The 136054-nt window shown below is 34.2% G+C and overlaps 1 protein-coding gene across 4 annotated transcripts; it reads right to left on the bottom strand.

The window, feature by feature from the left end:
- Nucleotides 1-21083: 21083 nt before the first annotated feature.
- ADGRL4 (adhesion G protein-coupled receptor L4) lies at nt 21084-120488 on the bottom strand. 4 transcript variants are annotated; one of them, XM_077120508.1, is made up of 16 exons: nt 120376-120488; nt 118824-118973; nt 64996-65148; nt 58410-58559; nt 58038-58108; nt 56954-57136; nt 56660-56843; nt 55447-55563; nt 52735-52937; nt 49125-49298; nt 47662-47865; nt 45431-45651; nt 45239-45305; nt 24271-24362; nt 22795-22963; nt 21084-22484 (listed from the first exon to the last, which is right to left on the bottom strand). In XM_077120508.1, the coding sequence occupies exons 1-16, from the start codon at nt 120395-120397 to the stop codon at nt 22422-22424; spliced, it is 2223 nt and encodes a 740-aa protein (XP_076976623.1). In that variant the 5' UTR covers nt 120398-120488; the 3' UTR covers nt 21084-22421. The 4 variants fall into 4 exon arrangements, with proteins under 4 accessions (XP_076976623.1, XP_076976624.1, XP_076976625.1 ...); XM_077120509.1 differs by having other exon boundaries at nt 55450-55563; XM_077120510.1 differs by having other exon boundaries at nt 118824-118996; nt 120376-120439.
- Nucleotides 120489-136054: the final 15566 nt, after the last annotated feature.

The following is a 136054-nucleotide window of genomic DNA, read 5'->3' as shown; positions in this document are numbered from 1 at the left end:
TGGTTCTTATGTGTGGTTCCTTTTTATTTTTAAACATACAGACTTCACTCATTTTCAAAGCTACTTTCAGTCAGTGCCTCCTTCATCTACCTAGCTGTTTCATGCATCTGTAATTCAGTTAGATAGTTTTGTAAGATTCCTCATTACACTCTGGGATCTATCAGTCTTTAAAATGTTTTTTTTTCTTTTAATTTACCAGTACTAAGGTTTAATCCTTGTGCTATAAATTTTATGGATTTTGAAAAGTGTATAGTGTCATGTATGCGCTATTTTAATATCATATAGTAGTTTCACCACCCTAAAAATTTTTCTTACGTTTTACCTATTCCAAACATTTCTCCCCCTCACACCCCTGGCAAACCCTGATCTGGGGTTATAGTTTTGCCTTTTCTCGAATGCCATATGCATGGATTCATACATGTGTGTAGCTTTTTCAGACCGCATCTTTCACTTAGCAATATACATTTAAGGTACATCCAAATTGCTTGATGGTTTTTTCCTTTTTATTGAAGGATAACATTCCACTGTATGTACCACAGTTGTTTATCCCATTTACCTAAAGAAGGAAAGCTTAGTTGTTTGCAGTTTATGGTGATGAATAAAGCTTCTGTAAACAATCGTAAGCAGGTTTTTGTATGGACATTACTTTTCAAGTCAATTGGGTGTATATCCAGGATATATCAGGAGTGTAATTGCTGGTAAAGCTAAGATTAGCTTTTTAAGAAACTGTCATACTGATATATATCTATTATATTATAACTTTATACCTACTTACATCCACTTATACACACTTACATCTATTTGTTCATCTTGTTAAAACATCTAAATTTTTTCTGAATTTTTTTGTTTGATTATTGTGTCCCTTACTGAAAATGGTATGCATTATCATTTTGGATTTTTGTATATCTTTTTAATTCTTCAACATTTGAAGGAAGAGTTATTTGCTATTTGAATTGATCCATTATTATAGGAAGTAAAGTCATATTTACACCTTAAAAGTCTATCTTGAATGTTATTATTATGGCTTATCTTTTGTTTGGTGTTTACATGTTATACCTTTTCTATACTTTCAATTTCAAACTTTTTGTATCTATACATTTAAGATATATCACTTATATTTTTGTCTAGTCTGAAAATCTTTGTCCTTTAAGGGAAGTATTTACTATGGTCAATTTTAATGTAACTTCTGATTTAGCTGACTTTAAATTTATAAACTACTAATTTCTTTGAGTCTAGTGTTGCCCCTTTCCTACCTACTCATGAAGCTGTCGCTGTCATCTTCAAAAAATTGTAAATCTTATCTGATTACCTCACTTTCAACATTTCTCTATCACTCTAAATGTCATCCAAATATTTAGATATTTAGAATATAATTCTAAATTGTTTCTTTACCAGTCTTTGTTTGATTTCGAACTTTTTGTAGGCAAAATCTGTGTCTTATTCATCTCTGTATCACTGGGTTCTTTCAGAGGGTCCTGTTCTGATGGTGTTGAATAAATATTTTTAGATTAAATGAATGGCTGCAAGCTTGGCTGACTGAGATAGATTGCATTAGTTTTGCTGATATAAGCTACACGATATAATAAATGCTCATTTCTTCAAGAAAAAGACTATCTGTTTTAAATATCATGAAATTGAATTTAAGTCATATGTGGTATTGACGATATTTACTAATATTGAAAAAAACATATTTTGTGACTTTAAAGGAAATTATATTTCCTCTTTTTCTATCAGAAAATAAATAATAAATTATAGTATAAGTTTTTTTTCGCATGGGCAGACACTGAGAATCAAACTTGGGTCTCAGGCATGGCAAATGAGAACTTTGCCTGCTGAGCCACCATGGCCCACTTAGTATAAGTATTTTTTAACACAAACTTTTCTAAATTTTTGACAGGAAAAGTATTAAAATTGGTAAAGTTTTGTGCCTTGGCATATTTGTCTTTGAAGATTTTTTATATTATTACGTGTGATTCTTTATAGGATGTTATTTATCTCTTACTTTGTAGAAAAGAGAAAAACTTCATACATGGTCTTTCCTTCACAGACATATCTTTCCAATAATAGTGGCAATTCCTTCAAGTTAGCTGTGATTTCTTCTTATAAATTAGCAATGTTTTAAGTTGTCTATTGTGGTGGTTTGATACTGTGTGTACCCCAGAAAATCATGTTCTTAAAGTTAATCTATTCCTGTGGGTGTGGACTTGTTAGTTGGATGTTTTGATGAGGCTGCTTCAGTTAAGATGTAAACCACCTCATTCAGGATGGGTCTTAGTCTCCTCTGAGTGCAGTCCTTCATAAATGGTATGAATACAGAGAGATTGAGAGAGAGAGAGAGAGAGGAGCCACGATAGCAATAAGCTTAAAGCAATAAAACCTGGAAGAGAAGGTAAGCAACCAGCAGATGCTGCCTGGTGCTTTGCTGGCTGGCAGAGGAGCCAAGGATTGCTAGCAGCTGGCCTTCCAGACAAAAGTATTGCACTGATAGTGCCTTGATTTGGACATTTTTTGAGCCTCAAAATTGCAAGCTAATAAATTTCCATTGTTTAAAGCCAACCCATTTCAAGGTATCTGCTTTCAGCAGCCTAGGAAATTCAACATTTGCTTTTCTGGGATTAGGTTACTACATAAAGATCTCATTAGTCTCCTTTAGTTTATGCCACTTTCAGAATGTCACCTCTTGAAAACAAACCTAACTAAATGAAAAATGGCTGTCTGTCTTCATATCAAACCTATTAGTGGCTGTAGTGACACCAAAAGGGAATCACCACCTCTGAGAGACAGGGTGTTATAGGAAGCAGGTTAAGTTTTTGGTGGTGGTTATTTTTCCTTATAAAAAGAACAGAGTAAGCTACGGCTAAGGTCACATGATGATGTTTGCAATGCAATAGGCTGTGGTGCTTCAATGGCTTCAGAAAACACCACTTTCTGTACATAGGATTTTCTACTCTTCCCCTATTATCACAAAGCTTCCCCTGCTGGGTCTGTAAGATGGTTAAGTCTGTTTCAGTAGGCTGTAATACTCTCATCTCACTTGGAAGTGTTGCACACAAATCATCCATTAAAAAGGTAGACTAAAAGATATCATTGAATGCTGTTTTAAGGTTCGGTAGATGCTTTTTCAATTTTGTGTAGCTTCAGGGGAGGCATCTCTGCAAACTGCTTTCATTTAAAGCTTCTCTCATTTCCTCCCTAATCCATAAATTCATTTTCCTTTGAACACAACTTCATCATTTTCCTTTCCCCTTTGTACATTTCCACTACGAAGCAGTGACCTAATAGTTCTTTAATCTCTGGGCAGCACCAATTTTATTTCAGAATCAGTCATTTTATCTTAAAAAGTTCCATATATAGATTTGGTCTAGATGAATCTAGGCTGAGTGCACAGCCCATTAAGCCATAGCTTTTTTTTTTTCAATTTATAAATAGCATTTTTTTTCCTTTATATAGAAGTGGGTTTACAGAACAAATGTATGGGATTCCCATGTACCACCTACCACCAACACCTTGCACTGGTATGGAACACTTGTTACAAGTGATGATAGCATGTTTTATAGTTGTACTTTTAATTAAAGTCCATGGTTTAACTTAGGTTCCCTGTTTGTGTAGTGTAATTCCGTGGATATAAAAAAATCACGATGTATATAATCTAACATTTCCCCTTTTAATCATATTCAGATATGCATTTCAGTACTATTAATTGTGTTCACAATGTTGTGTTACCACCACCATCATCCATCACCAAAACCATTTGGAAAGGTCATAGTTGTTTGACACAGGCTGTCATGGAAAGAGACAGAATGACATGTTAAAAATGACAGGTTTACGTTTAGTCTCGCTAAAAACATAGAACTTTTGAAGTAGATTCCTAAGTTTTCTAATGTTAAATATTTGTCTCTTCTTATTCTATTCACAGTACTATGTAGAAATAATATTCTATAAATGGTATCAACTGCCTAGAGCAGTTCCAGAGCCTGACATAATTATATAATCTTAAAAATGCTTGAGTAGGCATAAACTTATTTTACTAAATATTAACTAATTTGTGTCAGTTTAGAAACATTCTACAAAATTATCAGTTATAGTGAAATTAACAAAAACATATTTATATGCCCTTTTATAAAGAGAAAATTTGTTCATCTAAGTTTTAGAATTATACTCTTTTAGAGCAATAAATATTTTCAAGTATGTTTTAAACTTGAAGCTATTTTTAAAATGATGAAATGAGTGAAAAAAATCATGGATTTTTTATAATAACTTTAGATTATATTCTTATAACTTTGAATATAGAATTAAGATCAATTTATTTATACAGGTTCACCTAGTTTGAAATTTGTCCATATATTATCTAGGGCAGGATTTTGGCTAAATACGCATACCAGTCTATACGGAATTGAATTCTGTGGCCATAATCATTCAATCATCTTATGTTCTGTGGGTAATCCATTCCCTTGATTTACCTCTTAGTAAAGTTAGCGTGTCCTCTTTCATTATTGTTGTTGTTTATACAAAATAATACCATATATTCCTAGATTAATTGAATATGAAGAGATATTTCACATCTAATAGATGCTAGGCTTAGAGTTTCTTCTCAAACACATTACTTATCAATATTTCTGAGCAATTCAATTGATAAAGTTAATATTTATGGATTAGTGATGATAAAAGTTGTGCAAATTCTGTGCTGTATTATAGTACTACTAACCAAACTTTGTTGTGGGAGGTCTCGCAATTCTTAATTGGTGTACTCAAGGGAACAAAAAATATTCTGAGTTAAGAAAAAAAAGTGTGACAAACTATGTTAAATTAACATCAGCATTTTGGTTTGTGTATGTTTTAAGGCAGCTATGGTTCTCAAAACTATCATTTACTAAAAGTAAAAACAAGCTATTCAAGTCTTAACAAATTTAAAAAGATTGAAATCATACACAACACTTTCTCGGATCAGAAAGGAATGAAGTTGGAAATCAATAATAGACGGAGTGCCAGAAAATTCACAAATACGTGGAGGCTCAACAACACACTCTTAAACAATGAGTGGGTCAAGGAAGAAATTGCAAGAGAAATTAGTAAATATCTCGAGGCGAATGAAAACAAAAACACAACATATCAAAACCTATGGGACGCAGCAAAGGCAGTGCTAAGAGGGAAATTTATTGCCCTAAATGCCTATATCAGAAAAGAACAAAAGGCACAAATTCAGGAATTAACTATCCACTTGGAAGAACTGGAGAAAGAACAGCAAACTAACCCCAAAGCAAGCAAAAGGAAAGAAATAACAAAGATTTGAGCAGAAATAAATGAAATTGAAAACATGAAAACAATAGAGAAAATCAATAAGACCAGAAGTTGGTTCTATGAGAAAATCAATAAGATTGATGGGCCCTTAGCAAGATTGACAAAAAGAAGAAGAGAGAGGATGCAAATAAATAAGATCAGAAATGGAAGAGGAGACATAACCACTGACCTCACAGAAATAAAGGAGGTAATAACAGGATACTATGAACAACTTTACGCTAATAAATACAACAATTTAGATGAAATGGACAGGTTCCTGGAAAGACATGAACAACCAACTTTGACTCAAGAAGAAATAGATGACCTCAACAAACCAATCACAAGTAAAGAAATTGATCAGTCATTCAAAAGCTTCCTAAAAAGAAAAGTCCAGGACCAGACAGCTTCACATGTGAATTCTACCAAACATTCCAGAAAGAATTAGTACCAACTCTGCTCAAACTCTTCAAAAAAATCGAAGTGGAGGGAAAGCTACCTAATTCATTCTATGAAGCCAACATCACCATCATACCAAAACCAGGCAAAGATATTACAAAAAAAAGAAAACTACAGACCAATCTCTCTAATGAATATAGATGCAAAAATCCACAACAAAATTCTAGCAAATCGAATCCAACAACACATTAAAAGAATTATACATCATGACCAAGTAGGATTCATCCCAGGTATGCAAGGATGGTTCAACATAAGAAAATCAATTAATGTAATACACCATATCAACAAATCAAAGCAGAAAAATCACATGATCATCTCAATTGATGCAGAGAAGGCATTTGACAAGATTCAACATCCTTTCCTGTTGAAAACACTTCAAAAGATAGGAATACAAGGGAACTTCCTTAAAATGATAGAGGGAATATATGAAAAACCCACAGCTAATATTATCCTCAATGGGGAAAAATTGAAAACTTTCCCCCTAAGATCAGGAACAAGACAAGGATGTCCACTATCACCACTATTATTCAACATCATGTTGGAGGTTCTAGCCAGAGCAATTAGACAAGAAAAAGAAATACAAGGCATCAAAATTGGAAAGGAAGAAGTAAAACTATCACTGTTTGCAGACGATATGATATTATATGTCGAAAACCCGGAAAAATCCACAACAAAACTACTAGAGCTAATAAATGAGTACAGCAAAGTAGCAGGTTACAAGATCAACATTCAAAAATCTGTAGCATTTCTATACACTAGCAATGAACAAGCTGAGGGGGAAATCAAGAAACGAATTCCATTTACAATTGCAACTAAAAGAATAAAATACCTAGGAATAAATTTAACTAAAGAGACAAAAAACCTATACAAAGAAAACTACAAAAAACTGTTAAAAGATATCACAGAAGACCTAAGTAGATGGAAGGGCATACCGTGGTCATGGATTGGAAGACTAAATATAGTTAAGATGTCAGTCCTACCTAAATTGATTTACAGATTCAATGCAATACCAATCAAAATCCCAACAACTTACGTTTCAGAAATAGAAAAACCAATAAGCAAATTTATCTGGAAGGGCAGGGTGCCCCGAATTGCTTAAAGTATCTTGAGGAAAAAAAAACGAAGCTGGAGGTCTCACGCTGCCGGACTTTAAGGCATATTATGAAGCCACAGTGGTCAAAACAGCATGGTATTGGCATAAAGATAGATATATCGACCAATGGAATCAAATAGACTGCTCAGATATAGACACTCTCATCTATGGACATTTGATCTTTGATAAGGCAGTCAAGCCAACTCACCTGGGACAGAACAGTCTCTTCAATAAATGGTGCCTAGAGAACTGGATATCCATATGCAAAAGAATGAAAGAGGACCCGTATCTCACACCCTATACAAAAGTTAACTCAAAATGGATCAAAGATCTAAACATTAGGTCTAAGACCATAAAACAGTTAGAGGAAAATGTAGGGAGATATCTTATGAAACTTACAATTGGAGACAGTTTTATGGACCTTAAACCTAAAGCAAGAGCACTGAAGAAAGAAAGAAATAAATGGGAGCTCCTCAAAATTAAACACTTTTGTGCATCAAAGAACTTCATCAAGAAAGTAGAAAGACAGCCTACACAATGGGAGACAATATTTGGAAACGACATATTAGATAAAGGTCTAGTATCCAGAATCTATAAAGAGATTGTTCAACTCAACAACAAAAAGACAGCCAACCCAATTACAAAATGGGAAAAAGACTTGAACAGACACCTATTAGAAGAGGAAATACAAATGGCCAAAAGGCACATGAAGAGATGCTCAATGTCCCTGGCCATTAGAGAAATGCAAATCAAAACCACAATGAGATATCATCTCACACCCACCAGAATGGCCATTATCAACAAAACAGAAAATGACAAGTGCTGGAGAGGATGCGGAGAAAGAGGCACACTTATCCACTGTTGGTGGGAATGTCAAATGGTGCAACCACTGTGGAAGGCAGTTTGGGGGTTCCTCAAAAAACTGAATATAGAATTGCCATATGACCCAATTCAGCATCCACTGGGTCCTCTGGGAATGTTTGCTTTTGGGATGTCCCTGCAAGGATTGCAACACCCATTGCTAGGTATCTACTCAATGGACTTAAGGGCAAAGACACAAACGGACATTTGCACACCAATGTTTATAGCAGCATTATTTACAATTGCAAAGAGATGGAAACAGCCAAAATATCCATCAACAGACGAGTGGCTAAACAAACTGTGGTATATACATATGATGGAATATTATGCAGCTTTAAGACAGAATAAACTTATGAAGCATGTAATAACATGGATGGACCTAGAGAACATTATGCTGAGTGAGTCTAGCCAAAAACTAAAGGACAAATACTGTATGGTCCCACTGATGTGAACCGACATTCGAGAATAAACTTGGAATATGTTATTGGTAACAGAGACCAGCAGGAGTTAGAAACAGGGTAAGATAATGGGTAATTGGAGCTGAAGGGATACAGACTGTGCAACAGGGCTAGATACAAAAACTCAAAAATGGACAGCACAATAATACCTAATTGTAATGTAATTATGTTAAAACACTGAATGCAGCTGCATCTGAGCTATAGTTTTTTGTTTGTTTGTTTGTTTGTGTCTTATGTTTTTTTTTCTTTTTCTTTTTCTTTTTTTATTATTATTATTTTTATTTTTTTCTCTATATTAACATTCTATATCTTTTTCTGTTGTTTTGCTAGTTCTTTTCCTAAACCGATGCAAATGTACTAAGAAATGATGATCATGCATCTATATGATGATGTTAAGAATTACTGATTGCATATGTAGAATGGAATGATTTCTAAATGTTGTGTTAATTTCTTTTTTTCTTTAATTAATAAAGAAAAAAAAGGGAAAAAAACCAAACAAACAAGCTATTCCAAAATTGGAGGTAGAGTTGGGCAGTGGGTATGCTATGGAGGATTTCTCTAATTTCTTACTTATGGAATGCTTTTATTATTCAGTTGTTTTGAAGAGAGTCATTATTACCCTTAGAACAGCAGTGTCCAAGATACTAGAACGCAGTATGGGGAATGATGATATAAATATAGACATGTAAAAGCACCTTTGGTTTAAACTATAGTAGCAGGAAGTAGTTACCTGGGTCATATAATTTGGGTTCCTTTTGGCTTTTATTGCTTTTAATGAATTGTTCCTTGTCATGATTTCATTGGCTTAAACGCAAGGACGCTATAAGAAATAGTGTTATGAAATTCATTACTTCATCTAAGGTGCGGATGTTATTGTGATACATGGGCATTAACAATAGCATAAAATTTGTGGTAGATTGTATTTTCCAAAGCTAACCTCAGAAATACCCCATTCTCACATACTCTTATGCAATGTGACCCTGTCACGTCTTCATCAAGAGGCAGGGGCTATTTCTTCAACCCTTAAATCTGGTGGGCTTTGTGAGTAACTGCTTTGGCAGAAAGTTATATGGATTCAGAAGCTAGCACCTATGAATCCTTTCAGCATCCACTGGATCCTCTGGGAATGTTTGCTTTTGGGATGTCCCTGCAAGGATTGCAACACCCATGCAGCCTGAAACCCAAGCTTGGTCAGCAGTCAAGCACCTATTGATAAAGTTCCTAGTGTCCAGCCAGCATCGATTGGCTCCCATGTCAGATGATTGTAGCCCCAGTCAACACCTGACTCAGTTACATCAGAAACCGTAATGTGAGAACCACTCTACTGAGCTCAGTCAACCCACAAAATGTGAGAAGCCATCATCATTGCTTTAAGGCACCAGATTTTGAGTGATTTTGTTATATGGAAAAACACAGCAGGCCAGAATTTTAAATGAATAAAGCATTCATATTTTACTAAATTTTTGCTTCCATTTCATGACAGTATTCTTGTTTTTCCTTTGAAAACTTTCTCAAATGCTTCAAATTTATGTTTTCTATATTATATCTTATCTCTCTTTATAAGCTGCCTTAAATTCATTTCTTAAAAGAGGTACATAATTCATTTCTTACAGAGGTACATAATTTATGTATAAAATTCACATTATGTCCAAATCAAAAAGTACATATCAATCCGATGATCTTTGTGATTCATAATAAAGAAAATGGAGGGTTATATAGATGTATTTCTACTCTCAAGAAGATAAAGACTTCATGAGCAAGTGAGAGCTATTTACTGAGGATTGTTGGGACAAGTAGAGAAAAAGTTTGGCTATGCAAAGCTATTCTAATTTTCGACCTACACATGCAAATCTACTTAGAAAAAAAATCACCCAATGTTAAATGTGTTTTACTTTAGCACATAGTAGAATAAAGAACAACGTTTCTAACCTGAGATGTTCCATATCAGAATGATGAGGGTAACAGGTATTAGTAATCTAATGGAATTACTAGTTCATTTATCTAAAAATTTGTAATATCTGGTTTGCTAAATATGGAAACTAGAAATTACCTTTATATAATGGGAAAGAAATCCTGAATGCTGAACATTTAAATAACAATAATAATCAGTAAAATTCGATGCATTTTGCATGAGTAGCAGGCATTATTTTAAAAAATTCTTTTGCTTTCTACTGAAGATCCCTGTATTATGTTTCTTAAGTGTTAAAATAATTTATTTTCTTTTTGCCTTTAGATAAATCAGAATTGTGTTTTAAAGGAGCATGGCTTCTACAGTTTCACGTTAGGCAAGAGAAAATGAAATTCTATGTTCGAAGTGTTCTGAACGTAAAATGTGGAGTCCTCAAACAATGCCAGTGTAAATCTCTCCCTCGTTTGTGGGAATACCTGGAAATCTGAGAACATAGAATGCCTTTGCTTATTTGCACTGTGTTCAAAGGATTCAATATTTTTCAAGTTCACATATATGCTAATAGTTTTATAGTTAAATAAAATACGTTGGTGTACCTTTTATCTAGTAAAAGCATGTTAATTTTAATCAAATTTTGGGACATAAGCCCCTGGAAGGGCAGAGTTTTTGTGGGGCCTGGGCCACCATCCATCTCTGACATCCTACATGCTCCACAATTGACAGCAATGAAATTGGAGGTTAGGGGAATTAGATGAGATGAGGAGGGGGCGGAAAAGTAGATTAAAAAGTGGTGGGAAATAGAGAAACTAAATCTACAATTTAACTTTGCCACAACTCATTTCTATTTTTACTGTTTTCTTTGCCTGTTTCAGAAAATAACTTGCTGATAAATCAATAAAGCGGAAATCCTCATTCTACATAGGAAATTTATGTCTATTATTTCCTTGTGTGTCTGGCTTTCAATGGTAAATTCCTACCTACAGCATTCACTGGCACGTAACAGGTGCATAATCAATAGTTATTAACCCATTATAGTAATGCCAGCTAATACTTAGATGCTACTTTCTATGTGCTAAGGATTGTACTGATGATCTTTTTTATATTAAGTGATTTAATTCTCATATTAGGAAATACATAGCTGCTGTTATCTCCATTTCATAGATGAGAAACTGAGACAAGGGTTCTTTGAGTAACTTCACCAAGATCACATGTTGTATTTGTAATAGAAATGGGATTCTAACCCTGGCACTTTGACTGCATATCCACAGCACTGTACACCCCTTTGAAAGTAAAATTCTAAGCCCTGAGAGGTTATTGTTTATTTACACATTCCTTTAGGAGTATATGAGAAATTGATTTAAGTGGAAAGATCGAATTGGGGAGCATTTATGTGGCTCTGCAGAGGAGTCCGCTGCACTTGTGGAACAAGAAGCCATGTTGTTCTGAATAATGACTTTCCTTACTCAGGTCACACAAGGTCTTGCAGAAAAGCCTCGTGCAATAGATTGAGTGAAAGATGTAGTTGTCGTGATTGCCAAGTGGGCTGATGTGACAGAATAAATGACCTCACTGGAACACTGCCACTCTCCTGGAGCCAGGATGCACAGAAAACCAGGGGAATTTTAGGGTGATTTGAACAATATTTGCAGTGGTGGCAGCACATGGCTGTTCTTCACAGCAGGCAGCTGTAGCAGGGAGTCCTTTTTAGGGCTCTGTTCTTATCACCTAAAACTTTCAAAGCTTTCCTGACTGCCAGGATAATTAACCCCCTGCATCCCAGAAGTTCTTTTAGATGCGCTTCAAATATACTAAGGAAAAGAAAGAAAATAATCATTTTCAGGTTGAGCAGCCTGGCTTTTAGATGCTGATACACGGCAAATTGCAGCTGAACACAAAATAAAACCACTTTTCATAGGACAATTTGGAAGAATCTATTATTTTCCCCCTTATTTTTGAGTGTATAAAATTGTAACATACTTTCTAGGTTTTATTATTTACACTGCTTCAAAGTGGGAGTTAGGGATTAAAATTATAATACATTGTCACCAGAAAAGGTCAGTTGCAACTTAACCGAAGCTCTCATTTTATGTTATAATCACCATATGAACCTATGGTGTATTACAGGAAGTGCCAAGTATGATGTTTTGGACTTTAAGATTGCCTACCAACCATACAGATTGCTTCAGCCATTAATCTAAGGTAAATAATTCAAATCCTTTTCACTTGAATGGCGATGCCCAAGTTGTTTTACGGATATCAAATTCATGGTATGGTTTTCCTAGAATATTTAAAAGAAATAATAAGCAACATTTAAGTCAATGAAAGGGTTGAAGAGATTGGGCTTATCAAGGTAGGTCTGCAGGTATCATAGCTAAAACAAAAATGAAAACAAACTCTTGCTTTTTGGTAAATTCAACAACAAGGCTGAGACCCCGTACTTTCTGAAAAGTAGATATAATATATCAGAAGATATATTATTACAGTAATCTCAAATGGACATCAGCTGTGCAATTTCTGGTCCATGTTTACCATGGACTACGATTCAGTCATTAAAAAGAGTGAATGAAACTTTTAACCCACCAAGTTAAAAGAGCAGGTAACTGAAATTTTTATAATGAAATTCATATTCATGATTTGAATATGATTATGTAACCAGGAAGAAAAATGTAGAAGCATATATACCAGGTAATTAAAATGAATTGCCTGGTTGAGGGCATATATGGGGATAGGGGATCGAAGTTAATGTGGGGCGGAAGGGTAGCCAAGCAAAGAGAAAAGAAGAAAACGTTCACCTTAAAAAAGATGATAATCATTTTTAAAAGATTGCCTGTATATGTAAAAGAGACATGTTGAAAATACCATGTTTAAAAAGCATGCAATGCTTCTTTCTGCCTCAAGAGAAGATGATTGGAAAAAGAAACATTATCCTTATACAATGCAAAATTATCAAAGCAATGAAATGAGACATGTCCTGGACTCAGAGGCAGACAGCTCTGTATGAATCGAGCCACTTCTACTTCCGATTGGTGTGATGTTGAGCAAATTCCTTGGAGCACTGGACATAAGACTCGAATTTCAACATCAACTCTGAAATTTCCTATCTGTTGACATTGGTATCTGCTTGATACTGGGCACTTAGCACATTGAAAAATAAGGATGATGTTACGTATGTTACTTAGAATTAAATGGAATTTGTCCTTACTTTCTGGAAGCGATCTAATTTTTTCTTTAAATGTTTGCTATATGTTATTTCTTGCATATCTGTAATCTAAAACCTAGAAGTTTTAAGTTTCAATCTGAATGATGACTCAACAGAGACTACACAAGGTGCTATATTATCTTCTGCACTCTCCAGGTGCTCTGGTTGCAATGATTGGGGAAATTTAATGAGGACCACGTTGATCATAAAAGTTTCAAAAAAGTGGGATCTTGAAGGATGGGGAGAGTTTCCAGGAGAGAAAATAACCAAGATAGAAGGAAACAAACAAACAAAAAGAACAAAGGGCTACTCTTTTAAGATTCTTACTAAATCCATAATTCATGATTTTCTAAAGGTTTCATGTTGGGGAAAAGAAGCCAGAACACATAAAAAGGGGCATATATTTTAGTTTACCAATAGATGGGTACATCGAGTTAGTTTGAACACATAGGAAATTACAAAATGCAGGTTTATTATTTAATTTTAAGGGGTTGGCCTTGAATAGTAAAAGACTGGACAAATGATGTCATCATGCAATTATTATGTACGTTTGTTGATTATGCCTGGCATGCAGATTTTCATGTATTTAATTACAGACTTTCATATTTTTTAATTGTTATATTGTATGTAATTATATTTTCCCTAACTACACTCTAATCAATCAACTGACAGATTTTTTTTTAGAGAGTTACAATGTCTCTTGTTAATAGCAAGTTTTCACACAATCAGGGAATTATCTTTGATTTCCTTGGTGTCCGTTTGTATAATCATTTGAGGCATTAAAGCATCAAGTTCTTTTAACCACTAGAGATCCCATACCACCTCATTTGTACACAAAGAAAAGAGAAGGCTATAAGTTAGTATTTTTGAATGAATTCGTGACACATTTTTAGGATTCAGAAGGTTGTCTCAAATTCTAATATTTACCCCACTATCTCCTGTACAAGGAAGTTGTACCTGAAGAATAATCAAATGGAAAATGAATCACACTTTTGTGGCAATTTGGCAAGCTCATTGCAAGTGCCCAAAGATGGTCTTCATAGCAAAACTGAGCAGGAGCTGTAGTGTAAATTTAGAGCTTCCTTAATGGACTAATTCCTCCGCCTGCTCCACTGTGCTCGTAGGTGCTGGGTAAACACTCCTTACCTCCCAGCCTGATGTGTGAGCGGCAAGCATGGGGGGCTTTACCTGAGTAAGGTGTCTTGCACAAGGTTCCCAGCATGGAATACATGGAACACAACAGCAGAAGTCAAGCTGTTCCAGAGGCTTAAGACCCTCTTATCCCATTAACCACATGGTCAGGAAGAAGCAGAGAAGGAAAAGAAAGAAAGGGTAGATTTGGGTCCTTGTCTTTAAGAAAAAACAAAACGTGGTATAACAACTGTCCTGAGTACTGGCTAAATAATTACAATACGTGATGTATGTAAAACTTGATAAGGGCCCTGAGCCATGGAAAAGTTAGAGAAGGGACAAGAGGGCGACAGAGATGGCAATTTGGGAGTGTGGCTGACCTGGGTCAGCCTTCTACACGACATGCGACAGCCCTGGTTGCAGAGGCCAAGGGACTGAGACACGGAAAGCTGGAGCCTGGTGCTGAGGTGCGGAGTGGCAGAGCCTGTGGAAGTGCGAGGACAGGAACCCAGGACTATGAAGTAAGCCAGGCTGCGTTCCTAGGATGCACTACCCTCACCAGCGCAGCCCTGTGACCAGTGACTCACCCCAAACCCCATGCAACTGAACCCCATCACCTGCTCCCATTCTTTGTGCTCCAGGCACCCCCACCCCACCAGCCCCCAGTGCATGTACCTGCCCCACACCCCCACCCCAAGTGCAGCCCAACCCACCTCTTCTATACCCCTCCCGAGTACTACCTCCCCCTCCCTGTTCCCTGCAGGTTGTTGCCAGCACATAAAGGCAGTGGACACTATCCTCCAAACCTAAGCTACCCCTGCCCCGCATGTCCCACCCCCCAGCCCACAGTGTCGCACAGCCTCACTCCACCCCACCTGAGCCCTGTGCATCCATTTCCAGGACTCCCAGGCCCCCAGCATCAGCATAATATCCTCATCCTGTACCAAGACCTGCCCTGAAACAAATCACTGCACTGAGTGCCCACCCCATGCCCTGCTCCCTGCTATACAACCATCCTGCAAACACAAGGCTTAGACTACTGAAAAAAATCAACTCCCTAAGTAAATCAATCAAGATATTTACATGACTCAAGGATAGCAGAAGATCACTAAGCATATCACAATACAGTCACGTTTAGCCCTGCCTCATGACCAAATTAAAACACAGAGGAGACACAGATGCTGGAACAACTAATCAAAGATGTTCATACAACTCGACTTAATAAAATAAATGGGATAGTAAATGACATAAAGGAGATCAAGAAGACTGTAGAATAGCATAAAGAGGAATTTGAAAGAATAAATAGAAAAGTAGCAGATATCACAGAGATTAAAGACTCTGTTGTCCAAAACACACTAGAGATACGCAACACCAGATTTGAAGAGACAGAAGAAAGAATAAGAGATATAGAGGGCACAGTAATTGACTTCAAAGACTCAAAGCAGCAAATGGCAAAAAAGACATAAAAAATTGAATAGGAACGCAGGGAATTGATAGACAAAGCAAAGTGCACAAATATAAGAATCATTGGTGTCCTGAAAGGAGAAGAGGGGAGTAAAGGGCTAGGAAGAGTAGTTGAGGATATAATGGGGGAAAACTTCCCAACCTTCATAAAGGACATAAATATACTAGTCAAAGAAGCCCAAAGAACTCCAAACAGAATAACTCCAAATAGTCCGTCCCCAAGGCACATACTAATCAGTCTGTCAAATGTTGAAGAGAAGCAGAAAATCCTGAAAGCGGCAGAAGAAAAACAATCTACTACATACAAGGGAGCCCAAAAAAAACTGAGTTCAGACTACTCAATTAGCAAGAAGGCAATGGTATGATATATTCAAGATCCTGTAAAAGAAAGACTTCCAGCCAAGAATTCTGGACCCAACCAAATTGTCCTTCAAAATTGAGGAAGAGATTGAAGTTTTCATAGACAAAGAAGTCCTGAAAGAATCTGCCAACATTCCCTGACTTTAAAATCTATTATGGAGCCACAGTGGTCAAAACAGCATGGTAGTGGCACAAAGACAGACCAATGGAGTTGAATCAAGAGTGCAGAAATAGACCACCAAATCTATGGTCAACTGACTTTTGACAAGGTCCCCAAATCCTCTGAACTGGGACAACATAATCTTTTCAATAATTGGGCATGGAAGAACTGGATATTAATAGCCAAGAGAATGAAAGATGACCCCTATCTTACACCCTACACAAAATTTTACTCAAAGTGGATCAAACACTTAAATATAAGAACTAGCACCATAAAGTTTCTAGAAAAAATGTAGGGAAACATCTTCAAGACCTAGTAACAGGAGGCAGCTTTCTAAACTTTACAGTCAAAGCATAAACAACAAAAGAAAAAATAGATAAATGGGCACTTCTCAAAATGAAATTACTCTGCACCTCAAAAGTCTTTGTCAAAAAAAGTGAAGAGGCAGCCAACTCAATGGGAGAAAATATTTGGAAATCATGTATTGGACAAAGGTTTGATTTCCTGTATATACAAAGAAATCATGCAACTCAACAACAAAAGAACAAACAACCTAATTATAAAATGGGCTAAAGATATGAACAGGCATTTTTATGAAGAGCGAATGCAGATGGCTCAAAAGCACATGAAGAGATGCTTATTTTCATTGGCTATAAGGGAAATGCAGATCAATACTACAGCGTGATACCACCTCACACCTAGAGAATGGCTGCTATTAAACAAACAGGATACTACAAATGTTGAAGAGAATGTGGAGAAACTGGGACATGTATGCACTGCTGGAGAGAATGTATAATGGTGCAACCACTATGGAAGACTGTTTGGTGGTTACTTAGGAAACTAAATATGGAATTGCCCTATGACCCAGGAATAGCACTACTTGGTATACACCCAGAAGAGCTGAAAGTAATGACGCAAACAGACATTTGCACACCAATGTTCACAGCAGCATCATTCACAATTGCCAAAAGATGGAAACAAACCAAATGCTCATCAACAGAAGACTGGATCAACAATATGTGGTATATACATATGAAGGAATATTATGCAGCTGTAAGACAAAATGACATCCTGAAGCACATGACAAGATGGATGAGCCTTGAGGACATAATGCTGAGCAAAATTAGCCAGACACAAAAAGATAGATACTGTATGATTCCACTGTTATGACCAGCACAAAGGTATAATCAGAGATTTATAATACATACTATAGGGGACTTAGAGATACATAGAATCTAGAGATGGGTGAACCATTAGCTAATGATGTTGAACTCCAATGTAAGGTAATCGATAGAAATGAAGGTGATTCTTTAGTGGGTCTTGAAATAATATTACTATACTGAAGATGAACAAGATTGAAAGAGGTTGTATAGACCTATGTGTACCACTGATTCACACTAGAAATACGAATCAGTTCTTGTAAGAATTACTTCAAAGATATGATTCTTGTAGAAAGATGTTTAAGTCCAGGGTTTAGGGGGAAAACTGCTATTGCATACTATGAGCTATGTTCTGAAGGAAACCATCAGCACTACCACAGCCACAGCAGAGGTAAATATGGAGTGAGGGACAAGAGTTAAGAGGAGGTTTAGATTTTCTATTTGGTGAGGGTGTGTTCATTGGTTTTCTTTCTCTTGGGAACAATGCAATTTTTTAAAATTGAAAATGTTGATGAACTGTAGATTTGGGGCTCTCTACATGATGCCCAATGAATGCAGGTGGCTGAAGGATGCACACTAATAGTGAAGCAGATTGGCGAACGATGGTGTATACTTATGAATGAAGGTTGTGCTGCTACAAAAAAGAACAAAGTCGTGAGGCAGGCAATGATGTAAATGAACATGTGGGACATTTGGTGAGACAAAATAAGCCAGAAACAAAAGAACAACAATGGTATGGTCACCTTTGAAAATGCTTATGAGAAAACAGGGGCCTAGATTGTAAGTTTTTAGAGCAGTCACATTAACATTGCAGTGGTGATTATTATTTCTGGATTTTGAGAGGCTATTTTATATATATATATAATCTGATATTTAGAGATAAGAATGAAGCTGAACAGGTTGGAGTTAAAGTAATTCAGAACATAGGGGTAAGGAAGACAGTATCTATATTTTAGAACCACACATACTATTTGAGACCAATGTAAGAAAGATTTATTTGATCTGGAACTAAAATTTTCGGTACGGCATAATTTAATTCAACCTATCTGTACAGCTCATTTGACCAATTAAAAAACAATGAACACAGAATAAGAGGTCCTTTAATCCTGTATACATTACTGTAATGCCTGGAAACATCCTAGAGTGTATTAAGCAGATAATCAAAAAGTATTGGCAAAGTCCCCCAAGGGTGGGGAGAAAGAATATGGAACTATTAAACCTTACCATCAGGGAATCCCCTGATACTGTATCAAACTTTAGGAACACCCAAATCAATAGGCCATGCCCTCGATTATGAGGCTTACTTTTGTGAAGCTGATGTAGGTAGCAGAAAAGCTTAGAATACCTACAGGCTTGCCTACGAGTTACTTCTAGACGACCTTTGTTGTTGCTCAGATGTGGCCTCAGTCTCTTTAAGCCCAACTCTGCAAGTGAAATCATTGCCCTCCCCCCTACATGTGACATGACATCCAGGGGTGGAAGTGTCCCTGGTGACATAGGAGATGACTCCCAGGGATGAATCCAGAACCGGCACTGTGAGATCAACAATTCCATCCTGACCAAAAGGGGGAAAAGAAGTGTAACTAATCAAGTATCAGTGGTAGAGAGAGTTCAAATAGAGTCTAGAGACCACTCTGGAGATTGCTCTTACCACAAGCTTCAGTTAGACCTTGCTACTTATCATAACCTGCCAACTCCCAATCAGCACAATTCCAGCCAATCCTAAAGAACATTTAGGGCAATATATAAGATTCCACAAGGGCTCCACGCACTAGAGTAACTTTCCAGAAACCTGCAACCTCCAGATGGGTCCCTGGTTAAGATAAGTCCTAAAACTTAGCCCAGCTTCTCCAGAACCTCAGATAGTTCCATCTCCATATCCCATATTAGTGACAGACCCTTCAAATATAAAAAATTTAGAATGACCATAGCCCAAACAACCTTAAAGAGTAGTACGGAAAGATTAAAGGTGATGGTGGAGTTATACATAGAAGATAGGATTTAACAAATGAATATGAATGCTGAATCATTAAATTGATACCTCTTTTAGTCTCCAGTATTTTAGAGTTGCTAGAAGTAAAAACCTAAAATTGTGAAATTGTAACCCACATCAAAGTCTGAAATATGTTCTACAACTAATTGTGGTGCTGTGCTTTAAAATTTATAGCTTTTTTGTATATATGTTATTTTTCACACACACACAAAAGAAGGAAAAATAGTCGATTGTGATGATAAAAAAACGTTAAGCCCTTTAACCTCCTATATTCTGGAGTAGCTAGAAGGAAAAATATGAGAGAATCATATAGTAGCCCATGGCAAACTCTGGGATCTGTCTTGTAACCACTTATTGAAGAGTGCTTTGAAAACTATTGCTTTTTTTACTTCTTTGCTTTTGTTATACTATACAATAGAAAAAGTTTAAAAAAATTGACAAGTACTAGATGTGGAGGTAGCACAAGGGTGGAAGTGATTACTTGGGTGAAGGAGGAAAGGTAAGGTAAGGCATCACAGAGAAAAATACAGTAGGGATGAGTAATGAGGTACAATGATGGTAGCAAGGAGGGCATTCCAGAAACAGGGAATTTTGAGAACCAGGGTGAGTTTTGGAAAATGTAAACAGTTGATCTGATTAAAGAAATTAGAGAAAAAGTGAAAACTGTTGAGGTAGGCAGATATAAGAAGGTCTTAAATATCTGCTAAAGATTATAGGTTTTATCCAGTAATATTAGTGGGAGGATTGATGAAAACAGGACACTGGAATTAAGATTGCCCTAATGATATGAAGAGTAGCTTGTCCCTAAAGTTCTCTTTTACATACATGTTTTTGTAGTGTATCTGTTTGCTATGGCTGACAAATGACCATAATCTTGGTAGTTTAAAACAACACAAATTATATTTGTCTCTGGAGGTCAGAGCCTGAAATGGGTCCTGGACTAAAATCAAGAAGTCAGCAGGGATAATTTTCCTTTCTGGGAGACTCTAGGGTACAATCTGCTTCTTTGCCTTTTCCAGCTTCTAGAGTTTGCTGGCATTCCTTCGTGTATGGACCCCTTCTCTCTTCAAAGCCAATGATGACTGGTTGGGTCTGTCTGATGCTCATAACTCTGACACTATTTCTTCTGCTTCCCCTTTCACTTATAGGGACCTTTTTTTTTATTACATTGGACCCACCTGGATGACCCAGGCTACTCTCCTCGTCTCAGTATCAGTTGACTAGCAACATTAATTCCATTTGCAATCCTTATTCTCTTTGTCATGTAATATAACATATTTACAGGTTCCTGGAATTAGAACAGGGACAACTTTGGTGGCGATGGTGGGCATTATTTTGCTTACCATGCATTGTTTCTTATCCATTGAACAGATTAAATTTTCAGTATCACATTCCCATGACATTGTCCCATAATGACAATGATTAAAATAGATCACAGGCTTAACTGTGATATAGAAAATATAATGAAAATTTACTTATGCTCTAAAAATGTGTAAGATATCTTAACAAATAGCTCATCTTCCTTGAGAAAGCAAATCAGGAAAGCAGATGCAGGATTGCTTCATTTGGGGATAACATTTTATTTATTAGAGCAAGATTTGCACAGACTATATTTTAAGACCTAGAGAAATTGATATAAAATCACAACATTTAGTGTATTGGCACACTTTTACAGGTAGGTGTGGAGCAATTACATATTTCTTGAAATAAAATCACTGTTTCTATATTTTAATGAGATTTTAAGATAGAAGCTTATACATTTCAGTAGCTATGCCTTAATAGACAGTAGAAAATTGATTCATTGTGAAAAATTTTACAGCTTTGAGTGATTTTTTTGTCATAAATAATATTTCTAAATGTGTACTTTTCTGAACAGAAAAAAACAGCAATTCACTATATGAATACTTTCATATTTACAATGCCCTTTTAAAAGTAGTAAATTAAAAGGGAGTATTGCCATTTGAACTACAATACTTGTAAAATTAAAAAGTAAACAATTCAAATATACTAATACAATGAGACAGATAATTTTCACTGAAATTCAAGGTTGTAGAATAGAATATTTCACTTTTATATACATTATTTTTACATTTAGAAGCATGATTAATTTTATATTTTGACACGTGTATGTTTCACCGATTAACTATTTGAAGACACATTCTATAAAATAAGCATAGAAACAGCACAAACTTCGTTCTAATGTTAACTTACAACAGAAGCATTTTTTTTCATTTGTGGAGGTTTTCTATTTTTTTTAGAATATTAGAAAAGAAAATGGATATAGCAAATAGAGGCCTAAGTTGCTTTCGTGGTAATTTAACTTCAGAACAATTCACAAAGATGTGTGTATTCAATTCTTTATTTCCACGATTTCTTATATACGTTACAAAAAACCCTACAATTTTATTAAAAATACACTCATTGTAATAGCATACCGTTTTTTTATATTCTGCCCCCTCATTCTCTTATATTCTTCTTTCTGCAACAGAGATCATTACCAAGGTGGTAGAAGACAAGTTTCAAAGGCAACATGAGTCACAAAAATATCAAACTAGTGATTTCCTTCAGGACAGCGATATATTTCTTGTGTGGGAAAGAAAATCTTTCCTTGGGCATAGCGATCTCATTCCTGGGAAACCAATTACTTCCAAATAGCTCAAAACTATTTTGACATAGCTAACTATGTTATATAGGAAAGCACACTATAGCTCTACAGTATATAATTTTTTTCTCATTATCTACAACTCCTACACTATAAACAGAAAAAAAGATTTAAAATATTGGATTATCTAACAATTCATAATTTTATATTTTTTATGGAGACATTTTTATGTATTGGTCATCCACAGCTTGATTTTTATCTTTTTTGTGTAGCCATAATTATGCACCATTCTCCATGTTTATCTTAAACATCCAAAACAACAAGGGACGTTTTTGAACAATCTATAATATTCTTCTTGGATCTAAAAAAAAAAGAGAGGGAAGAAGACATGTTAAACACAATCACATCAAACCATATCAATTGTAAGATTTGGTCTTCTAGAGTATTATTCCTACTCTGATTATCTGTGGAGGTATGTGGAGGTTTAGAACTATATTTACATTCGTAACACCAAGTTTTCTAAAAACACATTTCTTGATGAACCCCTAGGTGTTCTGATTATTTTGGCATGGCAAAGCACTGTGTTTAGGTAATAAATGCAGAAGTCATAAATCTACAAAAATAGGAATTTTCTATCACTTTAGTAGCTGGGTTTACAGCAGTAAACTTACCTTTCTAGATAAAACACAGAGGAATAAGAAAATGAACATGCCCTGGAAGGCGTTGCTGACTGTGAAAAGGTAGGCTGTCACCACGGATGCATGCACTACATGGAGAACTCCAAAAATCCAGGTGGTACCAAGAAGGAACAGAAGTGCAAGCGCGCCTCTTGCACAAGACCTGTAACATGTTTGAAATGCTTCACTTGCAAAAGCCATGTAGACACCACTCATCCCCCAAATTCCTAAAACGATGTGTGAAATGAACTTTTGGTACGACCAAGACATAACTGAGAAAGATCAATAACGATATTGAAACTTACAACAGATTGTGTTGCAGTTACACGGAACAGCCCTTAGGCTGGACACACAAAGTAATTTACTGTATTTTAGCAAAAATACTAAAATGCAGTCTTTGTAAAGGAACTGCCTTAATCTGAAAATATTTTTATCTGCTGTACTTCAGTTACATATTTTGACTTCAAATCTAATGTTGCAGCCAGTCACAAAAGTAAAATATGTGGTAGGAAGTATTTTCCCTAAGAAATCTTGACAAATGTACCATGTGCTTGGGTCAGTCCATATGACTGAAATCAAAGGAAGTTTCTTTCCTTTTAGGTTTAGTAGAGAAGAATATGTAGGCTATCAAACTATTTTTTTTTTTTTACAATACAGTTACCTCAAAATAATTTATGATAGAACCTAAGTCCTTAAAATAAAACACACCCTCACTCTTAACATATTTTCGACTAATTGCCTGTGACTTTTGGTGAAACGATAGTTAATCCTGCTCACTGAGCCTTGACTGTGAAGCAACTAATGATTATTTCTCTTTGATTTTAATCTAATCATGCTTTACAGCAGATTTTTTTTTACCTGTGCGATTCAGACAATGAAGTATTTCCAACATTATCACAGTCAGTACACTACACGAACTATGAGCAGTGAGGAGTAAAATAAAGTAATTGATCAAACATTTGCTAAATCCTCCTATAAACCTTGTGCACGGTTTTGAAACTGCAACAGTGTTCACAGGCAACAAAACTGTCAATTGTCTCCAGTGTTCCTTATAGTACACTTGAGCTTTCCCTGAACAAACCATTTTCCAGTTGTCAATTAATCAGTTTTAAAGAAAGGACTCAAAGATAGGATCACGGCAGCACACCAATTAGGAATCACAAGAAAAAGTAACTAAGCTCTGAGATACTTTTTGCAAAAAAAAAAAAAAAAAAAAAAAACCACTAAGGCCTAGCTTTGGCATCCATTTTTCCTTTTCTAGGAGGAAGTGTGTTTGAAAAGACTATTTTACTCATCATTTCATTTATGGCGATTATAGTTATTAAACAGATTAAATACTATTTTACAATGCACTCTGGTTTTTATTAAGATATTTAGCATATGGTAGAAAGTCCCTTAAAAACAGTACTTCCCAAAACAGTTACTAAAGCTTCTAATTACGTTAAAAAATTGGCTTAAAGTAAAGTTTACCTTATGTTTTCATAGCAACTAACTTCTGGTTTCAACCCTGCAGTGTGACGAAAAACTTTGTATATGATTACTCCAAAAGCCAAAAGATTAACCTGGGGAAATATATTAATTCCAAAGAAGAGATCATTTTCACAGTAAATTAGATACATATATAGGATATAAATACATGGTAAATATTCCAAATAATATAAGAAGCAGAAAATTATGTCATTTTAATGTATATTACAGAGTACAAATCCTCTGGTAAACTTAGGTAAAGAAATCTGTGGTCAATTTTCACAATGTCATTGAAAATGAGTGTCAGTAAAGTTTTCCTTATTATATTAAGCAACCTGTTTAAGAAATCTGTTCAGATGTTATAATCACATGTACAGATTAATGAGTATCATCTGCTGCCAGTAATATTATTGTAAAGACAGTAACAAACTACATTTATTAAAATTTCCAGCTAATTCTCATACATTAACTCAAAGCTTATAATTATGGAAAATAATTTTCTTCCATATTCTAGGGAACTTTATACAAGTTTCTCAACATGAAATTTACTAATTAGTATTATAAAAGCAATATAAACTAATGGATCAGATAATTTCACATTGTCACTTCTTCATCTAGAGTTCCTTGGAGCAAATCTTAGAGGAATAAGGGGTCTAGTCCATCCTGTTTCTAAATAGCCACTATTTCTAATTATATGATTAATTACTTCTAATTATGGTAGAGCTTCCATACAAAGAAAAGTCTTTAGTAATTGCAGAGGAGGGTAAAACATATTTAAATTGATTTAGTCGACAGTTTTACCTTATTTGTATGCTCAAAAATGACAAATTAATAATACTAATTTTTTTTTTTTCAGTGCATGGTCTGGGAATGAACCCAGGTCTCCCGCGTGGAAGGCGAGCATTCTACCACTGAACCACCCATGCACCCAATAATATTTAATTTTATGCATATTCTTTAATACTTATAAAAATAGGGACACCGTATTTTCTAGATTATAAACTATAACTTATTTGTATAAATTTGGAACCAGCACTGTATTTAATATCATAAATATTTTTAAATAATAGCAATATTAACATTTGGTTAGTATAAATAATATTTGCCAAACCATTCCTGGTTTGAAAACCTTGAAGGAATTTGTATGACATATTTTTACTTCCTTTCTCAGGAAAGGAAAGTGATAAAATAAAAAGATAAAAAATGGTTCTTTACAGTCATAATTTTTCCATGCAAATGAGTAATTTATAATGTCTTAAAATTTCTTTAACTTTTGTTTTCAATAAAACTGAAGCTTGAAAAAGACTTGCTTGTGCTGCAAGGGCATATACATTTCAGATATGCTTCTCCATATCATATGCTAAATTAGAGAAAAGAAATGGAACGTTCCCTAGAGGCGACCCAGATCTGAAATTGACATTTTTCTGTACAAACCGGAAAACGTTTGCATACTTATAAGAAATCAGGGGGTTATGGACAAGTGGGAGACATTCTTATTCCATAAACTCATATTTTCCCAAATATAACAGAACACAAGTGAAAACATTTTATCAAAATGTGCTACTGTTTTATATAATGAAAACATAAAAAATGATCTATACTCATTGGCTATAAAACATATGATCTTTTACATTTTCATATATTGTAAACATTGAACAAAGAGTTTACTAAGTGTCTGGTACTATGGTGAGGGCTGGGTATTTTTTAATGAAGAAAACAGACACAATTCTTTGTTCTCATAGTCTATTAAGGAAATAGATATTTAAAAAATAATCATACAAGTGTATATAAATCCCTAAACTGTGATCCATGCCATTTTGACAAATTTGGGCAATTTGTCAAATGCCAACTTGACAAAATAAAGGTAGAACAGAATCAGTTTCAAGAAATACTTGTCTTAGTAGTGAGCCATAAAATCAAAAGGCCTGCTGCCTTAACAGATCAAAGAATGAGAGAAGTAACACATCCCATGAAAAGAAACAGCATAGATAAAAGTTCTGAGTCCTGAGAGATCTGAAAATATTGTCATTCCTTAAGGAATTTATAAAAAGTAGCTGGGCTGCAGTGAAAAAAGGTAGAATAGCATGAGACAAAGTGGGTGAGGTAGACAGAGACAAATATTACTTAGATTTCATCTTAAGTGCAAAGGGTTTTATTTAATGTGTCATTTAAGGCTCACTTATGGATGACAGGCCTTGTCCTCAAGATATAGTATCATGGAGATAACCAGTCAACTGGCAAGAACAACACAATTCAATAAGTCCATGGCAGTTGTTAGCATCATAGGGTAAAAGAACACAGAGGATGAAGCCTCAAAATAGGATCCTAAGCTACTCCCGAATAACCAGTAGAGTCAAAGGAGGGCAATACAAAAAAGGTGATAATGCCAGATTTCAGTGCTTGAGGCATCTATGCACACTCACTTCCTAGATGGTCAGACCCTATATCTTAAAATACCACTGATAGGCTCCCACTCACTAGGAAGTCCAATAGGTATCTTGAGGTATAAACATCAAAACCAAACTGCTACTCTTCCCCAAATTACTGTGTTTGCTGCAGTCTTCCCCATTGCAAAAAAAAAAAAAAAGTAACGGCTTTATATCCTTCACTCTGTTCAGTATTATCCATTTATGCATCTGCAAATCTTTTAACCTCTCTCCACCTTCAAAATATATCCAGAATCTGACCACCACTTACCATCTTCACAGCTCCTATCTGGAGACAGGCTGCTATCATGTATCCCCTAGGTTACTGCAGTAGCCTCCTAAACGGTCTCCTGGCTTCCATCCTTGCTCTTTGACAATTTATTCTCATCACAGAAGCCAGACTGATCCTTTTAAAATGTTATCAGACCATTTCCCTGCTCAGAACTCTCCAGTGGTTTCTCATCTCACAAGTTAAAGCCAAAGACCTTACAATGGTCTCTGAGGCCAAAATAACACGGTCCACACTCTGCTTCTTCCCTGAACCCCTACTTCTCTGTCTTTTTAACACTTCATGCCGCTGCATTTGGGTTCCAGCTCAAGAGATTCTCATGGCACATTCTCTCTCACCACCTCTGTTTAAATGCCATCTAAATCATCATCTTGTCTCTCAGTGAGCTTTTACTGAAAAACTGAGAACCAAATGATAAAATCAAAACTGAGTTCCATTCTATGGAAAATGTAAACAATGATGAGTATTCGTTACTGTTTTGGACAGTGCAAAGTCTGTACCCCCACATTTACATTCCCATACCTTAGTCATTAGCAAACTCAAAGCCAAATCCAATATCACTTTACAATATTCTGCAAATACAAGTTAACTGGCAAAACCTATATTTGCTCTTTTGCCTTCGTTCTCTCTTTATCCATAAATGAACAAACTACGCTAAAGTTTTTTCTAATGAGCAGAGTAAAAATCATTAAGAACCAATATCATTTTAGGCTTTAAAAGTACATGGCTTAAATACTGGAGGTGGAAATTAATTTGAAACACTATGCATTTTCTATGGTCTGGAAAAGTATCTTTTGGGTAGAACTGTTTTATGAAAAAAGAATGATGAGTCATAGATAAGAGAAAAACAAGATTGCTCAAATAAGATAATAAAGAATAACAAAGCACTTATAATAATAAGCATTTTGTAATCAATATGTGTTTATATTATCTATCAGCTGTGGTTCCACAGAATTCAGAGCAGTTAATTACTGACTTGTAAAAGAACGTCATTCACTTTCATCTTTCTCATTAATTTTTTTATAACAGTTTTAGATTGCCAACCAGAGGAGTCCATTATTCTTTTCTCATACTGCACAGGACAAGCATAAGAACTCTTAAACTCACTGCTGCATTTTGGAACACAGAAGAGAATATCAATAGTTGTGAAGAAAAAAACTCATTCAAAGTCATAAAACTTAACTCTTGAGAGAAAGTAATACTTCAAAAATTTAAAATCACTGTCCTTGCTTTACTTTCAATGATATTTATCTCTATAGGGAGCAGTTTCTTAACTTCTTTAATACATGCAGTTATTCAAAGTTTAGCAGACATATTCTTTTGTTTGTCACAGTGTATTAAAATTTTTCAAGTGCCTAGTTTAAAAAACAATAATAAAGAAATGAGGTGGTGAGAGAGCAGGAGATTATTCTGAAAGATTTAGACCTCCACGTACATTCAAATCAAGAACTTCAAAATGAAGCACCCAAATCAGTCATTTTTTCCTATCTTAGTCTTTTTCTCAATAATTGATGAGGCCATCTATATTCTGATGTCAGCTCTCACCAAAAAAGAATGAGAAAAAAATTCTTACATCACTCTTAAACCTATGGTTTAATTTTTTATATATATTAAATGGAATCTGGTTCATTTAAGAATGTGCCAAGATCACAACTGCTATGTCCTTTCAGATGGTTTTATTACCTTTAAATTGACTGGTCTAGGACAAACCTGCTTTGCCATGGATACAGGGCAGTTTTTCACTGGTCTACTGGGTGGCCCTATAAAAAGGGTGATTCATTCTCAATCCATGAACCACTGCAGATACGCAGTTATCAATACATCAGTTTAAGCTTCAAACTGAAAATATATGACCTATTAATTGTACAAAATTGTCCACAAACTAGATAGGAGCCAAGTAATCAGATTCTTTTTCTTTCATCTTACTTTCTTTTCATTATTTCCGTGTTAAAATCATCACTTTGTCACAATGTTAAATATATGTAGTATTAGAAAAGTTGGGGTGAGATGTAGGCAGAATAATGTCTCTTGCCCCCCACAAGACTCATTCCCTAATACCCAGAAGCTGTGAAAAGGACTTTGCATAGAATTGAGATTATGGACTTTAAAATAGGGAGATTGTCCTGGTGGGCCCAATGTAATCACATGACCCCTTCAAAGCAAAAGATGAACACAGAAGAGATACAGGAGAGACAATGGCAGGAGAGATGGGGAAGATGTGGTGGTCAGAGAGACTTGACCCCTGCTGCTGATCTCTTTGAAGATACCAGGGATCATGAACAAAGGAATGTGGGTGGCCTCTACAAGCTGAGAATGGACCCCTGGTCAATAGACAGCAAGGAAATGGGGACTGCAATCTTATAATCCATGGAACGGAATTCTGCCACGACATGAATGAGCCTAGAAGCAAATTTCCCTCCAGAGCCCTTATAATGAAAAGGGCTGATTTTAACCTAGTGAGACTCTAAGCAGAATAATCAACTGCATCACGCAGTACCTAGATTTTTGACCTACAGAACCATGAGATTATAAATTTGTGTTTCAAGCTTTCAAATTTGAGGCGATTTGTTTCAGGAGCAATGGAAAACTAATACAGGGTGGAAAACGTGTGTTTATATATGTGTGTGTGTATATATATGTATGTGTAGGTATGAAATAAAATACCCTGCAATTACTAAGTTTTCTATTTTAATTTCAACTAAAAAATAAAATTTAAATCCAGTTTAAAATAAATACTAATTTATCATTGAATTGTGTCTATTATTGATGTTCTAGATATTGGGTGATTAAGCAACGGAATAGGCTGGGACCTATCAAATTCCTTTTGTTAATAAATTAATAGAAATAAAATTTATGAAGCTTAGGTACAAAATTGCCTTAAAATACACATTTCTGACGGTCCACAGAAATTAGAGATGACTGTATTTATTGACCTATTTTCAGAACTGTGGAGAAGATAGAAAAACTGTTTTTTTCCCCATTATACCTACAGGAAAAGCATCTCTCTCCCAATACACTAAGTCTTTAACTGGTTTACCACTCGCTAGGTTTAGGGTTTAGCAGCCTTGGGGATATCTACAGAGCTAGGTTAATTAACATCCAGCTTAGGAGAGAATAAAGCACAAAGAAATGGGGTGAGGGCTACAGTTGTATTAAAAAAGGATATTAAGAGTAATTTGAAACACACTGAAACATCTGAAACAACTGGAAATAATAATAGGTATTTTTAAGTAGGTTCTAAATATCATAGAAGAGTATCCTTAATAGATCACTTGGATGTATTAGCAGTATTCATGATGCTTCACTGACTTCTTGAAGTTCACGGTTTAGAAAGCAGCAGTGCTGTTCCACAACACATTGAAGGATGGAGAATACAACTGGATGAATAGTTTTTGTAGGACGACACAGCATTCTTGCACATACTTATAAACTACTGTGTAACACTGAGAATCAAACCAATAACAAAAAAATAAAACTAGTATTTACAGAATGCTTTCTGTGCACCAGATCTTTTTATTTATTGATTCATTTGACCATGATGTCAACTTTATGGAGAATTATTATGATTATTATTATTATTACATTGTTTTGCATTTATGGTAACTGAGATGTTGAATAACTTGCCCAAGGCCACACAATTAAGAAGGAGCAAAGCCGAGATTTATACCCAGCAGACAGGTTCTAGAATTTATGCTCCTAAACACTGGGCAAAACTACCAAACTACAGATGAAAAGACCAGCAAAGGAAGGCTAAATTGATTTCTAAAATTGTAAGCATTTAATCATTTAGACATTTGTTTATGTTAGTGGCTAACAGTTACTTCATTTTAGAAGTAATTGAAAGTAGAAGAAAAAAATATAAATGGTGAAAGTTATAGTTAGCTATTTGTCGTTAGTATTTTTGGTACTAAGTCACGATACCAATGGCTAAGACCTTGTCATATGGTGAGTAGGATTTGGTGTGTTGTGCCAGCAACTCCCTACTGGAGAAACCTGACCTCACTGTTCTCTGCGGCCAGGACAGCTAAGAACATGGTAGTTCTCCCTATGCTGATGAAAAGCAAAGTTTCCCATCCTTCAGAGTTCAAATATGGTTTCTAGGTTTAAGCTGGTAGTCTCCAAAGTAGAAAACCAAAATAATTTATGTGGGCACAGGAAGAAAATACTAGAATTACCATTTGTATTTTTTCAAGGAAAAATGGAAGTTTACCAATTGAACACTGGTGCCATCAGAGTTCCCAAGTCATGTGGAGTCACATGTCAGATGAGGAATTCATGGTAGTCTGAGGGACCAATATTTGTTCTATAAAGGAGAGAGACTCCTTCTTTTGTTATTTTTAATCCTATGCAACATATTTGATGCATGCCATTTAGGTGCATTTTCAAGTCACCTTTAAAAATGTACCTTTATGAAAATTTAACAAAGTAACTTTAACATGTAATTTTATGTAATATGTAACTTTAATAAAGTAACTTTAAGAAAACGGGCAGATCAATTAAAAAGTTCTCTGCAAGTACACTGTGGGTTAAACAACACTGATGAAGAATGCACAGGTAAGAAAATGGAAGAGCTGACACTTTTCTAGCTCTAGAGTGAGTTGCCAGCCAGATTACAAGGTAAAATCCATGAGGGTTCAATCCGTTTTGACAAAACACTATTAAAAAATTCACGTTATTAAGCTATTTGAAGTATGGATTTAAATTCACATTTTCAGTTACATTTAAATTCTGAAATATTCATTTCAATAAATATCTTTTCTAAAGTTAATGAATCATGTTTAGAAGTCTCTTTTAAGGTTCCTTACTTAAAAATAGGAGATTTAAAAAAGCATGTACCCAGGGCAGTGCATTGGTGGTTTAGCAGGCAGAATTCTCGCCTCCCGTGCCAGACACCTAGGTTTGATTCCCAGAGCCTGCCATGTGGAGAAAAAAAAAAAATGGCATGTACTCCAACCTGCAAGTGCTCCAATGAAAAGAAAAAGAAAATAAAGAAAAATAATCTAACAATGGAGAAAAGCTCTGTTCTTTATGATGAAGTGAGTTAACTGAAATACTACATAGAAAACAATACGGCTTAACACTTTAATTTTTTTACGTATTTAAATATACATTGCTAAAGGAGAGTGTAAAAAGAAAATGTTGAAGAGTTGAAGAAATGAATATTAAAACATAACACAAAAGTAGAGATTCAATGTAACTGTAGGATTTCAGCTCTGATAGCAATTAAATTATTAAAGTGAATTTAGATATTTTCCTTTGGATTTCTGTATTAAAAGTGTCATAAAGATTTAAAAATATGTAACAATGCTATTTTAGTTAAGACAATATTGAATTATTTTAAATATTTTTATTTCATCTCTTAAAATTTATATTCTCAAGTATGCTTTATAACATACATTATATACTATATCATGTAACACGCATAAACTATTAGTGTACTAGTACATGTATATAATTTACGAAGAAGTAAACATGTTTATTGAGTTGCATATATTTTACTGATGGGCTCTTTAATCAAAAAATTTTGAAGACCATTTTCTTATATGGTTTGACAGCTTGACAGCTTCAAGAAAGCAAAAGATTCATCTTCAAAATAAACAGAATAGTGGATTCAAATTCTAGCTGTGGCACTAACTATATGACCTCAGGCAAATTATTTAACTCTTTGCATTTTGTTTTCTTTGTGTTTAAAATATGGATAATTGGTACTTAACTCAGAGGGCTGTTGTGTGTATTAAATTACATAATTCATGTAAAGTACTTAGAATAACCTGCAATATATAATTAGTATTCAACAAACATCAATTATTAACATTAATGGTTTTTACATTCATATGGAAATATGTTCTTTGAAACTATCTGTATATATGAAGTGCCCAACAATTAATGTAACCCATATTTATTTAACAGTGGTTAAGCATTATTTTGTGACATAATAGCATTGGACCTGTAAATCACAGGTTAAAATATCAGAACTTATATCTATCAGTCTTTATTTTGGGCAATATGTTCTCAATAGAAAATATAGTATCACTTTTAACTTTCAGAATTTTCCTCTTAACTAATGATAGCAAAATAAATACTGAAATGGAAAAAAATTCAAAAGTAAGTCAAATTGTATTTTCCATATAAACAATTTCTCATTTTTGTTGAAACTCCTCTAGGTAAAGTTGTAATTTCCCAGTAAAAAACTAGGATCTTAAATAAGTTTATATGAAAGGAAAGAATAACTACATTTCAAAGAACAATCCATAGTTAGAACTATGTTGCTTATATATAAGAAACATATTCTTAACGAATCCAGTTTGATATGACAAAGTATTTTTTAGGTGAAGATAATTATCTTTTCTTATATAACTCAAGTGTAGAACAGGGGTCAGTAAAACTTTCCCATAAAGGGCCAGAGAGTAAAGCTCTCTATCACAAATAGTAAACTCTGTCATAGCATTAAGTACTCATAGGCAATATGTAAATAAATGAGCATTGTTGTATGCAATAAAATTTTATTTCCAAAAACAAGAGGCAGACCATTGCTGACTCTTGTTCTAGAATCAAAAGTCCTTAAGGGTAAAAATTTTTCTTTTTTGTTTACTCATGCATTCCCGAAGTCTATGTAAAGAAGCAGTCAACCATTAATTTGCTTAAACATCTAAAAAATCATATTTTTATTTTGTCTTATATTGTGCAGATTTTGTCAAACAATAACTCATGAGAAATAGAGTGTTTGTAAATACATATACCAATAAAAACTGAAAGATATATTCTAAATTATCCAAATTAATGATCCTCTAATGCTAACTTTGAGTAAAAGAAAAAGATGAAGTTATACCTACTTTATTTTATGGACAGATACCATGGGAATGTGCAATATTTTGCATCTAACAGAAACCATGAAACTATGGGCTTTCTAATATGCATTTGTTAATCACAGACATGGGCATACATGGACGCCACAACAAAAGTCAAACTAACAAGTAGGCAGGATAATTCCATTAGGAAAATATCTCCATACATCTTCATGTTATATGCAAAGAAGTGGAATATTTTGTTGTGGCTAAAATGCCATCCAAACATATGATCATCTTAGATATTAAAAGAATATTCACACTTCATATTTTTTAGCATTTTCATTAGGATCTTTTAACAGCGTGTTTTTTTTCAATGTTTGAGAGAATAATTTACATGCCTCCAAAACAGAATCAAAAGGAGAGAACTAGAAATTTGGAAGCATAAAGCATATGGTGACCTCTGTGAGTATAAGTGAATTTCATGTGCTCATTTTATAACTATTTTAATTGTAAACAGATGCAAGCCATAAAACGTTACTAGAAAAGAAACAAAGGTGAAAGAGACAATCTACATATGAAGAATATATACAACAATTGTTGGATGTGATGGGACAATGAAAACTGTTATGAAGTCTCTTTTGTTAATATATAAGCAATGTGAAAAATGTTTATTGCATAATATAAAAAAGATAGAAGTTGGTGAGGATGGAAATTTTTTAATACAAACTTAATATAACTAATTTGACCACTGCTTGGAATTCAAGCTAGAACTTGAACAATTAAGGAAATTCAAAGATAAATTTAAAGTTATCATCAATTTAATTTTTAATTTAAAAGGTAATTATAGAACAGCTAGCAATTGAATTTAATATATTAGTGAACCTATAAAATGGCTGCCTTCAAAAATCTATTTTTAAAAGTAATCTTTTTCAACCAAACACTAAGTATTTCAAATAAGCCACCATGCAGCTGACAATGGCAGTCACATAGAATCTTTCTTCCACTACTCCCTCATACCTGAGATAGTTGTCCCTAGCCACGTGCATCTGAACATGTTTGAATGGCAGATAATGCTTATATGTATCTGGAAGGGATCTGGAAAGAAATATGGGCTACTGCTGATAGCCTTCCAAATTTTACCACATGTGACAGTCAGAATGTTTACTGCACATATGACTCTAGGAGACATTGTAGAAGCTAGAAGTGGAATTTACCAGACCTGTCCGAGATTATCGTAATACTATGTTAACAAATGAAAAATCCAGACAATTGCTAAATTCAACAGAACACTGGACAACAGACACAAAGTATATTGGCCTAGGCAAACAGGACATGTGGGCTGTTTACTGAACAGACTGTTCTGGTCCCTGCCCACTGCTCAGTCTCATGTCCGAGACTCTCCTGTTGGTTCTTTGTGTTTCCATCATGCTGGCTGCTTTTTAGTCTCTAAGAGGTTCCATGTACCTCCTCATCTCAGTGTCTTTGTGCTAAAAAAAATCTTATCATTTCCCTCTGACTTTCCTGTTATTGAGCTATCTCCTATGTGTCCTGCAGATATCAATGCAAACACAAATTCCTGAGAAATGCCCTCCATGGCTCCTTGGTCTATAATATAACTTTTTGCTCTATGCCTTCATGGAACCCTGTACTTTTTTCTTTTGCAGTACTTTTCTCAGTTCACAATTATACCTGCATTTGTGTGAATAAGTGATGATTAACTGATTAATACCTGTTTCCTCTATGGGACTGTAAGCTCTATGAGAGTAAAAACTTATGAATTTTCTCTCTTTTTTCATTCTTGCAGTTTAGCTCCCAGTAACTACTTAAAGAATATTGTTAAATGTCACATGAATGCTGGGCCAAGCATATAGTTACTCAAAATTGATGATTCCTTTCACCGAAAGGAAATTAAAATTTTTTAAAATTATCATTATGGAAATGGAATTAGTTTGAGAGATTTCACAGAAGAGGTAAAATATGAAGCACTCATTACTTTCTTAGAGAATCAATTATGTTGATAGGATTAATGTTATTAAAAAGTAAAAGAATTTCTCAAAGAATTTAAAGGACACTTTTTTGATCTACAAAATATATCTGATATTTTAAAGCATAAAATAAAGGGCAATTAAAAAATTGGTGAAACTGTAAACTCATTTTCAGCTTGTCTCTCATGACAAAAATAGGAAAACAGAGAGAGGAATGTGAGTAATTAGAGGCAATAAAGGCTTTTGGAAGTTATCTATTAATGAATATCAATTAAGAGAACATTAAAAGTCCAGATGTGCTTTATACCAGATTTTGATATATATTCTGATAAAAAAAAGGCTTTATTTAGGTAGGCTACTCTGGTTTGCTGTTGGATATCCTTGGCGATTATTTAAAGAAAGCCACACAAAATGTGTGCTGAGAAAGGATTATGTACCTTAGAAAAACCACGTTTTAATCCTAATCCATCATGTGGAGGTAGCCTTTTAGCTTTTATTAAAAGCTGTTCCATTTCTGGTACATTACATTCCAGCAGCTAGCAAACCAGAACAGTATGGAAAGAGAGTAGATAAGATTTTTCCCCATTTTCAACAAGATAAGAAATAATTTATTTTGATATCTTTTTCAGTAAAATAATGGAAAGTTTATGAATATTATGTTAAGGTCTACTCACCCTGAAAGAATTTCTGGAAACCAGGTGATAAAAACAAGTTTTCCACGAACCTAACAGAGATCTACTTCCTCCAATGTCTTGTGCAAGGAAAGATGAAAGGATAGGAGGTAGGGATGTGAAATCTGAAAGCATGAACTTGCCTATACCACTCAGTAATAGAGTGTCTTGAGTAAGGTTCTTAAGCTTGCTAAGTTTCAGTCTCCAGTGATTTAAAATACAGATCTAAATGTGACTGTTACCTAAATAAGCATGAAATAATTAAGCTCTAATGGTGAAAGCCTGTACCCTGACGCTGATCAACTTGGGATCTCTTTTTGTCTGATATCATGAGGAGAAATGTTTTTATTATCAGCGGGAGTTATAAATGTTCCCTTCTTGATCAACCTAGAAATTGGACAGAGCAAAGTTCTATAATGAGAGACAAGAGATCAAGACAGTGCCAGAAAGACAACCCATGCACTTAGAATTAGTAAAGAGCGTTTTACAGAATATGTTGAAGGGGCAGAGAAATACGATAACACTTATAGGGAAGATTAAAATAGCTTCAGATGTGTAGGACGAGAGCTCTGCAAATGCTAATAAAGATCCCCATTCAAGGAGGGACTTCTTTCCTGTATCACCCCATTCAAGGAGGGACTTCTTTTCTGTATCACTTCTTTCCTGTATAAATGTAGCTTTACAATCCCTTATTGTAAAGCTACATTTATAAGGAAGGACATTCGATGAACTTCACCTTGACCAATTCTTCTTAATTGGACTTGAGAGGCACAAGGGAATTTTTTTTTTTCAATTTGGATCTCTAATTTCTATGAGGTCATTCAAATTTTATGAAATTTTTCCAGTATGAGTCCCAAGGAGATTATCTTTGAGAGGTATATCCAGTACAAATATAACTTCCAAGTATGGGAACACACTGAAAACTACAAATGTATTATTTATGTTAAGTTCTATTTAGCTCCACTTCTTTTTTTTCAATTGCAGCCACCTATTGTTTCAAGAAGGTCAAAATAATATGAAAAAAAAAAAAAGCCTAGCTAGATGTTACAGGCACTGAAATGTTTATTAATACATAATACAGAGAAAAAGTTTGAATACAAAAGTATCTTGAACCATAGAGGTCACTAAAAGATACGTCTTACAAATTCAATGTCATTAAATTAAAACTTGTAATTAAAATGCTGATGTCGTTACCTGTAACATTTAAAATTTACAGTGGTAGTGTTTCTAATACAGTTTTAACGTGGTCATCCAAAGGGCACTGCCCAAGCGGTGATTTTAATTCTTTTCCTTATATTTATGCCATTTGAAGATGACAGCAAAATGCATTCCTACACATGACACTTAAAAGATAACTCTAGAATGGTTCTCAGTGGGAAGAAGTGTGGATATTGCCCCTCAGGAAATATGTGACAATGTCTGGAGACGTTTTTTGGCTACCACAGCTGGTGGTGGTGGTAGCACTACTGGCATCTAGCGGGTAGAGTCCAGGGAAGCTACTAAATACCCTAATATGCCCAGGACAGTGCAGTGCTCTCAACAAAGACGCACCTCAAAGTGTCAATGGTGCCACTGTTGGGAAATTCTGGGCTACTGTAACTCTTCCTTCTGTTTCCAGGTTCCACCTTACACATTTAGACACCACAGAGGATAATAAAACCTAGTACTGGCAAAAATGTTAGAATGAGGATCTCATACATTGTTGGTAAAAATACCAGTAGAAACATTTGTTTTGGAAGACAATTTATAAATCTGAAAATTTACATAGTATTTTATTCCTACTTCTAAGAAGGACTTTCTGGCAATTTAATATAATATAAATATGTAATAAGGAAACACTGGAAGCTATTTAAATGCTCGACTATAGGGAAGTGGTTCAATAAATTAGAGCATACCCACAGACATTGTTTAAATTTGCAAAAAAACCTATTTTGCCTAAATTATCATATATATGTATGTATATGTATGCATAGCAAAAAGTCTGTAAGGACTAAAATGCAGAAAAAGAGTAATTAGAGGAGTAAGAGTGTAAAAGAAATGTTCGCTTTTTACTTTACAAAGTCTTGTAATATTTACATTCCTTTCAAGATTATGTAACTTGTACAATTAAGAAAAATGTAATGATTCTTTATCACACACTAGTACATAAACATGGTATGTCTTTTATAGGATTATGCAAGGAATTCACTTTTTAGTAGCTCATAATAGTATTCCTTGGTTGAAGAAATTAAGATATTAGATCTAGAAAGGAGACTTAGAGGAAGCCACCAGAAAACACAATTTTGCCCAGAACTTAATTGGCAAAACTAAAATGGAAGTGGGTGAAAGAAGCAATATAACACTCAATTATAGGAGTGTTGATTTAAATCTAAATGAAAGCTTACAGTTTATTTTTCAAGAAAATACCTTATTCAATAGTTTAATTAGTATTTGCCATAATCAAACAAATTCTGTTCTTTAGTGTTTATGGAAATATTAACTTCTATTAAAAAAAGTTAAATTATTTTCATAAATCTTTCTTTATATTTGTGTACTCGAATCTAATCACTTCAAAAGTCTGAGTTGAAAGAATTTCGGTATTAAAGATTAAAAATATTGAAGAAAGAAATAAATTATGGAAATAATCTTCAGTTTGCAGCTTGCTCAACAAAGATTTAGAAGCCTCCTTCTGGTACAGTTCAATCTTTCAAAAGCATGGCTCGGCCTTTTCATGCATAGTTATAATCTTAACATTCTAAATGTAGTGATTCATGGATAGAATCAATGGAGTCACTGGTTTATACTTCAAAATACTAAGAGTTCCTTAATATTAATGATCCAACACCTGAGGAAACACTTTCATGTGATCAATGCAGAAAACATCACTGCTCAAAGACTTAAGTAGTTAGCCCTTATCACAGTAGATTTAAAGCTTGAATATTTGTTTGAAACAACATACCTAGGGGTAGAAAACGCTATCAGTGCAGGACTAACTCAATTCTTACTCATTTACATATTACCTCAAAGGCGTTTTACATTATAAGCCCAAACCACAAATACACTCATGCTCCATTCATAAAAAAGCTAGCACTTTATCTATAGAAGAAATGCAAGGATTCCATAGAAGAATGAAAATTATTTCAAGTCCTCCTATAGCAATTTCTTCTCTGGACTATAAATCTTCCCAGATTTCTTCATAAAAAGCTGCGAAAGCAATCTTATCCCTCATTTAAGGCTGGCCATAAGAAAGTTACCATTAATTATGTATTTACATTTATTCTTTACTCTGGAAAATAAATACTATTTACCTGATTAAGTTTCCAATGCTTTTCTTAGCTTTAAAATATTTCTACATTCGTTTCTTTTATTTTTAACTGAGCTTTTTTTCTAGCAGAGTGCTCTAAAGATGTTGAACAAATTCTAGAGAAGTCCCAGACACATATTATAATCATAATATGTTATAATGCAACAAATGCTGCCACATCTTCACTTATATATAAAAAATAGGACCTTTAAATACACACACACACACACATGCATACACATGCACTATTTTGGCTATACATACATTCACTCGCATACATTTTTTTGCTATGCAGATCATGGTTTTAAACTTAATCTTTGAATTTAATTTTTAATACAATGTAAAAATAGGAGCATAGCTATGATTGTCCTCAAATTACTGTGCATTTTTCCCTTGGTAATTTTTAAAGAATTTAAAGAATATTTCTCGCCCACCCCCCCTTTTGTTTTTATCATAGCTTTCTCATGTATGACTGGTATCGTTATCTTCCTTTGGCATATTAGGAATCCAGGGCTCAGAGGAATCAGATATTAGTTTAAGAAAGATCACATGGTTTTCTTGCTGTTTCATTTATTGCAATGATTTTTATTAATAGGTCAATTAAAGTATACATACCTACTGAGAACCTACTAGATACTTCTATGTACCTGAGTGATCAGTAGGAGAGCCTTTTGGTTTTATGATTCTAGGATCCACCATTTCTATTACAGCAATGTAAATGCTGCTCTTTAGGGAACTATGCTGCAGTTTATTGACATGTGTCCTCTAAGGTTGTGTAACACAGTGGCACTGGTTACTGAGCAGGACAAGTTCAGTGAATCGAAAAACCTTTGTTTGGGTGTTTGAGTAGGGGACGGCTAGGGTAATGCACACAGAAAATTATGCACAGCATGGCAGAGTGAAAAAATACTCTATAGGGATAGAAAGAATCAATTCTATGGGACCTTGTCTGTCTAAGAGATTAGTTAAAACTAGGAATACCTAGAAAGGTGCTCACAAAGTTGGGCATTGAGTAATGAGAAGATTTCCGGCAGCAGAACTTTGGATAAGGTGGCAGGAATATTGTGTTCAAAGAACCAAAAAATATCCAGCTAGATTACTGAGAACTTTACAAAACAGCCTAAGGCACTTGGGCTAAGGGCTATGGAGAAGTATCAGCACTGGAATTAAGAAAGCGGTCTCTGGATTCAAGAATGAGTTCTAGCTCTGCTAGTTACCAGATCTTGGACAAGCAGTGGGCAAGCTGTGTAATCTCTCTATGCCTCAAATTTTCCAACTTTAAAATAAAAAAGTCATACATTTGTGCACACACACACAAGTGTGCACACATACAAGCCTTACTGAGTTGTCTGATTACCTTAAGCATGTTAATACATGGAAAATATTTAGATTAGAATCAGTCAGGGATATACTAAGGAATAAATGTTTACATTCATATTTTTATTACTAATAGTTCCCATTATCGACGTTAAATTTTGTCATGTTTATTCTGGATAGAGTAAAATAAAAATGGCAGCAGGAGCAGAGGCAATTGTACAAGAGGAAGTGTAAAACGAAAATGTGAGCTTTAGATTAAGTTAGAAATAGTTTCATATCTAGCCCCTACATTTACTAGAAGTTTACAGTCTTGAGCTACTCACCTAACCTTTCAAATTGAATCTTATTTTTCTTTAAGTATAATATAGGATAATACCAATGAAGGTGGTTTGAGGAGACTGCACATTAAAGGATTAGCAATGTGCTTCAAAAGTATCAGGTTCTCAATAAATTGTGAATTTTTAAAAATTGATTTTATTATTCCCTTACTAATACTAGAGTCTTAGCAAGGATTAGTAAGGTACTGATAATGCAGGTGGAGGCGAAGAAATGGATGAGGTAAAAATCTGACATAAATCTAATGATATTCTAGACTAGGGAATGATGAAACTATGAAAAGATGATTCTTCAAAACTCTTAATGACTGACAGGTGTTTATTTCTCTTATTGCCTTGTTTATAATGTCAACCGTTTCTTGCTGTGCCCTTTGTTTTCCCTCAAAGGGGAGCTGGCAAACTTAAAGGGCTGCTTGATAGAAACTCGTGTCCACGTTAAGATCTGTATGCCCATTTCTCACCATACAAGCCAGTATTGCTTGCTGGCATGTCCACAAACAAGTTCCTCCACTGCAAGGAAGCCCTGTTAAATGATCATCATAGCTCATACTGATCTCTTCCAAATCTCACCAATATTACTTATGTTCAATTATATGTTGTTCTTTGTCATTTGTTTTATCTTGTTTTCTCTTCATTGACTGTACAGAAGACAGAGGACAATTCATATTTTCTTTGTATTTCCATCATGCCCAGAGGACCCAATTAGCATGGTGACTGTAATAATATAGCTTGGCATCTTTACCTATAGACTATTCTCAAACACAGGATAAAGACTTCCCAATCAGTAGGTCACTGCCATCCTCCAAATGGCAAGTGGTGATTGATTTTGACATGACCCAGTTATACTTGGTCAAGTATAAACATAATTATTTTTTTCTTCTGGGCCTTGACAAAAATTCTCATGCCATAGTTTTTACAAATTTTAAGATTTAAAAAATTCTGATCTATTACTCATTTGTCCAATCCAGAATCTTGACTTATAAATGGTTGCATCTGCATTAGTGATTGTGTGGTATGGTTGGTTCCCAGATACTGCCCTACATTGGCAAGTCCTAAGACATCTGTTATTGAGAACTGGAATGGTCTGATCACCTATTGGTGATCACTTTGGTTCAGTTTGGTTTCAATTACTGCTGATAGTCTTGGCTTATGTGATGGTCTCTGCTTAGATAGTATACATGGTTTATTTTATTTATTTTATTTTTTTGCTTAGGCAGGCACCGGGAATCGCACCCAGGTTTCCGGCACGGCAGGCGAGAACTCTGCCACTGAGTCACTATGGCCCACCCACATGGTTTTCTTGATGGTTATAGTGCTTCATTTTTGCCTTGCCCCCCTTTATTCTTCAGAGAGAGGCAGCCATGTCTCCATTCAACCCCATCTCTATTTAATCCATTCTCTTATTTGCACATAATTTCACTTGACAAGTTTTTTGTTGTAGGACACCTCTACAACTTCTCTCTACTTCTCTAACTTCCTGTGATCACAGAACAGCTGACCTCCTTGGATATCCCTTCATTACTTTATTCCTAAGCACACTATAAAATATTCACTTCCTTTTTTCACTTCGAGGGTTACTCTAGTAAACATTAGCCTGCAATACTCTCCAAATAGACACAGGTGCTAATCTCTGTTTATACTTGGCCCAAAGTCAGGGGACGCATATCAGACTCATAAAAAGTTACTCATCATCCTCTGTTCTGCATAAGGAGAATGTAGGAGAGACATAAAGATTCCACAATCCAACAAGCATTTAATATGGGATCAGGATGACAGGTTTTCTCTTATAATTTCTGAAACTGTTCTCTATACACTTTCTTGGAGTGTTCATACAACTTGTCTTTAAGGAATGGGGAGCATTCCTTTCTGATTGGCAGGGAAAAGAAAAGCTTTCCATAGAGCACACTGTACTTCCCCAAAGGCCAAGGATTCTTAACTCTGAATCACTGCCCCTGGGTTCCCCTCTGCAGTCCTCTTGTGGTGGGTCTGGTTGGGTCTTGTTGGGTCTTGTTATCTTTGTGAGATTTGTGGAAAGTGTAAGGCCTCAATTATAAGTGGCTCTTTAAAAAATATATGTCGCTCAGCATTTCTTTGACTTTTTCTCTGAACTAGACACGCCTTTGCAGCAACAGGAAAAGTTTCACTTGTGTCAAACAGCTGTAAAATAATGTCAGCATCAGCAAAGAAGAACAGGGAGAGCTACAGCAGATGAATTCACTTCAACAATTTTTTATAGAATGTCTACTATTTTTGAAGGAAGACACTAAAAAAGATAAACATCATTTCGTTTTAGAGTGACACTAAGGTGTCACACACAGCCTGATCTTCTGAATCTTGGGAATGATAATCATACTAAGATTCTACTGAAGATGAATTGGTTCATTAATTCCAGACTAGAACAGTGTGACATTGTTCATTTAGGCTTCTAGGAAAGTTTGCAGCCCTCATTTCAAGACAAACCCATCTAAAGTCCATGGAAATTATTATATTTCAGTTATCTTATTCCTTATGTAAACAACTGTAAAAAACAATTCCAGGGAATGCTCTCTGCTTTATTTTAGAGAAATATGCTCTTACTTTTTTTTTCTTATTTTCAGTGTGATTTCTAGCCTAGTGCTTTTCCATCTATGCTATAAGAATTGCTGTACCACAAAACTTTCATTTGTAAGAATCAATAGTAGGGACTTTCCATTCTGTGCAGAGATAAGCAGTAAAATCAGACCATATAGAATGGACCTTCACAGAAATACTCACAACAGGCTCACACATCGCAGTATATTAATGGGACACTGATCAATCTATTTAGTTATGTGGGCTTAAAATTTCAGACTTATAATAAAATCTGAAATTATATTTAGTCCAGAATTTCTTTTTATATTTCTGGAATTATTGTGAGAATTATATACAATTATCTGCAATGATTAAGAAGTGTAATCTATGAATGCACTTTCTACCACTCATACCATTAAAGAAAATAAACCTTGATGTAAATTCTCTACTTTGCATTTCAAGTCTCTCTCCATTTAGCAGCTCCCTTGCAACCATAAAAAGCACATGAGAACAGATTAAGAGGGAAGACAATTTTTAAAAGATGGCAAGCTTATGGTCAAAACATATGTGACAAAGTTGTCCAAAACATTGTCACAATCCTTCCACTGACAATTCATTCCATTCTAGAGCCTTGTCAGACCTCCCAGATACATTGACAGACTATTATATTCGGAAAGACTGTTGAAAACTTAGAACACTTATAAAAGCTCTTGAGACACATAAAACATCTTTATTTAGAATGGAACATATAATGCTTGCCAAATTTATACGTTTGGAACCACTTCCAATAAGAATTAAAAGGACTCTTCCACGCTGAAATAGAACTAACAATCCATGATTGCTAGTTCTCATGAGAAATACTGGGTTCTTTTCATTGATGTTTCAATTTAGTTTAAAATCACTTTCAAGATGACAGGGTACCTAAGGATGATAAAACTATAAAGATGGATGACAGTCTAATCTTCAAAGATGACCAATCATCGATAAAAGACAAACAATGTTAACATCTGAAATGCCAGATTATCAGCTGGTTGACATTCTCAGTATAGAAATATGCTGAGTTACTACTGATAAGTGGAAAATACTTTTTCTTATAAACCACACGTATTGTGTAGAAATCTATCCTCTCCTAAGAGGTGCAAATACATTCTAACAGCCTTGAATTTAAGATATGTATTTTTCTTAATAATAATGCAGCATATGTAAAATGTCAATAAATGATACCCTTTAAAGTGTCCAAAATTCCTTTTTTGTTTTTACAGAATAAGACCATCTGATTGCCAATCATCACATTTTTGAACTCTTAAATAAATGTAAACATACATACCAGAATAATTAGACATGCTGGTCCTATAAAACTCCAAATAAAGTTGTTTTCTGTACTAAGCCAACATCTGAAAAATAAATAGTAGGCAAATCTATAAATATGTTTAAATGTACTTCAATAAAGCAAAATCCTCAATGTTATGACAAAGTATATTCAAAATTGCATTTCAAATACTAAATCATCTTAACTTACACTTTGGTGGTACCATAATATCTGTATCCTAATGCTGCTGAAAATCCAACAACCACAGCTGGGCTTAGATAGCCAAAGATATAAAAATTCTTGTGCAAAAATCCCTTGTTGTAGATGACTCCCACAACGATGAGATAGAGGTGTATGCCTTCAATGCACATCCACGCAAAGGCAGCTAAAAAGAAATAATGAAGCAGCCCAGCAATGATGGAACAGAAGAGCTAGAAATCAAAGGAAGAAATTATCAGCGATGCTTGCTTTAAAATGACCATGACATAAAATCTTAGACTTTAACCATAAATCATGACACTTTACATAGCGATTGATCACATTCAAATTTCCCTGTCAAGTGTCAATTGTTTAAGATGTATTACTTACAGTTGATTATAATGAATGGGCTTTATCGGTGTGAGGCAATTGCCAATCCTGTGATTGAATTGTTACTGCCTTTATGGAGAGATTTATAATTTTCACACATTTATGATATGTCATAAATTGTGGATTATTACATATGAACTAAGATATTCTTGTGGGTATTTTATAACTGAAGTTGATTTTTCCTTTGAGAATGCCTTTCTTTATTCAGGCTCAAATAATGGAAATTATTGTTAGTATCATGCTAAATAAAATTTTATATTTACCTTAAGTGACAAATACGGGGTTTAAAAAAAGTGGATATATTACAAAGATATCCATTGTTGAATCACTTCAAGGTAGTAAGCAAATTTGAGATGACTTTCAATTAAACTTTATCTACAAATATTGCTACACCTAGAACTGAGGTTAGACTGATAAGAAATTACAGAAAGTGAAATTCTTACATGCTCCTATTTTAATAGAGCTCATGATATTTTTCACCAGAGACATTGCACAATACACACTTACATACCTATCCCACTGATGGAAACATGTTATAATTCACACATACTGACATTAAAATTCTAAAATATGTTGGAGAGTACTGTAAAAAAGTTGGGAAAGAGCTATATCATTGGAGATAAAAACAACATTGGGAACCACCCTAGAGAAAGTAAGATTTGAAATGGGACTTGCAAATGGGGAGGACTTGATAGGGGAAAAAAGAGTTGAAAATAAATACCACACAGAATGGATGTGCAGTGAAAGTGAGGGTGGGAAGAGACTGAAAAAGTAAACAGGCATTCGAGATTAGCAAGAGGTATATGGAATTGAAAAGTGCTAAGAATACCGCTGCAAAACAAACACGAAAAGATAACAGAATTTATATCCTACTGTATACTATTTAAAATAGATTAGTGCATCAACTTCAAAAAAAAAAAAAAACAAAACAAAAAACCCCTGAAAACTGATTGTAGTTTCAGTCCTTAAAAGTTTTCTAAGAAGAATTGAGATATGGAAGTCATTTAATGCTTTGTGATCATAAGAATACTTCTCCTATCTGTAAGTGGAACTGGCCTAGGGCTCCAGCTATTGCATTATGAAAACATGCTTCCAACAGGCTGTGCCACCCCATGAGGGAACTTAGCAGGATTATTAAAATTTTCCGGCTCCTGGAAGAAAGATTTCTTTAGCAGGCAGCTTTGGCTCAAGGACACCCCAAACAATTCCTTGACACTTGGCCAAAGTTTCTTTGGAACTTCACCGTGATGTAAGATGCTTCCACCTATTCTTTCTTTCTTCCATCTCTCTTTCACTTGGAGAAAGTACGCCTTGTCCTAACTGCTGTTCAAGCCTCTTCTTTCCCATTTTCTCTCATAAACATTTTCCCTAATAAACATAATGTATGTTTAATCCCATTTTAGTGTCTGCTTGTTGGAGAAACTGGACTAGCACAATATGGAGACTATTGGGCATGACGCTATATCAATCATTGTGGGAAATGGGTAGCTAAGAAAGTGCAGCTACCAGGTAGAATCAATTCAATATAATTCAACCCTCTAGTTGCTTTGAAGTCCAGCCCTCTGTTAATAAAAATGTTATTTTAAATTTCTTCAGTTTGCCATAAAATTTCAATTTGTCCCAATAATGTGTGATAATAAGGGACATTTTGGTTAATGCATTTAATTAGTAGGTCACTTAGATATATTACCATTATCAGACTTAGAAAGGATAGTTCCAGAACAAATTATATATAGTACTCTTGCCCCATTAAACCCTTAATTATAATTCTTGTTTCCATGACACATACATTTAAGGAAGTACAAATTTAGGGGAAAAAAGAGAGAGAGAGTAGGAATATCTATATTACATACCTTATTAGTATTTGTATTGATCCCAACCAGGAAAACAAGTTCAGCAAGGAATAGGCTGCAGCAGAGATTTTTGTGAATTGTTGTCCTGGTGCTCTGAATTTCACTGAAGAACCAGAAGGTAAAAATGCATATGGCAAGGCAAATCAGTGAAATAATTATTCCTAGTTGAGTGATCCTTGTAAGAATATTATAATCTTTAATACCCTAAGGGATAATAATAATAAAGCTGTTAAGAGTACAACTCAGTAACTTGTCAAAGGAACTACAACATATAATGAACTTTTTTTCAGTGAAACGTTAATCAAAATGCTCATAAAATGTAAAAATACCAATGTGCACTTAGATGAGAAAAATTGTGTACTTCTGAAAGCATCAACATTCAGAGAAATCTGATATAAATTATGCAGCATTTTAACGTTCTGTAATTAGTGATTTTTTTTCCTTAGGTATAGTTTATATTAGTTTATGGTTTAACAATGCTATTGTCAGCAGTTTCATAATTTTAGAAAGGTAATTCATTACTTAAATGTGAAAATGGTTAATAAAAATAGGTTTGTCAGTGGTAAGAACAAATCTTATTTCTATGCAGTGATTCATCCAAAACATATTAAACAAAGGTATTAGAAATTCTGAATATATGGAATAGTAAAACAGTACAGTTCAGAGACTTTGAAACGGCTAAGATTGGTTTTATTCCATGTAGATGAACATATATTTTTAAATACAGAACACAGGCTTCTCTGCTTATTTAACATTCAGGAAACTGTCTTCTTTAAACTATATGACTTAATATATTTGAGAAGATTTATTTGGCCACTTTATAAGCTTAATGATGGGTTCTCAGTATAAGAGGAAATGAGATTTTGATACACAGTTATAAAATTAAAAAATACAGTAATTGTATAATATGAAATCAAGACATTACTTATATAAAATACATATCATGAAGCCACTCACCTTAAAAAATTGCACATGTTCTAAAATTTTGGGGTTTCTACATTGCTAAAAATAGGTTATTAATCACAAGTGTGCTACTATTTATTGGCCAGGCATCAAATATTTTTAGGTGCTATGTTACTGGTAAAAATAAAGCTTCAATACAAAGAAAAGGCCCTTAAATTCAGTGTTACGTTAAAATTTTACAATTGAACTTAAAAAGCAGCATAAAGAACTAAGAGTTGGTAGATGGATACTTGATTTAGCATAATTTATTAAATGAAGACTAGATAAATCCTAGACTAGAAACTACCTAAAATGCAGACTAGCCATATCCTACAAGGCAGGTAGGAAAACAAATACTAAAAAGAAGTTAACCTGGGGGTTTTACAAGTACATTATATATGCTACTTACATCCAAGGAAAACACATACAATTAGTTATTCTCTTGAACGGCATGGAAAATAAATCACAAAATACAACATAAATAGGGAGATGAATAAATGTGAAGTAGAAAACCATCTTACTATGGAAGGACCAGAGGACATCAAAATTGCAAAATGTGTCAGGTGATTACATTGGCAGGAGGTGTGGGTCTCGTTGGAGTATGTCAGCTCACAGCCCTCCAGGGACCAGCTGCCGTTCATGGTGTCAAGAGAATAGTTCCAAAATGCACATTGACTCCTTTGCTTATTTGTGACCTGAAAAAGAGACATTTTACTGACAGACAAAAGAAGAAAAGCTACACATATGCTATTGCTTTTTTCATATATAAAATACCATTTTGAGTATCAATATGGTTAAAACCATGCCTAAATAGTGAAATACTAAATACATGCTAACAAATAAATGCTGCTGTTATGTGGAAGTATTGAAATTTATAAAGCAACAATGCTACATTTTATCAATTCTGTCTCACAGAGGTCTGGCGAAAAATATTTCTTATTAAAATAGATATGTATATGTCCTTTAGAACAGTGCATGACACGTAATTATCATAGGTATCTGTATTCAATAAATTTATTTTATTGCTACCTATGATAAAGGGTATTCAATAAATGTTTATTGAATGGTCTTTAGGTATCAGTCATTGATCCAAGTGCTAGGAGTAGAACACTGAACAGCACAAAGTGGTTGCTTTATTGACCTTACAAGCTAGTGAGGGATATGAGGGATTATTAAACCAGAAAAATAAGAAGAGAAAAGTTGATCAAGAAATTCATTCCTAGGAGATGGCATCTGAGCAGATACCTTAATGAAATCAGGGGGTGAGACGTGCAGATTTGGGGACAGAGGATTCCAGACAGTGGGGTATCTGAGACTGAATAGGAGTTTTACAGAAACATCTAGAAGTCAGTACAGTCAGAGGACAATGAATGAAGTGAAAGGTAGTCAAGACAAGGTCAGAGATAGAAAGATCATAAACCATGGGCAGTTTGTGCAGTAAATAGTAGCGTTCTCTTTATCTCATTTTTATATTAAGTAATGTAACAATACACCTAAAGCAGTATAAGTTTTAGTAATATTTTATTGATTGAATATTGAATACCCTATACTTGTGTCTTGCTGAAATATATACTTTTTTTTACAATTAAATAACAGTTTACAGTTAACTAGGTGTTTTCTCACCTACCGTCTAGTGTGACACTCTAAAGAACCCTGTCAGGTAAGTATTGTGTTAAGAGACAAAGAGATATCAAAAGATATATCTAAGACTAACCGTCAAAAAGTAGATCCCAGAATCAAATCCAAATCTTCAAATAACCAGACGTTAAGGAAATTAAGTGTTGAATACCAAATATATGACAGGCATTGTATGAGGCCCAGGTATTCTCAGTTAAAAAAAGATAAAGCATCTGCCTTCAAGGATGATTGCAATATAAGATAACTGCCTTAATGGGCTATGTATTAAATATAATAGTTGGGTCAATAGTTGGGACAGAAGTGAAAACAGACCAAGTTTGACTGGAGTGAGTCTGGGAAGAGAGTGGAGCTATACTCGGACAGATGACTCAAGTTTTTCAAGGCAGTCAAGCTCTGAGATGAACATAGAAACCCTACATCCAGTTCCCCCAAAGCAGCCTTGGAAATGCCCTGAAACCCACCTTGGCAGGAAAACAGATAAGCCAGAGGAACCAGAGGAACTCTGGTATTGAGGAACCTGCATCAGATGAGAGGGTGGGAGTTATGCAGGAAGCAGTAGATTAAATGAGGTCTATCCACGCACTGAACCCCCACAAACACCCATCTGATTTTCTTAGACCTGGAAATGCTCACCATCAGGCTTCTGCCTGTAGGTAAGAGACTAAAAGATTTCCTTCGAAAATTGACTGAGACAAGAAAACTGCCCTAGAATAGGGCCTTCAAAGGCAATGGCCAGGACCCTGGCTGCTGATAACACTCTAGTATATACCACAAGCCACAAGCCCACCCTAATCCACAGTCATCTTTCAAGCACCTCACAAGGCAGGGAAGAGGGAACAATTAATTTTATATGTACAGATGTATTCATGTATGATGCATATGTATATATTTGTGTATATAAATGAAATCTTAGAAAGATGAGATAATGTACCCATTAAAAAAAGGACCAGTTAAAAAAAGTTAATTTCAGTGAAATTTAAAAATAAAGTAGAAATTTCAATGTTAGTAGAAAAAAATGCACAAACAAAATTTGTCGATACATTTCTTTGTTTAGGAAGTGTCCTTCCCCCCACTCTGATAAGCATGCAGATGCAATTGACCTGTTTCAAGGTTGTGCTGGTTTGAAAGGAAGTATGCCCCATAGAAAAACCATATTTTAATCAAAATTCCATTTCATAAAAGTAGAATAATCCCTATTCAATACTGTATGTTTGAAACTGTAATCAGATCATCTCCCTGGATGATATGATTTAGTCAAGAGTGATTGTAAAACTGGATTAGGTGATGACATATATCTACCCATTTGGGTGGGTCTTGATTGGTTTATTGGAGTCCTATAAAAGAGGAAACATTTTGGAGAAAGAAAGAGATTCGGAAAGAGCAGAGAATGTTGCAGCACCATGAAGCAGAGAGTCCATGAGCCAGTGACCTTTGGAGATGAAGAAGGAAAACGCCTCCCAGGGAGCTTCATGAAACAGGAAGCCAGTAGAGAAAGCTAGCAGATGATGCCATGTTCACCATGTGCCCTTCCAGATGAGAGAGGAACCCTGACTGTGTTTGCCATGTGTCTTCTCAGCTGAGAGAGAAACCCTGAACTTCATCAGCCTTCTTGAACCAAGGTATCTTTCCCTGGATGTCTTTGATTGGACATTTCTATAGACTTGTCTAATTGGGACATCTCCTCATCCTTAGAACTATAAACTAGCACTTATTAAATTCCCTTTTTAAAAAGCCATTCTGTTTCTGGTATATTGCATTCCAGCAGCTAGCAAACTAGAACAAAGGTTCACCAAAATGAGCTTCAGAGGTACTTTAATTATGCAATGAAATCCTATTGAAATCCCAAGAAACCATCGACTGTAAAAATCTAGAGAACAACCTATGATTCCAAGCCTTCTTATTGATTTTTAAGTATATAAAACAATTAAATATTTGCTTAGTTATAATCATGAATTTTATTGTATAGTTTTCATCACATAAGTTCGAAAAAAGATTCAGAATAAAAATGAGTAAAATGGGCTCAGCTAATTTCTCTTTATCAAATATTTTTGTACTTTAACTTGAACTTCTTATCCTTAAACTTCTCTATAATTTAACATAATCAATATCCAAACTACGGAAAATGTTATTTTAAATTCAATTATTAAACTGAATGCCTACCTCATAGTAAAGTGACATTTATCTCAACTCTTTATTTCTTGAAGGAATTCAACTTCTAAAAGGAACATGTGCTTAAATCTAAAACTAAATGTACAAGTTAATTTCAGAGAATCATATATGTGAAATTCTTTGGTATTGATTAGATAGAGAACACTTAAAGTCCAAAAACATTTTATAGGGAAATTAGTTGAAACCACATTACTCCTTTATTTTCATTTTGAATATACTTTTTTCCTAAACTTAAGAGCTCATATATAGTTAACGTGACATAGAAACTACGTCTATGAATGTACACAATCATAACCAAAAACCACAAGAAAAATAGCAACTTACCTTGATGTGACTTAATGTAAATGCAATTTTTTCAAGTTCATACAATGTGGGTGGGTTCGAGTTAATTGAGACAGAAATGACTGAAGAGATGACTCTTTCCTCCTCTTCAGAATGATCGTAACTCTGAGGTTCCAATAAGTTGTCAGATGATGAAAGCAAGGGACCAATACCCTTATAATATAAAAATGCAACTGTAGCATTGCCTACCAAGTGAAAAATGTATTTGTTGAAATTTTTATAAGACAAAAATATATTGGTGCTCTTAAAATAAAAATGGAATTGAGAAGACAAAATTTTCACTCTAATGGGGTCATAAAAATTCCTAGATAGGGTGGTGCAATGGTGGCTCAATGGGAGAATTCTTGCTTGCCGTACCGAAGACCTGGGTTCGATCCTCAGAGCCTGCCCACGCAAGGGAAAAAAAACCCAGATACTGAAATTTGAACTGCAATCATTCTATGCTTATACCCAAGCCTTATCAAGACTTATAATCACTAAAATCTATGAATCCAAATACAATCATGGACTATGGTCCATAGAATGCCATTTACGTAATCTGTATTTAGGGGAAATATATTTCTAAAAAAATTCACATCTAAATCCTAAGGACCAGAGTGTGAAGTGAAAATCTTTAGTCATTATTTCCACGTTTAAAAACATCAGTTGGAGAAGTAGTGGGAGAAAATCACCACAGACTTTTAAAACGTTTAACTTTTTTCTTCTTCTTTTTTTTGGCATGGGCAGGCTCCAGGAATCAAAGCTGGGTCACCAGCTCTGCAGGTGAGAATTCTTGCCACTGAGCCACCGTTGCACCACCCTGAAACATTTAACATTTTAATTGAGAACGTTTAGAGTTGAAGGAGTTATGAGATGTCAGTGAAATCAATCCCATGCCCACTGAAATGGTGCCTGATTAATACTGATGCTAGTCAGTCTCTGGTAGAAAATGTTGCCTTGTGAGGCATCCATGTTTCCATGCTGTCTGCATTCTCCAAGCACAGTACATCAGAGGACATAACCTATAAATACAACCTGTTCAGTATGGTGTAACTCTCTTTTCCTTAACCTGACAGCATATCTATGTCAATGTAATCTCAAAATTGCCTTGTTTTTGTAACAGCTCAGTACCATTGATATTAACTGATACTAAGTGTGTGAACCACTCAACACTTAGAACTTTACTTTAAAGTTCTTGTTGTAAATTTAAGTCTTATTTCTCCTTTCTTCATTGTGCAGAATTACAGATGCAACATTCAGGACTTTACATTCAGAATTGACCTTGGTAACAGAAGTTTTGGTTTAACCCAGTGCTTCTCTCTATGTGGCTACAGGTAAAGCAGTTAACTGCTTTGAACACAGTGCCCCTTCTGCTGCTCTTTATTTATTTCTTATTTATTTTTTGGGGGGTGCATGCTCTGGGAATTGAACCTAGGTCTCACGCATGGAAGGTGAGTATTCTACCACTGAACCACCTGTGCTCCCTGCTGCTCTTTTTAAAGACTCATCCAAAGTGCTAGTAATTACTTATATGCATTTGTTAATAGGTTTACATTCAGTAGTTCTTCTTCCTTATTTCTCCCTTTTTTATTTTTCTGTTACAAACACTTTAATTATTGCAGTTCAATCATGAGTTGTACTCCAGACTATTGGGAAAACTACTGGAGAGATTCTGATTTTTTCTTATGTTAAATTCTAGGCTCGATTTTCTAACAATAAAGACAATACATCTTTGCATGGAAAAGCATCCATTAATGAGAATACATGTGTGCTGTTTTATGCATTTTTCATTTGTATTTAAGAGTACCCACACATTCATCAAGAATATGTTATAATTCATGTCTTCCCTAGATAATATTTTTTTAACCTAAATTGGAAGAACAGCAACAAAAACTCTACTATAAGCAGAGATTTTTCTGGGTGCATTGCAATTAGGGAGCAAACGGTTAAATTAAAATAGTAGCTGTTTACTTGCTTTTGGTTAGTTGACAAGAAAAAGCTGGTCAGGGCTCCTTTCTTTGTTAACTCCCTCCCTTCTAGTACTGGTTCTGTACTATCTCTGATGTGCATGGAGACAAGTCTCCCAATTTCTCTTTATCTCAGCTCCATTATCTATAAACTGAGAAAATTAGGTTAGATAATGAAGTCGCCTGCTAGTACTAGAGTTCTCTGATTCTATATTTTTAAAATCACTTCCAGTTTAGTTGAACAATTTACCACACAAAGGCTAAGAAATGACAAGTAGAAGAGAAGTTCCAAATCTAAATAATAACTCTCCATCTTTTCGAACATTATCTCTGTTTCTTCTCCCTCATACAATCACAAACTCAGTCTCACAATGAGGAATACAAAGATTATAGAGGAAGAAATATTAAAAGCACTCCATGCAAATTACAGAGTGGCTATATATAGAATGAGTGCTCCAAAAGGAGTAATAAAATCATAATCATTTTGTGCAATTTCATAAAAATATTAGAGTCATGGAAGTGAAGAAGAGATAAGAAAGACCCAGAGACAGCTAAAATTCTTTCAAAATATTGACAGAATGAAAATATCAAGTAAAAATATGAAAATTTTGCATCTATAAATCAAATACTTTGTTTTAAAGGCAACCATACATAGCATCATATATCCATATGTTATGATCAAATCCATGATAAGTATTTATTGCAAATTCATTGAAATATTGTATATAAGATATTGTCAAACTCTTACCACCTGAATCATAGGCGGTGTTTTTCTTCGGAAATATCTTTATGGAGTCTCCGTCCATGCTCATATGGGGATGAACACGTTTCATGTGATGGGAATCAAAAAAGAAAACTTTGAGAGCTGTAACAAAACCATGAAAATAGTAAAATCTCTGAAATTAGTCTAATCAATGTATTTTTTTTTTCATTAGAGACAATTTCACCCATCATTATTGTATTTCAACTCCTTATGGTAGGTTAAATGAGCATATTCTAAACATACTTGGACATTATAATAATTTATATCTTAAAAATCTGACAATTTACCTTTGTGATTTTACCACATCACTTGGTTTAATTTAATCTTTATTCAATTAAATAAAAGATAAAATATGTATGTACTCAAGAGAGCTATAAATCTTAACTACAAAGCAAAGACAAAAGCTAGTGTCTCAGAGGATGTTTTCCACAGTATTATTTACTATAGTAATTAGTAAATAGGGAGTGATTGAGTTAAATTCTTGAGTGATAATTTTCACCTTTTTAATGCAGCAATGTCATCAAGAAATACAGTCACAATTCTTGCAACTTTAATTTTGGGTAGGTTGTGAAACCTGATGAGATAATGATTTTTGTATATCTACTGTTGGGTAGAAGGATATCATGCAACAAACGTAATGAAGATATATGCAATGACTGTTTCAGAAAAGATACCATTTCCTTAGAACTTTATAGGCACACCAATTTAGTTTCACAAAACTATAAAGGCCTGCTAATTCAGATTCTGAGTGTTCAAGTGTGAGGGCATATGAAACAGGAAACATTCTAAATTATTACATTCATTGCTTCATATTATCAAAAGGCAAAGGAATGCTAACGAGAAATTTAAATACACTTTATCCAGAGGATCTGTTTATAACTATGGTTGGTCAAGAAAGATTCCAACAAGTCATGAGATGACTGACTAAAAATGACAAGGGAGTAATGTACTCTCAGCATATAATCTCCGAGAAGTTCAAGAATAAGGAAAAGTGGAGATGTTAGGAAGGAGGCAACATGTATGTATTTATCCATTTTGCGTTATTCATATCACTTAGGTAATATGCATCACCATTCATTTCTACATTGAGAAAACAACTACCAATTGAATCAAGATTATTTTTAAATACTTTTCTTCCCTTTTGAGAATGGCTTCTTTGTGAAACACTACTGCTTTGAAATTGATCTTGGTTTCTTACCTACATCACTTGAATTGGTATCTAATTGAGTGGTCTTTTGGAACTTTTGAGATATTCTTAAGATAGCTTCTTCAGCAGTGTGCATCAGTCTTGTAAGATGAGTTCTCCTACTGTTCATAGATAACTTGCCCCAAACTGTAAACGTATCCTTTTGAACAAAATTATTCATGGTTTTTACAAATTCCTGTTGGGAAAAACAGTGTGGTTTTGAAAAAAGCTGGAATCTTACACTAATCACAGATGAAAGGAAAATTTTAAAGCTCAATTATATTGAATTTAAGCTTACATACTTACAGTAAGAGTTGAATTAAAAAGTGTGTCTTTCGCTGTATAGGTAGTACTATTTATGTAACCTAGTAATCGGGGCGATTCAGCTAATATTTCTATATATGTAATTATATCTGTTGGTGAAAGATCTTTTATAGAACTTCTATAGACTTCTTGTAGCAAAGCCACAGGTTCACTTATGGATCTAATCTGAGCAAAAATGAATAAAAAAAAAAAAAAGGAAACCATTTTAGAGTATTAAAGGACTTTTTCAAGAATAAAGCTTACAAATTAAATTTATTTTGAGATTTATTCATAAGTTTTCAGATTAAAAGTAAACCAAAACATGCATCAGTGAAACGTACAATTCTTTGCAATGTGTTAGCACGTGTTAGTAATTTTAAAAGCAGAGACTTTACCTCGGAGAAGAAACAGAGCATGTTTGAATTGATAAATTTTAATTTATCTTCTAAAAAACTTTATATTCTTCAATAGAAGGATATCATATCCTAACTAATGAACCTGCATTAATATTTTACCTTTTTAGTATGACCTAAATATTGGTCTCCTAAATATTAATTAAAACAATAATTTGAATTAGAATTTAACCTACCAGAATAAATTCTTTACCACTTGATAAATCAGAAATTTGCTTTAGCTGATATCTGAATAGTTATTTGGAGATTCACACTTTCAATCACACAATGGCAATTTCATGATGATCCTATTTTTTTAAGCTGTGAAATAGTCACTTTAAATAAAAAATCTAGTTACATACAACTATGTCTCCTTAGAATGTGTTAAGAGTCTTGGAGTCAAAGTATATTTTTTTACTATTTTATTCATCCAGTTTCTTTACATTTTGAAAATAATTTTGCATTATGCCAAATAATAAAGGTAACATAGATAAATAGATACAAGACTTCTCCCAAACTTTAAAGATCTTTAAATTAATATTATTATTGATGAAAACAAAGCACTTAAATACCTGTAAGTAAGCAGTTTTCATTCTGAATAAAAAAGCTCTGCTGCCAGTATTAAAACATGATACCAAAAGAATTTTAACTGAAACCAAAATATCGAAAAAAATTAATTAAACTAGTTTACTTACTTTTGTTAAAGTTTTATTAATATTTGTGGCAATACAGGCATCATCTAAATGGCAGTTTTCATTTAAATTTTCTGTAGAAAAAGAAAAAGAATATCTAGTGTGTTTTTTGAAATATTTTTCCTTAGCTGATCTACATGATGCCAATAATTTTGGTCACTTATTCAAACAAACATTAGAAACACATTTTAAAACACTTGTTTTTCCTTTTCACTTTTAGGATTCATACTATTTTATGGTTAGTAGAATGCAGGTTTAGGGATCAGGTTGTTAACTACATAAAATTTGTGGTTTACATCCTCCACAAAATGAAACAATATTTGTCTTATCTTCAATTATCTTCAATAATACATAAAATTTAATAATATAATTTACCTTGACAGTATGTGCCATCATTAGGTTTGAATTGTAATTTTCCTGTGGATGACTGATAACCGTCCTCACAGGAACAGTTATACCCGCCGCCCATGTTATCACACACTGCGTGATCACCACAAGTAATGGATTCGCTGCACTCATCTATATCTGTAAATATTTGAAAGTTACATTTTTTATTTAGTGCTCACAGAGTTGCTACCTTGTTAATGGCAGTATTACATATGGATAGTGATTTCATATCAAATTTCCTAAGAAAGTAAGGACAAGACTATCATCTGGAAAAACGGCAGAGCAAACTTAATTGCACATACTTTTTTTCTGCACATACTTTTAAAACTCTGATTTAGCCAATCCATTTAAAGTATTGAAAATGTTATTCATGGGATAAATTTTTCATTTTCTAAAAAATATGATTCATCAACAAAGTCATTAATTTGTTTCATTAAAGATGTGACATTTAGTAAAAACTCAATTCTAAAAAGATACTTAGTGTGTTTTTGTTTTAAACTAGTATTTAAACTAAATTGACTATAACAATCTAGTATCAAACTAAATTGACTATAACAACTCATATTTAGAGTAATCTGGGGGAAATAAAAGAGTGGCTCACTTTCTTTACAAAGCTTTATTTTTAATGCAGAAAGTAATCTAAAAGCTAATATATAGTAAATGTGCGAATCAACACTCAAAATTTTACAACTTACTATTTCTGTTCAAGTGATATTTTACAATGGTTCCTAATACTCAGCTGTCACAGAAAAAGTAAAAAATTGTACAGAATTAAGTTTCAGATTTTCAGTAGTCATTTATCAAAACAATAATAAAGGTGCCTGGTTTTAAGCTCACATAATATATTCTTAATCAAAAATTTTAAATACTACAGTGAAATATGCTTTAAAATTATAAGCACAGTATAAATACTATGCCAGTATTAGGAATGATTTCAGGAAACTGAAGAATCCAGATCATTACCTTAAATTAATGTAAAGGTTTTTATGTTCCAAATCCAGATTTTTGACATCTTAAAGTTACTTTATGTTATGTAAATGAATAAACCTGTACACTTAAGTTTACAGTTTGATTTTTTTTAAATGAGCAGCACAATACCATTTACTGTGAAAAAAAAAAAGAGGAGCAGAAGAACAATCAAATTCCAATTTAAAATGTCATCTAGCTAGTTACCTGAAACACAGCTGCTCCTAATTTCTCATTAAAAAATTACAATTAAGACACAGAAAAACATTGAAACTTACTGCCACAAAAACTAGGACTGACAGTAATCTCTGGCCAGATATTTAAAGAAATTTCCAGTAACTAGAAAGGTTAGTACTAGATTTAAAAAGACAGCAACACAGGTCTAAAAGAAGTTTAGAAGATGCCTTATTCTTCCATCAAGTCTATGTTTTCAGGAACTGTACTACCCAGAAATCTCCACTGAAGAAACAAGACAGCTGCCCTATCACCCACAGTCTTCTTTGTCTCATGTTCATGTTCAATCTGAAACTACATTTCAAGGAAGAAATGGACAGAAAACAAAGAAACAGTTGAGCAGTAGCTGGTTGACTCTTGGCATATGTAGAACCATTGTGGAAAGCATTCTAGACTGGCTAAAGACCAACAAGTCCCAGGTGGTATAGCAGAATAGAATTCCTATTTTTCATTAAATCCAGGAAATGAGAAAAAATACGTATGGGAAAAGACAGACTAGTCTCTTTTGGAAAGGTGCTGTAGAAGTAAACCCAAAGAAGGTGGGAAAGAACCATGCAGTATCATAAATAGAACAATTTATTCAATGGGGAAGAGATCTATCTCATATTCTTTGAGTACACCCAACAGTTGCAGTTTTATGTGCCTTTCATGACTAATAGGAAATGAGATGCTGATGTCTCCCAATTTCAAAATTATTTAAATGAACACATTCTTGGGAAATTTACTCCAAAATCAATCTGTGAGCAGCACAAAAATCTTGACTGTACAAGCTCAATTTCTCAATCTACCTCATGTGCTTTGGACTCAGGCATACAGAATCTTAGTGCTGTTAGCTATGCTTTAGCTTTTGTCTGTGCCTCCTCCACACCTTTTGGTGCTATTGGAGGAGTCTCTGCTCTAGTTTAAGCCCCTACCATCACTCACTCAGCTAGTTGGTATCCCAACATGTCAGCCTGGACCAAGTAGGATACTTCAGCTTCTGAGTTCACCAAGTGACAATATGGTAATCTGTAAAACCTGGGAGAATAGAGTCAAGATTAGCGTTATCTAACCTTTAATATCCCAACTCTAGAATTGCTAAAAGAATATCCTATTTAAAAATGTAATCATCCCATCAAAGTAATTTTTTCAAACTTTCATCTGACTTTTACTTTTGTTTCCATAACTTTTTATTGAAATCTGAAAGAGAGGTTTATTGAGTTTGATATTCTTTTCACTCTGGGCCTCAGCATTATAGGGTTCAATCCCATAATGGAATATGTGAATACCTCCACTGACTGTGTCCCCAGTGACAGTTTGCCTCAGTGTACGGTACAATGCCCCTCTGTTATCTAGTAATATCAAGAAAATTGTGTAACTTTGAAAGAGCATCCCATCCCCAAAAGAGGTGAAACTGGCTGGGCCAAAATGAATGTGACCTTCATTTTGTAGGAAGAGTCACACTAACTTCTCCTGCAGTCTCTTTCGGGGCGAGTGACTTGAGTCTAGGAAATCAACCCTGTGTCCTCCTTCCTATAGAAAAAGGTATGCATTGGATTTGCTCATTAAAAGACCTTAATTCAAATCTTGAATCTAACATTCGCAAACTTTGAGACTTTGGGTAACAGACTTAAAAATACATTCTCACTCAAAAGGGAATTTTTTTTTTTTAATGAGGGAATGTATGGGAAGGTGTTTGGAATAGCGCCTAGGATATGGTAGGCACCTGAAATTTTAATTGGGCCAGTGATTCAATACACAACACACGGTTTCTTAAGCCCTTGCGTAAGTAGGTTTGGAGAAAACAAATTGATAGTGTCTCATTAGGTGCCATGTCTTGGTAATCCTTAGAGATGTTTTACAAAAAATGAAGTCTCTCCCCCATCTTAATGATGGCTAAATTGTTACTGTACAATTACTTCAGTCAAGCGTATCATATTTTAAAATTGACCTAGTTTTCCCACTACCAACCTATCGATGAACTTTATAGAACAACTCCATGTCACTAAATAAAAGCATCTTGTAACAATTTCAGTTTATTTTCTTCTTTTTTCATTAACAAGGTTTTGTTTGTAATTCATGTTACAATTAGGCAACTCAGCAGTATTTTATCATAATCTTCTTTCAAAGCCTGATCATATGATTGTGATAATTCTTACAATTACTATCAACAACTGAGCTTTCTAATGTTGTTTAACTCACAGATTGCAAAGAAAAGATAAAATGTTTAATTACTGGAAATAATTTCCAAAGACAAAATTCAATGTTAATATTATTCAAAAGCCAGGAAAAAAATCATAAATTACTTTACAGTACTCTAAGACAAGTAGGCCATGAAATATTATAAGTACTAAAAATTGCCCTAAAGTTCATAGTAAAAGTGAAGGAGCACTTGGGTTCTACTCATTTGGCACTGAAGGAGTCACTTAACCATTTGATGTCTCGTTTTCGCTATTTGTGAAATGATGGCATGGAACTAGGTCTGGCAGGAGCTGAGCATCTGAAGATCTGTTTTACTGTGATTCCAAGGGGAGGAGAAATACACATGGTGCTAAATCTCATCCGCAGCTTTCTGCAGTAAGATTGCCTGCAGAAAAATTAGGAGAAAGGATATGGTTGTGGACTACGGGTAAAGGATTTTTTGTGGGTCATGTATTGCCCTGACTAGTAGTTTTTCATTTTCTATTTACTAAGGTTCTTAATGAATCTAATTACCAGAAATGCCAAATTTAGGGATCACTAAAATTTCAAATTAGAGACCATATACCACAAGATTACATACTAATATAAAAAGGAAATAGATTTTTGATTCTTTATTCAAATTCCCTGAGGATTATCATAGTACACAACGAAAATCACTACAGGACTGGAAAAAAAAAAAAAAGAAATGGTTGTCCTGCTTCTATAAAAGCCTAATCCTTAAGGACAACAACAAAAATTTGCAAGAAATAACATTTTTCCAGAGAGTGACAGGATAATTCATCAAACAAAACAAATAGAAATGGAAGAACTCAATACTGGCTATTGAGTTTTAATATAGTTATAGTTTCTACTGATGCTAAAAAGGGAATTAGCAAAGACCAAGGGCCATTCCACAGTATCTCAATAAGGGGAAACAGTCTTAAATTGCACATATGCTACACCCCCAAAGAAATGTTGGCATTCAATCATCTTTTGTGTATGTGCTTTCTCTGTGTCCGTGATTTGGGTTTTTCTAATGCAAGAATTTCCTACTTGTAAGGGACATGAACAGACAGACATATAGTCCTTTGTGAACTGAGGAGTATTAAAAGTAAACATGATCAGATGAAAAGACAGATGCCTTCTAGAGACAAGAGTCATTAGGGAATGGAGAGCACAGTAAAAAATGTATTAAATGCCAGTGATTAAGATGTAACAAGTTAGATTTTCTTCACGAACTCGAACACTTCTATTTAAGCTTACATAGCTCCATGATTAGAACTTCGTTGTGAAGGTAAACTATCCACATTGTATGACATTATAAGTACTAAAAATTGCCCTAAAGTTCATAGTAAAGTGAAGGAGCACTTGGGTTCTACTAATTTGGCACTGAAGGAGTCACTTAACCATTCGATGTCTCAGTTTCCCTATTTGTGAAGTGATGGCATGGAACTAGGTCTGGCAGGAGCTGAGTAACAGGAATATAGGCTGGAGAAGAACAAAAACGCACTATCCATTTTGGGGGGCAAAATTTCATAGACTCCTATTTCTGGAATATACTGTGATGCATTATTGTAATAAAAAATGTTCCTGCAAACACAAATGATATAATCATAGTTCAGCAAAAGGAGTAATATTTTCTCACATTAAAAATTTTTAATACCCTTACAAAGCTTGATCCACTACATTTACATGATTACTGTCAATGTGAGAGATTTCAACAGTCCATCCATTTAAGTCTCTTGTGGAAATAAGAATGGCTTCCTAGATACTAGGCTGTGATTTTAGTCCTACCTTTATCCTGAAAGTGTGAATCTGGGAAGCCAACTTCCTGTGGTTATAAAATTCTTTACGAGGAGAATAAAACCTTCCCTGTTTATATAGTAGAGTTGTTGTAAATCCAAGGTGCTCAAGATGGGATGATTTCTTCGATACAAACATCACTGATGACTTTTCTTTAAATATCACCTAACTTATCATTTGTTATTAATATTACGGTCAGACTTTTCCTTAGTTTACTAGTGAGAATCTCACTACGGAAATTTATCAAAGGCTGTAGTGTGATATAGACTTATTTTCATATATGTCCTTTATCTATCTCTAGCTGTCATCTATCTCATCTCTCTCTCTCTCTCTCTCTCTCTCTCTCTCTCTCTCTCTCTCTCTCTCTCTCTCTCTCTCTCTTCTCTCTCTCTATCTATCTATCCATATATCTATCATCCATCTTATATGGCAGTAGAAGCCTTTATTTCTTGCACATGTTGCGTACTGAGTCCTGAGTGTTGCCCCATATCTGTCTCTGGCTATGTAAGTAAATTCTCAGGGCTTCAGTCATCTATTAATTTTGTAGATTATTATTAATCAAAATTATACTAACCATTGGTAAATTTTAGAAACTACAATTAAGATTTCTAATTTATTTTTAAAAGAAAAGTTTTTGCCACTAGAGAATTTGCCTCTGAAAACTGTTCATCTGTTGAAATTTCTAACCGATCTTTTTTTAACAGACTACGATCCAAACTCTATAGGACCTGATAAATCAAATGCATGACCAAATTACAATAGAAAGCCATTTTCTAAATTGTCTGGGAACTCTCTTCAGACCCAGCATGATATTTCACTGAAGTATTTAATTGAAATTATTATCACTACAGAGGACATTTTAGTGAACCTGAGATAATTTTCTAATAAGACTCTGGTGTTCAGAAGATCTTAATGTTATCTGAAGTATGATTAACTTTCAGTTAGTCAGTAACAAAGAACTAGGAAAATCATTTCGAAAGTAGCAACTTTCTGAACACTTTCTAAGAAAATGTAGGGCCCATCTCAGAGTGTACATTCATAAAAGCATCAGTAGCTTATGATATAAACAGTAATTTTCCTGAGTTATATATTACTTTAGAGTATTAATTTTTATTATTTTATTTTCCACCATGTTAGGTCTCATAGCTCTTTAAAATGGTTTTTTCACTTTTGTTTTATAAACTATTTAATTTTCTCAAAAAATATTTTTCTTATATCATTGGATAAATATTCTGTTGGAAATGATAGCACAACATAGGAGAAATGAGTTGGTGGAGTTCCTGATGATGTTTAATAATAAGGATATAATTCGGCACTGGAAGAATCTGGCTCCAATATTATTTAATTTCTGGAGATAAAAAGCAATAAAATATTGGTACATAAAAATTTTATGTTAGAAAATTGAACTTACCTATGCAGATGGTTCCATCATTAGTGATAAACCTGTCTTGGTTACTGCTGGATCTAAAACCAGGTGCGCACATGCAGTAGTAACCGCCTTCTGTGTTGGTGCAGTTAGCATTCTCACCACAGGGCTGGGTCGAATTTTCACACTCATTATCATCTGTGAATATATCAATTTAAAATATTACTTTTATATAACTGAGATAATTAATAATATATTCCAATAGTAATTGAAAATTTAGCTGATCAATAATTTAAGGTAAAGTGGTGTATATTTCTAAGAAAACCTAATACTGAAGAATCCCCATTTGATACCTGCTCTGTTTTTGTTTATAATATGATGCCTTCTTTGTATTTGAAAATTAAAATAGAATCTCTTATTTTGAAAGCCCTAAATATAGCTATGGAATCTATAACGGAATATTTCCTGAAATTTCACGTATAATCTGACTATAATAATGCCAATAAATATGTTTTATTGGTTATGTTACAATAAATATTTATAATTAGTCAAAAGTATATGTTTAAAATTAAAAATCAGTTTACAAATATGACGATATACCACATACCTTTTGCTTTCATCTTCTCCTAGACTGTTTTTGCATTACTAGCTTGACAATCATGATTATTTTATTTTATTCATTAATATATGGATCCACAATTATATACATTATATTGCATCACAGAAGAGTACACAATACAACGCAAAAAAATTGCATCATGGTTTTTAGCCTCACGTTCTTATAATACAATTTATAAGAAAAGATATAGGTACATACTCTTAAAACATAAGAAAGCAGGTATACATTTTCTATTAAATGAATGGAAAAGAAAATAATTGCTTCTTAGAGGTGACCATGATAGGCTAGAAAAGATGGGAGATATTTTCAAGTGACTTAAGACCCAATCTGGCCAATCTAGGATGTGATTCAGTAAGATGGAGGAAGGGAGGTCACTAAAGGAGCCCAAAACACGGGGCAAAGGTGCACACATAAGGGTCAATGAGATATTTTTGAAAATAGAGAGCAGCCTACTGAGGACAGAGAGAAATCATAAGGGAACAGGTGGAAAAACAAGAAAAGGTTGAATATCTTGTTTTATTCTTCATTTTAATCAAATTGAGTTCAATTTCTTTTTAAAAGTTGAGTTGAATACAGGTTATTCCACATATATTAGAGATTTATTCAAATACTTTATAAATGTGAATCTACATAATCGTTACATCAGTTCTATAAGACAGGTACCAAGATTATCCTCATTTAATTAATGAAGAGAAAACAATGCTTAGAGAAGTAAAGTAACTTGTCCAATGTGAGTGGTAGAGCCAGGAGGCAAACCCAGCTAGCGTACTCCGTTTAACTGCTGTATTCTGCCGCTTCTCTGAGAATCATTTTAAAAAGCAAAAATACATATGACAAAACTTTGTTACATATAATTTTCAATAATAAAAAGTTTAAGAAAGGGTCTTATGAGGATGCAAAAATATATATGTCTATGTGGTAATTAGATTCAGTCATCAACTTGGCCAGGTGAAGGTACCTAGTTCTGTTGCTGTGGACGTGAGCCAATGGTACGTGAACCTCATCTGTTGCTCATTTCATCTGCAGGCAGCTAAGAGGTGTGCCTGCTGCAATGAATGATGTTTGATTTAATTGGCTGGTGCTTAAATGAGAGAGATCAATGTACCACAGCCCAAGCAGTTCAGCATACCTCATCTCAGCACTCGCAGCTCAGTCCAGGCCTTTGGCGATGCAGAAAGAACCCACCCTGGGGAAAGTTGTTGGAACCCAGAGGCCTGGAGAGAAGGCCAGCAGAGATCACCCTGTGCCTTCCCACGTAAGAAAGAACCTCAGTTGAAAGTTAGCTGCCTTTACTCTGAAGAACTAATGAAATAAATCTCCTTTTATTAAAAGCCAATCCATCTCTGGTGTGCTGCATTCCAGCAGCTAGCAAACTAGAACAGTCTATATTATCTAGGTGGAAATAAAATTGGAATCTTTTGGTAGATTTTTAAAAATTGCCAAAGAAACCATAAATAAGAATGTATATTTGAACCATATCTAATGAGTTATCATACGCATGAGTATATTTGGGGAGAAAGAATAATACAGAGGTAATGATTTCAGAAAGAAAATGGATACTTTACATTCTTTTTTTAACTTGGATTTTATTTCCATTTTTTATATTCTCTAAGATGCAACTTTATAGTGCCTTTGCAAACTATTTCCATTAATTTTTATTTTGTAAGAATATATTATAATAACAGAAGTCACCAAATGATAAAGGATAGAAGTGAAGGTACAACAGATTCCTCTATTTTTTTTTTTATAAAATCTATTATAGATGGGTCAAGTAAGGTGTGGAAATGCAATGTACCAGAAACAGAACGGCTTTTAACAAGGGGAATTTAATAAGTTGCTAGTTTACAGTTCTAAGGCCGAGAAAATGTCCCAATTACAACAAGTCTATAGAAATATACAATCAAAGGCATCTGGGGAAAGATACCTTGGTTCAAGAAGGCCGATGAAGTTCAGGGTCCTTCTCTCAAGTGAGAAGGCATGTGGTGAACACAGTCAGGATTTCTCTCTCAGCTGGGAGGGCACATGGCGAATACGGCATCATCTGCTAGTTCTCTCTCCTGGCTTCCGGTTTCATGAAGCTCCCCAGGAGGCGTTTTCCTTCTTCATCTCCAAAGGTCACTGGCTAGTGGACTCTCTGCTTCGTGGTGCTGCTGCATTCTCTGCTGTCTCTGAATCTCTTATTCTCCAAAATGTTTCCTCTTTTATAGGACTCCAATAAACCAATCAAGATCCACCCAAATGGGTGGAGACACGTCATCTCCTAATCCAGTTTAACAACCACTCTTGACTAAATCCCATCATCCAGGGAGATGATCTGATTACAGTTTCAAACATACAATATTGAATAGAGATTATTCTACCTTTACGAAATGATATTTTGATTAAAACATGGCTTTTCTAGGGGGCATACTTCCTTTCAAACCAGCACACATACCTTGTAGATATTGTGGGTTTAGTTCCAGACCACCACAATAAAGTGAGCCACACAAATTTTGTAGAAATTCAGTATATATAAAAGCTATGTTAAACTACACTGTAGTAAGTTAAGTGTGCAGTAGCATTGTCTAAAAAAACAATGTGCCAACCTTAATCAAAAATATTTTATTGCTGAAAAAATGCTAATAATCATCTGAGCCTTCAGAGAGTATAATGTTTTTGTTGGTGGGCAGTCTTCCCTTGATGTTGATGGCTGATAGGGAGTTATGGTTGCTGAAGACGAGGGTGGCTGGGGCAATTTCTTAAAATAAGACAACAATAAGGTTTGCTTCATTGATTGACTCCTCCTTTCATGAAAATTTTTTGTGGCATGTGATGCTGTTTGACAGCATTTTGGCCATAGTAGAATTTCTTCCAAAATTGGAGTCAATCCTTTCAAACACTGCCGCTCACTGCTGCTACTTTATCAACTGAGTTTATATAATATTCTCAATCATTTGTTGTTAATTTCAACAACGTTCACAGCATCTTCACCAGGAGTAGATTCCATCTCAAGAATCCATTTTTCTTGGCTCATTCATAAGAAGCAACTCCTCATTTGTTAAAGCTTTATCATAAGATTGCAGCAATTCAGTCCCATCTCCAGGGTCCACTTCTAATTCTAGTTCTCTTATTATTTCCACCCCATCTGCACTTATACTTCCTACACCGAAATCTTGAACCCCTCAAGGACATCCATGAAGGTTGGAGTCAACCACTTCCAAAATCCTGTGAATGTTGATATTTTTACTTTCTCCCATGAATCACCATTGTTCTTAATGGCATCCAGAAGATTTAGCATTCTTAAGGGTCTTAGGATTTTTGGAATGGTGACTGAGCATTGGCTTCCACTTAAAGTCATCAATTGCATTAACCACTAATGAGATAATCAGCTTGTCCTTTGAAGCTTTGAAACCAGACAATGATATCCCTCTAGCTAGGGAAGTCCTAAACAGCACCTTACTCCAGTAGAAGGCTGCTTCACCTACACTGAAAATCTGTTGTTTAGTGTACCACTTCCATCACTGATCTTAGCTAGATCTTCTGGAAAACCTGCTGCAGCTTCCACATCAGCAGTTGCTGCTTCACTTTACACTTTTATGTTATGGAGGCAGCATCTTCCCTTAAACCTCATGAAATGACCTCTGCTAGTTGCGAAGTTCCCTTCTGATACTTTCTCACTTCTCTTAGCCTTCACAGAATTGACAAGAGTTAGGTAGGGCCTTCTCTGGATTAGGCTTTAGTTTAAGAAAATGTTGTGGCTGGTTTGACCTATCCAGACCACTAAAACTTTCTCCATATCAGCAATAAGGTTATGCTGCTTTCTTACCATTTCCATGTTCATTGCAGTAGCACTTATAATTTCTTCCAAGAAAATTTCCTTTGGATTCACAACTTGGCCCCCTGTTTGATGCAAGTGCCCTAGCTTTGGGCCTATCTTGGCTTTTGATATGCCTTCCTCACTAAGCTTAATCATTTCTAGCTTTTGATTTAAAGTGCAAGGCATGTTCTCTCCCTTTCTCTTGAACACTTAAAAAGCCATTATAGGGCTATTAATTGGTCTAATTTCAATATTGTTGAATCTTAGGGAGGCTTAAGGGGAGGGACAGAGATGAGGAACAGCAGGTTGATGGAGCAGTCAGAACACATACATTTATTGATTAGGTTCCCCATCTTATATGGGCGTAGTTTGTGGCACCCCAAACAATTACAATAACAAGATCAAAAACAACAGATCACCATACCAGGTATAATAATAATGACTAGGTTTGAAATACTGTAAGAATTATCAAATGTGACACAGAGACATGAAGAAAGCACATGCTGTTGGAAAAATGGTGCTGACAGACTTGCTCAGTGCAGTGTTGCCACAGACCTTCAATGTGCAGAAATGTAGTATCTGTGAAGTGCAATAAAATGAGGAATTCCTGTAAAAGGGCAGAGCTTTAAGGGAGGGAAATTCTGAACTCCCCCATTGGCCAACAACTCGGAGACGTGTAAAAACAAGACAAATTTGGGAACTATCAAATAACCCAGAATGGATGAAGCAAAAGTTGAATTTGCAAAAACGTGTTTAGGCCAGACAGATCATTTAAATCAGTTGACCACAACAGATATGAGACTATTGAGGATGGTGTGGATTACGATACTGGGAATTACACACTTCAATTAAAGTATTTAAATTGTTTTAATGAAATTATATTTAAACTCATTGTTCAGATTTAGCATTTGGCCAGTCATTTGTTGTCCCTAAAATATATTATGGAGAGATTGAGGAAAATGCTGAAAAGAAAGCAATACAGTAAGATAAAATTTGAATGATCTTATATAAGATGCTAAAGAATTAATATTTGATTAACTTTTTTCTATTGCATTATTAATATATTAATAAATATGTCTATGTATACATGCAATAGAAAACAAAATTACCTGAGTAGTTCTCAAATCAAACACAACTGTCTAAATCAAGTTATAGAAAAAACTTTTACCCACATTGGGTTTGATTCAATCATTTACTTACTAAAATGTTGATGGAATTTCCTAGTTCCCAAGTGTGAATAAGTCTGTTCTGGGAAATAAGTAAAAATTAATCAGAAAGTCAGGATCTATGCCCTGCTGTTAGAGTGCACATTCCAAAGGCAAGTTAACACAGAAGTATATAATTGAGTTTTTATTAAAATAAAAGTTTTCATTTTTATCTCTCAATTTGATTCTCTTCATAGCACATGGGGAGAAGTCGATATTAACTTGTAAAGAAATTGTTCTCTGACGTCAGTTATTGGTAAGATGAAGAGTGATGAGAGTCGCATTCCTCGTGGGTGGTAGCTGCAGAAATGCTATGCAAAAATACAGAGAAAGGGGACTCACGAGGTCTGAGCTAATGGTCACAGAATCCCCAAAATGAACCACTTTAAATCAACAGATTGTTTCTAAAAATAAATTAGCATAGCAATATGTTATTTGACTCCCAACATACATCAACTAACTTTGGGTGATATCTTGAAAGGCCAAAAAACCCACAAAAAACAAAACAAAAGGTGACATTGGTTTTTACGTTTAGCCCTACCAGTACTGAACCACTTAGCTTCTTTTTCTAGAATTTGGAAATAAAAATATTTCTTTTCCTGTCTCCAAATTTATGGATACACAATTTAGGTGAATTCTCTACAGGTCCAACTCAAATCTTGTTCTGTAAAATACCACTTATCTGAAAGTAACCTCCTCTCTTCTCTCAAGCGAGTGGAAATAGGCAAGAAATTATTTTTTGTGAAGTAATATATAAGTTTGAATTATTTAAATAGCCTTAAACTTTCCAGTGTCCAGCTTCATAATAATCTTCAAGGAGAAAGTTGCTTTGGGTGGGTAAAATACATAAAAAGAAAAGCCTGTTTCTTTTCTGCTCCCATTTCTAATGTTAAAAATGGGGGGGGGGTTATAGAATAAATATCTGGATTAGGATGTCACTGGAAAAAATTATCATAAAACTTTTGGCAATAAATTTTAAAATTTTGTCTAATTTTTTTTACATGGGCAGGCACCAGGAAATGAACCCGAGTCTCTGGCATGGCCGGCGAGATTTCTGCCACTGAGCCACCATGGCCCACCCTTGTCTAAAACTTTTAAGGAGAAATACTTGTCATTCTTTCACCAAAAATTCTGCTAATTCATGGAGTCAAGTACTGCTATAAAACAGGTATAAACACAGCATTTACAGGGATTAATGTCTACCAGAGAAGTTGAACGAAAACCCAGATTATCAGAATGTAGTGTGTGCAGCAAATAAAAGAGGTTCAGTGGATATTCAGAGGTGGGAATAGCCACATCAGATTATTTTCAAGATAAAAGAGTGAAGCGTATTCATGGAGAAAGTTTAGAAGAGGAAATTGAAGCATAAGCAGGAGTCTAGGCAAACAGAAAAGCTTATCCAAATACTTAGAGACCTGCAGCAGCAAAATTTAGGTGTGAGGGTAAAGGCAGTAAGGCAAGAATCTGTGAAGATAGGTATGACCTCAGTTTTTTGGTAAGAGTTTGGGACTATATCCAGTAGGCAAAAGATGGGCATCAACTGACTTAAGTAGTGGAGAAATTTCACTGCATTTGAATTCTAAACCGAATTCTAAAATATAAGAACTAGGTAAAATCAAGGCAGATTTGGTAGAACACTGAAAAACATGAAGAAGAATTAACCAAAGCAGAGTTAAGGAGAAAATAGGTAGGTTATAGTTCAGAAATATTTAGGTGTTAAAAATCAGTGACTAAGGGGTGGGTCACGGTGGCTCAGCAGGCAAGAATGCTTGCCTGCCATGGTAGAGGACCCAGGTTCGATTCCTGGTATCTGCCCATGTAAAAAAAAAAAAAAAAATCAGTGACTGGGGCAGAAAGGAAAATAGTATCATCTGGATGATGACTACATGTGGATTCTGATACTATTGTTCTTGCTTTTGTGTTTTTGAAATTTTTCAAAACAAAGTGATTTTTAAAATATCTGTGGGTTCAGAGACTAATTGGATATGAATTAGCAGGAGAGTGAGGAACACGGATGACTCTTAGGTTCAGACTTAGAAGGATTTGGAAGATGAATTAATCCATTGACTGAACAGGGAGTAGTAGAGGAAGAGTCTTCCTCCAGGGCTAAAATGGTTAACTCCTCTTTTAGACATGGAATGATTGAGCTGTCTTTAGAACATTCGGACAGGACTGCCAACAAGTGTATATAAGGGCCCTACAGCTGTAAATAGTTCAATTACGTAGAGGAGCTCAAGACATCCTTCTTATTCTGGTTTGAAACTGTTTTGTACCCCCAGAGAAGCCACATTTTCTAATCTTCATTCAATATTGTTGGGTGAGATATTTTTTATTATGTCGTTTCCCCGGAGATGTGACCCACTCAGTTGCGGGTGAAACCTTCTGATTAGGTGGTTTCCATGCAGATGAGTCTCTACCCACTCAAGGTGGGTCCCTTACCAGAGTCCTTTAAGAGGGAACCATCTTAGAAAAAGCTCCAGAGCCCACACAGCCAGAGACCTTCAGAATTGCAAAAGGAAAATGCCCCCGGGAAAGTCCTTTGAAACCAAAAGCCTGGAGAGAAAGCTAGCAGACATTGTCATGTGCCTTCCTAGCTGAGAGATGTGTTCTGGACCCATCTGCTTTTCTTGAATCAAGGCTTCTATCTCTGGATGCCTTAGTTTTTATAGGCTTAGAACTGTAAAACTGCAACTTAATAAATTCCCTTTTTAAAAGCCATTCCATTTCTGGTATATTGCATTCCAGTAACTTTATCAATCCAATACACTTCTCTACCAGAGATAAGTCAGAATCAAAAGCATGGCATTTACTAGGTCCCAAGTATAAGGTGTAAACCTGCTGTCTTCTTTTGCACTGACTTCTGGATGGATCCCTGTCTCCTTCTCACTTAACCTGCTTCAATCTCTGTTTAGATGAGCTTAGCTGTGGACAATGCACTCCTGATTTGAGTTTTCTTCATTCCTGCTTTTTTTTTTTTTTTTTTTTTTTTTTAAAGGAAAGACAGAGAAGGAAGGAAGGATAGAAGGAAGGAAGGAAGGAAGAAAGGGAAACATTTTTAAACATTTTCTTGTTTTATTGTATTCTGTTTCTCCGTTTTTGTTACATGGGCTGGGGCCGGGAATCGAACCGAGGTCCTCCGGCATAGCAGGCAAGCACTTTGCCCGCTGAGCCACCGCGGCCCGCCCCATTCCTGCTTTTTTAGAATTATTTTTCTTTGTACACTTTTCCTTAATTTTGCCTCCTCTCATTAATGGGTGAGGTCTGTCCAGAGGACGGAGGTCAGAATGTGAACCAGGTTAAAAAGACTAAAAAAAGCCATTTGTTCTCGGCATTGACCAAAATCATCTTGGGTTTCTACACGGTTCAATCTAGTTTATCAGAAAACCATACAGGGGGTTAAAATAGTAAAGAGCATGCTTGCGCCCAAAATATCCTCTCTCATATTTTTGGGCAACTTGCTTCAGGGGTTTGGTGTTAATACTTATTTATTTTATAGCAACAACTAGAAAGGTATGACTTACACCCAACAAACTGAAAGGAGAAGAAAGCAAACTTATTTTTCAGGCACTTTGTTAAATGGTCCATTTTATTTTATTTAACTTTTACAATAGTACAATGGTTGATATTGTCCCTGGTTTACTTATGAGGAAATTAAAGTTTGGCTGGGGGAGAATTTGGTGGACACAGTTTTTACACTTAAAAATGTCTGTCTCCAAAGATCAAGTCATTCCTTTTCATAATAGAATGAAGGATACTTTATCATGAAGTGTGTTTCTAAACAGGGTGAAAACAGTGCATCTAATTCTCAAAATTCAAGAGTGGTAATGAGTACAACAGTAATGGCACATTTTCAGCAGTAAACAATGTGGTTAATTTTATATATCTGCATACAACAAAACTGAATTTTACTGGTTTTTATGATATGGATATTCTAGGAGCTACACAAAATTTAGGTAGGATGTTTTACTTTTTTTTTTTCAATTTATTGACAGCAGATGGGAAAATCACTTTGAAAAAAAAGAAAATATTCCTTTTCCTTTTCTAGCACTTAAGATACTCTTGGTGGGGTTCAAATTGATTATAACAACTTGAAAGCCACAGAACTTTAATAGCAGCATCACTCTTATACACATTTTCCCTCTGGACATGAATGCCAGTATTGCTCCATAAATTTGAACACTAAAAATGACTATAACTATTCTGTGATTCATTGTCAAACAGGCCCTCTATGTCAAAGGTAGAGCAACGAAGAAAAACTTTTTTTTTTTAATATTTCTTACCAAGCCTGCCTGCTGGTTTCATTTGTTTGCAGTAGCTTACACTACTGCAATTGAAGAATTGCACTAGCAATTCTCTTCTCATACTCAGTCCTCTAATGAACTTAGAAAAATTATCATTATTAGCCTCCTCAAATTACTGACTTTCCATAGTTTGCATTTTTCTTGTGAGTAGCAAGTAAACATGTTAGTAAGGAAGTAAGGGTGAGGGAAAGTTCAGCAGAAGAGAAAGATATAAAAGAGAACTACAATAAAATTAAAATGGGTTCAGTCAGTCAAGAAAAATAATGAAATTACTGCCTCCATGCTGGAACTGATGTTCATTACTATCCTTTATATAAGAAAGAAAGGTAGCAAAGGAAAGAAACAGAATTATATCTTTTCCCCCTCTGAGAATTTCTTAAGTGCAGAACCAGAATTTAAGTAAGATATACACACAATCCACCCCTCCACACACACATACTCACATATGCAGAATTCTTAACAAAACTGATGGGAAACTAAAACATTAATGAAGATATAATTCCCACTTTGACATTACTTACTATAAAATGCACACACACACATATGTAAACTCACATTTCCAATGATCATGGATTTAATAATTCCAGTTTATTAAAGGAATACATCAGTCACATAAAAAAGCAAATTACCAAAATAGAGTTATTCAAGAACGAAGTGTTTTGGTGGGATTTTATTATTTTTATTTTCTTTAGTGGAAGTGCTCTTTAATTTGCTCTGGGCAGTATCATTTCATCATTTTTTGAAAGTAGAAATATACCCTTGACTATGGAGCAGATGTTGCAAAGGATATGAAAGTCAGAAAAAAGTTCATTTATAGTAGGTTTTGCATTTACTCATTTTCTGAGTGAAAGAAAAGTTACACTTAAGAAAATCCTCCCAGTTTCAACTACTACCATTTTTTTCGGACCTCTTTCAAATGATTAACACACACATATGAAAGGAAACAAGTAAAACAGATCATGGGTAGCATAGGTAAATGGAAGGAAGAGAAAAGATTTCTAGGCACTGGATATCTCTTCCCTTGCTCATCAAGGTTAAGTCAAATACAGAGAGTCATTTATTTCAAATGATGAACAAGCAATTCTGAATTATTTTCATTTCCGTGTGAGTATCTATCAGCAGCGTTAGAAAAGATGAGTTATACTCTTAACAGGTTTGCTGGCACTTCATGGTTATGAAATGACTTTCTAGAAACAGGTTTTATTGATTTTTGTTTTTAATCATTAAAGTAATACATATTCAATGAAGAAAATCTAATAACTTGGAAGTCATTTTCTTTCAAACTTCAAGGTAATCCTTGTATCAAAATTGAAATAAAAAATAGTTTCAAAAGCAATGAGGAAATGATCACTTTTCAAAAAATTATACAACCAAAATCTATTCAAAAAATATACTTTAACCATAAATGTCTTTATTTGGAAAATAAAAGAACAGAAATTTTGTCTTAAGTTAGAAAAGGAACCATTAAGTAAGTGAAAATAAACTGGAAAAATAACATTAATAACTAATAAAAATAAGGGCAATTTTGACAAAAAATTTAAATATTTGTAGTAACTGAATGATAACTTCCCCAAACATAAAAGCATGACTAGATTACCATGAAAAAGTCATAAAGATGATTGGCTTTGCAAATAAAATATCTATCAAGTAAAGATAGTTTTATTAACCTAGACACTGCCTAATCCCCAAACAATAGACAACTTCAAATTAATTAAAATTCTAGACCTTAAAAAACAGATTACCATGAAAAAGTCATAAAGATGATTGGCTTTGCAAATAAAATATCTATCAAGTAGAGATAGTTTTATTAACCTAGACACTGCCTAATCCCTAAATAATAGACAACTTCAAATTAATTAAAATTCTAGACCTTAAAAAACTGGGAAACACCTCAATTAATTCCATATAGCAAGCATAAGCATGAGAGAAAGCACAAATGAAGATAGTATCAAAAATAAAAGGAAGCAAAATCAATCTCAGTCAAGAATATAGATTTTAAAAAAATTAGTCATAATTAAATTTAAAAAACTAAAGTCATAAATTAAAAGAGAAAGACTATGTAGTTATATCAATAGATTTCAAAAATATAATTGATAAAATTATATAGGTGAAACTTCTTTAATATAATGAAGGTTATTTAACAAACAAGAACATAAAATATTATTCTAAATGGACGAATTTTAATCAACATGGACAAACCATTCTCCAGAAAACTTGTAGGAATTTAGACTCCAAACAGCAGTGTGTGAAATGTGCCCAATGACTTCGCTTACAATATCAACCTAATAGCTAAAATATGAAGAATCATTTTCATAATTATGCTAGATTAGTTATTTGAATTGGGCATATTTTTCTTTGTTGATCTGCCATTTTTGTTTCTGCTTTGGCTAATGAATTATTCATATCTTTTGCCTGTGGCATCATTAATTTTCTTGCTGTTTTACAAAAAAATTTTAAAAATAAGCATTTAACTGTTGCATCTAATTTATACTTTAAAATGGTTTCAAATTTTATTTGTGATGTACTTTGTTTTGTTTCTTTATCTTCTAGGCTTCAGAGATCCTTTTGCGTTGAATCTTGAACTCTTTTCATGTTTTAGATTTTGTTTCAGGCTTATAATATTTATACTTCCAAAGTTATACCAATATTTATTAGTATTTTATTTAAGTTCTTGTAATTTTGTCTACAGTTGAATCTTAAAAAGAAATTTATTCCAGTGTAAAATGTGAGGGAAGGACCTAACTAATTCTCCTAAAATGAGTAAGCTGTTTCATCATTTACTGAATAATCATTTCTTCCTTGATTTGAAATATCACTTTTTCATATTCAAAATGTCCTTAACTTAGAATGGGTTCTGTAGTGTCTCTTCTGCCTGTGAGTTTTTCTACATAACAGCTAATCTGATTTCATTACTAATAAGACCTTGTTTTCTTGATTTTTAGATACCAAAAATTTATACATCATCATTATTATGTATTTTAAACAAACCTATATCCAGTCTACATTTATCTATACAGCACAATACTTTCTGTACTAAATAATAAAGGATAATTCAAATCCTTTTTCTAGTTTCTGTCTATTCATTTATCTATTCTAGGTGATTCATAAACGTGAAATCATAAACCTGTGTCCTCTTGTGAATGGCTTATTTTACACAGCATAATGTTTTCCAGGTTCTCTCATGACTAAGAACCTCATTGATTATTGTGGCTCAATAATATTCCATTGTGTGTATATACTATACTTTATCTGTTCATGTGGTTGATGGTCACTGGGGTTGTTTCCATCTTTGGCTAATACGAGTAATACACTCTAAACCCTGGTTTACCAGTATCTCTTTGATAACCTGTTTTCAATTCTTGAGGTATAACTCTAGGAGTGAAATTGCTGGGTCATATGGTCGGCCAATGCTTAACTGTTTGAGGAACTGCCAAACTATTTTTCATGGTGGCCACACGTTTTTGCATTCCCACCAGCAATATATGAGGGTTCCAGTTTCTCTATGTCCTACTTGTTATTTTTTGTTTTATTTTTATTATTAGAGCCATCCTAGTGGTGTGAAGCGGTATCTCATTCTGGCTTTGACAAGCATATCTCTAAGAACTAAAGATGGTGAGCATTTTTTTTTAATAATATACACTAAATCTGATAATAAACATGAACCCTTGTTCATGAAAAAATAATTACAGACCTGACAACCTTCCTGGGTAACCCAACGTAATTAACCAGTGTTCCAGACCAAGGCAACTGTGATTGGGGCTTGGAAACAGAAACTTTGGAATATGATCTTCACTTTATGCTAATAGGGGCAATATTTTACAAACTTTTTTTTTTTATATAGTAACATAGTAAAAAGTAAATCTGACATACCCACATAGGGATATAGTTATCAATAAGTTGAAACAACTTTTTCATTAAAAATACTCTACCACTATGCATTAGGCTCTGAAATTTTCACTTCTGTATTCTTTCAGTCTGTTTTAGAAGGCTGGTCATGATTACTGATCCACTGATTTCATGACCTCCTATTGGGTCATGAACAACAGTTTGAAAAGCAGAGGCAATTCAAGTCACTTGATTCTCTTAGTCTGAGTGCCAAAACCTATAATACACTATTTGTTGATGACCTAATCTTGTTAGATGGCAGACAACGGTTTGCACTAGCTCTTCTAACAACCCTGCAGCATGTGCATCAGGGTTGTATCTAGTCCTGATGTTCTTAATATTTCACTATTATAAATATTTTTAAAATGTGTCTTTTTTAGGTGCACACAATTTTTCAAGCCTGTGACTAGGTGAGCACCTTGAGCATCTGTACTGATTTGAAAAACCATCCTTTTTTTCTAGAGAAAAGCGATACTGCTTCACGGTGCAGGGCTTGGAAAGTAGAGCATGGGCAGTTTCCAGACTATAATTAAACCTACATGTATTGTGCCATTACTGTGCTTGCTCAGCAGCCCTCTGCCTCTCTCATCACACATCTGCATTCATTTATGACCTCAGAGGATATTCCCATATTTTCTCTCTACCCTTGATCCCTCTCTGCATTTTGATTCATAGGTATTAGATCTTTCCACTTACCATTCAGAACATTTCCCCACATAAAAGATGGAAGGTTTTATTTAGTCATTATCTTCCTTTACATAATGGCAGTCATTTGCTCTTCTCATCTTCCTTTTATTCACACTTCACCATCCTCCCACAGGCTGACATTGAAGATATTGTTGATTCCTCTCTCTCTCTTATATTTTCCATCCAAGTGGAAACTATCTTGACAATGTCAGGATAACATCTTTTTATTAGACGTTTTCTCTAAGTCATCAAACACTTCTTCAAATAGTACAGTGAAATGCATTTATATTTTGTTTTTCAACTAAATATGTATAAGGGCATGGTATTCACTTTTCAAAATAAAATAATGCAGAAATTTAATTTCAATGATTTTTCTATCTTTCTGGTAGCATTCTTTCAAATTTGACAGATATCTTGTTATGCACAAAATAAGCTTGCAATAGTAGTGAGGATATATTTTAAATCTACGGTTATATAAATTAATCAAATAAATTTTAATTGGCATAAAATGTTGTGCCAATCCACTTGAGAAAAACAACCACAAAACCATACTTTTTCCAAAGAAAATTTGAACTGCAAAACTATGGTATGTGGAAAACATTGTTTTCATATTTTATTATTATAAGTTGATGACCTCATTACAAGTCAGTTCTTAATTTTAAACTGAAAGTTGCAATGTAAAAGACCATCAATTATTGATATTTGTATTTTCAGTCATGAGTACTTACCTGCCAGAGTAGAGGCAAAGTAAATTCTTATTCAGTGACTGGCCACAATATTAAACTAACTTACTTGCACCCAGATTTTAATATGACAAACATCTATCACTGACAAGGTGCTGAAAACTTGTTATGGGATATGTTAGAAGTACAATTATACTAGTGTTCCAAACTGCAACACAGAAGCTGGCTGCTCAATAAGCAATCCAAATTCCACATGTCCTTTGTGTCAAACCACCCTTGCTTGTTTGTATATCTACCAGTTTTCCCTGCCTGACTTCAAATTTCTTGAGGCCAGAAAGGGGCTGAGGAGAACTGCTCAGTTAGGAGCGTTTGCATTCTAGGGTGCTGCCAATATGATCTTCTCTTGTTCGAAGTCCCTGTATGGAGAGGAAAACCTCCAAAGGGATATTTGAATATTTGGGATCTATTCTGGGACTACAGAAAATGAATTTTACATTTTTGATTTTATACTAGTGAGATTAAATATGCTCTTAATTTATATTACAAAGCAAATCTGCATTTACTCTAAAACATGCTACAAACTATTCTCATATGTATTTGGTTGGTTTCAAATCCTCAGTGCCTTGACGTCTTAACATGATTTTTCAGTAAAATAAGATGAAAATATATTTATACAAATAAATTAATACCCCAAGAAATAATTAAAGCATAAAAGAAACACTATTTTATGGGCATATAATCAACATATGGACATTTCTGCAATTCTTAGAAGAGTTTATTGAATTACAACTTGTTGCTATGCAAGAAAAGGTATGAGTAGTTTATAGCTATTTAAATGAAAGTAATATCAACTCTGATCAAATATAAGCCTTCTTGCTCTGAAATAATTGCCTAAAGTGTTAGTAATTGCTTTCCTCTATCACTTTTGCAGTCCTATACTGCTGGTTAGGTACACTGAGCTGTGTGAAGATGATTTAGCTAATAGTACAGACCCTGGAAAAAGACATGATGCCTTATTTTCTGGACCAGTGGTCTGATCCAATATGGGATGGTAAAACTGATTATGTAACTAGTGATGCACACACTTAAGAGCAGAGGAGATTGATTCAAAAAATTTGTCCAACTTGAAAATGAATGTTTAAGATCAGCAGGATCCTGATATTACTGTAAATCGTACATTTCTTTATCACTCTAGTGCTTTTCTAGCTCAGAGTATGCAGCTACTGCATTTTTCATGTTTAATAACAGCCTTTTATGACTAACCACTGAAGTTTTAGAGTTATCTCATTTTTATTTCAGACACTGATTCTGATCAAAGTACTTAACAGAAAAGGTTGCAATAGTAACCTTAGAATTAAGTGGGGTTCAGTTAATATGATGCAAAAGTAAGTGAAAACAGGAAGGCCATTCTAGTCGGTTCGGAGTATGCTGCGCTTCTACTATCTACTTAAAATGTTTTTATGTTTATTTTTCCCCTAGCGCTACTGTTAGCTATGTCATTCCAAAACCTAATAAAATTCTTCCATCTAAGTCCTTTCTTCGTAACACATTTCATCAATCATAGTAAAACTGTGCTTTGTCATGGGATAACTGCAAATTGTCATGCCGAAAAGGGCATCTCCATGTCCTTGTCCCTCTTATCTCTATACTGGGCTGGGGTGACAGCCAATTTATTAGTTGAGATATTGTTAAATTCATCAAATAAATACTGTTTTCTGCTCTGTAATGTTTTCTTTTCCAGTATCAAAGCTGTTTCCTTCACAAGCCCATTTAAAGATGGCTGTGATAGCAGTTAGTTATACCTAATGAGTTTGTTGTGCAGACTTATTGAAAATGTGAACCTCTTCGTTCAGGCTAAATGACTCATACTAGATATTTTGGAAGAGGAAAGACGTGTAATCAAAACAACTCTGTCTGCTTACTGGTGTGTTAAAAAGTATGAAGACTTTAAGTCAGAGAACATAAATCTCAGTCCTGGATCTATTTACAAGCAGTTGTTTGATTCTGAGCAAGTCACAAAGTACTATTTTGGATCTCCATGTTTTTACCTACAAAGTGGAAATATTAATATTCCCCCTTCCTAAGTTTCCATAGAATTGTTTTTGGCAATGAGATAGTGACTTTAATAAACAAAAGTGTGAAGCTAAATTATTCCCTGCACTTTAGTCTTATACAGCAGTGATTTCTAAGATTAAAATAGAGACCCAGTTAATGATTATGATTATCTAGTCCAGAGTTCTGTGAAAACGCAAATATATATTTGGGAGATGTTCTTTCTGTAAAAGCAGACATTTAAACTTTTATTTTTAATTTTGAAAGCAAGCACACATTTAAAAAAACTTCAATTTGCATAACATTGTTGTATGAATAAAATTAAGTGAAAAATAAGCTAATCATTTAATTTTTACCATGAAAAAAGAGATTTGGGGAGAACTACCTCCTTGTACTTGCTTGTTTATAGCATGCAAACCTTGGAAGTGAACAGATAAATAAATAATATACAATCACATGCTCACACTTCTGTTGTTGTATTATTCCTGGTTATTACTCAAACAACACACTTTCAAATTAAGAAAAAAAAGAGGATTTCCTTGACTCACAACTTATCAGTGTTGTAGCAAGCAATAAAATCATTGCCAAGAATAACTAGTATAACTCTGCTAAATGATGTACTCCAAAGATCAACAAGTGGCAAGAACAAAAGTTTGAAACTTTTACACTCTGTTGTACCACTTTCACCTAATCCCTACCACAAGAAAGCAATTGCTAACAATGAGTGAGAACCTATTATGTGTGAGGCAATTATATTCACTGTCATTTAAATTTTAAAACAAACTTTTGAGATGGGTATTGCTATTATCTCCATTTTATAAATGAAAATACTGAAACACAAAGATGTTAAGCAATTTATGGAAAGGCACAGAGTTAGAATGCTAGAGGTGGATTTCAAATCTGACAGCTGAGTTGACACTCTAAAATGCTAAGCAAAAGATCTACATTACCTCAAATGGAAATGGTGCTAAAAGAACTCTACTGTAATGAAAAAGTAAGGTGTATTTCAGTTTAAAGATGATGACAGCACAAAACAAAAACAATGAGGCTATTACTTGGAATCTTGGTTGAAAAGCCATCATGGTATTGACAAAAAAATCTAAACTTTAGAGTCATAGAACAACATTTGAATCTTATATTATGAGTTCAAATTCTGCATGCAAAATGGAATTATGGGATTAATGATGTCCACATTAGGATTACTGAAAACGTTAAAAAACATTATCTTCAGATAGTACTGAGCAGATACTGTAGGTGTTGTACAAATGGCATGGTTTACAAAGCATGCTTAATTTTGAAAAATAATGTAGGAGAATTAATAGTTCTTTTTTTAACCTACTGTTTAGGTTATAACTTCTGCTGATGTAAAATATGTATTTATTACCACTGTGGTGAAAAAGTTTAACTGGAATTTATACTGTATGAATACTTAGTTCTTATATGCATTGGCAAATCTTCATTTAAGCAGAAAATATAATCTTGCACATTATTATGCAACTCTAAGACTGGAGTTAATATATCTCATTGCAGATTTTGATTCATAAGTTTTCTAGCACATCATATTTAGGACAAATGGGAATTATACAAACAGTTAAAAAGAATAAATCTTAAGTCATAAGAAACTTCCAGAAAAAATTCAGAGGAAGTAGTTTCATTTCCATAACAACACTTCGCAATTTAAATACTGTATACATTCACTACTAGCACATGCAATAAGCTTGCTGATTTAGAAAAGGACATGCTGAGAAGCAAAATTGTTCATTATTTGAGAGATATGGAGGAGAGCACTGGCTATTTGATTCCTAAATATAATCTGCTTTTGCCAAAGAGTCTCCAAATTCTAATAACTTCTTTGTTTTCTAATTAATTTCTCAGATTTAAGACATTTCACAGTTTCCAGGCCAACATACATATGTGGATTGTTCCCAGTCAATGTTTTGTACCACAGCGACATTCCATCTGTTGCTGCTGTCTTATTCTGCCTGCAACAAAAAGGTGGAAAGCCTGGCTGAAGGAACTCTGCTCCCCATCCGGTGCAGGCTTCTCAGTTAAAAGCACCAGCCTGAACTGAGGCAAACATTTCTTTCTGAGGTTTTAAAAGAAGCCAGACCCTCAGGTTGTTAGCATTTGCATTTTCCATCAAATATCCAGTTTCTTTTGCTTTACTTTTTTGCTTTCCTTCCAGACGTGCCTTTTTTTCCCTTTTCTTTTCTTAAGAACTACATTTAAAGTATTTTACAGAACAGGTCCTTAATTCTGGTTCAAATTTTAGAGTTAAATCAAGAAACCCTTTTACAGTCTAATTTACATGTCTTTTTAAAGTGAGTTTGTTTTTGTTCCATGTAACAGAGCAAATATCTAGTATTACCTCCACATACATGCCTCAATAGACTAAATGATTCTCAGTGAATGTTCTCCTTACTATTAAATATATTATTTTAAAAATTTTCACAAAAATATATATACTGTTTTAAAAGATTCTTATGACTATACAAAGTTTCAAATACAGGATGCTTGTATGAATAAGGATAGGATATGGCAAATACAATTGGAATAAAATGAAAAACATATCAATGCCTACTAAGTGAGAACATATCAATCTCTACTAAGCTATTTTCATATAAGAAAATAGCTAAATATCAATAGAAATAAGTAAATACATAAGTCTATTTATGTATTGTTATCCTGAGGATATAAAACACATTTTTTTCAACAAATTCTATAATTTAAAATCTTTACATTAAATCGACCAGTTTGTGATCCTTCACTTGCAAAATATGCTAAAATATGTATTAACACTAAAGTGATACTGTTTATATGGCTTGTTTCTCATATGCTATAATTTCCCTTTTCAATCGTCCCTGTAAACTTTTGATTTAGTCAACCAATTAAGGGTAGGACAATTGGCAAAATCCTCAGATAGCTATTTATGAACTTTGACTTGAATTCCATTATTTAATTACTGAGAATATATTTACAGCAATCTCCAGAGGAAAATACAGTCTCATTTCTCTCCTTGATTCACTGTACTGGAAACACACACACACACCATTCCTTCCGTCTCCCCATACAAGCCCAAACAGCCATCATCACCATCCTCTTCTGATGTTACCTACTATTCTTCCCTCAAGCATACACATAAATGCCAATATTTGTATTATTTTCCAGTACATCTTTACTGTAAAATATTCTACCTAATTTTTGGTCCAAGGAAAACTACCCTGATTTCAAATTTTTATTTAATAATTATCTACAAAAAAGGCGGAAAATCACAATCCTCTGTTTGTCTGTGTATACAGGTGAATTTAGGATAGCAAAGCCTTGTTCTATTTTCTTCTAGTTTTTCAAGTATTTTTTTTGATAACCCATTCATGTCATTTGGCTTTAAATATTCTTTTAGCAGTTTTTTTTTTTTTTTTAAATACAACTCCTGAAGTCATAAGAGATGAACTTGACCATGACACCATGTAATATTTTTACAGGTTTCAGAGATTAGGACATGGACAGATACAGATGGGGCATTATACTGCCTCCCATAGTCACCTAGTTAATACGGTGACAAAACACTAACAAAACCAGCAAATGGACTCTAGTGGACTGGTGAAAGCATTTGCCTTTCAGATCCTAGAACAGCCATCTGGGAGAAAAACACAGATCGATGAATTTACTTTTCTCTCTAGCATGAAACTAGAATTAGGAGTTTCTTTATGTGACTATGCAGACACTCCTCACTCTGGACCACCATTATTTTTCTGAAAAAACTCTGACAAGTGTAGCCAAAATGATTTCTGAGTTATAACTTGGAAAATATCATTATTGCTTAATATAAATTAATGATAAGACGATTGCCTAGAAACAATAATGGTGAAAATCGATTGCTAAAATTTTAAAAATGAGCAAATAAAAACTGTCAAATTTTAGAGCAGGAAGAAGACCCTTATTTGTGTAACACATTCTCATTTTACAAAAGAAATCGGATATACCCAGGTGGATAGTATCAGAGAGAAGCCCAGATGTTGCCTTTTTTGCCATTTATACAATTGTCTGTTCATCCCAACTCTCTGCCATCCTTCTAAAGACCCTTGTAAATGGTCTTATATGAACACTTAATTGGCCATTTACAATGAGACACCATCAGGTTGACCTCTGGCTTTGCCACTGCTACAATTACTTAGGATCTAAAATGGAGATACAAATCTAACTCAAGATTACTTCGATACTTAAATGAGAAATTACATATAAAATACTTGGCTCAAAGTCTAAATAATATGCACTTGTCAAAACATTCTGGTGGCTTACTTCTATAGGGTCTCTATTTTGTGTCAGTCAATGCACTAGAAGTAATTATTATTATGTACACTTATAGGTAACAAAGTTCAGAGCAACTTTATGTCTGAGATTGGAAGGAGTATGCTTACAACAGTGAAAAATACCATATTTTTAAAACACTTTCTTTTTTGTACAGAAATCGTTTTATTATACATTCACACAGGTTGAGCAAAACAAAATGCATAGATCACAATTTTTTCACCAAGTAAATGTTTTATAATAACCACTCAGATAGAGAAGTAGAGCATTACGAGCCCCCTCAAGACCCCTTGGAGCTCCTCCAAATCACTATTCCAATTCTTCTGCACAGGTAACAACCAGGCTGACTTTATGGAATTACACTGTTCCTAATCTATAGGTTCAACACTCAAGCATGATTAGCTAGTATACTAGAAAAGTTTTCCAGGTCTTGAAGTCTGTATAGGTGGAATTGAAGAATATATATACTGTTGCCTGATCTTTTTTTTTTTCCACTCAAAATTATATTTGTGAGATTTATTCATGTTGCTGCATGCATATTTTCTTTAATCATTTTTATTATTTGATTGAGTAAAGTAAATATGCCATTATATGAATATACCTAAATTCTTTCATATATTCTACTGATGGTGGACAATTGGATTGTTTGAAGTTTTCAATATTACAGATAATACTGCTTTTAAAATTTTACTAATGCTGTTAAGTTCGTAATATTGACATATTGCTTACCTTTTAAACTCTGATTATTAAGCGTCAGCACATTTTCTTATGTTATAAGCAATTCGGGTATCTTCTTTTGTGGATTGCCTACTCAATCTGTTGCCCATTTTCCATTTCATTCCTTGTCTCCCTATTACTATTTTGCAGAGTTTTTTATAACCTCGGTAAAAATCATTGTGAGATTACATTTCAGACATCTACTCCCATCATGAGGCTTGATTTTTTTCATTATCTGTGTCATTTGATGAAAAAATATGTCTAGTTTTATTTATATTTAATTTTATAGTTATTACCATTTTGTCCTATTCTTAAACTCTGCTAAATCATCTAGAAGCTGTTCTGATTTTCATTTCATTTACAATCCAACTGGAACTGTTATATATGATGTAAACAGAGGTTCATATTTTATTTTCTTCATATGTTATCTAATGGTTCCATAACCATTTAAGACTATTCTCTTTCCAGTGTCTGCAGTACCTCTGTTATTGTAAATCAAACTATCATGGAAAATAAATGTAAAATTCACTATTAAGTAAACTGCATCTGTAAGCAAAAATTTCTCCATCTTAGATGACATAACGAAATAAATGCCATTTCAAAAATCCTTCAGAGAACAGAAAGAGAACACTTTCCAATTCAATCTTCAAATCCAGGAAAATATAAAAATTTTAAAACCTGATACGAATATTAAGACGAGGAAGAATTACAGGTCAATCATATAATAATAAAAATAATAAAAATAAAAAATCATATTTTACACACAAAGACATAAAAATGCTAAAGAAGATAAAGTGCAATTTAATCCAGTAAATGTTTTTGAAAGGGATAATATATGACTGACAAATTTGATTTATTACTTCAATGCAGTATTGGTTTAAAATTTGAAAAGCAATTCAATTCACTGTACTAGTAATATAAAGAAAAATATTGTATCATCACAATAGATATAGATTGACTTGATAAAATTCAACACTTATTCTTGATAAAAAATTTTACTAACTATGGATATAAAAGCTAATATAGTAGAATAGTAGTACTTAATGGTGAAAAGCTAAAAACTTTTCCTTTGAGATTAAGAATGAGATAAGGATGCATGCTATCACCATTTCACTGGAGAGCTAGACATTGAACTAGCAAAGAAATAAAAGGGCTATTTATTAAAAGGGATAAATAAAATAGTAATTGGATAATTTTTAGAAATATAAATAAATGTGGCAAGCTCACTATACACAAGACCAAGATTAAAAAATCATTGCTTTATATTTTCATAGAAATAAGCAATAAGAATTAAAACAAAAATACAATTTACAATAGGAAAATAAGAGATGTCTAGAAATGAGTCTAAAGAAAGATGTGCAAGCTCTCTACAAAGATGGTTAACCATTTTCGAGAAATACTGAAGAATTTTTTTAAAAGCAGGCATATAGCATGTTAATGGACTGGAATATTAAACAGATAATCAATTTCCAAACTGATATACAAATTTATTGCATTTTGAAAGAAAATCCCATAAAGTCCTAACCAAAAAATCAGAGTTTTATGAAGCCAGTCATGCCAATTTTTCAATTTACATAAAAATGTAAAGGTCTGGAAATGGAATAAAAAAGGACCAGATGTACCCTTCTGCCAGAAACAACCAACAACAACATAAAAAAGAAAAAGAAAAGAATGAGGCACAATGGCTCTCAAGAGATCAGACAAAAGGCAACAAAAGATAGGAATTGCTGGGATAGCAATTCCTTTAGTTAGAAGGAAAAACCTAAAATTGTGGAATTGTAACCCATACCAAACTCAGAAATCTGTTCTATAACTACTTTTTACAATGTACTTTGAAATTTATTGCTTTTTTGCATATATATATATATATATATATATATTTCATAATAAAAAATATTTAGAATGCATTTACATACAACGGTAGATATTCTATACAGACATAGAATATAGAAAAGTAAAGTTTCTAGAAATAATATTTTAAATGTTTGAGAGGTAAAATATCTGTTGGATTAACAGAAGATTAGATGTCACAGAAGAAAATATTAGTAAATATTTTTTTGCTTTAGTCTCACACTATCTGCTTTATTTTAATTTTAGTTTTGCTCCCTTTTTCCCCTGTTTAAATGATTACATATTAAATCATTATTCAGGTGCCTATATAACTTTGATTTTGACCTGCAAAGCCTAAGATACTTACTTTGGCTCTTTAAGAAAAAGTTTCCCAACTCCAACATGTATGAAATGGACAAATTCATACAGGAACAAAAACTATCAAGGCTCACTCAAGAAGATAGATAATATGAATAGTTTTTTATCTACTGAAAAAATTGAATTTGTTGTGAACAAAATCTTCCCAGAAGGAATACCCTAGGCCCAAATTCTACCAAACATTTAAGAAAGAAATATCATTATACACAAACTTCTGGAACACTGAAGAGAATCTTTTCCAACACATTCTATGAAGCTAGAATTATGCTGATGTCAAAACCAGACAAAGATGCAAAAATTCTAAACACAGTGGTAGAAAGTCTAATCTAAGTGTATGTATAAAGCATAATATATCATGACCTAGTTGGATTTATCACAGGAATGCAAGTTAGGTTTAATATTAAAAAATCAACTATAATTCACCATATTAAAATATTAAAATATAATTAATATAAAATATATAATTATATTTTAATATAATTATATTAAAATATAATTCAATAATTAATTAGAATATTAAAATAAAAACAAAAAACAAAAAGCTATACAATAATTTCTATCAATGTATGAAAAACATTTGAGAAAATTCAACATCCATTCCTGATAAAACAACTCTCAGGAAATTTGAAATAGAATAAAAAGTTTCACAAACTCCTAAAAGGCACCTAAGAAAAAAAATCAGCTTAAATCATATTCAAAGGTGGAAGACTGAATGTTTTCTTCTAAGATCAGTATCAAAATGAGGTTGTCTGATCTTCAACCACTTCAATTCAACATTGTACCTGAGCTTTTAACCAATGCAATAAGATAGGACAAAGAAACAAAAGCCATCCTGATTGAATCAGGAGTAAATATTTTTTCAACACAGCATCCAAAGCATAAAAACCATAAACACCAAATTGATAAAATGGGCTTTATCAAAATGAAAAACTTCTGCTCTTTGAAAGATACTGTGAAGATCATGTAAAGACATGTCACAGCCTGGAATAAAATACCTCTAAAACATAAGTTTCTTAAAAGACTTGAATCAAGAATATACAAGGGGGCAGGTCACGGTGGCTCAGCAGGCAAGAATGCTTGCCTGCTATGCCAAGAGGACCCAGGTACGATTCCCGGTGCCTGCCCATGTAAAAAAAAAAAAAAAGAAGAAGAAGAAGAATATACAAGGAATTGTCAAAATTTGAAAATAAGAAAACCACCAAAAGCACTGGGCAAAAGATTTAATAGTCACTTTACCAAAGATAAATGGATTGCAAATGAATACATGAAAGGATGGCCAACATCATGGGTAACTTGGGAAATGCAAATTTAAAACGACAGTGAACTTCCGTTACGCAGTTATTTAAGAAGCTAAAGTTAAAAGGAGAGGCCATATCAAGTGTTGGTGAGGACGTGGAATGACTGAGTCTGTCATAGATTGTTCACAGAGAAAGTAAATGGCTCAACCATTTTGCAAAATATTTTGTCAGTTTCTTTATGGTTAAACATCTGTTTACCAAATGAACCAGCAATTCCACTTCTAGGCATTTACTTAGGAGAAATATAAACAAAAGTCCAAACTAAACTTCTAGATCAGTTTTTATGAGAGAACCATAAATGACTCAAATATCCATCAATGTGTGAATGATGAGCAAATTCCAGAAAATTACTCAGAAATAAATAAAAAGGAATAAAATACTGACATATCCAACATCATGGGTGAATTTCAAAATAATTTTATAGAAAAAAAAAACAAGCCAGGTTCAAAAACAAGTATATTATTTATGAATCCATATACATGAGATAGATTTAGCCTATAATAGCAGAAAATTGATCAGCAGTAGCCTCAGGCCTGGCTTAGGGTGATGTCAAGACTGGCTATAATGGATTATATAGAACTTTTTGGAGTGGTGAAAATGTTCTATATTTTAATTGCGGTACTGGTTCCACAGATGTATAAATTTATCAAAACTCATCAACATATACATTTAAAATGTATATAAAGTACATCTCAATAAACCTGATCTTTAAAAAATGCAAAGGGTTGAATACTTCTAAAACACTTTGGAGAAGGAAACAAAGTGAGATGGCTTTTTAAAATATTAAGATAAGTTATGATATAAATCGTATGAAAACACACCTCCAAGTGTGCTAACTTAAACCAAGAAAACCCCACAACCTTTTCCAGCCTCTTTGTTGAAATTCCATCATGTGGCTGGCCTTCCTAAGAATATAAATCAAAAACAAATTTATGATAATTTGTAAACAGTGAAACTAACCCTCAAAAATATACATTGCTCTTACATTCTTGGGTGTTATAGTTCCCATTCCCCCAAAACATAAATGTCAGCATGTCCTGTCAGTACTTAATTTTGTTTTCAAAATTAATTCAAAATCCCATAGTTTGATATTAAAGTCCCTTTCACATAGCTTGATATTTAAGTCCCAACACATCCAGCCCCTGGCAGTATCCTTCTTCCACCCAGCCCTCGCAGCTAATAGGTCAGATATAGGAGTACTTGAAGAGTTTGAAATGTTATATCTCTCCTTTTCAGGATCATTAAACATATTGCTTCTGACATTATTCTCTCTTAAGCTCACTTTAATAAAAAAAAATTAATGCTTTAGGAGACTGTTCAGGTTCCACCTTTTTCCAGCAGTTGTTCTAATTTCTTATTGACACATAAACAATCACACACACACACACACACACACACACAAGTTTGGGTGGCATTCCATTATCCATGTGTTGCTTCTTTTTATTGTATTATATTTTTTGCATTCTAATCGTATTTATTAATTATTGTCTGACTTTTTAACTAGGCCTTTTTTCCAAAGGGTAAGAACTTCTGTCTTTCCAGCACACTGTCAGCTAGGAGCAGACAATAAATATTTATTAAAGAAACACTGCTGCTCACAGAATCACAATGTTAAGAGAGACATATAATTTGAGTCTGAGGGTTTTACTGAAACAGTGCGGAGTTCTGCAATTAAAAGAGTTTTGCTTAATATTCTTAAAAAAAAAGAACGGTGCATCCACTGAGAGTAAAAGATTTGTTTACAAAGTTAGATATTTTTAAAGTAACTTTTAGCAATTATTTTACCTTTGACAGTACTAACTGCAGCCTAATAGAATTTATGAGAAGTGCTGAAGAAATGTTTCATTTTGTCAGAATTACAAGGCTGGAAATGAATCAGAAAGGTCACCTAGTCCATCTCTCATGTTTAAATCATCCCAAAGAGATGAGATTCTATGCTATTTGTAATAACCTCCAGAAAAAGAAAAAAAAAAACAGATATAACAACTCCTCTTTGTAACTCATTCCAGCAGCGCTTAACACCTTTCACCCTAAAAATCTTTACCTCATTGTAACCTAAATTTCTATTGCTTAACTTTAAACAGTTTATTCTTACAAGATTACTATTGAAATTTGAGAATAGTAGGTTAATCTCTTCTATGGGATCAGCCACTGTACACTTGTATGGTAGTGTCTCTTGCTGAAACCCTGAGTTCTTCTTTTGTCTCAAGTTAAATAGCTATTTTCCAAAATTGAACCAATCTTTGTGACATCTCTAGGAATGCTTGCCAAATGCACCATCTTCTCGTGCTAGAAAAACGACAAAATTTTGTTTATTTTTTTTCTTTATTAGAGAAGTTGTGATTGTACAGAACAATCATGCATAAAATACAGGATTCCCATAAGCCACCCTATTATCAATACCTTGCATGTGTGGAACAGGCTTCTTATTTCCACTCCCGTCCCTCAACAAATCCTTTTCCACAAAACAGTCAGATTTTCATGCAAATATCAAAGGAGACAGAATAAAGAAGATCTACTGAAAGTAAACTAGATTAATTAATACGAGCTGCTTCACTCAGGCACAGGAGGAAACTAAAATGGTCAGGAAAAGATCCCTGTTTATGAAGTCACGGTTTTATTGTGCCCATCCTCTTCATAAAAAAACAGATAAGAACTATACTCTTAAAGGTAAATCCAAGTGTACTAGAAATAAAAGACATCTGCAAGAGAAAAAATAAAGAGAAAGCTAAAACCACGATGTAAAGAAAAAGCCTCCAAAGACTTTTGGGAAGTGGTCGTTTTTAATGACTATTTTTTTCTGGAAAGGAAATGAGGACTGGGCCTGTGCAAATTGGAGTTAGGACTGAAACAAATTGCCTAAGGTTCAGAAGAATGTCAATACTATAACTCTTGACAAAATAAAATAGCATAAGCATCAAAAAAGCAGGTCAAAAGGGAAGGAAAGGAAGAATGAATTGTTATGATAATCAATTAATCTTTTACAGCAAGTGATCACCCCAGTACTGTCTGAAACTAAGATGAATAGTTCAAAAAATTGTCCCAGCACTTTAATTATATGTAAAATGCATTTTTCCCCCATTGGTTAATAAAAGTGATTTCTCTTGTAGTTAAAAATACAAATCTGCATGGAGTGCCCCTTTCAGTTTCATTTCAGCTTCCTTTTCTTTTGTTAACTTCTAATAAATTGAAGTCAACACGTTTTAGTAAAATAAGATGCATATAATAATTCAAATTCTATAATAGTTTATCTAATCTGCTCCATAATACTCTTTTTCAAGCACCCATGGATAGAAAAATACGCAGAATAATGTTCATCAAAAATCTAAATGTGGTTAGGAGGAGGGTATTTATTTGATGTTTTACTTTCTACTTTGTACATTTCTGAATGGCTTAAAATGTTTGTGAGTATATGTTACATTTACGACAATAAAAATGCCATTTCAAATAGTATTAATAAACAAAAGCATAAATTTTATTCTGCATTTGATCAATTTAACAATATATTATTACTTTTGATTGTTAATGAACAACTAGTGTAAAATGCTTCCTCCAATAGCCATTTGAGATTAGTTGATAACTATAGAGTAATCTCTCATTTCCCCTTTAAAAGAAGATTTTAAGTCAGAGGCAAAAATTACAGATAAGAACAAAAGATAGGAGTCGCAAAGCTTAGTCAATATATAAAATATTTGATTCATATTTAAGTTCTTACAAAGCAGAACTATGACTAATTGTCTTTGTCTTTTTGGAAATAAAATATGCAACAAAGAAGATTTTTTTTTAAAAAGCAATATGCATTATTTTTCATTATCTTATTCAAACGTTCAAAAGTTGGCATATGGAGTAATATTTTGCCATTAATAAAATAAAATTGAAATTCAAATGCGAACTGAACTTCTCAAATTCAAATATTTTCCAAGCTGTTGACTCATCACTTACTAAAAGCAGCTGGTGGGTAATTGAAATGATTGCAAACAATTCTAAGTTAACGTCTCAACCAATTATCATAAACAGAAAGAAAGTCTTAGAAAAGATATTGGATAAAAAGTCCCAAAATAAATTTCACCATAATGGATATATTTCATAGCAATATGATTTTTTATGGTACTTTAATCTCAATAAATGTGTCATGGAATAAAAATAAACCGTGGCATGACAGTATTTTTTAAACAGGGATATTTTGGAAGGAGTTGGTGCTATTTTTAATAGTCAAGTTTCAATCTTAGGGTTTTTTTAAACATTAGTTAAAATTAGACAGAAATATCACTATCTTAAAAAAAAGCACAGTAATTACAATTTCCATGAAACAGAGCAAAACAATATGTAAGACAGCAACACAATATATAAAGGATAGGTTGCCATGATATAGTTGTCAAAAAGTGCTTCATCAGGACCAATTGTTTCTAAATTATAGTGGGGAGATACACACCAAAGCAGAAACAATCCATTCATGTACAGGAAAAAATGTTAACATTTCTTCTTTTATTTGTAGCATATTCTCTTTACATTTCTTCATAATGTACAATAGTTTATCTCTCTATATTATGTATGCATATGTATATATACTGGGCATGCAGCCTGAAAAATTTTAGTTTTCAGCATGAATGCAGGATCAAAAAAAAATCATCACCATTAGTTTAGAATGGGGTTGATTTCGTGCCAACTCTAATTATTTGGCAGTTACTGCTCAGTACATTGTGCTAAGAAGAAACCTGAGGCACTATTCAGTCAATGATGGTAGGAGGTGCCATTACATTTATAGATGGCTGATGGTAGGAAGAGCTGCATCATTGAAATCTTACGTGGCATCCTGCTCTAGGCACTGGATAATACCGCTTAGTTATTTCATGTGAATCATTTCTTTGCTATCTTTTCCTTTCAATATTATTAAGTTCCTGCCATTTCCTAAGGACACATTTATTCTCCCTTCTGTGTCCTACCACTTAGGATTAGAAATAGTGTACAGGTGTGTACCAAACACCAAACCTGTGCTTATGCCCCTGTAAGTCAGAATCTTCCACTGCTCTAAACCTTCACTGGGTGTGGGGTCTTATCCTGTGCTTCAGATCTCATCCATTTTTTGTCTTTGTTGAACCTCTTTTTCTTCGAGCCCTTCTTGCTCATCTCCTCCTCTTTTAACACACAATTCTTCTCATCCAGTCTTTAAACATGGTCAGTTACTGTGTTTGCTTTTCTCCTTCCCTTCACAGCCAGTCTACATAAAAAATTAGTGACACTTGGCTTCTATCTTTATTTATTCCATTATCAGGTACAGCTCAGCCTATTTTAAATTGGATTCAGTCATCAAAACTGCACCAAATCAGCTCTTCACCTGTTTATCATTGATCTCTTTACTAATGTTGCCATTGATCTCTTTATTAATAAACTTATTGGGTGTTTTCAACTTTCATTGGGCCTTTCAGTAGCATTTGAAATTGTGAACTCTGTCTCCTGGAACACTCATCGCTTTAGCTTTAATGACAACATGCATGCGCTCACTACTTTTAAGGCCATCCTTCTTAACTTCCTTCGCCAATCTCCCTTACTGTACTGATTAAAGATTTGTTTCTCAGGACTATGGCTTTTGTCCTCTTTATTCTTATTCTTTGATCTCTCCTTCTAAGTTTCAGATCAATATGTACTATTGTCTCCACTTAGATGTGCGACTAGCATATCAATCATAAAATGTCCAACATTAAGCTAATCATTTTTTCCACATGGCTTTTCCTCTCTCAGGAAATGTTATCAACACTCACCTAGATGTTTATACTATACCTAAGAGCTATCCTTTGCACCTCCCTTTTTCTTACTTGGAGCATTCATCATTAAGATCTACAGATCTTAAGTGATGCCAAAAAGGCATTTGACAAAATTCAACATCCTTTCTTGATGAAAACACTTCAAAGGATAGGAATAGAAGGGAACTTCCTCAACACGATAATGGGAATATATGAAAAAACTACAGCTTTCTTGAGGAAGAAAATATGAAGTGAGAGTTCTCACATTTCCTGACTTTAGAGTATATTATGAAGTTACAGTTGTCAAAATAGCATGGTACTGGCATAAAGAAAGATATACTAACCAATGGAATAGAATTGAGTGTTCAGAAATAGACCCTCAAATTGATCTTTGATTAGATGGTTAAGCCAACCCACCTGGGACAGAGCAGTCTCTTAAATACACTGTGTTTGGAGAACTGGCTATCCATATGCAAAAAGAATCAAAGAGGATCCATATCTCATATACTATACAAAAATCAACTTAAAATGGATCAAAGACCTAGACATTAAAACTAACACCATAAAATTTTTAGAAGAAAATGTAAGGAAATATCTTACAAATCTTATGATAGGAGGTGGTTTTCTAGACCTTACACCCAAAGCACAAGCATTGACAAAAGAAATAGATAAACAGGATCTCCTCAAATTTAAACACTGTTGTGCATCAAAGAACTTTGTCAAGAAAAGTGAAATTCAGCCTACACAATTGGAGACAGTGTTTGGAAACCACATATCAGATAAGGGTTTCCTATCCAGAATATAAGAAGAGATTCTTCAACTCAACAATAAAAAGACAAACAGCCCAATTAAAAAAAATGGGCAAAAGACATGACCAGACACTTTTCAGAAGAGGAAGTAAAAATGACTAAAAGGCACATGAAAAGATGTTCAACTTCACTGGCTATTAAGGAAATGCAAATCAAAACCACAATGAGGTATCATCTGACACCCACTAGAATGGACATTATCAAAAAAGACAGAAAACCACAAGTTCTGGAGAAAGAGGCACACTTACCCACTGTTAGTGGCAATGTGAAATGGTACAACCACTCTGGAAAGCAGTTTGGAAGTTCCTCAGGAAGTTAAGTATAGAATTACCATATGATCCAGCAATATACTTATCCTCTGAATATATACTTAACATATATTAAGTATATATTTAGAGGAACTGAAGGCAGGGACACAAATGGACATTTGCACATCACTGTTTATAGCAGCATTATTTACGACTGCTAAGTGATGAACACAGCCCAAATGTCCACCAATGGACGAGTGGCTAAACAAGCTGTGGCATATGCATACCACATGTATTGGCTAGGGTATTTACTAATTTAACTTGCATGGTCAGTTTACTTGGACACCATAAGTGAATGGAATCTTGAATAGGACATGAGATTTTGTTGGTTTGTCCAGGTTAGTGTGATGCCCTGATAAAGTCCAGGGTGATTTGAACAGTGAATAAAGAAGTATTTGCAAAATCCCCTTGGTGAATAGGGAGAAAGGGAGAAATATTCAACTTCCCTATTTAGAGAATTTCTGATATTCTCACAAACAGGTGGACAACCAAATCAATAGACTGAGCCCTTGATGTTGGGGTTTGCCCTTGTGAAACATCCCTGCACAGGACAGACAAAGCCTACTTAAAATTAGGCCCAAGAATTACCCACAGAGAACCTCTTTTCTTGTTCAGAGGAGGCCTCTCTATCTCTAAGCCAACACGGCAAGTGAACTCACTGCCCTCTTCCCTATGTGGGACATGACTTCAAGGGGTATAAATCTCCCTGGCAATGAGGAACAGAAAACTTGGCATGAGCCAGGACCTGGCATCAAGGGATTAAGTAAACCTTCTTGACCAAAAGCGGGAAGAGAGAAATGAGACAAAATAAAGAGTCAGTGGCTGAGAGATTTCAAACAGGTGAGAAGTTATCCTGGAGGTTCTTCTTAAGAATTATATACATACGCCCTTTTTTATGATGTATTGGAGTAGCTAGAGGGAAGTACCTGAAACTGTAGGGCTGCGTTCCGTAGCCATGTTTCTTGAAGATGATTGTATAATGATATAGCTTTTGCAACGTGACTGTGTGAACATAATTTTCATAGAGGATCTGCATCTAAATAACTCACCCTCTGAAATCTACTATGAAGTGATGATAGTCGTTCTTATTCTCCTAAGTTTATTATATGTACTTGGTATCCTAGTTTTCAATACTTAACAGATTTCATTTTAAATTCTATTTTCTAGGTGTACCATTTCCATCCAATTTTATATAGTGTTAAAAGGAGAATTTCTACTCCATTATAAAAAGAAGCCATCTATAAATACTAAGGCATTAGTATTAGTAGATCTTTGGATGAATCACTGGAATCTTTTATTAAAACTAAAGCACCAATGATCAGTAAGATTTAGATTTGAGTTCCCCAACATAATAATGCAATTGTCCTATGGGCTAGAATCTAAGGCTGTGCTTAAATTCAGATTAACTTTAAATGTATTTATTCTTAAAGCAACCAACTGATTTTTTCCAAAGGATAAGTATAAACAGGTTATTTAGTATAAAATAACAATCAATGGCGCTACTGAAAATTTTCTGACATATTTTTCTGCTAATAAACTGAAATTCAAAGTCCAAAGCACATTTAAATGATCATTCTTCTCCACATGGTGTTCCATTATGAAACTGCTACAATGAACATAACATTAGTTGAACAAACAGAACACTAAAATCAAGCATCTGCTCATCTGACTGCATTGCATATACAATGAGAGTTGTTGCTTTTTTTTTTTAGTATTCTCAATAAGTTTCTGTGTTTATAAAGGTCCACAATTAATCTTCAAAACTATCCTCCATATGGCACCAAGACTTGGCAGAAGAACCTTTCCTGACACAAAGGATACACTATTCTCTTATTTCAAAATATCAAAAACTTGCCGCAAATACACAACTCACAAGCAAGTGTTAGAACCACCTCACATTCTTTTCCATATCATCAAAACAGATTTAGATGTCTGTACAGGTCAATTTTAATTACCAAAAATGTACAAATGAGCACTTTCTTTTCCAGTCATACAATTTCAACTACATTTTAATAGTATATTCTTCATGACTCATTATGTATAACTTGTACAGCAGAAACAAAACAAGAAGGTATACAATAAACATTAACCCAGGGCGGGCCGCGGTGGCTCAGCGGGCAAAGTGCTTGCCTGCTATGCCGGAGGACCTCGGTTCGATTCCCGGCCCCAGCCCATGTAACGAAAACGGAGAAACAAAAATACAATAAAACAAGAAAATGCTTAAAAAAAAGATGTTTCCCTTTCTTCCTCTCTTCCTTCCTTCTATCCTTCCTTCCTTCTCTCTGTCTTTCCTTTAAAAAAAAAAAAAAAAAAAAAAAAAAAAAATTAACCCAAATTTTGTCCCCCCAAAAGAGAAATAAAGTAGAAACATGCACTTTCTGGGTAGTTATTACATAGATAACCCATCTGGTTAGTCAAGCTCAAAGAATCTCATAGAAAAGTATGTATTTTGGGGTTCTGCGAGGAGGCTTTACAAATTCTAAAACTCGTTTTAATGATACTTTACCTCTATTATTTTTTCCTGTATAAAACCAACCCAAGTCAATACCTCTTAAATAAAGTTAAGCAATATGGAGAAAACTGGCAAATTAAATAGATACTATTGTAACTTCTTAAAAACTAGATTCTAAAGTTTAGTAAATACTTCAAATAACAAATAATTTTTATGTCTCAGGGTGCTCATAAGCATACATTTTTTTATTTATAATTTTATAAATATAAAGTTTAAAATATTAGAAAATATAAGATACTATATTTATTTGTAGGAAATGACATTCAAATACATTACAAGTCTCTGCCTTTGATACAGTGAACCTACTAAACATAATGTAAGTTACATAAAACCCACTTGTTACACAATAGAGGGAGATTATTTTGCCCTCAATGTAGCAGAACATAGTTTCCTTCCTCATAATGGTAACAAAGTGATTAACCTGCAAGTTCAAGGTGAAGGAATAATATGTTTCCAAGTATGTATGGTACCTTTAACCTAGTCAAGACACTTTGTCAGATATTTCAATTAATGGGTACCAAGGTCTCAAAATCAATTTCTTATCAGCCAAAAACACTCATACAGTAAATTTTATTTTCAAACCATAATCTCTAAATTAAATCTGTGTACCTAAAAAATACAGTGCAGAAACTCAGTCACTGGGTTTTCTCCCTGATAGCATTTTCACAAATGGCATAAAGCTTTGTATGCTATATTTAGCCTACAGTGTTTGGTTAGATCCTAATCTTACTAGAGAAAGTCATTATCTCTTTCCATGGCAAATAAAGGACCAAAGAGTTAATTTCCTCCCTAAAATAAGTACAGGGTTTGAACAGTTCTGACATTCTGTCTTCCAGCAATTTATTTCGGAACTTGTAAACACTATAAAAGAATTCATGAAACTGTATACTAATCTGATTTTTTGGCAATACAAATGATAAAGATGAAAGAAAGACTGGAGAAAAATCATGTTTATATGGAAAATAGTATTACCTTGCAGTAAATTCCATGTAAAAGATTTTGTGGGTATTGAGCTTGATTGACCAGACAATCAAGATAATTATCATTTTAATGAAAACTGCTTGACTTGAATATAAAATACTATCATCTATTACATTCAGGTGTTGGAGTTCTTTCCTTATTTTTCAATTCCCCTGAACAGATTTTCCCCTCTAACATTCTCATTCTCTCTCTACTAACAACCATACTTGAAACTACACCTTTGGCATCCTTCAATTATGCTCAAAGAGAATGGACTGAAATAGTTCAGGAAATGGAAATATTTCAATAATCTGCTTAATATCTGAATATTCAAAAAGTCACAATTTTCATGCCAGAAAAGTATGTTCTGCTGATTTTAACATTCCAAATATTTGATATAGCTATACAAATGCTGTACAATATATACTACACAGAGGTATTTTTCATACAACTGGCTGACAAATTATTCAAATCTGCTATAACAACAAATCCTTGGGATCAATTTGATGTGTGATGGTTGATAAGAACAGAAAGTATATCACATTTCAGGCAGGTAGGAAGTAGAAAATTATCAGAGATAATATGTTTAGTTTCCCAAATCTCCTAAACATGCAATCTTTTGGATTATTTCAGTACTATGAAACAGAATGAAAAGAATCTTTCCTAGAGCAAGAAAATTAATTATATTTTATTAAGGGTTTAAACACATTTTTAAATTAAATGAACTCTTGTGCATGAAGACAATATTTTCTTCATAATCTTTAATATGGGAGTATAAAGATTCTCATAACATAAAGTCATAGATAACAAGAATATTTTATTTCCTCCAAATTCAATCATTAACTCTATCTTAATTAATTTTAGAGCATGGTAATAAAAATATAAAATCAGTTTTAGTGAAAGTTATTTACATTGTACCAATTAATGTAAAAAATAAAACCTCAGCTTAGATAATTAGCCGAAGAAAAAATTCAGTTCTGTGTAAAACTTTATTTATAAAGAATGGACATTGGAAGGAAGAAGACATGTATTATGGATAATTTAAGAAAGTACTGTCAAAGTGCATGATTAGAAGGAAAATTTTCGGTTTTGATGTCTTCACACTTCCCAAGATTTATGTGAAGAAGGCAATTTTTTTTTTTTTTTTTTTTTGGTGCATGGTCCCGGAATCAAACCTGGGTCTCATGCATGGAAGGTGAGCATTCTACCACTGTGAAGAAGGCAGTTAAAAAAAAAAATTTCTAGTGCAAAATATCCAAACACATACTGTCCAACCATATTTTACAGCACACAGCCACACACTCATCACCGTGATTACCCCGAGAATATTTGCATTACTCCAGAAAAAGAAACAAAAAGAAAAAAAAAAGAACTCACCCATCCCATCCCGCCACTCTCCCCACACCGACCCACAGCATTTCAATCTACCCAATTTTCACCCTTTACCTCCCCCATCATTCAGTTATCTCTTATCCTTATTTATTATTATTATTGTTATTATTATTATTTTACTCAGAAGAAGCCACTTTTTGATCAACAAGAATCAGAAGGAATTAGGTAGTCAAACTGACTTTGGGACTCTCTGAAGAGAGTCACAAGATATTAGCATCAATACTGCAACTAAACATTCTGCAGGATATACAGCTTCCTAACCTAATTCATGAAAATGCTCAAAACAGTAGTAAATAAGTTCATGAAAACTGAAAATTCAGTCTTGCTGTATTGATCACACAGATGTAAGCAGGAAAACAAAGAGATTATGGAGGAAATCAATGTAAAGCTTATGGTGCTTATTTTGACCAAGTATGCAAATTTTCCACTTGGTTACCACTGATACTCTTTATTTACAGCAAAAATACTTGGAGTTGGGATTATATCTAAGTGATCTTGTGATATCAGGTTTATACAAGATGTAAAATTCAATCAAATCAGATACTTGATTCAAGCAAGCAGGAATACTATTCACAAGGTCATTAAAATTCAGGCTAGGCAAGAATGCATAAAAATGGGACACCAAACAATCAGAACCCATAGGATTATACAGATAGGATCTCAGGTATATTGGTATTTTCCAGGGATACAATCAAGAATAAGAACCATCAGTGTCTTCAAAGAGTAATCAGAATTGACAGTACCGAGTCACTATTGGACATCTGGCAGACCTATCAAAACTTGTTCTGGTACTATATATCAATAAAATAAAATGAAATTACTAGATAATATGAAAAACCAAGCTCTGAAAAACCAAACAACTGATTGGAATTAGAAAAAACATTGCAAAGAATATAACATGTGAATAGGTTTTTGAACAGTTGTTCTAAGCTAATAACATCCCCAGCATAGAAAGTGCCACTTAATCTAGTTTTCCCTTGAGCACATACACAATTAATGATCTTGTCCTATTTATTTTGCCTGATGCAAAGGCATTCTTGAGACGTTTGGCGTGATATGTACCCAGAAAAACAGGTTCTTAAACTTAATCCTTTCCTGTGGGTGTGAACCCATTGTAAGTAAGACCTTTTGATGAGGTCACTTTAGTTAAGTTGTGTCCCAGGATGGATCTTAATCCTATTACTATAAGCAGAATGAAACTGTGACAGATAAAAAGAGAAAGCCATAGGGGAAGGAAGCAAAAGTTGAACAACAAGAGAACCAGCTAAGAAGGGAAAGATGAGGAGAAGACACCATGTGCCTTGCCATATGACAAGTTAAAGACAGCCACCCCTCAAATCCACAGACTCAGGGAGAAAGCATCACCTTTATGACACCAATGCCTAGATTTGGACATTCTTTTAGCTTCAAAACCATGAGGTTGATAAACGCCCATTGTTTAAGATAAACCAGCGCATGGTATTTGCTTGAGCAACCTAGGAAACTAAAACACTTGACAATATATGACTTCCTCAGAATGAAGAAATTGGGCTGTAGATTCCTTTTCAACCCCTCCAATCAATTCTATTCTCACTGTCCCTGTCCATAGACACTCACTCATCAATGCTCTCTTGGAATTGCAATATAAGGATAAGTTTAATTACGTGGCATTATTTCAAATATTAGTTACATGGTACTTAGAAAATGAACAGTGTCTAAACTCCGGTGCAGAGGAAAATATCACAGTCATAGTTTTCTAACCTTCCTGATTGGTTTTATTGGCTCAAATGACCTAGATATAGTGCTTGTCTCACCTACGATATTATATTTAATATCTTGCTTTTCAGCCCTGTAATATGGGACAGCGTGAGGAAGATTGATTCTTAAATTCCTTCAAAGGGAAGAAGTTTCAGAGAAATAATGGGAAATAGGTTTCATTCATATGCCAACCTGAATTGATTTGCAGCATCTTCCTGGTAATAGTAGAAGAAATCTGAAGACACATCCCGGCTCAACAGGAAACTGTGTCATGATATGTCGCGGTCATGAGTGGGTAGGATGGGAGTGCAAGGAATAGATGAAAGTGTCCCCTGCACTTGTCATGTCAAAGCAGAAAACAGAGTTAAAAGGAACAGTGTAGCACAGTGCAAAGTGCACTTGGAAATGGTAAACAGATTTCTTATGCTTTGCTTTCACATTTTAAATAAGTCCAAATCCCTATCTTTTACCCTTTTTGGAGTTGAACTGGCAATTGATCACCATTCAAATAAATGACTCAAAATAACAGAATCAAAGAATTTTGGAGCTTTGAGGGTTATTAATCCTTGTCTAATGTTTTCATTTCACAGAAAAACTGAGGCTCCAATGACTTTTTGTGATTTGCCAAGATAATCCCAGGTTTAAAGGACTAGAATATATTTAACAAGTTTGGACACCTTAGCACAAGAATACTGGGATGTGTGATCAGAGAGTCTAGACACCAGGGCATGGCATTCTAGCAGGATTCCAATGTGCTGTGTTGGCTCTTATTTGTGGAGGCATAAATACATGTGAGGCATCCAGTAATGGGAAAGTGGATGGTAAAGTGCCGATACAGATATTGTTTTATTTTTAAGATGATGAGATAAATCACAGGATTTCTAATATTTCCCCCCTTCCTTCTGCCAGGAATAGTCACAGGAAAAGGGTAGAGTTATATAAAAGCAGAAGGACATACAAATGGGAATTTCAAATGGCTATAAAGGATTGATAGAAACATTTCTTGTACTGTCCATCTGCGTTTTTGGCTGCCTGGAATCTGTTGAACCTTCTGCTGATAAGTCACCCAAATGTCCTTTTGAGAAGCCAGTTCTGTCACTGGGTCCCTAAGCTTTGGGTAGATTTTCACTGAGAAATGGAGCAGCGTGGTACCAAGGAAGACACTGCATTTCATTACAATATAAAGACAGGAAGATAATGAACAAACAACTTAAATGTATAAATGCAAAATGTAAAAGGTCAGAAAGTAAACTACACTCCTCATTTATAACAAGCTGTCAACTGATGTTCTTTAAGCCTTAAAAAATCAAAAGTGGAGGCACACACATATTCTGGAGGAGATGGGTGGGCATTAGCAGACTCTTTTAAAGTGGAGATTTTTGTCTGTTATAAGCTCTGGGTAATTATCTTGTTTCTTTTATTATTTCCTCTGCTCAAGTCTTGTCTGATCCTTCTTTATTAAGATGTCTGTTGGATGGATATTATTAGCTGCTCCATGTTTGACCCTCGATGTTTCTCAGTTTTATTCTCATATTTTCCATTTGATTTTGATTCATTTGAAAGTAATCAAAATGTAAATGCTTTTTATTGGAAGAGAAAATTATGTTAAGTTTGTCTGGTAGGAACAACCAGTCAATTCAGTAAATCAGTGGGGAAAAGGAGGCGTTAGCGAGGAAACTGCATATGTAATCACAATATTATAACCACAAAATTTACGAGAGTAAAAAACAAAGTTTGAGTTTAATCAAATGGAGCACAAGTTCTCACTATTCCCCACTGCCAGGTTGGGGGAGACTCCATCCTTATATTAATATTTTAATATAAAAATAGGTAAATCATGTTGTCAGGTCAGAAAGCACATTGACTACCTGGTTTCACCTTCAAGAAAAATCAGAGGAGGCGTTTAGGAGATCTGGGCATAGATAAAGGAAAAGTTTGCAAAGAGACAGAAATCGGGTTATTATAAAAGGGGGGACTGTATTCAGCTGATGAGCTAAAAAATAACTTGATAATTGCAGTCCCGGAGCATCTGCCACTGATCTGTAAATAAATTTGATATTTGTAGCTTCCCTATTCTGTGTCCTGACCCTCCAGGCAGGAGCAGAAACCCACGAATAAGAGACTTGAGCCTCAATCTATTGTTGGTTTTTAAATATTGCATTTTAAATACCGGATTACTGGTAGTGTTAGCAGCTTATTGTTTTGATAGTAATAAGCTTTTGCTCAAGAAGATAAGAATGAGGGGAGGGAAGGGTTGCAGGGGATTGAGCAACGCAAAGATTTTATGATATGTTGAAGAAGAAACTATTTTTGTCATGCAGTAGCTCTCCTATACATAGAAGCCTATGATGATGATTATTATGATTATTTTTAGATGCAACATTTTCCGGACTCTACTTGAGGGTAGAGACAAAAAATACATTGGAATTTTTGTCTCTACTTATTTTCTCTTCCTAAGAGTATCTGTTTCCAGGCTAATTGTTTGATTTACTCATTGCTGTTTGTTTTATTGGATTTTCTCCAATGGCCAGGTTTCTGTACAAGTTAATTTAAAAACATGATTGGTTATTATCGGCCCCAGTTTGCCTGCCCACCACTGCAACCTCTTTTGAGCATGAGAGAGTTCAGAGTTCTTGGTACATGTGGATGAGGCACAGCAATTTTCAGGCCTTACTGCAGGTAGCATAGGTGGAGAGCAGAAAGGTGTTATTGTTCTCTCAAATGCCAAAATAAAAGGATTTCTGTATTAGCGTAGGAATTTTTTCTCTCAAGACTTCCTTTCAGGCAAAAGACAACATTTCCATTGAGAGCGATTTCTTGGCTTGATCTGGGTCAAATATCCATGGGACAAGGGAGCTCCAACCGTGTGGTCTTTGGAAAACAACGTTCCAACCACTCTCCTGGGCTTCTACTCCCTTGTTGAGAAGTGGGTGAGGACACCACCACTGCAAGGAAAAGCCCCGCTCTATTGTAACTTCTCCTGTGTGTGCACAGCCTGTGCCCCCTTTTGTGGTAGCAGTGTCTTCTTAGGGAAGTTTGTTTTCATTTATGGACTTCTTATGTACTCCCTCTGATTTCCTAATTGTATGGTCAATTCACTGAGCGAGTGGGAGAGAAAAGAGTTAACCACTTGTACCTGTTGTATGAATTTGATCAACATATTAAAACCTGTAAATATATTTTACTTTCTAAAGATATCTTAAATATACATACTGTATATTATTCTGCCTTTTAACCAATTGCTTTGATAATGTAGTAAGGGAAGAAAGTAGATTTTAGTGGGGAGGGGTACTGCCAAAATAATTGATTTTTTATTTCTCTGAGTTTTAATTTCCTGATTTGCAGACCTACTTCACAGAGGAAATCTATTTTTTTTAATTTGCTTTCTCAGGGAAAATCACATAATCTGTAAAATGGGGATACTAGCCTATTTTAGAGAGTTGTGAGGATTAAATTCATAAATTCACAAGAAGCACTCATGCCTCATGAAACTGGGACTATAGATAACTGACACTCCCAGAACAAAGAAACTGTTACCAGTTTTGCAAAATAAAGTTTGCAACCTTAAGCTATTATCAATAATAATAATAATAATAATAATAAGGCAAAAACCTGGGATTCTAGTTATTTTTTGTGGTATTGGAAATGCTGCCTCCATTATTCCTTTGCTCTCTTTTCTACATGTCTTTTTCCTGATATTAGCAGATATTAAAATGAAAGAAAGTTCCATATGTAGTGCTCAATTTTAATTTTTTAGCAGCTCCCAATTGAAAAGATAAAATGGTACAGCCACCATGTTCATTTTGCATGCAGAATGAAAACAAACTGTAGAAAAACAATATCCCAATTATTATTGCTAATAACACCTTATCATCAACACACATTATGTGACACATATTTATATAAACTTTATGAATTGATGTTTCATCATGAAGCAAAAACAAAAATTGATATGCAACACTTGGAAAAAAATCAACATTCTAATACAGTCAACTCAAATTGTATTTTTTTGTGTATAAATGAAAAATTTACCTTGAGACGTCTTACTTAGAATTGATTTAATACAGAATTTTGAATAACTTTTTGAATGTTGAAAGGAGAACTGAGCAGCTGTGCATTTGTTTTTACTATTTTGATTTAATTCTCTGTGTTATTAGTTACCTGATAGTACTTTTCTGGTTTTAACTTGCAATGAATCCATCTAGATAGTACTGGATTAAACATGATTAAAAAGTAGTTAGGTTCCTATCTGAAGCAAAATTTTCACACTTTTTCATTACTGATTATTGGGGAAAATAAAATTCATACATGCACATTAAACTCTTCTTTAAGCACTCAAGATATTTATTAATTTACATCTCAGTGATTCTCATAATTTCCCTTAATAAACATGGGAAGATGATTTGAAAAAAGAAGTTTCTTGAAACTTAGTCTAGAAAAATGAAAACTGACAAGGCTATTCAGAGAAATTTTTGGTTTTAAAAATGATAAGCTGTCAGCAAAACAAATGACCCAAGCTCTTTGTTTTTCCTCCTTTCAAAATAAAACATTAGCTAAAAGGAAGTTTTTGTAATGGTTTATTATTTTATTTTTCTCTTTCTATGGCAAATTCTGCAATGAAGGTATTTGCAATCTTGCAGAGTGGATATTTTAGAGGAAGTTGTACCTAATTTTTGAAATACATTTTGTTTTCTTTAGTGTGTACCCTTCTCGTGAACAGAGGATAAAGGCCATATTTCTAGTACAAGGAAAAGGTTTTCTGAAATTGGCACAGGTATTTATTTATTTGGATGAAGTTCACAAATCTCACACATCCTGGAATGTAAACTTTGGGTTAATTTAGATTAGCATGTCTTAAATATTTTGCATTTTCCACTCAATTCAAGAAATTCCACGAACATATGTGCCTCACTTAAATCCTAGGTATAACTATCTAAAAGCACGTAACAGTTCATACTTTTTCAAGTTTGTCATGGTATTCAGTTTCCTAGGAGATTTCTCTGGAGTACAAAGAATACTATTTAGTTTACATTTGCTTTCCCAAGGATTTCTTATAACATATATTTCACATCAGTAAGATATGTTCAATATTATCAAGATTTATATTTCCAGTGCTTCAATTATTCTTTAGCTATTACTTAAAAATCAAAAGCTACTTCTCTTTGAGAGTTGGAGTGAAAAAAAAGGGGGGGAAAGAAAATGCCAACCCAGACTACCTGTCAACTTTTATACCTAAGTTCCAATACCACAAAAATGTAATAAAGATAAATGAACAAGAAAAGTTGCAGATGAACTTCCATTGACATTGTCTGATGAGACCTGAAAATGGGTTTTCTAAAGAGGCCAGTTTGAAGCCTTAAAATAAAAGAGGTAACATTTAGAAGCTGCTGAAAAAGATAGCCTCTCTAGAGGCAACTGAACCAGGCAGTTTTGTTCCTCTTTGCATTTTGGATGTAACTTCACAGAAGTTTCACATATTCATATAATTTAAAGATAATTTGTGAAGTTCAGATTTCCCCATTTTTCTAGACTGTCTCACTGAATAAACAGACTAACTTTAGTAATTAGATTGTTTAATTCACCAGGACATATTAAAACTGAGCTGATGGGCCTTTTGGGGGCGGGGGGTAACAGAGATGCACTGTTACACTCCTAAGTAATTAAGGATACCATTCTCTCAAATTTCAAAACTATAATAGATTCCACATATGAAAGAAAAATAATGAATATGGCAATTGCTAAAGCAAGTGGTTTTGTTTCTCAGTTATTTTTCAAAGGTATTTATGATTTTTTATCATGTAAGAAAATACTTGGTCTATTTTTCAGAATGCACTGATATATTTTCATGAAATTATTTTAATAAATTGTAATGATTATTTTATAAAATACTCTCATTATTAATTACCTTAAGAACATATTTCTAAATAAGCTGGTATACACTTAGAATCTATTTCAGCAATGTGCTAGGTCATCTCTGATACATTTGGAGGTAGAAACATGAACCGTATCCTTTAGAAGAAGAGTCCTAAAGAACAGGTAATGTGCATGAGATGATGCATGAAAGTAGTGTTCCTATCTTTAAACAAATAACAGAACATATGCATCTGAATAGCAAGTAACAATTGAAAATCAGTAAATGTATTCCAGTGATCGTGCCATTACTCAAAACATTTAAAAAATATTTCAAATTGCTTTTATTCCATGTTACTCACGCAAGAAAATTTACCTTACATTACTTTATTAACATAAACATCTTTCCGTCATTTAAAAAAATCATTTTGGCCATTAATAATCCAAGTTACCCATCAGATTTCGTTGCAAATTTCTCTTAGCTGTTTCTGAAAATTAAATCCACTTTGAAAATCTCATAGCCATTAAGGTTATGTGTGTGTATACGTATATATATATACGCACACACATTATATATACATAGTGTATACATACATGTATATTGTAATTATAAACTAAGAGTTTAGCAAAATTCTAGTAATGGAAGCATTACAGTAATAACAAAAAAAAAACCTTACAAAACACTGAATTGAATGAGAAATGGGTGATACCCATTAGCGCACGTGATTCCAGCATGTGTGCTTCTAAAAATCATTCATAGTACCTTATAGTTACACCTTACGAAAGCTAAACACACATTTATCTCTAGCTCTATCTTTCATAGTTCAATATGAAATACCATGGAAACAACAGAAAGAAGGACAGAGTTATTTTTCTCTTCACATTTCTATTATGAACATTCTTATCTCACTAAAGATTTAAAAGTGCACTTCTTACGAGTAAGATACAGTTTATGCAGTATAGCTAATCGTTAACCAATGTGTACAAAAACATGACATGAATACACACACATTTTGTATGATTTGCATCTGTTCATGATTATTGGTTTGCTCATTTTGTGGGGTATCCTCTTTATGACTACAGAACGACCTGTTAGAGAAGCAATCATATATCCTCAGCCCTCACAGGTTAGCCCAGGCAGAAACCAGACAGTGGATTACTTTAATTAATAGTCCTCCCACATTAGTTTTCATTCTTGGGAAAGAACATGTTAAGTACAACTCACTGAATCCACAGGCTGTTTTTTCTTCCTGACTCCTTAAATAGTATGACCTTCTCTTCTCTACCTTTGCCATGTTCATACTGCTCTCTAGTTTACCGTAACATTCAACTGGTTGAATTTTACAAGCACATATATGAACATTAGATATTGATTAAAAACTGCTTTTTAAATGTAGAATATATCTCCTTGAGGCCAGGCACCAAGATTTCATTATTTTCCAAAACGTACTTGTGGTATTGTTTCATAGTAGTCATATACTAAGTCATGAAAAGACTGTTGAACACACTTATAAATTGTAATATAAACTGTAATACAGCCTTGGTGATCCTTTCTATACTTACCTGGGGTAATATTCTCCTACCTATTTTGATTCCATGAAACTCCCAAGTAGACAGCAACACTAATGAATTTGTGTGAGAGTAAGAAAGAAAAGTGCCCTATCTCTTCCACTCACCCTCACACTGCATAGCTTCCTTCCCCTTTTCATGCTTTTCATTTCTCACAGCTCAATCTATTCCAGCTCAGGGAGTATCACTTTAGATGTACACAAAGATTCTCTCAATACCCTTCCAATCTTCCCTCCTTCTTCTTTTTTTTAAACACCTGCCTAATGACCTGAGAATTGGGGGGATTTCTCACTCCCTGTATTTATCAAAATTCTGCACCAGAAGCCAACCAGAAGTGTGATGAGAAGCATAAGGAGTTGCATAGTAATACATCTTTTTTAAAAGAAAATATCTAAGCTTTAGGTTTGAACATCATCAGCAATTTCAACAGCTTTTGCATGTACCCCAAACTTCTACATGAACTTTTACATCTCCTTCTTCAAAATAGCCTCTAGCATCAGTATTAAGTCATGTCCATAAATAATTTCCCATTAACAACTCAATAAAGCTGTTAAGCTAATAAATGAATTTCTATTAAAAGATACTGTTTAACCAAGTTTGTTTAAAAATCTGTACTACACTAATTATTATTTTAGGTGACTAATATATTCTGACATTTGTAACAACCCTACTTCGTCACTTAGATAGATGACACTAGGAAATTCACTTAAGCTTTCAGAGTCCCACTTCTCTCAGCTTAACAGGGAGCTCAGTCGATGTTAGTTATTACAGGTATTTATAAATAATTTGAAAAGTTTCTATGAAAATTAAAGATATTGTGTATAAAATTGACATAAATGAACATGCATTGTACAATTAAGAAGTACGTCTATACTTCAGACATATTGTGGGTTCAGTTCTGGAGTACCACAATCAAATAAATATCACAATAAGACAAGTCATATGAATTTTTGGTTTCCAAGAGCATATAAAGCTATGTTTATACTATACTGTAGCATATTAAGTGTACAATAGCATTATGTAGAAAAAAAGCAATGCATATTCCTTAATTAAAGATACTTCATTGCTAAAAAATGCTAACCATCATCTGAGTCTTCAGCAAACGTAATCTTTTTGCTGGTGGAGGGTCTGGCCTTGATGTCAGTGGTTGCTGCCTGAGTAGGGTGCTGTTTGCTGAAGGTAGGGGTGACTGTGGCAATTTCTTAAAATAAGAAAAAACAAAGTTTTCCACATTGATTGACTCTTCCTCTCATGATAGATTTCTTTGTGGCATGTGATGCTGTTTGATAGCATTTTATCCATAACAGAACTTTCAAAATTGGAGTCAATCCTCTTAAACTCTGCCACTAGTTTATCAACTAAATTTATGTAATACATACTTTTTTGTTGTCATTTCAACAATGTTCATAGTATCGTCATCAGAAGGAGATTCCATCTCAAGAAACCTTTTTCTTGGCTCATCCATAAGAAGCAACACCTCATTTGTTAAAGTTTTATCATAAGATTGCAGCAATTCAGTCACATCTGCAGTTACTTCCACTCCCAATTCTAGTTCTCTTGGTATTTCTACCCTATCTGCAGTTAGTTCTTCCTTTGAAATCTTGAACCCCTCAGAGTCAGCCATGAGGGTCGGAATCAACTTCTTCTAACATCCTGTGAATGCTGATATTTTGACTTCCTTCCATGAATCACAATATTTTTAATGGCATCAGAATGACAAATTGTTTTCAGAAGATTGTCAATTTACTTTGCCCAGATTTATCAGAGGAATCACTACCTATGGCAGCTATTGCTTTATAAAATGTATTTCTTAAAGAAGAAGATATGAATTTCAAAATTATTCCTTGATCCACAGGCTGAAGAATAGATGCTGCGTGAGCAGGTTTGTAAATAACATTCATTTTGCTGTCCCTCTCCATCAGAGTGGGTGATCAGGTGTGTAGTCAATGAGCAGTAATATTTTGAAAGCAATCTTTTTTTCTGAGCAGTTTCCAACAGTGGGCTTAAAATATTTAGTAAAACATGTTATAAACAGATGTGCTGTCATCCAGATTTTGTTGTTCCATTTATAGAGCATAGGCAGAGTAGATTTAGCATAATTTCTAAGGGCTTTAGGATTTTTGGAATGACAAATGAACACTGGCTTTCAATTAAAGTCACCAGATGCATTCGCTGCTAGTAAGAGCATCAACCTGTCCTTTGAAGACAGGCAGTGACTTCTCTTCTCTAGCTAAGAAAGTCCTAGATGGCATCTTCTTCCAATAGAAGGCTTGTTTCGTCGACACTGATAATCTATTGTTTAGAGGAGTCACCGTCATCAGTGCAGTTAGCTAGATCTTCAAATGACTTGCTGCAGCTTCTACATTAGCACCTGATGTTTCACCTTGCACAGTTATGCTACGGAAATGGCTTTTCTTCCTAAACTTCATGAACTAACCTCTGCTAGCTTCAGATATTTCTTCTGAGGCTTCCTCACCTCTCTCAGCCTTAATGGAATTGAAGAGAGTTAGGGCCATTCTCTGGATTAGGCTATGGTTTAAGGGAATTTTGTGGCTGTTTGATCTTCTATTCAGACCACTAAAACTTTCTCCATATCCCCAGTAAGGCTATTTCATTTTCTTATTATTCTTGTGTTCATGCGAGTAGTAATTTTAATTTCCTTCAAGAACTTTTCGTTTGTATTCACACCTTGGCTAACTGATGTAAGATGCTTACTTAGCATTGGGCCTATCTTGGCTTTTGATGTCTTCCTCACTAAACTTAATCATTTCTAGCTTTTACGATTTAAAGTAAGAGATGTGAACTCTTACTTTCACTTGAACACTTAGATGTCATGATAAGGTTATTAATTAGTCAAATTTCAAAATTATTGTGTCTCAGGGAACAGAGAGATCTGAGGGGAGGCAGAGAGATGGGAGAATAACAGGTCATTGGAGCAGTGAGAACACACACATTTATTGATTACGTTTGCTGTTCTTATATGGGGATGTTCATGGTGCCCCAAAACAATTACAATAGTATCATCAAACATCATTGATCATAGATCACTGTCCATGGTCAGGTTCATGTGTCAACTTGGCCAAGTGGTGGTGCCTGTTTATCTGGTTGGGCAAGTGCTGGCCTGTCTGTTGCAAGAGGACATTTCATAGAATTAGATCATGATCACGTCAGCTGCATCCACAGCTGATTCCATTTGTAATCAGCCAAAGGGAGTGTCTTCTGCAATGAGTGATGCTCAATCTAATCACTGGAAGCCTTTTAAGGAGGATTTAGAAGAGACACGCTCTCTTCTTGCTTCAGCTGGTGAGCCTCTCCTGTGATGTTCGTCCAGACCCTCCATTGGAATCGTCGGCTTCACAGCCTGCTCTGCGGATTTTGGACTCTGCGTTCCCACGGTCATGTGAGACACTTTTATAAATTTTATATTTGCGAGTGTTCCCTGTTGATTCTGTTTCTTTAGAGAACCCTAACTAATACGTTCACCATAACAAAATCTGGATGGCAGCACATCTGTTTACATTTTTATTATATTTTTTATAACAGATATAATAATAATAAAACATTTGAAATAGTGTGAGAATGACCCAAATGTGACAAAGAAACTCAAAATGAGCACGTACTGTTGAAAAAATGGCACCAATAGTTTTGATCGATGCAGGATTACTCTAAATCTTCAATTTGCAAAAAATGCAATATTTGCAAAGTACAATAAAGTACAATGAAATGAGGTATGCCTGTACTATTGTTTTCATAGGTTAGGTAAAGTAACTGTTATAGATTGATCTTTGCTAAACCATTCTTATACACTGCCTAACAGGGTCATTTTGTAATACACAAAATTATCATATAACAGAATAAAGCCCATAACCCTGTCATTCTGACTTAATTCTCACTAAACCCTCAGCTGATACAACCTGTAATACATATCTAGAATGAAATAACTGGCCATCCTTAAGAAGCACATCTAGCCCTTTGTTACTACTGATTCCTTTGGACTGAATTCTTTGCCATTTATCAATTTTAATAAATCCTATTTATTCTTTAATTCTTATCTTAAATGTCACCTCCACGTGGAAGATTTTCCTAAAGTTGTTTGTGCATCTCAAATAGACTTATATTTATGGCCTTTATAATATTGCATAATAATAATCACTATTATATTTCTGTCCCACTAGACAGAAATCAAGACTGCTTTCTTATTTTCATTTCAATCCAAGGGCATAGCGCTGCCTGTTAGTCAGAGCTGTGATGGTTAGATTATGGTGTCAATTTGACCAAGTGACGATGCCCAGTTGTCTGGTCAGGCAAACCCTGACCTGACCTTTGCTGCAAGGATATTTCGTAGCTGGTTGATAAACTGGAAGGTTGGTGTATTAAAATATCAGTCATTTGATTGCAGCCTGTAGCTGATTACATCTGCGATCAACTAAGGCACTCCTCCCACAAATGAGGGTATCCCATCAATTCTGGACTTTTTTTTTAACATGGGCAGGCACCAGGAATCAAACCCCGGTCCTCCAGCATGGCTGGCAAGCATTCTTGCCTGCTGAGCCACCATGGCCCACCCCAATTCTGGACTTTTAAGTGAGGAGAGAAACTTTCTCACTGTTTCTTCAGCCAGTGTACCTCTCCTGTGGAGTTCATTCAGACCTTCCTCAGAGATGCCAGCTTCACAGCCTGCCCTACAGATTTTGGACTCCGATTCCCATGGTTGTGTGAGACACCTTTATAAATCTCATATTTACAGAACTCTCCTGTTGGTTCTGTTTCTCTAGAGAGCCCTGACTCACACAGAACGCTTACGGTCAACCTTTTGATTAAAAGCACAGGCTTTGGGATCAGACAGAATTTGGCTCAAATCTTGGCTCCACTTCTTATTTATTGCATCATTTGGGCAATTCAATTAACCTCTCTGAGATTCAACTGCCCCATGGATAAAACTGGAGGAATAATAGTGCATAAGAATGTTGTGCTAATTAATATCTTGGACTTAGTAAACAGTAGAGACTATCAATTCTGACGATGATGATAATAAAAGTGCTCAATATGTATGATTAGATGATTGGATGAAGCAGACTCAGCACACTGGTAAACTTACTTCTACGAGATTATAGAGTCCATGCTCCAAATAACTTGTTCAAAACTAACTCATGGAATAAAATACATTTAGTAAAGTTGGCTTATTACCATAACATTTAGCTGCTACATCTCTGAAGGAGTCAAAAATCTTATGATGATTATAACAATGATATGAAAAAGAAAATTACTTTTAATCCTCAGGACATAGGTGTATTCTATGTCCTGGCCAGTCATTTCTTATTGACCTGGCACCAATCTCCGTTAAAGATGGGGTAAGTTGAGAATTTTTGGAGATGAAAAAGCCAACAAAAGAGTCTTCAAACCAAAAAAGAGAATAAAAACAATTTAGCAGTTGAAAACACATGTTTTAAGGTTCGTTCTAAAGAGCATGTTCAGTATATGTTCCAAAAACATCTGTCAAAAATCCATCAGTGAATCAACAAAAGGTGAGAAAAGATGAAAGCCACTGTTTATACAGTTTTTAGAGGATATTATAAACCTCAAATAGTAAATATTAAAATAAAAGAATGTGTAACATTCTTCAAACAGGAAGAAGAGAAGATTTAAGCAAACATCAACATGATTTGAAAAGAAAAAAAAAATTCTAATTACAAATTGTGTTCTGTGTGAAAAGAAATTGCAGGCCAAAAGGACCTAAAGTACTTTCTTTCCCTAAGAAATATATTTTATGCTTTTCAGCTGGTTATTGATTTAGGCAGCAGGGGATAAAAACTGCATTGGATAATGGAAGACGTGTTTTTACAAAGAAATCATTAAAAATATGATTATAATCTGATTGGATTCTGAAAGTCCAAATAGTGAAAAATTATTGATGTTAATGATGGTAATTATGATAGTGAAAAGCATCTAAACAGCAAAAAGGCAAAATTTCTTATGAAGTACTCTGGTACAATTTGCAACGATTAGCAGAAAAGCACTCTAATATGTTTGATGCAATATTTTGAAGGTCACTTAACTATCAGCTTTCCTTATGCCATTTAATTAAACATGCAATAAAAATCTAAGATTATTTATGAAAAGAATTTTGTGGCATCTGTAGAATAGTTTATTACAAGTTCCAGCACTTTGTACAGGCAGATATGCCTGATCTAATGCACCATTAAGGAACTGTAGCTTTGCGCTACATTTTTAAACATTAAACCAATTATGATGGGGCTTGGTCTTCTATGCAGCATGTTTCATCTTTTTTTAAGAGCCTATCAAATTGAAACACGAGATACAACTCGTTTATGCTATAAGCAAACACATGCAATATTAACAATCTACAATATCCTGGCTTAATTAGAAAAAGTCCATGTTGTCTTAAATACATGTAGGAGTATAATACCACACAGTTCTAATTTTAACTTGCCATTTAATTATATTTTAAAACTAATTTATATGACTTGGAACTTTCTTCTCACAGAATGTTGGTCTGCTGACCCAAATAAAACTAGCTTCAGCTGAAAATAAAAGAGAATTAAAAAAGATTAGGGGGATGGAGAATGGCTGTAGTAGAGACTACAGATAAGAAATGACATAAAATTGATGATCAGATGTTCTGTTTGGCACTTCAGTGGGCTAAATTGCACTCTAGAAGGTTCCTTTCTAGCATTCTAGCTCTAGCCTCTAGTCTAAGTTCTATGAACAGAATATACTTTACAGAAAAGAATGTTTTTTTCATATATTTTCTTTACGCTTCCCTTCCCTCTCTCCATTTCTCTGTCTCTTCCCCTTTTACCATTTCTTACCCTCAAGGTTCGAAGAAGAAAAACTTTAAATCCCTTAAGATGATCCCCAAATTCATGTAGTCAAGTACTCAAGAAAGTGTCTGACAGCAAAACACACCAATATCGGCTGGGCTTCAAGAACATTGTTTTTGCTCCCAAAGATATCCCAAAGATATCTTTGGGAGCAAACTCAGATTCAGCAACTTAAGAGTTTGCCAGCTTCATTTGTCTCTCCTATAATTGGCAGTAGCCACACCAAAGATACAAGATCAAGCCATCAAGAATCAATAATCAAGTGTTAATTTTGACATGGGAAGTACAAACAGAATAACACAGAACAAGTAAATTACAGGGTGAAGGAAAAGTGATCATTTCTGAGAATTGGTTTTGACAATACAATCCAAAAGAGGCAATAAAGTTTGTTTACCTTCACAAATTGTGACACCATTTCCTGAAAATCCCATGTTGCAATAGCAGGCTTCAGCTCCATTCCGTATTTCACATTTCGCATTTGGGAGACAAAGTGCCTTGGTGCAATTTTGAGTATAGGTACAATCCAGCAAAGTGGAAAAGCCCACTAAATAAAATGAAGAAACACACCTTTTCAAAAAGAAAGAAAAAAAAACCCTGCCCCATTAGAGCACAATAAATATGTAATGATATTTTCCCAGCAGTAATACTGATGGCCTATTATATTCTTTTCTATTAAAATTTTTAATACTTTTTTTCTTTCCATTTAGATAAATGAATATTTAAATTTTTCTCAAAGGACCGTTTAGCTAAATAACAGCACAAGAGTAAGTAAATTTAAAAATTCAGACTTTTCATCAATCTTAATCTTTATCAAGTAAATGTCAAGAAAGCTAAAATGTAGAAGATAGCCTAGTTTAATAATAAAAACAGCATTACCACATCATACCACCAGATTGACCCAATATCACCTTGGCCCTGAGTGAGCCACTGTTAAAGGTAATTCTGCATGATTGCAAAGCATTTTCCTCCTCTGGGAAGGACTGTGCAGAAATCAAAGTAAACCCCTATTCGGTTTCTTTCAAATTCAAATTTGTGGTAATGTCAGACGTAAGGCAACTTAACATCTATGCATACTTTTGCTCTCTTCTAAGGATCATTTTTAATTCTGCCTTTTCCATAATGATATTTCATTTATATTTTCTTCCACTAAGGAAGAGCAAAACTCAAACTACAAGTCAAAGACTGATCTTCAGAAAATGTAACATCACACAAAAATGACCAACCCGGTTGAAGCATTTAAGACAACAAGACTTGATTTCAGAGTTATTGAAAACACAGTTGAGAATAGTATTTTGTGGACTGCTAGGAAAAGATAAGGAAAAACCTAGCATATTCTTTTTAAATTGTTGTTCCAGGCCCTCTCAGCAGAAGCCTGTTTGGGGATGAACAGTTATGACTCATGCAAGTTATTGTTCTGAAAACAGTCATTTGAGATAAATTATTCTTATCTAGTACCAAGAGATTGTTGAGCATTCAATTCTAAATTCCAGCCTCACACAGGACAATATATACTGTCTAAATCACAATTAACTCGCCTTCAAAGATTAGATTTATTATCTCTCTCCACAGCATCAACAAAATGGTATTTTAAATGAAGCTAGGGCCCGAGCTGGCAATCCCCGTAATAAGCAGGGAAGCTTCCCACCAGTGTTACTGGTTTGGATTTGACAAGTTTCTTTGGGGAGGGGTGAGGACAGAAGAAAAGTCAAGGACGGAGACTTTGGGAACTTCGGAGATGTTTCCAGTAGGAATAACAAGAGGACTTGGTCACTGGGCCCTGAATACTGAAATCCAAAGTTGAAAGGCCAAGGAGAAAAAACATCCTGAGAAATACTCCTCTTCTCTTGAAGGGTTTGCCAAATCCCCTTGGCAAGGGAGTTCCTCCTTCCCGGACGAGGGACTGGACCCTCCACGGATCCCGGGTGAACAGGGGCGCTGACACTCACCTAGGAGCGGGAGGAGTTTCATTGGCGGCAGCCGCGGAGGTGGCGGTGGCGGTGAGCGCGTCTGGGTGTGCGGGGCCTTGTGCCCGGACCAGGCTGGGCGGGGGCGGCAGGGTCCCGGCTCCATCCCCTGTGACGCGCTGCCTTCCTCTGGACACTTTCCGGCCTCTTTTGTGTGTGAGTGCGTGTGTCAAGCCCCGAGTCTGCTGGCCACGTCCGGCCTCTGGCCCCTGCCCCCAGGCCGCCCGGGCTCCGCTCCAGCCTCGGGGCTTTACCAACCCCGCAGACCCTCGGAGGGCTCACTGCGACCCCAGGCTCAGCACCCGCAGCGCCTCCCCAGAGCCGGTGCGCGATAGCCAAAACTCTCCAGAGACCCATGGAGCGTCTCTCCTGAGAGAGAATCCAGAATTAAATGGGTTTTAGGGATCCTTCCCTGCAACCTAATTCTCAGGACACAGGGTTCTTTTATTTACTAATATTTTCTCAGGACACAGCGTTCTTTTATTTACCAATGTTTTCCATAGAGAGCAATGGGCCAAGAAATAGGCAGGAGACTTGAGTCCTTGAATGGGATATTACCAGTACTCAGTTTTTGTCTGGTCAGAACTCAGGGTTTCAGAGTATAAAATAAGGATATAGTCTTTCTTGCCTTTAATATTGTGCTTAAAATAACTAACTAAAGCACAAACAACAACGAAAAAGTTTCTAAAATTAAACAGCTGTGGAAATAAAAAGTTCTGCTTTCCATTTGCTACTAAAGTTAACCTTACCCCCAGCCCTCACTCTCAGAGCAACTGGCTATATGGTGTATACTTTTCCTTTAGCATGTCACTATATGTGAGTTGGTTATATAGAAACAGATTGTACAGGTTGGAAGAGAGAAACAATTCTAATTTAAAAATTGGAAACAACTGGCAGGCCAAACTAATCCATCGTGACATAAAGCAGACTAGTGGTTGCCTGAGATTGGGTGGATGGTGACTGTTGACATGAGGAAGGGAAGCCCAAAAGAAAATGGTGGGGTAGTGGGAATCTTCTGTATCTTGAGAGGGATGGTGTTAATATGGGTGTATGCATTTGTCAACCCCCCTGAACCGTACACTTCGAACTGGGGCATTTTAGACTTAAATTATACCTCAGTCAAGTTGATTTAAAGACAAGAAATGACTGGCGTTTGTTCCATCCATGCAGATTGTTTCACCTTTAAACAGTCTGGCACATTTGTCACATTCCCTTTCCCTCCTGTTAAATTAGCAGACATGGTCTGAGAGTCTACTGTGTGAAGAGATAGCATCCTCCTAAAGATTCGTAGTCTCCAAGGAATTTATAAACCAGTAGGTCATGACGGAAACCCGTGTCAGTCTTGATTCCACAAGTGCTTGCGTATAGACATATTTCCCTGGCTCTCCACAGCATTTTCTTATTCCCTTTCTAATTTAACTTAATTCCTGCAGAATAACTCAAGAATGTGGTCACAATAGGTAAAGGAGAAGAGGAACAGAAGTGGCCTGTGACTTATCCAGAGTCATAGAACTAATTTAAATGACTGCCCTTGATTGACTCTTGGGGGTATTTTGCTCCTGAATCACCCTCTCAGTCATCCTGCTGTATCTTTCTAGAGTGGCAACCCCCTTGCAATTGTTGCAGGAATAAGTGGTCACCAGATTTTGCTATTCAGGGAGTCTGGAGAGTTGATTTAAATGCCCTAAATGCCTTGAAAAAGGCATTTAGGAGTTGATACTGTTGATAATTGGTTTTCTTTTGCATTTTATTTTCAGTTTTCCTTTTTAAATTAGGCAGTGATTACATAGAAAAAGTCTGGCATTAGTCTGAATGATATATTTTAAGACAGAGATATCAAAGACAGGGAAGCCAGAATAGTCCAGGAAACAGTCTATGGATGCCTGAATAAGGGTAGGAGAATTTGGGATGGGGAGAAAAGGAAGGGTCCAGAAAATGATGAAAGACAAATAGACTTCTGGTTGGCATGATAAGATTGAGGGATTTGTTTGTGACAGAGTGTGAAAGAGAGTTGTCTCGGTGTGTGAGCAAGGGAGGAAGTTTGGACCATTCACAGAAGTAGGGGAAATAGGATGAGGAGTAGCTTTGAAGGGAAAAAAAGTAATGAGCTCAATTTTATAATATTAATGAGGTGCTACAATAACCTGGGCCTATTTCAATGAAACTAGTCTCTCCAAAATCATTGAATATACTCATCATATAAAGTTGAGTGCAATGTACATACATAGAGAGGAATTTTAAAAAGCTTAGATACAGAAATATATTATTTTCTCAGACAAGTTATAAACTGAAATACAGAATTTAATTTTAAAATTACTATAAAACACTATTTCATATTTCAGTTAACAAATGGCTAGTTTTTAGTTTAGCCTAAAGATAATAGAAAATAGCCAGATCTTTAAAATATCATTCTTCTCTATTTATTGATTAAAATTAACACAAGTACGTTGAAATTGGAATTTTAAAAAAAGACATCAAATATTTCCTTTGTATAAGTATTCTTATTAAAATAGATGTTTTTCCTGTTTCTTATCAAAAAAATTTCCATACAGGTGGGCATGATGGAAAAGAATAGCATACAAGGGAGTTTTATGATACTTATAATTTTAAGATTGTTCTTTGTAAATGTCAATATCACTTAAATTTCACATGAAGATTATTTTAAGGAATAGCTATAAAACAAGCATTGTATAACTTTGGGTCCATTGCATTTTCATTAGTGAACATATTCAGAATTTTCAATAAAATTATTTTACTTGTTAGTGAAGAAAAAGTTAATTTTAAAGAAATACTCTCAAAGAAATATAGAACTGAATGTTTAAAATTTTATGAACAATCCTTATTCGGACACCACTGGGACATGTTTAACTTTTGAGGATATAGTGATCATTTACCACTGATTTTGATCTAAATATTATACTACTATGAAGCTCAGTCACTTTGAACTGCTTACCTAATTGTGGCTTCGATAGAATACAGCAGTGTGAATAGTCATCTTGCAATTTGAAATCTTGTCAAATTCATGATTAGTTCTATTTGGGTCTGTCTGTCAGGTGCCAAATTAAACAGGATTTCCTTGAAAGGTTCTTGGACAAATTGAAGTTTGCTGTGGAAAATATTCACCGTGAAGACTTGGATTTAGCTCTAGATTTTATCTTGAGCAGATATTCTCCTACCAGTTCACCTACTGTAAAATGGAGTGAGTGCCTGCTCTGATATTCATGGTGGGTCAGTAATACCAGACATCCATAACTTTAACGTTCTTATAATAAAGACCTTCTCTTCAGGTGTGTTTGTGGTGCCTGTATAGACAGGTACTAGGGTATATGCTACTTCAGGACCCCCTTCCAGAGTCTACTGTGCCAGTGCTTAATTCCTCACCTAAGTGTTGATACTGTCTGGATTCTGTTTGTCAAACTCTGTGCCCATATCCCTAAATATTAGTCATTACTCATATATAATTTGACTATTTTCAAATCATCGAACTTCTGTCATCAATTTGCTAATTTAGGTAATTCCTGATTCCTTCTTAATATCTCTAATTCCATAGTACCCTCAAAAGAATTATACTTTACCAATAATATTTTCCAGCATATATCAGTTTTAATAAAATCTAGCATTAAAAGTGCACAATTGCCAAAGGGCTGTACAAAGGTAAAGAAATAAGAGAAACTGAGTTATGTATAAGATTCCGAAAGGTAATCTGATTGCAACATACTCAATGCCGAAATTAAGAAAAGCTTTAGCAAAGTGGTACATCAGCTCCTCAAAGAAAAGGAATTTTCATTAATGGTTGAGGACTAAGATTCCACGAGGTGGGCTTATTTACTTTGAACTTGGCAGCAGGAATATTAGAGTTGGCTTTTTTATTCCCCTTCATGATAACTAACACAGTGCCTTTAGTATGACAGCTAGGTAATAAAAATATATGCTGGTTGATTCAGTGGAGGAAGGAATATATAGAGAGAATAGTGCATAGGAAAAATTTATCAAAAGTGTGCATTTTTATTTTTGGAGATTAGCTGGAAATTGTTTGTCTCAGAGATCTTTGAGGATTCCACATATATTTCATGTGACTAGCATATAGTAAATGTCAATCCTTCACATTTAAATTAAAAGAAAAGGCCAATTAAATCCATAGTTATTTGTAGAGTAATTCATAGTTCCCCAATAGTAGAAAGAAAAAGTTGTTTCTTTTTTTAACCTACTGTCAAACATGAAATTAACCAGTCAGTACAGAGATTCTACAATTTTCAAAACTAGCTCATGGAAATTGTGTCTCTGTAGTCTACAATTAAGTCTGTTAATATCTGTCAATATTTTGTATCAAAATTAAATTATAATGTTTTAATACACATTTTCCTCTAGGTATTTTTAATAAATTCGTCATCTGACAATAAAACTCAAGTTAGTATTTAAAAGAAAACCTTTTAAAGGTAGCGTCTCTAAACTATGAACAGGAACACTCCACTGGCTTTTTGCTACTACATTTTTTTACGTAAAAGAAGATTTATAAAGCATCTGGTAATTTTCAGAGGTTTGACTGGAAGGGAGGAGAACCAAATTCCTTCCCAGTCTGGTCATTCAATTGTTTTGTGACCTTCAGAAAAATCACTAAATCTTTCCACTATTCTGTTTCATATTTGCATATCTCCCTGCTTTGTATAATGTCTCCTTTCTTATGGTTCTCACTCATAAAGATTTATAAACTACCTCCCAAATTTTGAAACTGATGTTTTTGGCATCTCTGCTCTAAGCTACACATTGACTAAAAAGAATAAAATAAAGCATCTGCATCTAAATTAACAACTGTTTGCATTTTAACAGATTTCTAAATTATTTCATGAATTTATTTTCTTTTAGTTCTATTTCATTTTATAAAAATATTAAACTGCCCATTTTTCAAAAGGGCATCACTTCTGAAACAGATACCAGGTTAAAATCACCTTCTATTTAATATTTAATATGCACTTTTAACTCTGCTTCTAACATGTTATAGCAGTATTTTCCTTACAGTTCATTGCTCTTCTTTATTGTGTTGTCCAAAATAATATCCCAAGAGGTTACAGAATCCATCAGGATGTACAAGCAATTTAAGTTGTTTCTTTAGGTATGTAATATGTTGCATTTGGCACTACATGTCATCTACCTTGGCATTCTTCAATCACCTGGTTTATTATATCTTCTTATAATCCCCTGCAAATGCACAATATTTTTTTAACAAAATTAAATATTTTAAGTATGTACTGTCAGCAGATTTCAGTGGCTTGTTATTCACTATCATCCTTATTATTAACATGCTTATTGAAAATACAAGTTTCGGTCCAAATCTCCAGGGAATATCATTGTTCACTTCTTATCACTTTGAGAGTTGTATTTTTATTCTTACTCTTTACTTTCCTCATTGCCACGTGTTTTAATTTCAGACAAAATTTGATTTTCCTATTGTAACCTGTTTAATTAATAGCTTTTGTAAGGAGGTACTGGCCTAAAAAATAGAAGGTATTAGAAAGTCTAGATAAAGTAGATTAGCTGATAATCATTTGTAATTTATTTCATTTAAAAAAAGTTTCGAGCCATGCATTAGGCTCTTAGCTTTTGCCATCTCTCCATCTAGAACCAAAAATGAATATAAATACTACTTCTCCAACCAAATGCTAGTATAATTTTGCCTACCCTGAAAAAAATTAGAGAAATTTAACCATTTACTCTTGGCCATGAAGCATAAAGGTATCACTGAGACATACTTTGTAAATTAACATTTTAAACAAAGTATACAATATAGAGTTAAGTTTATTTTACGTCTTAGCAAATCACTCACAAATCAATTGTAATAATTTCTCTTCCAAAATTGTCAATTATTGATTTTCCAAATTTTAAATATATCAAATATAGCTTATTACTTTCTCTAGTAGCATAGAACACTGTTGTTTTTTAAAAAATCTGTGAATGAAAATAGGTTTCTTTGTTATATGAAACTATATAAATCCATTTATTTTATTCACTGACATAAATGAGTGATGGGAATCTGGAATAATGATCATTTTTGGTGATAATTCCAAATATATTTCTGCGACTGGACTTCTAGAAGAGGAAAGTGTTTAAAACAATGTCCTGAAAGTGAAAATTGCTTGTGAGATGTAAATAAATGCTGTGAGATGCAATGATCATGCATGTGAATAATGATATGAAAAAAAAAACTCACATTATTTTATTTGCATGAAAAATGTTATTGCTGAGCGTAAGACCTTAGAATAAACAGATTCTATTTGCAATAGTAGAAATTCAAGTATTTACAAGTAACTTTCCTAGTAAAAAATATATATATCTAAAATGAAAAGAATTATTAGAATTTTCAATAAAATTATTTTACTTATTAGTGAAGAAAAAGTTGATTTTAAAGAAATACTCTTAAAGAAATATAGAACTGAATATTTAAAATTTTATTGACAATCCTTATTTGGGCACCACTGGGACATGTTTAACTTTTGAGGATATAGTGATCATTTACCATTGATTTTCATCTAAATATTATACTACTACGAAGTTTAGTCACTTTGAACTGCTTACCTAATTGTGGCTTCAATAGAATACAGCAGTGTGAATAGTCATCTTGCAATTTGAAATCTTGTCAAATCCATGATTAGTTCTATTTTGGGTAATACCATTCAGTTGTTTGTGAAAGAAGGAAATTTCAGTTGAATTATGATCAATATAATTGACTTTCAATTCTGAGGTAGAGATTCTGTTTTAAAGTATGCTTCTCATTTTTTCTAATTAAATTGTAAGATAAAAATAACGGATTCCAATGTAAACAGTTAACATTTTTATTAATCTAGGTACTTCCTTTCCTTACAACAGGTGAAAAAAACAAACACTGAGCTGCGTATTTTGTTTAAAGAATATATGATTTTACACTATTGACAAGATTTCTTTTTTATCATAGTTTTTGCTTTCTATTTAAAATTTCCAGTATTCTATAATTAGAATTGCATTTTTAAAATGCATTACTCTTCTCTTTGTGAAAATAAAATTATTTCATATATAGCTGTAAAAAGTGCACTTTTGAAAACTTATAATAATGTACATCACGTGAAAGCTGTGCATCCACTATTGACTGTTTTCTTTGAAGACTAAAATTAATTGTATTCAGTATTTATACTTTCAGTGCTAAGATTGATAAGGTTGATGTGTACAACTCTAAGTGGTGTGTCTTATTTATAGTTTCCTGTGGTCCATTACTCTAGCTTTCAAGAGGAAACATATGATTATGGTCTTAGAGGTTGTCCTGTAAATATACTAATTTTGTTCCATTTCCCCACTGTCCTGTCAATAATATGGCCAAATCTCATCCTATGATTTTGTTTTCTCTTTGCTTTTTTTTTTTTCTGAAGGATTTACAAAGCTGTCAACATGTTGGATTAAAATTTTGTACCTCTGTCATCATAAAATGTTCTGTCTTAACTATTATCATTGAGGTTAAAGCTTGCATACCTCATACTCCAACTGTGTAAACATTTTAATTAGAGTTAGAATGGCAAAAAAAAAAAATCTAATTACCAGAATCTTTGAATTGCAATTTCTTGGTTCGTGTTGAGTACTGTACAGCATTCAGGAAGTATGTACGGTAAAATAACTTGGCTAAATGAAAACTTTTAATGCCTATTACCCAACTTTCAACCTAATAACCTATTATTAGAGTATCAAATCACTCCAGCACTGAATCACTCCCAAGTATTATTATCCAATAAAAGCAATAGTTTGTTTAACATCTAGTAATTAAGTACAGTACTTGGAACAATGGTGTTCACTTTCATATATGTCACTGCGTCAATGGCATCGCCATTTGTTTCCAGTGACTTTGTGTGCCTCAAAGGATGCCAAACTATTTCTGAAGCAAAAGTCACTGCTTTGTCTACCTGACCTGACAGAATGAGAAACTCAGTAACGTCCATCCTTCATCTTCTAAATCTGTTGCCATTGCCTATTTATCCCTCAAATAATCAGGGAGTGAGTGTTTTAGAATTATTTTTTTCTTGTATGACTTAGGGAGATTAATTAGGGGATTCAAATCAGACAGAAAGAAATATAGGTAGGGTAGTAAATTTAAAAGAAATAGTATGGAACAAGCTTCCAGTTTGATGTTATTCTTAAAGAATACTAAAGAATCTTAGTATCATTCCAGTAAAGTTTGCCTCTGTATTTTCTTTGGTAGAGTCACAGAAAGGTTTAACTTTCACTAGGAAACACACTGGCTGGTTTAAAAATTTACAATAAGATGATTTTTTTCACTCATAAAAAAGAATCAAATAATTCAAGTATTAATGATGTTTCTCTCAATGTTGCTTCAGGTGAAACATCAGATATCCTCTTTTTATCATTCATTTTTCAGCAAATCTTTCTGTCTACTGTGTGTCAGATTCTGTGGGAAACTGAAGACTCAGAGTTATGGTGTCACAAGCAGATTCATCCCAAAAAAGTCCTAGATGCTAAATATGGGTTGTCACAACAATGAGTCAGTTGGGACCTGGAGATGCACTGCTATATTTTGGCTGTTCCAAACCTACCCAAGGTGCCCATGTGCTAAACAGTTGGCTCCGTCAATGGCTGATATCAAAATTGAGATTGCACAAGACCCAGATCAGCGTCTAATGCCCTCTATAGTTGACAAGGTTGATTTTCCACTCTCCCCATGGAAACGGAGGGCAGGGTCCCCTCCACCAGAATGCACATTTTTACTTCTTGTCTAGCAGAGAGGCTGGCCCTGCAAAGAGGACTGGAGGGTCAGTGCCTTCACTTCTATTGCTGACCCTTGCTTGTAAATTTCCCTGGATAGGTAGCTTGCAGGACACCTAGGACACAGGATACCACTGAAGAAGACTCCACCTGCTGCTCTCTATTCCTATAAAGCAAGCCTAAGAAAATGGCCTCTGAGAGAGGGAGTAGACTCTTGGGAGCCAAGAAATCTGGTTTTCAATACTAGCTGCCCAGTATCTGGATACCGTAAGGCTCTTGGAAGGTCATGGGTGGATGGAGCCGAGAGGAAGATTTTTCCTTATGGGGAGAGGAGAATTCCTAATCTGAGCTATCTTGTCAGGCAACCCAGAATTTGTCCCCAGGGTAACTTTCAAATAGTTCTGCTCCTCATACCATAAAAGTTGACATGACATGCCCCAAATACTAGTAACCCTAGAGTCAAGTAAGGATAAGACAATATGATACAAAAAAACATACCTGTTATGAAGGTATGGCAGGAACTGCTGAGCTCACTTGAATATCTATTTTCCCCATCTTTTAAAATAATGGTACCCTGTACTTGAATCCGTGAAGCTGGCCTGTTAACATAAAGACTTACATTTTCTGGTATATCTAGATGCAGGTGGGTATGGTAATGAAACCAAATTCTGGCCAGTGAGGTATAAGCAAAAACTTTGTATTGCACTTTGGGGATCCTCCTTAAAATAGACAAGTTTTTAACTTCCTGCTTCTTTCATCCTGCTACCTTGAGTTTGGAACTCAAGAAGTTATTTGAACTAGGAGAAAGGGGCACCATCTAGTGATGGTAGAGGGATAAACCAGAGTTGTTCCTAGGACCATAGAGCTGAGGCAGCTTCCCAGAATGGGCTCTACCGAGTTTTCTGTAGTGTGAGAAATATGACATCCTATCTTGTTTGTGCCATTGTTATTTTGGGATTTATTTTTAAGCAGAGCTAAACTCAATCCCAAATGTTAATGTTTTCAGAACTATAGACAGTTTGACCTTGAGAGAGCTAGAAATAAGGAGAGTACATTGGTATAATAGGACAAAGGCAGGCTTCCACCATCTAGATTGTCCTCTACATAATAGTATACGACTTAAAGGAAAACAAAACTGTAAATTATTTTCATACATAAGTACTATACAACTGTCCAGAATTAGAATTTTTATTGTTTTTAATTTTTCACTTTTTTATTGAGTCTGGGGATTAAAACGAAAGTAGGGCTAATACATATTTTCTCAAATAAGTGCTAAGAGATAGCAGATTTAAAGTTAGATCTCTTTCTCTTCCAATTCTTTGAGCATCTTGAATTTATGAGAGGTACTTTAAATTGTGATTTAATTAAAGAGATTATTCCTGGCTAAAATATAAATGCTTACATGGAAGTACTTCGGAGTAGCAAGGCCAAATATAAGTGACTTGACTACTCATGACTTCATCCTCTGAGTGCTCTGCTTAGTCTATGAAAAATAATGACAAACCTTCCAGATTTCAAAGAAATCCAAAAGGATTTTGTTCAGTCAGAAGGTTACTGAAACATTTCTAGAGTCGACACGGTGGCTTTTACAGATTATAATGGCAGTCATTATAAAATAAGATAGGGTTTATCAGAGGAACATGAAAAAAGCATCCCAACACTCTGTAAGTGACAATGGAAATCTTTATTAGTTTATAACTATCGTGCACTTTTTTTTTTCATTGCAAAATGCTGAGCTTTGAGTGAAGAAATGTGGTTTATTGACAAAGTCTTTTGGTTTCTAAGTAGTTGACATTGTAAATGAAATACTTAGAATGATTGGCTTTATTACGAAAGTTGCCAGTTCTGCAGTTATTAGATAAGGTTAGTATGCAGACATTGGTGGATTTTAAAAATAAGTATATGTTTTAAATTATAAACTTAGGATAATATTTCTTAAACTTTTTGGCCTCATGGACAATTCATCTATATGTTTATAAGTGCCAATAAGTTCTATATCCTTCTACGTGGAGAGTAGACTGAATCTTTTTTTCTTTTGATTTTTAATTAAATAAATTTGCACCACAACTACCCCAAAACCCTATGCCATCTCTTCTCTAGGAAACTCTAGTCTACTTTGTCTCTGTAGATTTGCAATATATAGACATCTCTTAAAAATGATACCATATCTGTCTTACTTATTTCATCAAGCATAATGTTTTCAAGGTTCTCTCAGAATTTTATTCTTTCCTGTGGCCAAATAGCATTATTGCATTCGGTATATGTACCACATTTTGCGTATCCATTCACCTGTTCATGGACACTTGGGTTCTTTCTTTCATTTGGCTACTGTGAATAATGCTGCTATGAACACTGGTGCATGGGTGTTTATTTGAGATCTTGTTTCACTCTCTTTGGGTATATCCTAGAAGTGGAATTGCCACGTCATATGGTAATTCTAAATTTAACTTTTGGAGGAAATGTCTACAGTAGTTGCAACACTTTACATTTCTACCAATAATACAAAAGCATTTCAATCTTTCCGTATCCTCTCCAACACTTATTTTCCTTTTTAAAAAAATAATAGCCATCCTTGGGCTTGTGAATTGATTTTTCATTGTGGTTGTGATTTGATTTTCCTAGTGGTTATGATGTTAAACATCTTTTCATATGCTTATTGGCCATTTGTATATCTTTGGAAACATTTCAAGTCCAGTATCCACTTTTTTTTTTTTTGCATGGGCAGGCAACAGGAAACGAATCTGGGTCTCTAGCATGGCAGGTGAGAACTCTGCCTGCTGAGCCACCATGGTCCGTCCTGTAACCATTTTTAATTGGGTTCTTTATCTCTCTGTTGCTGCAATATAAAAGTTCTTTATATATTCTGGATATTAAGCTCTTATTTGATGAATGGTTTGCATCTATATTCTCCCATTCTGCAGGCCATCTTTTCACTTTCTTGTTGATTTCCTTTGGTGTACAAAAGTTTTCCATTTTGATGAAGTTGAATCTATCTATTGCTTTTTGTTCTGTTTTGTGTGTGTGTGTGTATTTGTGGCTTGTGCTTTTGGTGTCATATCTAAGAATCCATTACCAAATCCCTGATCTGAAGACGTTCCTTTCTTTTGTCTTCTGAAAGTTTTATAGTTTCAACTCTTATACTCAGGTTTTCAATCCATTTTGAGTTAATTTTTGAATATGATATGAGGTATGGGGTCTAACTTCATCCTTTTCCATGTGGATATCCAGTTTTCAACACCATTTTTAAAAGTGACTGTTTATTCATCATTGCAAGTGCTTAGCACTGTTGTCAAAAATCATTTGACCATAGATGTGTGGGACTATTTCTAGACAACTCTGTTCCATTTGTCTATGTGTCTATTTTTGTGACAGTATCACTCTGTTTTGATTATTTAGCTTTGCAGTACAATTTGAAATTGGGATGTGTGAGCCCTCCAACTTTCTTCTTTTTCAGAATTGTTTTGGCTATTTGATGACCTTTGCAATTCTAATGAATTTGAAGATTAGCATTTTCAGTCCTGCATAAATGACTACTAGAATTTTAATACAGGTTGCATTGAATTTATAGATGACTTTGAGCAATACTGAGCTCCTTTAAAAATATTGTTTTCTGGGCCATGGTGGCTCAGCAGGCAGGAGCTCTTGCCTGCCATGCCAGAGGACCCGAGTTCGATTCCTGGTGTCTGCCCATGTAAAAAAAAAAAAAAAATATATATATATATATATTATTTTCCAATTCATGATCCTGGGTTTTCTTGCCATTTATTTAGATCTTCTTTAATTTATTTCAGCAGTGTTTTGTGGTTTTCAGCATGCAAGCCTTTTTATATCTTAAATTTATTCCTAGATATTTTATTATTTTAGATGCTATTGTAAATTGAATTGTTTTCTTAATTTCCTCTTCAGATTGTTTGTTGCTAGTGTATATGTGCTGGTTTGAAAAGATGTATGGACCTTAGAAAAGCTATATTTTAATCCTAATCCCATTTGTAAAGGCAGCCCTTTCTTCTAATCCCTATTCAGTATTGTATGTTTGAAATTGTAATTAGATCATCTCCCTGGAGGTGTGATTTAATCAAGAGTGATTGTTAAACTGGGTTAGCTGGAGGCATGTCTCCACCCATTTGGGTAGGTCTTGATTGGTTTCTGAAGTCCTATAAAAGAGGAAACATTTTGGAGAAAGAGAGATTCTGAGAGAGCAGAATGATGTAGCCACGAGAAGCAGAGAGCCCACCAGCCAGCGACCTTTGGAGATGAAGAAGGAAAATGCCTCCTGGGGAGCTTCATAAAACAGGAAGCCAGGAGAGGAAGCTAGCAGATGATGCCCTGTTCACCATGTGCCTTTCTAGATGAGAGAGAAACCTTGACTATGTTCACCAAGTGCCTTCTCACTTGAGAGAGAGACCCTGAACTTCATTGGCCTTCTTGAACCAAGGTATCTTTCCTTGGATACCTTTGATTGGACATTCCCATAGAATTGTTTTAATTGGGACATTTTCTTGGCCTTGAAACTGTAAACTAGCAACTCATTAAATTCCCCTTTTTGAAAGCCATTCTGTTTCTGGTATATTGCATTCCAACAGCTAGCAAACTAGAACGGTATAAAAACACTGCACATTAGCACTATGCACTAGTAACTTGTCACTTTGCTGAAATTGCTTATTAGCTCTAGTAGGGTTATAGTTTATGTGTGTGGATTCTTTGGATTTTCTATATATATAAGATCATGTCTGCAAGTAGCAATAGTTTTTTCTTCCTTTTCAATTTGGATAGATTTTATTTCTTTTTCTTGCCTGAATTCTCTGTCTAGAACTCCCAGAACAATATTCAATAGCAATGATGAAATTGGGCATCTTTGCCTTGTTTCTGATCTTAGAAGGGAAGTTTTCAGTCTTTTACCACTGAGCATGATGTTAGCTGTGGGTTTTTTAATAGATTCCCTTTATCATGTTGAGGAAGTTTCCTTCTATTCCTGCTTTTCTGAGTGTTTTTATCAAGCAGTGGTGCTGTGTTTTGTCAAAGCTTGTTCTGCATCAATCGACATCATCATGTGCATTCTTTCTTGTATTCATCCTATTTTTGTGGTATGTTACTTGATTGATTTTGTCATTTTGAGCCACTCTTGCATTCCTGGGATAAATCCCACTTGCTCTTCGTGGATAATCTTTTTTAAATGCTGTTAGATTGTTAAGGAGCCCTGCATCTCTATTCATAAGGGATATTGGTCTGTCATTTTCTTTTCTTGTGATGCCTTTATCCAGCTTTGTTAACTATATATATATATAGTTATGCTGATCTCATAGAAGGAACTAGGAAATGTTTCCTCCTCTTGAATTCTTCGAAGAATTTGAGAAGAATTTGTGTTAATTCTTCTTTAAATGTTTGGTAGAATTCCCCAGTGAAGCTCTCTGGTTCTATACTTTTCTGTGTTGAAAGTTTTTGCTTAGTGATTCAGTCTCTCTGTGTGTTACAAGTTTGTTGAGATTTGCTATTTCTTGTGTAAATTTAGGTAATTGATGTAATTCTAGGAATTTTTCCATTTTGTCTAGATTATGTAGTTGGTGGATTTTATTCATGGATAAAACAAGAGTCAGTTTGATCTTTACAACTATTCTCTTTATATTTTTTAGTAATTAAGCACAATAAATGTTTTGCTACATCACAAAAAAATTTGCATCATGATAATGAACATGTTTTACATTTCACAGTAATTTAGAAGTTTGTTGCTAAGATTAGATTCAATGAAAAATAAATTTGGAGGAAATCAACACTGAAACAAAATTTTTAGTGCATTTTGTTATAAATATCATAGAAATTCAATATAATACTTGAATGGGGATAAAATAAAATAATCTAAGGGCTACTCACATTATGAGCATTTATTAATAATGAGGGACACCATTTGCCTTGAAATTTAATGACTTGCTATTGTTTGTGGATTTTCACCTCTTCATCCTCCTTGTCCTCCTGACTTCATTTCCTTATTTGGGTTCTTCTCTTAGTCTGTCTCAGTGTTGCTACTTATGCATAAGTAGAATGTTCCACGTTAGATAATAAGTTCCCTCAGGGAAGGAACCCTGCCTTGTTCAGCCATAGATAAGTACTTTTGAGTCATATCCTTTGCTTAGTCACTGCTGCCCACCATGAAGATATATCACGTGGATATTGTTACATTAACAATGCCTGAGAATGCCTCCTATCGCGAATTCCTTGCATATGTTAATTAGCTTTACAAAAAAAAAAAGCCAAACCCATTTGTAGAGCAATTTCTCAGTCTTTATCAACAGTTTCAAAAGCATTACATTTTGACTCAGTAGCTCCCATTACAGACATATTTTAATAAAACAAACTTAGATTTAGACAAGTTTTATGCGCCACAGTATTTACAGCCCCTTTAATTATAGTGTTCAAATATTGAAAACAATCTAAAACAAGTCAGTGAAAAGGAAATAATTAATTATTTCTTGGATTAACTCCAAAATGCTAGCATCAGAGGTGTTCTTTTATTTTAAAAAGGAGTTTTGAAGTCATAAAATAAAAAGAAAGTAAACATGTAAGATTTCAAATGCAAGAAATTATAAATATAAAACCAGACATGGTGTAGAGTTTTAAATTTATATTTCTCTCACAAGTAGAAATTAATATAATAAAGTGTTTTCAATGAATCCAATAGAGTATAAAATGAAGATAATATGTTTTATTATGAAATTAATTAACCAAAATACTTGATCCTCATGTGAAAGCACCATTTTAAAAAATGTGTCAATATTGTTAATGTTAACTCGTGAGAATATTTTTGTTCAGATTCCTCCCTCCTGCTGAAGTTCTTTTCCTGACTCTATACTAGTCAAGAAAATGGAGTAGAGGTATATATACAATAATTCCGAATGCTTTCTTCTAAATCCTTCATCTTCAAATAATAAAT

This window comes from Tamandua tetradactyla, chromosome 11 (genome assembly GCF_023851605.1).
Source record: "Tamandua tetradactyla isolate mTamTet1 chromosome 11, mTamTet1.pri, whole genome shotgun sequence".
Taxonomy (NCBI): Eukaryota; Metazoa; Chordata; class Mammalia; order Pilosa; family Myrmecophagidae; genus Tamandua; species Tamandua tetradactyla.
The sequence above is the reverse complement of the archived record's forward strand: the minus strand, read 5'-3'. Positions and strand labels throughout refer to the sequence as shown.

What these genes read in the sequence shown, in the direction of transcription:
- ADGRL4 (XM_077120508.1), bottom strand. Translation starts at nt 120,397, where the DNA reads ATGAAACTCCTCCCGCTCCTAG. An exon ending in AGTTGCTATGAAAACATAAG is followed by an intron (nt 22,964 to 24,270) that starts GTAAACTTTACT and finishes AACATGTTACAG; the next exon opens with GTCTTGTGCAAGAGGCGCGC. An exon ending in TCTGTGTTTTATCTAGAAAG is followed by an intron (nt 22,485 to 22,794) that starts GTAAGTTTACTG and finishes TTTTTTTTTTAG; the next exon opens with ATCCAAGAAGAATATTATAG.